The sequence below is a fragment of the Pomacea canaliculata genome, linkage group LG4 (genome assembly GCF_003073045.1).
Source record: "Pomacea canaliculata isolate SZHN2017 linkage group LG4, ASM307304v1, whole genome shotgun sequence".
Taxonomy (NCBI): Eukaryota; Metazoa; Mollusca; class Gastropoda; order Architaenioglossa; family Ampullariidae; genus Pomacea; species Pomacea canaliculata.
The window spans coordinates 19,056,978-19,201,156 of record NC_037593.1 but is presented as its reverse complement, the minus strand read 5'-3'; the positions used below and the strand labels follow the sequence as shown (position 1 = coordinate 19,201,156).

General features: G+C 41.9%; 5 protein-coding genes and 2 long non-coding RNA genes across 12 annotated transcripts in view; 4 read left to right on the top strand and 3 right to left on the bottom strand.

Moving 5' to 3' along the window:
• The window catches only part of LOC112563299, a 20,808-nt gene extending 15,032 nt beyond the window's left edge, over window positions 1-5,776 (bottom strand). For both annotated transcript variants that reach the window (XR_003099003.1, XM_025237164.1), the window contains exons 1-9: window positions 5,639-5,776; window positions 4,125-5,095; window positions 3,289-3,753; window positions 2,714-2,886; window positions 2,314-2,412; window positions 1,869-1,950; window positions 941-1,064; window positions 555-664; window positions 1-161 (exon numbers count right to left, since the gene is read on the bottom strand). The exon at window positions 1-161 is cut by the window's left edge and continues 5 nt beyond it. Coding sequence is in view for 1 of the 2 variants with exons in the window: in XM_025237164.1 (XP_025092949.1) it covers window positions 1-161; window positions 555-664; window positions 941-1,064; window positions 1,869-1,950; window positions 2,314-2,412; window positions 2,714-2,886; window positions 3,289-3,753; window positions 4,125-5,095; window positions 5,639-5,722 (2,269 nt within the window). In the remaining variant the exon portion in view is untranslated. The remainder of the gene's footprint in view (window positions 162-554; window positions 665-940; window positions 1,065-1,868; window positions 1,951-2,313; window positions 2,413-2,713; window positions 2,887-3,288; window positions 3,754-4,124; window positions 5,096-5,638) is intronic.
• Window positions 5,777-5,815: 39 nt separating this feature from the next.
• LOC112563302 (leishmanolysin-like peptidase) lies at window positions 5,816-19,274 on the top strand. Of its 3 annotated transcripts, none has more exons than XM_025237169.1 (17): window positions 5,816-5,951; window positions 6,888-7,002; window positions 12,075-12,251; window positions 12,404-12,485; window positions 12,825-12,879; window positions 13,258-13,407; window positions 13,743-13,871; window positions 14,748-14,820; window positions 15,301-15,344; window positions 15,607-15,675; window positions 15,985-16,084; window positions 16,279-16,345; window positions 17,276-17,369; window positions 17,780-17,872; window positions 18,223-18,341; window positions 18,479-18,587; window positions 18,892-19,274. In XM_025237169.1, exons 1-15 carry the CDS (start codon window positions 5,886-5,888, stop codon window positions 18,334-18,336), a joined length of 1,428 nt encoding a protein of 475 aa, XP_025092954.1. In that variant the 5' UTR covers window positions 5,816-5,885; the 3' UTR covers window positions 18,337-18,341; window positions 18,479-18,587; window positions 18,892-19,274. The 3 variants fall into 3 exon arrangements, with proteins under 3 accessions (XP_025092954.1, XP_025092952.1, XP_025092953.1); XM_025237167.1 differs by having other exon boundaries at window positions 15,190-15,344; XM_025237168.1 differs by having other exon boundaries at window positions 5,936-6,074; window positions 15,190-15,344.
• LOC112563305 (signal recognition particle 14 kDa protein-like) lies at window positions 18,862-22,090 on the bottom strand. Its single transcript, XM_025237172.1, has 5 exons — window positions 22,002-22,090; window positions 21,821-21,893; window positions 21,068-21,174; window positions 19,828-19,860; window positions 18,862-19,463 (listed from the first exon to the last, which is right to left on the bottom strand). Exons 1-5 carry the CDS (start codon window positions 22,020-22,022, stop codon window positions 19,383-19,385), a joined length of 315 nt encoding a protein of 104 aa, XP_025092957.1. The 5' UTR covers window positions 22,023-22,090; the 3' UTR covers window positions 18,862-19,382.
• Window positions 22,079-32,819, top strand: LOC112561631 (SUMO-activating enzyme subunit 1-like). The gene is made up of 8 exons (XM_025234211.1): window positions 22,079-22,137; window positions 22,241-22,345; window positions 22,735-22,846; window positions 23,217-23,276; window positions 23,569-23,825; window positions 24,993-25,104; window positions 25,386-25,460; window positions 31,835-32,819. The coding sequence occupies exons 2-8, from the start codon at window positions 22,245-22,247 to the stop codon at window positions 31,922-31,924; spliced, it is 807 nt and encodes a 268-aa protein (XP_025089996.1). The 5' UTR covers window positions 22,079-22,137; window positions 22,241-22,244; the 3' UTR covers window positions 31,925-32,819.
• Window positions 32,820-71,024: 38,205 nt separating this feature from the next.
• Window positions 71,025-83,923, top strand: LOC112562034 (silk gland factor 1-like). Its single transcript, XM_025235001.1, is given in 3 exon segments — window positions 71,025-72,775; window positions 74,919-75,967; window positions 75,969-83,923. Coding segments are annotated over 2 exon segments (1,467 nt in total). The 5' UTR covers window positions 71,025-72,775; window positions 74,919-75,034; the 3' UTR covers window positions 76,503-83,923.
• A 10,247-nt stretch (window positions 83,924-94,170) lies between these two features.
• Window positions 94,171-138,338, top strand: LOC112562035. Of its 3 annotated transcripts, none has more exons than XR_003098769.1 (2): window positions 94,171-99,591; window positions 136,654-138,338. It is a non-coding gene; the product is annotated as an uncharacterized LOC112562035 (long non-coding RNA). The 3 variants fall into 3 exon arrangements; XR_003098767.1 differs by lacking the exon at window positions 94,171-99,591 and adding an exon at window positions 101,569-104,177; XR_003098768.1 differs by lacking the exon at window positions 94,171-99,591 and adding an exon at window positions 101,569-104,184.
• On the bottom strand, window positions 135,317-136,883 carry LOC112562036. The gene is made up of 2 exons (XR_003098770.1): window positions 136,745-136,883; window positions 135,317-136,298 (listed from the first exon to the last, which is right to left on the bottom strand). It is a non-coding gene; the product is annotated as an uncharacterized LOC112562036 (long non-coding RNA).
• Window positions 138,339-144,179: the final 5,841 nt, after the last annotated feature.

The window sequence follows — 144,179 nt, the reverse complement described above, 5'->3', positions numbered from 1 at the left end:
TAAGCTGTGACAGAAATAGCCGGGTCAGGTGTAAATAGTTGGCCAGCTCTGTCTTGGCTCCTACCAAGCCCCTGATTTTGTTCCCAAGATGTGATTCTAAGCTCCATCCTGGCACCGACTGCTGTGCTTCCCATTCTCTCAATACTTCATAAAACAGATCCCTGTGAAAATATCTCCATGTCATTATACTGTTTTATATTTTTATCTCAACGTTATTCAAATTACTATCAGTTACAATGCCAACACAGTGTACTTGAGATATAACCTTTACCTCTAAAACACAAAAGAGTACTGCTTTTCAAGGCAACATTTTCTTAAAGTTTCAAACTTCTACATCATCACTTTAAGCATAAAACACTACCAAAAAAAAAAAAAAAAAGATTAAAAGACTATCGTAAACGACTCAAAAATCAAATACAAAATCTCTGGAAATGTAATGCTTAATTAAATCTTGTCACTTTATTCATTGTGTCTTGTTTTATAATCTTTACAATGGAATTCATACACTGAACAAGTGATTGTTTTATTGTCTCTTATGTTTATATTTCCCTCACCTTTGTTTTTTAAACAAGTGAAATGTCCTGTCATTTGGGAAATTCTTTCGATTGTCAGTTTCTGCTTGAAAGGCCACGCCTGGTATTGTGGTGAAGGACATGCTTGTACTCTGCAATGCAATCTCCACTATTAATCAGTCAGCTACATTCTGCACAACAGTTTTGTATCTACAAAATCTTGACAAAGACCACACAATATAGCCATGCTGGTTGTTCACATGCTGAGGTTTATTATTTGGGTTTTTATTTTTCACTTGGTACAAAATGCTCCTGATGTACAATACTCTCACATAAAATCAGACCATTTCAGGCTGACTTTTGAGTTGCACAAATAAATGGAAAGCAAAAAATATTCAGTGCATTATACCAAAACATTATGACCTTACAGTTTTTTCTAAAGCTGATTCGAGAAAGGATTTTAGTTGATCTTGCAGATCAGGAGCAAAATCTGCCACACGTGGATTGTCCGAAAGCAGCCGCAGTGTTGTTTGGTCAAGTTTGCTCAAAAGCCTGTAATCAATAAATAAAATAATTCAGCAAGATTGCTTTTTCATCAAATGTACATAACATATCTGAACTAGATGTTCAGTGTAGGGCCATGGAGTCCAAACCGTGGCTCAAATATTTTTTGACAATGCATAAATTACAATAAATAATGAAAAAATAAATGCTTTTTTATCACAATCCTTTCTCATGTGTTGAAAACAAGTCGCCATTTTGAAAGCAGCGCCCTAATCTCGCAATCGCAATGCTGCATGCTACATGTTAAATTGTGATTAATGGTCTTGAAATTAATTGGGATCCAAGCATTTTGCACAGCTTAAGTGAATTTACGGATTACTGGACTACTGTTTAATGGCCCTACTCTGTATTTGACCTTGTATCAAGGCAACATCCCTGAATTTGGTGATACTACATTCAAATGTCAAAAACAAACTTATGAAAATTTCTCTGCAAGATGAAAGGTTACAGCAGCAATTTAAATCTTAAAATTTTATCGTAAAAGTTGAATTTTAAGCAGCTTTAAGGTTTTAAGAACAGGTTTAGTTTACTGGAAATTTAAAATTAAATTGTGAATGAACAATCAAGCATCATTCCTGAAAATCAGTGACATGTATGCCAACTGTAAAATAATGATAATAAAGCTAATTGTTAAAGATACATGTACAGAAAAAAGATAAATTTAAGGGTGGTCTGCCATATCTGCAAGTCATTCATATGCTTTTTGGTGGAATGACAATCAAAATCAAAACCTGAATTGCAACTACAAATGAAAGTAATAATATCCTTTAAAATATATTTAAAACAACTTACTGTACGTGATGCCTCATGACTCCAGTTGCAAAATACACTGCATTGTGTATGGTCAAGAAGTAGTTTTTATCCTCAACGTCTTCTGTAAAAATAATAAAAATCTGGTATTGGTAATTTTATGTGTAATGTTATTTTTAATTATATATTTTTTTGTAAATGGTTTTGGTCTAAAGATTCATACAATTACATCCTTTTAACCCGTATCCTCAGGGTGAGGGTAATGGCGGATGATCTGATGAGTATTTTAGCCATGAACAAAAACAAAGTATTCAATGGAAAAAGAGTACCACTTGTCAATCATTATTTTTGACATGCAGCCAAAACATAATCAAGTACTAGATTAATTCTGTTGTAAAACTAATTTATATTGTAAATCAAGCTTTAAAAAAAATTAAGCATGCTCCTACCTGAACCAACCTGGCATGCATGACTTAAATGTATTTACCAGCAAAATTCTGTTCATCTTGCATTTCCTTACATCCCTGAACAGTCAGCAACTGAGTTATAAAGAACAATTCCGCTGTCAGGTTAGGAAACAGGTGGGCTTGAAGACAAAAATATTTTTATAAGTACTTATTAACCAAACATTTTAACAGTATATTCTGCCTAACAAATACTTTTGCACAATTATGTTCTGCTAAATAAGGCAAATGTTCTAGAAAACTAATCAAGGAATAAGCAGACCAAGGACCTGATGTATATGTGATATACCCTTTAATGTTCAGGGTTCTTGTGAACAAAAATATCAATTAAGTATTTAAGTTTTATCAAATTTCACAATTAAAAAAAGGCACTGAGCAAAGTATTAAGAATTGATTAGTCTCAGACTTTAGTGCTGTTCTTACCCTCAAGACAAGCAGAGTAGGTGTACACAAAAAGGTCCAGGAAATCTCTGTAAGTCACTTTCTGTGGGTTTGCCTGTATGAGCTGAATGATGCTAACAGACTTGCCTGATGCCTGTTTGCTGGGAGTTCTGGGACTGTCGAGGATTTCCTCTTCCTTACTCAGAACATCAGCTCTGCAAATCAGAGGGCACTACTATGGCTTTTTCAGGTTGAAGGTCTGCTTTCAGTAACATGCTGATTACATTGTTCTTCAAAAATCATTGCATGCATTTTCACTGGAAGGTAATATTAAATAAAAACCATCTGTTTCCATGAACAGCTAATACACACCATTTAAGCACATAATGAAAAAGTGATTGGTTTTCTTTTTATTATTGTCTAGCTCTGTGATACTCATGAAACTCATATGAGTTTGGCTGAGGCAAAGTTGCCATTATAAATAACAGATTAATGTCCCATGGCGGGGTGTGGTTGCAGCCCTATGCTCCACTGGGGGTGAATAGGACCAAGAAGATTTGTCTTATTGTAACGCCAATTCATAATTAGCGCTTTAATGTTATGAAGCAATTTCTTACCTCTGCTTCTCTGAAGAATCACTTCTGAGATGACCAGGTTGTTGGTCCATGATACCAATAGGGACCATCGCATCTGATCCATTTTGGTTCTCTTTGTTAGTTTGCAACCTTGAGGCGCTTTTGGTGCTCACATGCAATTTAGGTTCAACTATCTCGTGTTCTTCAATAGGCGCTTCTGAGAACAATGGGTTTGCTGAATTAGTGCTGACACTGCTGATAGTTATTGGTGAGATCCGTCGTGGCTGTTTTAGATTTGTGTATCTGAGATTTTTACTGTGGTGATTCTGTTTCTTTACAGCATTCAACAATGACCAGGTCTGTGTCACTTGTGGCTCACAGTCTTGCTGTATTTTAACTACTGAACCTACTGAACTGGAAAATAAAGGACTTTTACTGTTTGCAGAACTAGGGGTCTTGATATTTAATGTGTTAGCACTTGAAATATCTGATATGGGATCAGGTGAACTGAAAAGCATAAAGAAAACAGCACATTAAAATCAGCTGAAAATTGTCAAAAAAAATATTTTTTAGAATGCTGAAATCATCAACACTATTATCATAATAATTCATGAGTTACAAAGTGCATCTCCCACTTGACAATCAGCTCTATGCACTGTGCAGCACACACTGACAGCTAATCAAGATAGGCTTTGATATTAGTAACAGACATTACAATAAAATGGCCAACAAGAATCAAATATAAAGGTCAAACACAATGGACGTTAACAGAATTGTCATTACAAAAATATGTTTTTGACTAGTGGGGAAAGTATCAAAGAGCTTTTCTGACACTTAAGGAAATGAAAAAAATAAATAAAAAAAACCCAGTTCATTACCTGACATTTAATGGTGGAAAATCTTGCAAACTGTTGACAGAAAAATCATTTAGACGTGTCTGAGAAAAGTTTTGTGCCTGTTTGTCCGTTATGAGACCTCTATTTTTCTTGCTGCTGGTATTTCTTCCATTTTTTCTAGTACTAGACCATGAAGCTTCAGGTGATGAGTCAGTAAAAGTTAATGTCCTTTGTGTTTCTGCATTTCTGTAAGAGGAAGAATCTGGTGAACTAAAAAACTCTCCTAAGCTCAGATTTTGTTTGTGTCCTGTTCTGTTGTATCTGTGAGGAGCTGAATGAAACTGTGGAGATATATGTTGCGAAGCCTGTCCATCCTGAATCTGACTTTTCTTTTTCCTGTTCCTGGTGACTGGTGAGACTGTGTTGATTATGTTAACTTCAGGTGACCGAGAGTCAGACACAGCAAAAGAATTCAAAGAAAGATCTCTACTTCTTTCAAACGAATTAGAAGTTTCTTCATCGTGTAATGATTCTGAAAGGCCCTGGATAAGATTTTCATTTAAAATATTGTCTTTAAAATCCTTTGTCTTTAAAATATCTGAGGCACATTGGTGTGGGTCCACTATGTCAGCAACCCTAGGACAAAGAACAGACTTTAAATCAGACTGTCTTGCTTCAGCACCACTTGAATTTTCTACACATGCCAAATGCTGAACATGAATGCACTGTTTCCTTTCATCAAAATCTTTCACCTTAATTTCTGAGGGTGCATTCTTCTCTTTTTCACTTTGATCCTTGGAAAATAATCTACTTCTTTTAGGGCGTGCAGATGGGTTAACAGATCTCAAGGCGGGCTTGGGTTTCTTTGCAGACAGCTTTTTTACGGGTGACTGGCCACTTGAAAGTCCATTTTCAAAGAGATGAGCAGTGTTTTCTCTTACATGGTTTAAAAAGTAGGGAATGAATTCTAGTCGAATGTTCTTGTAGACATCCAATTTAGACAGAGATAAAGCCTGAAAAAGAGGTGTTTCATTCCTTGTAATTCGTCATAAAAGTCTCTACACTTGTACCTGAAATCCTTTTTTAAAATTTACCTGTGACATGCACCAAAAAAACAGACCAGCAAAATTTCATAAGCTGTTACTGAAAGCATAATATGCCTTAATTCGTTTCTCCTATCTTGAGAGCTCACTGTTTTACTGACATCTATAATGAATACAAACAGCCTGAGACATTTTGTCCCCACCTTCCTTTCCACGTCTAAGACTCCCCCCCCCCCCCCAACTTTCTACTACTGATTAGATACTGAGTTATATGTGTATATTAGACGGCGTGCTACTACTATGACCAGTCACTTAAAAGACTGACATTTTTCAATATAGTTAAAATCGTAATGCATCGTGTTTCGAAATTTACGTTATCTATCAAGTGTTTTATGGATTGGACATCACTGCTTTGCCCCTCAGAAGTCCATTTCCCACTACTGCGTGTTGAACATCTGCTATATCTGATTATCTTTTTGTTTTCATTTTTTTGGGAGGGTACCTTTTACTTACATCAATTACTTCACTTTGCAGCCACTTCACCAATGTATCGGCGGAAACCTCCTCTTTAAGTATAAGATTTAATATTGCAGCCATTTCTGTAGTGCTAATCTTTCACGTTTCGATGTTTCGCGCGTCCACTCCCAATACACAGACGTCCCTTTCATGAAGTCTCTGACTCCGACATTAAAGAGCTCGAGTTGGGGAGCCGGGTGTATTGCTCGCTCACGATGTTTTTCACCGCATTTAGTTTGGCCGAATGGATGATGACGTTCTAGTAATAAAAGCTAACAATGAGAAGGAAGACTTGGGAGTTTTTATTATGGTATATATTTTGATTCGCACATCCGAAGAGTGATAACCATGGCAAATCGAGTGGTGTTCTGTGAGAAGTAGATTAGGGACAAGTATTTGTGAGTCCACGTTTGGAGTATGCCAATGTGATATGGTATCTATCAAAAAATATTGAGTGCAAAACACTAAAAGTACTAATTTGCTAGTAGAATGTAGAGATATGTCTTATACTGATAGATTGAAGTATTTATAAAACTTTACTCTGAAGGAAAGGAAAATCAGCGGAGACCATATATTTCATGAACGTGTTGACATTATTATACATGTATTTTTTCCTCACCCTTACCTAACTTTACTAACAATTCAGAAAGTGAAGTTTGTTTGTTTTTTTTAATCAGACGTATTACTACTAAACTCAAAGTTTATTTTTCCTTGAGTCACTTCTAATTAGAACTCATTTCCGATTAACATTAAATCAGGGCTTCTGCTAAGGCTAAATTCTTTGGGGTCCCAGGGACCCCTTCTTCAGATTTTTAAGGGGTCCCTGTTCTTCGCCCAAATTTGAAGGGGACCCCATTGACGAAAACTGAAGGGGTACTCCGAACTTTTAATGCGTACTCTATGCAATTTTTTGCGTAAGCAGAAGCCCTGATTAAATAATTCCCCAGTTTGAACAGCTCTGCGAACTATAGGTAATAGTTAAATTCACTTTAACCATCCAAACTATAAAAGATGGATGATGAAGTATGCATGTGAAACACAGACCCGTACTAGATTAAAGTGACTTTAAGAAAAGACCTAGGCAATAAAACTCAGTCATTACTATTATTATTGACTCAGCTTTACAAACTTTGCCCAATGTAGAAGTAAAAAAAAAAAGATCACATGCATACATAGCTGCATACAGATACATGTGTGACCACCTCTGTCAATTTCTGTAGTTTTATGTAATATATTTCACTTGTAGATGAAGATGCTGAGTAGATTCTGGATACTGCTGGCACTGGTGATGGAAATTCATCCAAAATGCATCCATGACCTTATTGCAGCTCCACAAATAAGTTCCAGCTTTCATCTGCAAGGTATGATATTGCCAAAACTATTCCTTCTCCAGGTAGCACTGCTCTCTGCAGATTTAAAGTCTTTAACTGACTAAAAGTAAAAATGTTCTTTTTGTTTGTGCCTCAAGTAGATAATAATTATAATAAACTTCCTATACAAAAAGTCATGCTCAAAACTGGTATCTTATAGACAAAATACAGGGTTCCCAGGTCCTTGCAAGGTCCTTTTAAGTCCTTTTATATTGAATTTTCGCCAAAAGGCCTTTTAAGTCCTTTTATTTGCCATGCGGTCCTTTCAAATTCTCACACAGGTCCTTACATTTTCTCTGTGACCCTTTTAAGTCCTTTTATCGATAAAATATTACAACAAATTTATTTCCGGAGTAGACTTTGGCGCAAAATACCAACGATTTTTCGCTGCATTGCTATTTTAATCACATGACTACCCAGTCTCGCTCGCGGCGGGAACGTCCGTTTCGGCCTTTCGCGAGTTCACTCTCGTCGTGTCGACCACATTTCTTTGTCTGCTTAACAATTTGAAAGATGCCGGGGAAGTGCTCTTTTCAGGAGAAGTGGCTAAAGGAAGACAAGTATAAAGATTGGTTAATAAAAGACTCGAGCAATAACATTTGGCACGATGTGCTGCCTGCAAAATATCTCTGAATCTTTCATCAATGGGCGAAAGTGTTCTGAAACAGCACATGGTTACCGAAAGACACCAAAGGCAAATAAAAGTATTTCTGAAAGATGCGCGCTTTTGTGTAACTGATTACTTTCGTCATCGAGAACATCCACAGCCCGCTCAAAATCAGACGGCACCGACCAGCTCTGCAAGTGTGTCCAGTAAGTTGACAATTATTTATCTTTAGCGATTCATTTAGTTAACGATGTGGGTACTTAGAAAAACACATTAAATTAAAGCGTGCATAACATTTTGCGGTTTTTTTTCCACTTTTTATTAAGCCTATCGTCTAATTTACGGTGAAGCCAATAGCTTAAAGATCAGTAAATAGCAAAAGAATTATTTAAATAAAAGTTGAGATTTTCATTTTCTCATGATTCGAACTACAAATAGAGTTTTATACAATCACGAATCTTACTACAGCTTTGCTGCAGAAAATTGATCTGAATTTTGGCATCTGATCAGGAAAGATTAAAAAGAAAGTATAATTAATAATGTATGCTTATTATCCTATTTTACCAGCAAATACATTATTTTTTTGGATTTTAAAATCAAACAATTAACATTAAAGCTAAATCAGTTAGCTGAAAATAACTTTCATTTTCAACTATGCTGCCATCTTTATACTTTAACTTAGTTTAGTATTATTTATATTATCATGTCATTAATTATTGCTTTTTGAAACCTGTCTTTTATTCAGACAGAACATAATGTTTACAGACATAATGGTAACTTAAATGTTTTCTTTGAATAGGTTTCGTGATGAGCAATGAACGATTGAAGGCAGAGATCCTGTGGACTCTCAAGATTGTGGAATCACACTACAGTTTCAGATCTGCTGAAAAGTCTGCTGAACTGTTTCGACTTATGTTCCCAGACAGCCAAGTAGCTGCAGAATTTAAGTGCGGTCAAACAAAAGCCAGTTATCTAACTTCATTTGGGCTTGCTCCTCACTTTTCGAAATTGCTTCTGGACTGTGTAAATTCGTCGCCTGAGTATGTTCTTTTGTTTGATGAATCTTCTAACCATAAGACTCAAACTAAACAGCTGGATTTCCATGTTCGTTACTGGAGTGACAATGCTGTAAGGACTCATTACCTGACCTCGGAATTTTTGGGTCATTCCGCGGCCATAGACCTTCAACAAAGTTCAGTAAGGTAATTAGCGAATCAAACTTCAAGCAAGCTAATTTACTTCAAATTTCTATGGATGGACCTTCTGTAAACCTAAACTCTTGAGAAAATTAATAACGACATGATTACCAATCACAATGTTGGTTTGTTAAATGTGGGAGCAGCTGTGGACTCCATGTTATGCACATGGCATTTAGGCGTGGGTGCGAGGCTTCTCAATGGAGCTTGATCATTTCTTACATCTGCTTATATCTTGTTTTGTCAGAGACAGCCAGCCAGAAGAGAAGATTATATAAAAGTAACTGGTTCCACATCTTTCCAGCCAAGTTCTGTGCTCACCGATGGCTTGAAAACAATTCTGTTGCTGAAAAAGCAATTGTTATGCTTCCATACTTGGAAAAATTTGTCAAAGCTGCAATGGAGAAAAAAAATAACATTGCCAAAGACAAATCTTTTGATATTGTAAAAGCTGAGTCTTATCTACCCTTTGCTTTCATGTCGTCTGGCTTTCTTTAGTTTAATTGCCAGTATACTTGAACCTTTTTTGAGAAAATACCAAGCTGATCAGCCTCTTCTTCCTTTCCTTGTTTAGACTTACATGACATTATGAAAAAATCTGATGCACAAATTTATCAAGTCAATGTACTTAATAAATGTGAAACTGCCCTCCACTTGTGCAGGTTGATATATGCAACAGTTCTAACCATGTCAATCTGAGCATGATCGAACTTGGCTTCAGGGTTGATAGACTACTGGCTGTAGCTAAGAACAGTCATCAGTAAACGATGGAACTCTCATGGCCTTCAGAGCTGAATGCAGAGATGCAATTTTTTGAAAGCAGTTGTTCTAAAATTGCAGGATAAAATCTCCACTGAAGTACACCTAGTGAGAAACATAACTTTCTTAAACCCAAAGACCATGGGAAAAAGACAAATCAATACAAAAAATGAAAAAGGTTTGTTGTATGCCAAGGCGTGTGAAAGTTTGATGATGTGACTTGTGACAAGGTATTGTCAGAGTTCCGTAATTTTCTTGACAGTTCTGCAGGTGAGTGTGGTAGTAAGGCTTTGACCCTATGACAAAAGACTGGTGATAGTTGGTTTTATGATGCCCTTGCTGGAAAAGCAGAGTTTCAGGTGTTGTGGTCTGTTGTCAGACAGTTACTCCTATCTGCTCTCATGTCAAGCTACAGTGGAAAGGAGGATTTTCATTCAACAAAGAAACAGTAGCTGACAATCTTAGTCAGACTGCACTAAAAGCACGCAGAGTAATTCTTGATCATATTCACAGTGTGGGAGGGTGGAAAATGTTGAGATCTCCAAACCACTGATGATATCCGCTTCTAGTGCCTATGGCAGGTATGAACGTTACCTCTCTGAGCAGAAGCAGCAGAAGGAAAACAGAAGAAAAAGCAGGTCCACAGAAAGAGATTAGGAGATGAGCTGGTAATACTCACAAAAAGGCTAAAGACCACCAGTGCCGAAGAACGACACCTGCTGGAACTGGCTTGACAGACATAGTTTCCAGGCTGAAGAGCAAAAAAGTTTTTTCAACTTATTGAAAGATCTAACAACATGCGTTTGTTAGCCAAAGAACAAGAAGAAGGAGATAACAAAGATTCGTCAGACATTGATAGATTACAGAAGAAATTAAAAGGTGTTGAATTGTGACATTCAGAATTAATGTTATTTCAGTTTAAATAAGCCTGCACAATTCTGTACATGTATGCTAATGGAACATGTTAAAAAACCAGAACTATTTAGAGGAAATTAGGTTGTGTAAAGAAATTGTATTGTTTAGTATTGTAAAGCTGTAGGGGTGACAAAGAATTGAATTTCATCAATGAAACTTTTGCTTATAGTAGATGGATTGCTTTGTCATTTTGTAATCTTAATCTTATGTGTATTAGTATATCATGCTGTTTATGTATATGTTTGCATGCTGTTACATGTATGTGTAATAAGAATGCTTAAATAATATCTCAAGGTTAAAAATAAATGGGCTGTAATGCTTGACAGTTTCGACTCATTCCATCTTTGGTTTAGCATTAGGATCACACTCTTTTCATTTCCTCATCTGATCTCCAATCCTTGTGCATTCCTTGTAGTCACAAGAAAATGTTTGCGTCTACACATCTGTACAACACTAGTTGCCGCTTCCGTATTCGCAAAAAACGCTCTTTTTTTCAAAAGTTCTTTAGAAACTTACTCTTTCTTGAACTTTGATCTTCTAGTACTACTGTGCATAGCTCTATTTCTCTCTCTCTTCCATTAGAGTGTGTGTGCGAGAGAGAGACACGTGAACTGACTTTTGTATTACACCAAAGAATGGCTTTCAGGTTTTGCAATTATTACTTAGATTTCTAGAAACTTGGAACATTAACGGTGTATGTTATCAGCGCGCTAAGGACACTTTTTTAAGTTATCTAATCTAAATATGGCAGACAGGCATCAAAATTAACTCTTTGATTATTTATTACTAGAAATACATGTATTTGAGAACATAGAGAAGACCACAGATTCATAAATAATACATCTTTCCGACCACACAAGAGAAAAACTTAAGCATTGATGACTGTCACTTAGGTCCTTTCGAATGCATGAAAGGTCCTTTTAAGGTCCTTTTAAGGTCCTTTTTTGGCACCATCCCTGATCCCTGGGAACCCTGAAAATATGATGTAATTATGGGTGAGGCTCTGGTTATTACCTATACAGATCTACACTTGTTTGTTTGACTGTGACTAAATTGTGCAGAAACAAGTCCATTATCTACAGAAAAATCATAGGTTAATGTTTGAGTTGTTGCTGAAACAGGTTTTATTTTAATGTGTTTTTTACCTATTATGTCACGGCTTATAATGAAAAATACATACTATTCTGAGCAAATTTCAACATTACTAAACAGCAAATTTTGACAATATAATTTAGAGAGTTCTTTATGTGAGAAAGAGGTATATTTAGTGGCAATCGCCCCTTTCTCCCTGGAAACAATTGAATCCCATCTCCTCAACCTACTACTGCCATTTGATCGGGTCCACATCTTGCATGTGTGATTATCTCCCCTTTCTAGGGACATGGCCTGTGGCACCTCATGATGCTATTTGATCTGGTCCATGAGTAGGATAAAGTTGGCATCTAGACTCATCAGGATATATGAGTGTTTCTTGATGTTAAAATTAATATTATTTCAAGACAGTCCTGTTGAATTTTTCATTTTTATTTAGAAGTTGTTTTTGAAGAAAAAGATGCAGAGGAGTCAAAGCTCTTTCATTTGTACAGTGTATAAAGAAGAAGAAAGAAACAAGAGAGCTAAAGATGACAGCAATGAGCCACATTTCCAACCTATTCGAGTACATGTTGAATACCACCAAGTCAATGAACTTGATAGTACCATGAAGGCTGGACTGAAGAACATTGTTGCCAAGGCTGTAGCCAAAATGGATAAAATTTTATCAGGTAACTATGAAAACATTTAAAATGAAATAGTAAAAGTGTCATCCTTCGAATTCACTATAAATGTTGTGCATTGTGCTGGTTATTTGGATCCTGATTGATCGTACTCATACAGACTTGGAAAACTGTCAGATTTCTTTTTCCATTTTCTTCAGTTATTCCCATACAAGGATCGTTATTGCTTAAACGAGTTGAGGCTTGCCCTGTGGTAATCAGATCAGGAATAAACAAAGGGAAGTAAGTTGTATCAGGATTTTATTTCTGAAAGTTCAAATTTAATTTTTTTCAGATTTTCCTCTGTGTTTTATCTCACTAAGTATTATTCACATGGGACTTCTACAGTGGACAGGTTGCTAAAAGGCTGCTGTTTTAAGCAGTAGCTGATAATTATTTTTTATGAAGAATTTTATTATGCTGTGTGTGTAAGTTTGAGGTGGTGTCACTTGAGTTTTAAAGAATTTTGCTGTTTTGGTATATATTTATTTTGTTGAAATAAGAAATTTTAGCTGCTTAATTAAAACATTGCCTTTTTAAAATAGAAAATTAATAAAATAAATCTGCATTTTTTTGTAACAGATGTGCAAGAATGAAAAAAGGCTATAGAGGAGAGTCATGTCTAGAAATATTGCAGGTAAAAGGGCTGCTTTTAATGTAAGAACTGCAAAGATAATATAAGGATAGTTTTTTGTTTCAAAGTTATTTATCAATTTGGATTTATCCAGAATAATAATTTTCACATAAATCTTTCATTTACATAGAATATTCTATTTGTGTTTGGTTTATTTGTTTATTTAAGTACCAGTGGCATTGTAGAGCATTCTAATATTGTTTCCATTCTAGTTAAAAATACTTATACAAGAAAGAGAGAATTTGTACTTGAATGAATGAAGGAAAATGCTTTTTGTGCAAATTGAAAACATAATATGTACTATCCTGAAAAATATGTAATAAGAGGGAAAAATTAAATTGTACATGAAACTACTCTGAAGGGTTTAAAAATTGTTTTTAGATTCCTGATGATCATCTTGAAGGTCTGAGCTTATATAATGCAACCTACAATAAGCCTCTAGAAGAAGTATTTCTCTTTGGCACTGGTGTTAATAACACTGATCTTATCCTTTATGTGACTGCTTTGACAACAAAACTATGCCTTGCATATGTGAGTATTCAAGTGTTTATTTATTTAATCCCAAATTATTGTGAAAAATCTTTACACATTTGCAAAAAATGTAGGGAAATGTTAGTGCATGCAATTGTCTGGATAAATTATAGTTTTCCATTAGTGCACTGTCATCAAACTTTATTTGTTTTAGATGCTGAAATTAAAAAGCACAGACAAATGGCAGATCTTTAAGAATTTTTAGATTTATGCAAACAGTTAATGCAAAGAATTTTGCTTTAGATAAGTATTTCTGGTGTTTACATGACTATATCAGTATAATTATTGTTAAGTGTTTTTTTAATTATTGTTTCTTTTTTCTTCTTATACTTTAGAATGAGACAGTGACAGCATATGCATCACATTGCCAAGTAGATCATTCTGGTCGGCCTGTAGCAGGTCTGATTAACTTTTGCCCCTTTGCTTTGAAAAAATTTTGGACTAGAGAACATTTCCTTTACCAGGTAAATTCATGTTAATATGTTTTTAAAAGAACATCTAAACAGTTATCAAAGTAAAGTGTCTTGTTTTTCTGAGCCGTTTCCATTCTGATAGTTTTCTTTAAACTCTCAACAGTTGCAGGCATTTTGAACCTGAACATTTATTTAGTTTATTCATTTTCAGTAAAATATTGCCATGATCATAAAATCTTGTTGGTTTAAAAGTAAACTGCTGTAGAAGCATGAGCACACTAGAAAAGAAAGCCCAATTTAATTTCAGAACCTGTCCCTGCGTTAATGACGTATGCATGTACCTGACCTGCTAACAAGTAAGTGCTATAATCACAGATTCACAATGTGTAACTTTCACTCATGTTTGGAAAATATATATAGTTTTAATTTATACACATAATGAAGTTATGCTTTGAACGGGGATGAAAGCATGTGCATGTAGTTTTAGGTTTGTGCATGGTTGTGTGCTGCATGCATGCGCATGCAATGGTATGAATGGATATAGAAAAAAGTGAGCGTGCATCAAAATTGAGATAGAATTTACTAGGGCACACCAAAATTTTTCAGTATTATGAAAAATGCATGATGGATTATATTTGATCCTTATTGATTAATGTTTTATTTAGTTTCTATGTTATGTGTCTCATTTTTTTCTAATTGATTCTAATAAAAGTCATGTCTAAGGAAATCTAGAAAATTTAAATATATGAAAGAACTGCATGCCATTCCTATTAACTAACATAACAAAATAGTGTTTGATATCTAACAATAATACAAGAATAATTTTTAAATAGTTTTGATTTGGTGTTGATATATTAATCCTGTCAAAAATAGAGTTTGTACAAACCTTTACCATTACTGTATACAGCTCTTTGGTGTTTGTTCCAGATTGCCTTACATGAGCTACTTCATGTTTTAGGATTCTCAAATAAGCTATTCAGTCATTATCAGCACTGCACAGGTAAAGATGTGTTATCTGCTCCTGTAAAATCCTCTATACTCTTTTTCGAAAATTCCTAGCTTTGAATTCAGTTATTTTTATTGATCGTAAAATCTTTTCACTGAAAAAAGGTGTTTAGATTATCATTAAAGAAGTATACATTTCAGATAAAAGGAAATGCATACTTGTATTCACTTGTGTTTGAAAAACTCTACAAGTATATAAATAAACCACAGAAAATAATCCTTTGTAACTTAAACTTTTTTTAATATCATATAGTTTTTATAATATGCCATAGAACTGTTGACCATTTAGTGGATAGTGCAATAGCACTGTTAATTCTGTTCCCTTTGTATAAGGAGTTTATGAGTATGTTTGGGTTATGAACAGGTACAGTATGTCAAGTATATACTGACCCAGTTCGTTCAGTCGATGGTGTAATGAGGTTGGTAACCTACAACGTGGTGAACTATACTCAGCATCACTTTGGCTGCTTTTCAGAACCAGAATTTGGTGCACCGCTTGAAGCTGCCTCTTATGGATCTGTAGGTGCTCCAATTTCAAATATTTTGAGAAAGTATTGACCAACTTTATAATTTAACTTGTTTTATGTTAAAAAAAATAGTGGGATAAAGAATATTTTATGACCGGAGTAAAATATTGAGCATGGAAAATGAGCATCCATACTTTTTTTAAGTTGCATTGATTTATATCTTAATATAATTTTAATTTTTAATCTGTATATGCAGGTTTAAAAAAATGTTTTTGTTGAAAGAGTGGATATAAGCTTCTGTGTTCTATGTAAAGTTAAAGGTAGCATCACACTGGGACTCAAGAAGAATGCACACTTCTCTAATGACAGCCTTGATTGATCAGGTATGCACAAATACAATGAAATAATATTAAGAAGAATAAAAAACTATTCAGGGAAGAGCACATCATTGTAGAGAAAGAAGAGCCATCTGTATAGTGTGAATATTAGATGTTTGTTAGGAAGAAGCAATTGCCCTTTTGAGTTCTCAGAGTAAAATGATGGAAGAACTAAGTGAGTAGGTTGGTTTTAACTTATCAGGGCACTAACACAAATGCTGAACATTTTAACTAAAGTTTATGAATAATGAATCCGTGTACAACAGGAACTTGAAAAAAATTTAAATTGGAGAACATGTTTTCTTTTGTTTTCAGTCACAACTTGTTTTAGATCCTATAACTCTTTCGGTATTTCAAGACACAGGATGGTATCAGGTTGATTTCCAGCATGCAGATCGTATGATGTGGGGAAGAGGTACTTGAAACATTTTAAAGAAAATGTTAATCAAGGGTAGACAGTGTGCAACTGAATGAATTATATTTGAAAGAAACTGCTAAGCAGAATAAAGATTCTACGAAGATTTTAATAAAATTATTATATTTACATTTTGTGTAATATATATTACAATATGTTGCAATGAACTAACACAATACTTGAAACTAATAAAGGTGCTGGCTGTACATTTGGATCAGAAGATGAGTGTCTGGAGGATCCAGTGCATTTTTGCTCAAACAAGTAAGCAGTTTGTGTCTTGTGTATGTGTGTGGAGGAATAGTAAAGGAAGGGGAGATTTTCTGCCTGGTACTGCATCTGTAAAATTTTTAAAGTTCCCTTTTCTTCTGGATTATTCTTCTATGCCTGCACCATGTAACTTGTTTTTATGGACCAGTTCAAATGGTTAACTAGTGGTCTCAACTGCCATATTTTCGCCATCTTGCCGCTTTTGGAACTATGTGTCAGCTGCATAATTTAACTGTTTGATAAATTTTCTGCTATTCACCAAGATTTTTTTTCACTCTTGATACAACTGTTATACCAGTCATCATTGTGATGGCCGGAATCAACAGCTGTCTTGGGTCCCTGTCACTGTTGGAACATGTGTTACCACTCTGGGTCTTCAGAGATGTATGGATCTCTGGAATTGGGAAAGTGCATACTATGGGTGCTCCGTATTTTCTGCCAGGTTTTCCATGCTACCTCATGAGATATCTGGACAGATCTCATCTTGATATTATCTTTTCCTGCTCATAGTCTGCAGTCCTTTCTTTTGCTAAATCCCTGCATGCTTCAGGCACAGATTTTTCCACCTTTTATGTCTGTTGCTGTGTCTTTAGCTAGTTGCTTGCTATGTTTTGGTCTGCGTCATCAGTGTATGGGTATTATATACATTTTGTATTGGTTTTAATGTGCTTTCAGCATTTTGTATTATGAAAATGTTTTCAAATTGCATTGATTTACAGTATAGTGGAGTTATGAGCTATATAAATCTGCAGCATTATTATTATTAAGGTTAACTGCCCAAACATAGCTTTAGTGAAACAAACATCATGGTTTATTTTATAGGTATAGAAAATTTTTTAAAGGCGAATTGTTTTAGAAAACCTACTGATAACCATCTTCAAGCAGGTGAAACTTTGCCAACCTTATCTTTTACTTTCTACATAGCTCCAGTGGTTGTCATTATCTGCGGTATGACAAGGCAGTGTGTGACAGCAGTAAAACAAACAACAAGTGTGGAGTTTATACAGCTTTTTTGCAGGTGTTGTAATTCTGACTTCATGTCACATTTCACATGCACATTAGAAGTTCCACTCCATAGGTTTTGGGGATAGAATTTGTTTAGTCAAATTCTTAGGCTTCAGTGATGCTAATGAGGTGTTTAATTATACATTCTCTTATATGTAGCTCAGAAATAATTTTAGTGCTCTAAGTATTTCTCTTAATTTTGATTCTGATTATGTTAGAAATGAATATAGGATAACACAAGTAAAATTTATTGTAGACTTATAATAATCCTACCATGTTTTTTAAAATTTTTGTTGCTTTACAAAGCAACTCATTGTTTCTTTTCACACCATTTATCATAAGATAATGATATTATCAAATTATATACTATAAAATTACATAATTTCATTTAATATAATGCAAACATGTTTCACAATCTTTCAGGGATCATGTGTTGAAGACATGCCAGACAAATCCTCAGATCTAGAAATCTTCTCTTCTTCAAGTAGATGTGTGTTGTCAAGCATTTCCAAAGTGGTTGGTTATTAAAAATTTTTCACATTTATAATGAAAAAAAAAGAATATTTTTAATATTAATTTGCATATTTGGAGGTTTTCCTCATGAATGTCAGAGAATCATGATGAACAAATCATACTTAGATTTAAATGGCCATTTGTGGATGCAGTTTTTTGTTATTTCCTTTATTATGATATAATGATTTTATTCTTAGAGTATTATGCTGACACATTTTGGGGTGAGATTTACTTATGGATGTACAGACTGCACAAGACAATTTTTAGTTAAGAAAAATTACCTACATATCCTATCTTGAGGTTATTGTTAGGGCCATGACTGAATCATGTTTTTTTTAAAATATCATGATCAGGAACAGTCTACTGAGAAAAAAGGACAATGCTACAGGCATCGCTGTTTATCTGATGGCTCTGTTGAGATTCAGATGAATGCAGTGACTGGATCATTTGTAACTGGGGCAATATAATACAGGTAAGTTCTGTTTTCTTTTTAAATAAAGATCTGAAGCTAAAATGATTAAAATACTGTATCAGTGTTTTTTCTGGTGTGACAGCATGTCAGCCAGCTTCACTTAGAAAAATTGATTACAAAATGTTGCATGCCTGCAGGTACCTGGATTTTTTGGGGAGATCCAGTGCCCTAACAATGCAAATACATTCTGCAGCAGCATTACTACTGTAGACCCTTTGACAACAACTTCACCAACAACTTATAAAGGTAAGTCAGGGATTAAACTTTGCACATGTTGAGTTGTGAAGCATTTCCAGGCTCATTAAAGGTCTTGTGGGGGTTCATTTTGTTTCCATTTTCTTTTAACGTCATTCTATGACTTTGTAAAGATCACTGCAAGATGCTATATTACAAACTCTAAATACCTATATTCTGTTCTGGAGATACAGGCCTACTATCTAGTTTTCCTAATAGAACCACTCAAGTTTGTCTGTGCTAAAGTAGAGAATGATGAGTGTTTTCAAGCACACTACACAGTAAATGCTTTACCTTTGTTTTATTCCTCTTTCAGCTCCTTCATCAGAAATGTCAGTGTTGACTACAAGGATAATAGATGAAACTTCAAACAGTGCAGACTTCTTGCAGTCATTACAAATTAATTTTGAAGTGAATTTTATTGTACTGTATGTGATGGTTCTGGCATATTTCTTAAATTAAAATCAATGCAAATCTTTTACAAGGTAAAATCATGTAATTTCATGATTTGATAAGTTCAGTTATTTCCACTGTGCAATGTTCTATTGCTCAAAATTGCCAGGGAATGCACTCCAAACTGTATGTATGATCTTTACACAAATTAAGAACATCCATGTTTCTTGCAAAACACTGATCACTTGATTTACTCTTTCTCCACAGCTGTCAGTGTGAAAAATGTACTCTTTCTCTCAACAGCTGTCAATAGGAAAAATAATTATGTCACAAGTCAAATAGCTTTTCAGCACACAAAGCATGGAATACATGGAAGCCAACATCTGCTCATAAAGGGTACACTATTCTGTTGCTTTAGATTTTCTTTCCACGTGCCGCTTTTTTGTCCTTTTTCTTCAATCCATCAATATTGGCCTTCAGCAAGTTTCCATATGCCTGCAACAAACATCAAATATAAGTGGTCTACCCTGTCCTCTCTCACACACAGAAACCTTTATGGCTTCACATTTAAAAACTTTTGTAAAATCAGTGTACATGAAGTGTGAAAGCATGTGATTGTGAATGAGCAACTATAATAATGTAAATACTGTATTATTATTTTGTGATAGCTGGCTAACAGTGACACTCTGCTGTTCTGCAGTGTGACAAGTCACTCCTCCTCCCTCCCCCCACCAAAATAAATGCTCAAATACAAATATAACCTCTCATTTGCTTTAACTGCTGTTGATAACATGTGAATGAATTCATAAATGACATGCAGCTTATTAAAGCAAAATAAATATAAAATTATACCACATACCATTTGAAATTTTGTCACATCTTTATGGTTTATCTGTTGAAAGAAGACCATTAACAGAATATGTACCTTTTTTAAGAGCAATAACATTTGAATTCAATGTTGTTTAAAAGTCAGAGTGGTATCCTGTCCATGTCAAGCAAAATAGTAGTTCTAAGTCATGAGATTTGCACATTTAACTGGACACAATGAATTTGTTTAAACACATTTATGGGTAGGAACTTCTGTAGAGCTCACCATGCTTGTAGAGCTCACCATCAATGACGAAGAGGTGAAATCACTAGTCACTTGTAAATGGATGGATGCTAGTCATCGGATAGAATGCATTACAGAATTGTAAGGAGTTGTCACATGGTTCACACTATGCCTGCATTACCCCGAGAAATCTTGTCTCTGGACTGAAGGGACATATCAAGATCTTATAATGTTGAGGCACAAAGGAATTTGTTTATTGCCAGCACAGATGATGCTGACAAGCTCAGAAGGCCTACAACAAGCTGCAGATTCTTTACTCTGAGTATATTCTGAAGGACCAGAAGCATCACAATGCAGCAACATCTACTATATATCATCATGAGGGGTAGGGAGGGCCCTCAACATTGAAGAAAGAAAGACTTCTTTCTGAGAGATAGGAAGTATAAGGATTCAGACACACAAGCCAACATAATCTATGTACCATCATTATGAAGGCCTTCACGTAGGAAAAAGACTAACAGACTCTCATTAAGCCAGACATGGTGTTATGATCAACTGACACAATTAAGTTCAGTGAGAAATACTTGAATGTGATAACTGGAAAAGCTATAGCGTTTACATCAGATGATGGAAGCACACATCTAGTAAAGCTTAGAAGCTTCATTAGACTAAGATAACATCAGAGAATTAATGGAGCACAGTAGAAAAGCCATTGTTCATTTATATGTAAAAAGCACTTGTATATGTACATCTTGCTTTGAGCACCATAATGTTCTGCGATTTTTTTTGTGAGTACAGGGGAACCAGGGATGGGAACATGAGAACTGTTGTGCTATGTCACTGTATCAATGTTATGGCCATCATATGTTGGCCTCTGCATGAATGTGTTAACACTGGTGGGTAAGTAAGAACGCAAAGTGTAGAGAAACTACCAGATGCAGCACTCTCATCCCCAGAGCTGGTATTATTAATACTGGACTTATGATAAAATACATTTGGAAATCATCTGGTGGATATCATAACAATTACAAACAGTTTTTGAACATACCACAGTACTAATTTTTTTATTTCCAAGCGTTGCTCGTAAGAGGCACTTGTACTCATTAGGTTCATGTAATCCACCATCTCTGGGTCTTGGCTTAGTACGCCCATCATCTACATGAATTCAATTAAAAAAAAGAAGCAATTATCATCCTTAAAAATGAAATAAAAAGAATTACTATAAGGATTATAAAGATTATCAGTGTGCTAATTTTTATACTTTGACAACTCATGAACTTTAATATATGCATAACTAATTTAAATGCCACTGCAAATCTGATGAAATCTTGTTCAATGAAGCACACAATGATTATTCAAACGAAAGTGTGATATTTCGAAAGGATCGTAGCAGACATGTTGGGTGATACTTTGAAACTCAGTATTTACATAAGTATTCGGTGTGAGACAGTACTCACTGCACAATTAAAATGGAAATCACAAAACAAACTAGAAGATAATCTAGAAAATGCTTTTGTAAATTTAAGGCATAAATTCTAGGATGATAAGAACTGCTACGTGTCGTTCATTTGAATCTGCTACAGTTTATTAGCTTGAGCATCAAGATTTACAGTGTGACAAACTGAATAAAGTCATGTTTTACAAACAGAATATGAAATTAATTCGGGACAAAAACGTGAAACATAACAGAATTCAATTTTAATTCCAATCTAACGAAACAATTATTGAAAGTAGTGCGCAATGTAAAGAGGAACTCGCTAAATATTACTTAGCAACATCTATTAGTCTGTAACTCGCTTACATCTTTTCATGGTCAACATCACAGATCCAGCTGACTTTGCCTTCTGGAAGAGTTTTGTGAGCTCAAGAAGAAACTGAAAAGTAAGAAAAAAATATAATATCGCAAGGACACTTGATTTTCATGGTTTTCAAAAACTGAAAAGACATATTTGTTTTTAATACAAAGCATAGACAACACATACAACATCGTTTTCGAGCAGCATGTTGGCTATCAGAGGAAGTCGACGCCACGACGTCCTGGCAGAGAGAGTTACCTCTAGTTCTCCCTGGAGTAAAGTTAAATAAGGAGACTTTGCCGGCACTTTTGTTTCAACTCACGTAAGAGAAAGAATCCACAAATACCTTCGCGTTTTCCAAAAACCTTATTTAGTAGTTAAGATAAGATTTAAAACATATATTTATATACCTCTGTCATCAACAGAGTCATGACAACTGATACACAATCAAGAGAAGAGAACATCACAGAGGATGAGGCAGCGTTGTATGACAGACAGATTCGTCTTTGGGGATTAGACGCACAGAAACGGTAAAACAATTATTCAGTTAAGAAAATGTAATAAAAAAATTAATTTGAATGTGCATGCATATATATACGTATTGTAATCTTTGTGCATTGATGCTTGAATTACTAATGAATGCATTTATCATTTTATGGGCAAATTTATTTAAACCTATACCATAAAACAATATTAAATCAAAAACAAAATCTAGGAGACTGTTGAAATGTTCTGACAGATCGGTCAATGAAAAAGTTCGAACCATAAAATTTCCATGACATAAATGTGATAAGACTTACAATTTTGGATTAGTCCTTGATAAAGCAAAGTTGTGAGGTTGCTGTATTCTTTTATTTATTTGTTTTGGTTAGCAGTAATTAATGTCCTTTCTTAGATTAACTTAAAGAATACATTACAGACTGCGAGCTGCAAGTATACTACTGATTGGCTTAAGAGGACTGGGTGCAGAGATTGCCAAGAACATAGTGTTGGCTGGAGTCAAATCTCTCACTTTGTTGGATAGCACAAAGGTCAGCTTATCCTTGTTTTGTGCTTTTTACTTGTTTCCAAGTTTTAAAATGAAATGATATTAGACTTTATGTATTTGAATTGTCGAAGAATGTTGTAGTGTATGTGTTAGCAAATGTTTAGTTATATTGCAGTTCCTTGATTAAATATAAACACTTCTTCTTTTTCAAGTATGCACTCTTTTTTAACTTAAATTTGTAACATCTGCCAAAAAAGACATTCAGACTTGATAAAGATATTTACCAAAATGTTTAGTTAGTTTTAGTTTAGTTCTTGTTACTCCTCGAGGAGTATAGGGCCACAACAACACCTTGCCAGAGGACCCAATAACTACCAGAAGGACTAAAACAAATTAGTTTTCTTTTATTTTAAGCAGATGAAGATGACACAGCATCACAGTTTTTGATTCCTCACTCAGAAATTGGTCAAAATGTGAGTTGGTTTACTTTGCTTTCACACTAAAAATTTCAATATTTATTAGTACTATTTAAAGAAATGTGTATATTATTACAGGAAATATTAAAATTTAATAAGTTTCATATATTGCTGTTTGCCTATCCTTGCATTGTTTTTCATAGAAGAATCTAGAAAAGGAACTGTTCAGTTTATAGTGAGACACTGCAAAGTTTTTTTCCCCCCTTATGTGTTATTTATAAACCCTGATAACTCACAACGTTATTAACATTTTTTTAAGTTTGTGATAAAATTGGTTTTGTAATTGCAGAGAGCACAAGCCTCTTTGGAACGCACTCAGCAACTGAATCCAATGGTGCGTGTAACTGTGGACACTGAGAGCATCGATGATAAAGACGATAGCTTCATTGCTTCTTTTGATGTAGTCTGTGCTACAGGTTGTGGTGTTTCAACATTGATGCGTCTTGATGCCGTATGTCGTTCCCATGGTGTTAAATTTTATGCAGGAGATGTTTTTGGATATTATGGCTTCATGTTTGCTGATCTTGGAACACACCATTATGCAGAGTATGACTTTTCTTCTTTTTTATTCTTGTGTCTTTTAGTGCTTTTTTTAACCATTCAAAAAAACAACTTCGCTTATATAGCGCTTTATCCCTGCCCTATGGGCAAGCCAAAGGTTTAAAAAAATAAATCTTCAGGGGCACAGTACTGACAGATCTTAACTGAATACATTGTTGCAAGAGCAAAAAATTCCAGAAAAAAATATAATACATGTCAACATTTCAAAAAAAAAAAACTCCACAGGTTCTGGGACAGGATATTTTCTTCAATTGAAATAGGGCTTGAAAGAAAATGGATTGTCTTATTTTTCCTTAATTACACTCTCACAGTTGAAAGTGAGTGTGCAAACTTCTGTGTGCTGTTCACTCTTTCATTTTATGAGTCTAACAGAAGTACAAATTCAGGCCTTTAGGGGAATGTTTCCTGTATCTTTTTTTCTGTCATGCAGGGAAATGTTTTCTGGTATGGTCATAATGACTTTTAAAAAAAATTATGTAGATTATGTTTGCCTTGAAAGGAAAATGGCTATACTCAAAACTTAAGAGATCTGGCACTAAACATGTTTACTTCTTACTGCATACTGGCACTGCTTTTGCTTCATTCATACTTTGAAAGTGAGCCTTTTTGGTTTTTGCTACTTTATCACTCACACCCACACAAACATAAACATTTACAAGAAAATAGTGTTTAATAAGAATTTCTGAAAAAAAATATCATGTAAATTGAACATAATAGTTTAACTGACAGCTGTCCAAAAGCGGGTGTGATATTTTCTTATGTAAGGATTTTAGACACTTTAGGCATTGCTGCCCTCTTGGAATGGCTGTTTTGCTAGTCTCGTCCTTAAGTCATTTTATACCTAAAATCCCTGAGTTGTAGAAACTGCCTTGGCAGATCTGTTACTGTGCATGTTGATTCAGTTTCACCATAAGATTTACGTATATATCTTGTCCTCTGGCTTTATGCAGTTAATTTGCATGTATGAAATGTGGTGTCGACTACTTACCACGCAAAGAGGGAGAGAACATTGTTGCGAACTGTTGTGAACTATATTCTTATAAGTGAACGTGACAAGACATTTCTAATTACATTATATTCGATTTAAATTACTTACTTCCATTAGAGAAAAAGATTAGAAAGGCAAATTGGTTGTTGAAATTTTTCATACAGAGACATAATAAAACCCAGAGTAGTACCAAAGATGGATGCAAATGAAGATGGTGAGGAGCCAGTTGCCAAGAAAATAAAAGGTGAGGAATTGGAGACTGTCACTGTTAAAAAGGTTCATTAAAATTTGTTGAATGTGAAAACATGAATATACATTAGGACGAAATATTTTCATAGTGTTAACTATTTTTCACGTTCATTCTTCATGTTGTGATTCATTGTTCATGCCAAGTTTAAATCAATCTCTTAGTTGCCTTGTTTAAAACTGAGTGCAGAGGGTAAAATTTCTTTGCACATGAAAGGCCATAGAAGTTATTGTGAGTAACAATAAGATTGTTGCAGATTGTACGCCACCTAAGTTTGAGGTACATTTCAAGTCCTATATTTTATGAACAGGTTATGGAGTTTCCAAGTCTTGATGCAGTGCTGAAAATAAAATTTGATTCTGGAAACACAGAAGCGAAGAAAGACTAACATATCCCATCTACTTATTACAGAGCGGTAAATATTGATAATGTTTGTGTGGCTCTAGTAGCTCTTCTGTGTAAAATGGATGATTATAAAAAAATAAAACTTTTGATGTTTCAGCAGGTTGTTTTTTTCCTTTGCTTAAATAGTTTAGAAGTCTTAAAATTGAAACTTGATTGAAAAAAAACTCCTAGTTTATTTTCAGAATAGTTATTAAAAATTATTTTCATATTTTCCAGCTTTTCTAGATTTCATAGAACAACAGAAAAGACATCCAAGCACTTCATCATTTGAGAATGACCAGTCTGTTCTTGCTAAAATTCGTCAAAACACTATTTCTGAAACTGGTGTTGATGAAGGAACATCCAGGAGACTTTTCCAAGGATACATCGATGGTTTATATTATAGCTAAGGCAATGCAGATTAGGGAATTTGGGAATTTAAAAAGTGAGCTACCTGGAATGTAATTGAAGGCTATATAAGATCATGTGCTAGCTGGATATACCTAAAACAGCTCTTATGTTGAGAAAACAATTTCATTTCAAATACTTTATCTGTTTATGTTTTAAATAATTTTTTTTAAATATGCAAATGAGATGCTACAGATTAATTGCTGTTTCTTCCTTTCTTTTTTCATGATTTTTGCGACTACCCAACTTATTTAACTTAGTACTAGCCTCTATCATTTTAGGTTTTGCTTTGGACAGCTGAGTCCTGTATGCGCCATTGTAATGATATCATGGCCAAGAATATAATAATCAATGGTACCACCGTTAAAAATAACCAATTAGATCTAACCCTTAATATGTTAATCCTTAGCAGGTGTGCACTTCAAGTATTCTTGTCACATAATTTATGCAGTGTAGACGTTAGACATCTAAAAATATCTTGTGAATATTGAAAGCACTTTGACAAAGGTGGACCAGTGATTTCTTTTACGAGATGACACTTAAGTTAGAGAGATGAAGGGCTACAGTAGCTCTTTATCAAAGTTGTCTCCCTGATAGTGAGCTGGCATACGCGCAGTGCATTGTCAGCAGGTTCCCAGTCCTTTGCAAGTCCTTTTAATCCTCTTTATATGAATTTCGCCAAGCCTTTTAATCCTTTTATTTGCCATGCGGTCCTTTCAATTCTCACACAGCGTCGCCTTACATCTCTGTGACCCTTTTAAGTACCTTTTATCGATAATAAATATTACCACAAATTTATTATCCGCCGATAGACTTGCGCAAAATACCGCACGCATTTTCGCAGCTTGCTATTATAATCAAATGTCGCCAGTCTCGTCTCGGCGGCCGTTCGCCTTTCTCTGAGTTCACTCTCGTCGTGTCCGCCCATTCTTTGTCTAACAATTTGAAAGATGCGCGACAGAGCTTTTCAGGAAAGTGCTCTTTCAGGAAAGACAGACAGTCTCTTTTCAGGAGAAGATGGTAATAATGTTAGACAATATAACGAGTGGTTATAAAAAGACTCTAAACAATTTCACGAATGGGGAAAGTGTTCTGAAACCACAACGAAATGACACCAGCACATGCGTAAAGACCCAAAAGGCAATAAAAGTATTTTCTGGAAGTGCGTGCGCTTTTGTGTAACTGATTACTTTCTCAATCGAGAACATCCAGCCGCTCAAACAACGCACCGACCAGCTCTGCAATTGGCTGATCAGTAAGTTGACAATTTATGTATCTTTAGCGATCATTTCAGTTAACGAGTGCGCGGTACTTAAAAAACACATTAAATTAAAGCGCTGCATAAATTTTGCCGTTTTTGTCCACTCTTTATTAAGCCTATCGTCTTAATTTACGGTAAGCCAAATAGCGTTAAAGATCAGTAAATAGCACAAGAATATTTAAATTAAAGTGAGATTTCATTTCGCATGATTCGAATCACATAGGTTTTATACAATCACGAACCTAGCTACAGCTGATTGCTGCAGAAAATTGATCTGAATTTTGCTCTGATCAGGAAAGATAAAAAGAAGTTAATAATTAATAATTGTATTGCTTATTATCCTTTTTACCAGCAAATATACATTATTTTTGGATTTTTAAAATCAAACAATTTAACTATTAAGCTTAAATCATTAGCTGAAATAATTTTCATTTTCAACTATGCTGCCCATCTTTATACTTATAGTTTCAGTATTATTTTTATTATCATGTCATTAATATTGCTTTTTGAAACTGTCTTTCTTCAACAGAACATAATGTTTACAGCAAATGTAACTTAAAGGTAGTTCTTGCATAGGTTTTCGTGGAATGAGCAAGAACGAGTTGAAGGCAGGCAGATCCCGTGACTCTCAGATTGTGGAATCACACTACAGTTTCAGATCTGCTGAAAAGTCTGCGCTGATTTCGACTTATTTCCCACAGCCAAGTAAGCTGCAGAATTTACAAGTGCGGTCAAGCAAGCCAGTTATCTAACTTCATTTGGCTGCTCCTCACTTTTCGAAATTGCTTCTGACTGTGTAAATTCGTCCGCTCTGAGTATGTTCTTTTGTTGAGAATCTTCAACATAAGACAAACTAAACACTCCGTTTCCATGTGTGTTACTGGAGTGACAATGCTGTAAGGACTCATTACCTGACCTCGGAATATCTATTTATGGGTACATTCCGCTCGCCATAGACCTTCAACAAAACAAGTTCAGCTAGGTAATGTAGCGAGATCAAACTTCAAGCAGCTAAATACTTCAAATTTAAATGGCATGGACCTTCTGAAACCTAAAACTCTGACGAAAATTAATACGACTAATCTATTACTCAATCACAATGTGTGGGTTTGTTAAATGTGGGCAGCGTGACTCCATGTTTGCACAATGCAATTTAGCGTGGGTGCGAGGCATCCTTCATCAAGTGGTAGCTGAGTCATTGTCTAACATTCTGCTTATATCCATAGTTGTTCAGAGACCAAGCCAGCCAGAAGAGAAGATTATATAAAAGCCTAACTGGTTCCACATCCTTTCCCAGCCAAGTTCTGTGGCCTCACCGATCCTTGAAACATATTCTGTGACCTGAAAAAGAATTTTCTATGCTTCGATCTTTTGGAAAATTTGTCAACTGCAATGAGAATAAAAATAACATTCCAAGAACAAATCTTTATATTTGTAAAGCTGGATCTTATCTACCCCTTCTTCATGTGTCTGCTTTTCTTTAGTTTAATTGTCCAGTAATACTGAACCTTTTTTGAGAAAAATACCAGCTGATTCAGCCTCTTTTCCTTTCCTTTGTCTAGACTTACATGACATTATGGAAAAATCTGATGCACAAATTTCATCAATCAATGTACAGTAAATGTAAACTGCCCTCCACTGTGCAGTTAGATATATGCAACAGTTCTAACCATTCATCGAGCATTATCGACTTGCGTTCAGGTGATAACTACTGCTGTAGCTAAGAAACAGTCATCAGTAACGATGAACTCTCAGGCCTTCACGCTGAATGCAGAATTTTTTGAAAGAGTTGTTCTAAATCCTGCAGATAAATCTCCACGAAGACAACCCTAGTGAGAAACAATACTTCTTAAACCAAAGACCTAATGGGGAAAAGACAAATCAATACAAAATGAAAAAGTTTTTTTGTAATGCCAGTGTGAAAAGTTTTATGATATGACTCTGTGACAGTATTTGTCAGTAGTTTCCGTAATTTTCCTGGAACAGGTTCTAGCGTGAGTGTCGTAGTAAGGCTTATCGACCTATGACACAAAGCATAGTTGTTTATGATGCCCTTCTGGAAAAGCAGATGTTTCATGTTTGTGTCTGTTTCAGACAAGTTACTCCTACTCTTATGTCAAGCTAAGTGAAAAGTTTTTCATAACAAAGAAACAGTAGCTGACATTTAGTCAACTGCACTAAAAGCACCAGAGATAATTTATCATATTCACAGTGTGGAGGGGGGAAAATGTTGAGATCTCCTAAACCTACGTGATATCCGCTTTAGTGCTATGGCAGTATACGTACCTCTCTGAGCAGAAGCAGCAGAAGGAAAATCGAAAAAACAGTCCACAGAAAGGCTTAGAGATGAGCTGTAATACTCACAAAACGATAAGACCCATGCCGAAAGAACGACACTGCTGGAACTGGCTGACCAACATGTTTCCAGGGTGAAGGAGCAAAAAAGTTTTTCACTTATTGAAAGAGATTCTAACAAAATGCGTTGTTTCAGTCCAAAACAGAAGAGGATAAAAAGATTCACGTCAACGATGATAGATACAGGAAAGAAATTAAAAACGTTGAATGTGACATTCAGAATTAATGCTTTATTTCAGTTTAATAGCCTGCACAATTCTACAGTTATGCTACTGAACTGTTAAAAACAGAATATTTAGAGAAATTAGTTGTGTAAAGAATTGTATTGATTTTAGATTTGTTAAAGCTTGTAGGGTGACAAAGATACTGATTTCACTCAAGAAATTTTGCTCGATAGTAGAGCGATTGCTTTGTCATTTGTAATCTTATCTTAGGTTATTAGTACATGCTGTTTATGTACTATGTTTGCATGTATATGGATGTGAAAAGAATGCTTAAAAATATCTCAAGGTTAAAGAATAAAGGCGTAAATCTTGACAGTTTCGACTCATTCCATCTTTGTTTAGCGATTTAGGATACACTCTTTTCATTCCTCATCTGAATCCTCGTCCTGGCATCCTTGTCATCACAAGAAAATGTTTTGTCTACACATCTGTTATGCACTAGTTGCCCTTCCGTATCGCAAAAAACGCCTTTTTTCAAAAGTTCTTTAGGAAACTATAGCTGTGCGTTGAACTTGATCTTCTAGTACTACTGTGCTTACTCTATTCTACTCTCTCTTCCCATTAAGTTGTGGCGACGAGAGAGACACGTGAAACTGACTTTTGTATTACACCAAAGAATGGCTTTCAGGTTTTGCAATTATTATTACTTAGATTTCTAGAAACTGGAACATTAACGGTGTATTTATCAGCGCGCTAAGGACACTTTTTAAGTTATCTAATCTAAATATGCGCAGACAGGCATCAAAATTAACTCTTTGATTATTTATACTAGAAATACATGTATTGAGAACATAGAGAAGACCACAGATCATAAATAATAACATCTTTCCGACCACACAAGAGAAAAAAACTTAAGCATTGATGACGTCACTTAGCGTCCTTCGAAATGCATGAAAGGTCCTTTTAAGGTCCTTTTAAGGTCCTTTTTTGGCACCATCCCTGATCCCTGGGAACCCTGTGTCAGGTCAGCTATGAAAATAAAAGCAAAGCCAATACAGCAGTATTTTTCAATGGTTGCAGTGATCTTCACTGGCTGTGCTGTTACCATGTGCTGCTATCAGTCACGTCACCTTGGTGGCTTGTGTTCAATTTCTTCCCTTTGGCTAGTCTGTGTTGAAACTTGTGCTACTGAGACTGTTCAGCTACAGAGACTTCCGAGCTCAACTCTTTCTGCCTCTCAGGACTGACCGTGAAAAGATGTCACCTCAATCCCTGTAATCTTGGATTAAAGCAATAATTATGTCAAGTCTTTCACTGCAGATTACTTCATGTGCACACTCATGACAGTTGCTACTAGTCCCATCTTTCATTGTAACGTTGTCTTGTTGGATATTATGCTCGCAGTTGGCAGATATTCTGATTCTGCTTTTGGTTGGTTCTATTTGAGAGACTTTTTCCGCTTACACTGCTTCATTGGCACTGTTGGGACCAATCTCATCAGTGCAACAGGCCACCATCTGACTATCACAGGTGGGCTGTTTTTACTTCCCACAACCTGATCTCTGTTCTCCTGTGGTAATGTCATCTGTGATGCAGTCAAAGAAGAATAAAAATTTTGAGAGTAAATTCTCTTCAAGACTTATCACATGACATGATGTTGAGGCCCTCTCAACCTCCCCACTTTTAGAGTGAACTGTTGGTCCAGAAATGTGCTGCATTGCCTTTGCCTTTATAGCTATCAGAAGGCAGTTGCTCACCTGACCAGTGGAGCACTCTGCATGCAAGGCACATGCCAACTCATGTCAAGAAGACAACTTTTGATGGTTAAAGAGGTTGTGTAACCCTGGTCAAGTCATCTAGTAAGTCTCAAAGAAAGAGAATTTACACTCAGAATTGTATTTTTTGGTAGTATCTAGTTCATACAAAAGTGTATTTCCTTTATTCAACTTTTTTACCAGTACTTTATTGTCATATTGAAAAAGCTGCACATAGTAACCAGCTGTCAACTTATATTTTAACATTTCTGGTGAGGGTGAATATGAATAGCTCAGTGAGGCTTTACCTTAAAGCCAGTAATAGAGAAACATTGAAATTTGTTTTTAAAAAAAAGCTTAACTGGAGATAAGATTTAAACATTTAATGTCATAAGAAGACTTATCGACTGGACTTTTCTTGTCACTGTTGCAGGCTGTCTCTCAAAAGGATCCTCCTCATAAGAATTTTTTCTTCTACAATGGCACAGATGATGGTGGAATAGTCATAGCTGTTGAGAGCTGAAAGACTGAATTACACGTATAATTAATATATAACACTGAATTAAGACGTATAATTCATGACAAAGCCATCTAGCATTGAAGCTGAAATAAAAGTACATCATGCACTTTGTTATTCTGCTTTGTTTTGCAACCTGAACCTGTAATCAGTGCATAGTTTTATACTTGTGTGACATGACTTCCTTTTTTTGCGGAAAATAAACAAAATATTGAAATATTTTTATAAGTGTTTAAAGTTCATGGCCTTACCTACAGAGAGACTCGAAAGGTTTTAACAAGTTTATAGTAGTTCATACTATAAAGAAATCTCTGTGAAGAAGCTCACTCCCTCAGATCTAGTTGTCATCTTTTCTGCAGATGCATCAACTCTAGAGGAGTCAACAGTTGTCATGTCCATCATAAAATGAAATATAAATAACATGAATATTGGTAGAGCCATACTTGTGTGATGCAACACAGAAGTAAAATGAGCTCCCGGACAGGGTGGAGGAGTATTTGGGTTTTCAAAAATTATATTCCACGAACGTGAGTGTAAAGCTGTTCACAGAATGATTGTTGCTTGACACATAAACCCCTACATGTACAGGTGTTCTTCATTTCCTGTAATTTGTTCCACAATTGAATTCAATAGAATGAAGAGCAAATATAGTCCTAACTCATTATCTCACCACCCATTATCTTGTCAAGCCTTTTTCCACACTTTGTGCACGAAGGGATTTCCCCATATTATCCCTAGTTATCCTCTTTATTTCACCACCTGAGTTAGTCAGATGTTGGTGAGATAAGTTGGGATTGTAAATTTGTTTGAACAAGAAAAAGCCAATTGACTGATTTTTAAGAGATTTATTTTATTGTTACTCTGTGGCTATTTGAAATAAATGCATCATTTTCAAACATGACTTTTACTGATGTGAAATAAAGAATGCTGAAAATGCATGCACTCAGTATGGCTTCCTTAAACAGTATAATTACAGATATTCAGATAAAACTAAAGAGACATTAAGCAATTACATTTCAATTAAAAATTACAAATAATTCTTTAAACTGGGCTCTGTTGGATGCCTTAACAATTGGGAGTAATTATGGCATTATGTTTGTTGTAACTCGAGGTGTGAACCAAACTGGATGATTTAGGCCAGAATGGCCAAAAGAAAACAGGCCTGACCTTATGGCAAACAACAGTCACAACTTTCCTGGCTTCCAAGTGATTTCTACATGACCTCAGGGTCAAAGCCACCATAATCACCTGTGTCTGGCTGGGAAAGGAGGACAGTGAACGAGTGAGCAGCATACCTGACATTTGTACTGGCCGTTTGTAGTTGAAGTCAACAGGCCTTCTACCGTCTGCTTTATTTGCAAATGTTGTCAGCTTTTCATGAGACTTGCCCCCAGAAGAATTTAGATGAGGTCGAAGTAGGTGACTGTTTTACAACAGCCAGTGGCATCATTAGCTGACCATCAAATCTTCTGTCTCTGTTGAATGAACAAGGCTTGCACAAAACCACCCATCAACCATGTCAAAAGGTAGAATGTCTAGAGTATAGGATATATTTGGCTGATGTACTTTAGGAAGCAGATTATTTTAGATGTGATGGATATGTGTATGTGAGTTATTGGTTTGAACTTTGCTGCATAGATTATAAAGTTTTTATTATAGTATTAATAGCATTTTTACTTTTATTGTGTGTATTATTATCGTTCCTTCTGATACCAAGTCTTGAGTTGTGGGGTAAGGTTAGTTTACTTAACCAAACTTTACTAGTTTACTTGTAAGCTAAAAAAAATTTACCATCAAAAGTAACCTCTATTATAGAAGTAACCATTTAGAGTGGCTAGAGAACTGTAATAAGCTGTTGTTTACAAATTGCAACGATATTGTGACATTTGTATAACATAAAGTTTGTATAAAATACTAGAAGTCACATGAAAATGTTCATTGCAGTAATTTGTGCATTAGCATGACTGCAAAATATTGTTTACATTTAACAGTTTGGAGCTTATGTATTAATGTTTCCATTTATCCTTGATGGAACCCTCAGCTGAAATAAGTCTTTTAATATTGCTATAAAAACCTTGTAGGTTCTCGGAAATTAATTCAGTGCTGGATATTGTTTCCAAGGAACACGTGTCACATGTGAGAACATATCCAGAAACGACTTATGAACCATAAACCTCCCAGCGAGTAATAAGCGAGTTTTCTACCACTGCGCTATCGACCGCCCCCTTCCCAGTTTTTGAAAGCTTGACTTACTTCCCTTGGACCATCACGGACTGGGCGTCAGACGGTTAGAGAGACGGTGTTCGTTAGAGGAATACGCAGTCATGTCATCTGATCATCACTTATATTTCATAAATTAACGAGAAGATAATCCTACATCAATGTCGCTGCCGCAGTTCAAAAAGAAATGTTATCTAATTTATTATTTTGTAGTTGATGACACATGTTCACACACAAAGAAGTCTTAGAGAGGCGTTTACCAAATTCTTATTTTCACATTACATTTACTGTTGGTTCAGGTTATTCTGAGCTGTTCTCAGTCATTAGATGGCATTATGTCTGCAATTAGAGTTTGAGTAACTTTATGACATAGTCTACAGTTCTCAAATAATTCTAATTTATTTATATAATATTATATTTGTGACCTGAATATAGAAATTGTCGAAATTTATTTAAGTATACACTATAAGCATCTTGAATGTTACTATTTTTACTTAAGGCTTCTTAAATTGGTACATCGAGGGGTAGGAGGAGGTCGTTGAGTGCAGCCAACTACAATTTTATCAAGGTCTCTGAAGTATTACAATATACTCTGTCAAACATGATTGACATGACCAGAAGAATTTATTCATCATCAGCAACAGCAACAGCAGCAGTCCCATGATGTAGCTGCCCTTGGGGCATCCCAACAAACTTCTTGCCAGATTTGGCGATCTTGCTAGGTTTTCTGCACTGATCAACAACATCTTCTGGGGTCTGTTGGTGGTCTGGTCTGTTCCCTCTTGGATGTTGTCTTCCACTTCTTCATCTGCCGCCCTATTACATATCATACAGGATTATCTGTGCAAGACTGGTGATCTCGAGATACATCACTTTGCGTGGTCAAGTGTGGTCAAGCTTTTGACTGCTTAGGTTTACTGTCACAGAGACTGAGAAGATGGTGAAGGGGGACCGTTCCTTTGTTAATAAATAGGTTTTCACAACCCACGCTCATATTTGCGTCTCAACGATCTTTTATCTCAACAGTTTGATTTTGTGGTTTTGATTATAAATATTTCAAGAGCGGCTTTTCGAGATAACGACTCCAAGGCGCCCGCACCAACACATGCTGGTGATTGTTTCTCTCAGAATTCATAAAATATGGTTGTGGGAGTGGGTGTGTATTGCGCCATGTCAAGCTGAAGCAAGGGGACCAACAAGCACATCCATCTGTTCAGCGGTTAGCTGCTGCTTCTCGCATTGTTTCTAATCCTCCGCCTACACGTGGAGGTCTCGTCGGAGAGATTTGTTTGTAACCTTTTCTCCGTTGTTCTGCTGTGGACTTTGCAGATGTATGTTGTGATCCAAGCTCAGTCAGCCACCACAAGCATCAGGCTGGTTGTTGGGATGGGTCACGTGTTGAGCAGAGGAGAAGACGAACCTGCTGAAGACAAACCTCAAAAGTCCTCGGTCAGTCGTAACTTGGATGTAGCGAGTTCAACAAATAGTTGTTTTCTTTTCCCCCAGAAGTACCTGGTTTAGTCAACCATTCTCACTCTCTGCATCAGTTGTGCATGACAGAGGAGAACTTGGCCACCAGCTAACTGGTCGACTTTGAATGTTTGGGAAAATAAAGGAGTAAATCACAACAAGTATTTCACAAAACATTGGATGTCCATAAATAAAGATAATACTTTCGGCGTGACTGGCGCCGTAAAACTAAATTTTATTCTCGTAGGACACTTCCAAAAACAAAGTCTTTGAAAACTGGGAAAAATATATATATGAAATACACCAGTTGATGTTTCTTTGTTTATTTCGAAGAAACGCTAATAAAAATTGACAAGTCTGGGATAAGAAAACTAAATTTACTTACCTATTATCCGAGACCTTCAAATGCTAGAATATCGGTTATCCCTGGGGAAAAAATGTTCCATAAACTTAAATTTAAATGTATTTATTATTTTAATTATGTATGGGCTTTTTCCTTGTTTGAGATGTTCAACCTGAACTGATTTGAGGAAAGTTGCAGCTACAGGACCGGGTCACATATTAAAAATCAACTGTCCTGCACTTAAGCACCATGCATTAACATCGTCCGGAGCAGCCGTGTGTAGTGCGCCTAGTGCATCAATACTTAGTCCGATGAACAGGTTTAAACCGTAATTCCCTCATCTTTTGTCCGTAACACGTGAGCAAACACCGATGCTGATAGCTTAATCATCTGTGTGAGACAGAACCCACTGACATTAATTTCCTTTTCACTGTCCGGTCCTATGTGCATCTGATTCATTCGGATCAGGTGCGATACAAGTGAGCTCAAAGTTTGTCAAGTGTCAGGTTTCAACTGTTTGAGGAGGTTTAGACCGCTTTTAAACCTCCATCTATTTTTGAGAAGTGTTAAAAAAAAGTCAAAATTTTGATTTTAAAAGAAACTGGTCTTTGTAGACACGGTGAAAGTCGACGAAATACCGAAAAGGAAGTAAAGTTTAGGTACATAAGGAAAAAAGAATGCACCATGAAAAATAGAAGACGGAGTAGAGCTGTGTAGAGAAATGAACCAGAAGGTGTTACACATTAAAGATGTGAAGCACATGTAAATAAAACTTTTAAAACTCCCGAAATAAATAAAATAGTTATTTGAAAAACAATAAAATTTCCTAAGCTGTAATCTTTCATTTAATCTACACATCAAAAACTAGTTAAAAAAAAAAAAAAAAAAAACAACGACCAAAAGCTGGAAAAAGACAAATGCTTCAACATGAAAGGCAGTAGAAGTTTAGTCTTTAATCTTTAGTCTTCTGACGACTTGAATATGAAGAATAAACAGTGTTTTTCTTTTAACTTTCTTTTTTTAATGTCATTTGTGAGGAATACGGGGAAGTGCAAACGTATGTGAAGAAGAATACAATACTTGCCTTTTAATAAAAGTAAATGGAGCTATATTTAGATTCTGCGGTGTGGTTTAAAAAAAAAATTTTTTTGCCTGAAGCCAAGAAAAATAAAAACTGGTCTTAGAAGATTGACCGAGAGATGAAGAATAAACAAGAACAGAGCGTAGAGTTGCTGATGTTAAAACTGGATGCTAAGTCAGCTAAGCTGCTAACATTAATTAGCAGTTTGGTTAAGTAATTAACGTTAGGCCATCAGCTAACTGCACCCGGCTCCACGATTCTAATTTTAGCTACATCCGTACAGTTTGTGCAGAGGAAATAGGATGTGTGTGTATTATATATACCTTTATTTATTATTGTGTGCCTTCTGCCGTTTTGTTCTCATGGTTACCTAAAATTTGTTTGTGTCGTCATACAAACAGAATTGTTTGTCGCCATACACATTTATTTCGGTTATAATCCCAAAGAGAATAATTTTGTTGTCAAGTTAATTGAAAAATTCTGTTCCGCTGTAGAGTTCACTGAAAATTTGTTGTGAGCGAGAACAGCCAGCACCGAAGAATCCACAAAAACAATTTCTCCTGAAACGTGTTCATCCAATGAACAGAGAATCTGTCACAAACCTCTCCCAAGAACACGTGAACCCCGGTTCATTGGTGTCGGCAGTCAGTGAGGCTGAATGGTATTCAAAAGTTCCATTGCTCACTGCCAGCTGCACTACACACTAGGAGTTTAACACACGAATAGGAAGCCACCTGCAAAACCACTGGAAAATTATAGTATCCCCCGTTTGATGCTTTCCACAATACACACCACAGTACTGAATTCACGCGGCTACTTCAGCACACTTTTTGTCACCAGAAACTCATTGTTAACACCTGGAAAACACGTAAACTCAGAGTGAAAAATAACAATCAGACAGGTGTTTTGAGCTGTACAGGTACAGCCAGACCACTCCAACACAACAGCACTAGATGTGCTCACCATACACCGAGAAGCTTTCTTGATGGCACATGCACGCGAAAGTTCAAAGCGAGTCCTGACTAGCTTTTTATGAACATTTTTGTTTTGGCGTTGGCAGTGTAATTATTGTACATGAAACAGTTAGCTACACAGTGCAAAGGCCGGTAGTTTGTGTGGTATCAACGGGCCGCTATGTACCCTGTTAATGTAAATAGTGGACCCAAGAGGGTGGCCTCTCACATCATGCTCCGAGTCACGTGGAAAATACGAGATTTGACTCGGTTGACCACAGACATTTTTTTAAAAACTATAGTCCGATTAGTTATTTTAAAACAAACTCAATTACATACAATTTATATTTCTTCTCTTTTCACTATGTTTATCGAATGAATGGCGTACCAATGGCTGGTACATCCAGGAAGATTAAAAGTCGTGCTGAGCTTTCATCATTTTTGTTGCCTGTTATTTCAGTATATTTCTCTTCTTTCATCGTGGTGTGCTCACAAGTCGTGACCTCCTGACCCCTCCCCCATTGTTCCAGAATGGTTTGACAATAATTAACATATAAATATATGAATGTAAGGTTATGCTTTTTATATATTGTTCTTTTGTATTTCTAAAACTGCATTTAGCATTTTTTCATTTATTTATATAGTATTTTAAATGTCTTTAGCTTACATATTATAACAGTTTTGTTTACTTTTTAATTGTGTCCTTCTAATCCTTCAAATGCTCTCGTCACAGCTACCACACCCTTTAGTATCCGACACTTGGATAAGTTTAGGAATAATAAACTTTTATAATCTTGCAATGAGGTATTGTGATGGTCAGGCTTAGTTACAGGATTCGGTTTTCAATTCACCTGCCACACTGCTTATACTTAAAGGTGAAAATAGACGTTTCAAAACCAGCAATCCATTTCTCCATCCCCTTTACAGCAAAAATAAATGCATTGTTCACATTTCCAAATGCCAATACTTTCAAAGGAACGTGCTGAGTACAGCACGAGCGAATAATCAAACACGAAATTGAGGACAAGCCTCCGTGGAGAGAGAAAGACCTCCCAAAATCTAAATAAACGCAAAAACAAAACAAACAAATGTTGAGAGTGAAACAAGAATGCACAAGGTCAAAACGTGAAAGTAACTCAACATCTTTAAAACGATATTTTGTTTACTGTCACAGGATGGCCTGGAGATGTGCTGTGTGTACGTGACAATAAACCATAACAACATATCCTAGTAATTCAAGTGAAATAAGAAAGTTGGTCCTTACATTGCTGCCTCCTTCTAGTTTGTTTGCGGGAATTTTTCAGGTTATGCGCGCGTGTGTGTATGCGTGCGTGCGTGTGTGTGAGAGAGAGAGAGAGAATGATGGCATGCAAGCACAGTAAGATCTGCGAATAAAGGCGAAGTGTTTTAATACTGGACATCGTGGTTGACGGAGGCAAGTGTAGGAGGGCCGCGGACACGCCAGGAATGCAAACGGGTGTCTTGTGCAAGTTTACAGCACCGACCGCCGTGTAGAACCAGTCCACACTCTATGTGCTCAGCTAATTTGAATTTTCTCGCCGCTTGAATGGCGACGATTTTACGCGCAATCCTCCATTCTGTGTGATGTGGCAAATGGAAGGAATGTTGGTTACATTGCTAAAGACTAAGGGATGCCGGAATTGGCGAGGTATGCCATTGATACCTCCCACACCCACACACACACACTTCCCAGAGCTTTCAAAAAAAAAAAAAAAAAAAAAAATCCCTAAAGATCTCAAGAAACTTAACGGTAAACAAAATTTATTCTCGCTACAAATCTTTACCTTACTATAGGATGAATGTTTTACATACATTATACTTGTGAGTCAGCGATATGGAAATTAGGAAGAAACGAATGGGTATATGCTGACATACTCTACGTCTACATCCTGCCAAAGTGACAAAGTAAATTTTTGAAAAAAAAAAGAAAAAAAAAGAAAAAAAAGCCACAAAGAAATTCATAACTAATGAAAGCCAGTTTTTCTTATTTTACGGTTATCTTGCCAGCTTACTGTTATCTGTTGTACATCGATATGAAACACCTGAACGTGTAAGAAAGACAGGATCGCATCTTGGCTGGCTTTGTGTTTTTCAAGTGTTTTTGTTTTGTTTTTCTCTTTTTTTTCTTTCTTTTTTTTCTTTTTTTCTTTTTTTTTTTTGTAAATTTTCAGGACTGTTTTTACAGTCTATTAATGGCGATGGCAATACATAGCGTCGAGCTACTTCTGGGAAATATTTTGAAACATGCCCGTGGCCTAGAGACTGAGCGTTCCCACCACGAAGTTGTCGCCCGTTTCGTTGACACGACGGCTGTGGCGCTGCGTACCCCACGTGACGCGAGGAATGACACGACTTGCAAACGCGAGTACCTCCAGGGTTTTTTTTTTTTTTTTCCCCGACAACTTCCGGTGCCTTTCGGATTTCCAGCGTAAAACCAGGAGCAAAATTTGATTTGACCCCAGTAAATAAACATTCACTCCTTGCACTACTTTTTCACACCGTTTTAGATACGCGCATTAATTTCACTCCCGTGCTTCTTTTTTTTAATTTTTTTTTCATAGCGTTTGGTTTCATTCTGTAGCATTACTTTTGAGTACCCCGGGTATTAAGTAGTCTCAATTGTGTTATGCTATTTCTCTGCATGTTTGGGTGCTTGCTCGCAGTTACCAACGCTAGTATTGGTAAAACAAAGCAATAACAAAATTAATTAGATTTTCGACACATCGTGGTATTTCGTCCTCCTGCAGTATCCTGCATCCAAAGATGAAAAAAAATTAAAATTGAGTAGGGTCTGAGCTTGATAGCAGACATGTGTTTTTATCTGCTTGACACCAAGGGCAACTGGGTGGGTCGCCAACATTGTATTGACACCGGGGCCTGGTGGTTTCTACAATTTCTGAAACCAGCTTGCATGGGGGAAGAGGTTTAGTTGTAAAGACAAATTACATGCGCTTCACCAACTCTCCAAGCGAGCGACAAAACAGCGCCGAGGCTTTGACTGCATGTGCATGTTGCCCTCGGTCTAATGGCGCCCAAGTCTCTCCCTCCCACACTTCACTGCTGGCTGCGACAGAGCTATCCGACAGTTGTAGCTTTGAGTGGAAAACAGGTTGATAGTAAAGTAGCTACATTTCATTGACTGTGGGGAGTCACTCTCGTGCCCATCGTTGCTTAGAATGCATTTCTTTGATCTCGAGCGACCTGATATAAATAAATAAACAAATAAAAAGCTTAATAAATATTCACGGGCCACGGGGCATATAATGAACGTTATTGCTCTCACTTTCAGAAAAAAAAACCCTTTGAAATCTGTCGCATTTCTTTATCGTTTGCTGCTCAGGTTGTAGCAGCAAAGTGTTTTCTTTTCTTCCGGTTTCTTTTGATATTCAAAAAATAACCGTTTGTGTCAAGGCCGGTGGTGTCTTTTACTGCGGAGGAACATCTGCGCTGCGTTTTATTTTCAATGATTTAAAAAGATGTTTCTCAATACTTCCTGTCTTAAATATGGTCCTATACTAAGCTATACTCATACGACTATCATCAGAAAACTGAAAAACGGTCTTAGAATGTATCCAGGTTAAGAAGAGAGTTAAGAGATATTTATTTATACGTTGAAACATTTTGACAAAATTACTTATTTGGAAAAAAAAACAATCTTGTTGAATGCTCAGTTTTTTTCTTTTGCTTGAATTAGAGGACAGCTGTCTTTCCTCAATACCATTTGATGTTGCAATGGGTGTCAGGTAAAGTTTTAAGAAGAATGTTAACATGCGTGTAATAAGCAGTGCATCAAACATGATCAGAGTAAAAGTTCCACGATAAGACATCAAACAGTTAATTTAGAGGAAGTATTGCCTTTCATTCGGCTCATATCATGAAATGAATTAAAACAAATAAAAATGTCGCTGAGCTGATGGGAATTGAGTGTCTAGTCTGTGAATGAAATTCTTGCCGTGAAAAACGATTCCTTTCACGCCAGGAACGTGACTGCAGCAGACGACATTCCTGGAAGACCCGCGAGAACCGACAAAGTGTTTGGGTCCACCTCTGATCAAATTTGCGGCCTTTGCTCTCCCTCCCACCTCCAGGCCTGGGTTTGTGTCTTGTGGGCCTGGTGGTACACAGTGCCAATCAAATTTGCTTCATCACTGCCAGTACCTCCACAACCCACAGTACTTCCATAGTCTTCTTTGTTGCCAGACCTTGTCCGTTGGCCCACGTCCCTCGCATGCCACTTCCCTGGAAGATGGAACCTAGATTGTGATACCAACAAACCCAACCCAACTCAAACTGTCCATCAGTCCAACCAACCAGCCCTACTGAACTATGTAGCAGGTAGGGGATGTGAATTAACGGATGAATGGTGAAAGAAGGAGAGATAGATAAAAGCCGTGGAACCAAACTAACGCAATTATAAAAGACCGGGAGAAATGTGTCGGCAGACAAGACAGGATAATCGTTACAATCATTATCGCCGAGATGAAGAAAGACCCTCTTGGAAGAATACAGGAAACAGACGCCCCGTGAAAAGATGAATAATTTATCACACATCTCCTCCATTTCTTTTCTGACACTTAAGGGCTTTTCCCCAGCAGCATTAAACCATAGGGACGAGTTCTCCTTCCACATCTTTGTCCAATGCGCTAAGAACCGTATTTTCTCGATCCATCTTCTATCCTCTTTCTCGCCGTTAACCCCGTGCACCTGCCTGCCCCGTCAGTTGGGAGGAGCATGGGTTAAAGGTGGAGGTGGTGGCCATGTTGCGATAACTCATGTAGAAGTGAAAGACATGGGTAGATCGGCTGTTGGTGGCCGGGTGAGATGCGGTGAATAGAAGCGATTCATCAAGGCGCAGAAGCAGACGATTCAAACAGGAAGATGCTGATTTTTCGTTGTGTGGCTGTTTGCTCACAATCAGGAAAAAAACCCGTCACGTGATTTTGTCATCGTTGAAATACCAAGGGATGTATTTTCCCTGGAAAAAGATTTTTCCTCCAGGATTTCCCAGCTTGGCGTAATAAACTTTTTATCCAGTTCTGCTGTTACTTCCTTTTGTTTAGTAAAGTGTGATGTTTTGAGTTTGTTTTTTTTATTAGCTCTACATTTCCAGATTCCAAAAATTTTAAAAAAAAAGCTTCCTCACAAAATTGGTCAACGCGTTTTGATTGGCTTAATTTTTTCAAGCCATTTACTCTAATCAAAATAAGCACTTAAGGGGATTTTAACACTAATTTATTATCTCCAATCTTGAGTTTTTCGGGTCATTTCTGAGGTAGATTCGAAGTATATCATCTGCCAGCTGGCTTGACTTTCGTTTCCAGAAAAAAATTGCAAAAGAAATGCGCCTGCGAAGTCCGACTGATCTGAAGTGCATGCAAACTGAAAGCGATTTCACAGGCAAGAGAAAGATGGCTTCCTAGCAACTGATTAAAGTGATATTTTTTTCCTGCAATGGTTTCTTTGCATTACCTATTTTGACAAGGCTTACACATCAGAGCTGAACCCACCCCGTATATATAAACAAATTAACATGCCTACCGAGTTTACCGCCGTTCTTGTATTAGTCCTGATAGTCTACGTCTGAAAGGCAATGATCTTCATTGTCAACCATTTCGATTTGCTACACCCGAAATTAATAGTCATCTGTCCAGGCTGCCGCTGCATGCTTTCTCTGCTTGATAAAAGAGAAACAAAATTTTCTCCACTGGTCACCCTATCTACCTTTTGTTGGGGAACAGACAGCCCAATGGTTAGAATAATACTTGTCCTCGGCCAGTCGTAGCCATTAGTCGGTTCGAGACCCGCTTGACAACGTTTTTTCTCGAGCCGACCGGGGTGTGGAGTGGGTGCCTGACTGCTCATAGGGTTAAGGAAGAGGGCACCACCCTCACAAAATGCTCCCCTCTACCACACTCCACCCCTGAGGTTTGTAACAACTCACTTTCCAACGACTGAAAGGTATAGAACAACTTCTACCTTCCTTTTTTTAAAATCTACCTTTCGTGGACATATTTCAGTTACTTAAATTATTTTACATCTCCTCTGTTACATGATAACAACTCCTCTGCAATAATATACACGTTTAATCACTTTTGAGTCCAAACTCGTCTTTTACAGGGGTGGCTCGAGATTTTTAGAGGGTACTCGTATATTTTGAATAAATTGTTAGCTACATAATTAATCGAAGTGAAGGGAGACAAGCATGGCGCCCATGCACCTTGTAGTTTACGTGCTAATCACAAAATTGAGTCCAGCAACCAGTGATAAGAAAACAAAATTAAAATATTTTAAAAAAAACTTTTTTCAAAGGAGCAAACATCACATAAGTGAACAGTGAATGCTTACTGCGTTACCTGTGCGTCATACCTGTTCTGTTATCTTACATGCTGTCAGTCTGTATTGCCAACATGCTTTTTATTTTAAACCTGACAACGAGCAGCATGTCGAACCCACCAGACGAAGAAGGAATGAATGAATCGCCTTGTCGTCAATGGGCCACTTGGTCAAGGTGTCCTTTTTTTTTTTTTTCTTCTTCTTCTTCTTGTGGAAGGCGTGAGAATTGGGAGGCTTGTTTTCCGATGCATATAGCTTAACAGAGTCAGTTTACCTGTGCAGGTCATCAGTGTCCTCAGACCAAGCTCATTTGTGGCTGCTCGTGAGCCTGCGAGGGTGCGAGAGGAAAGTAAAGTGATGTTTGATGGGGCCGCAGGTCTCACACACGGCCTGTGTGCTCACCACCAGATCCTATATGAGGCGCGGATTAAGTCCTCGTTTAGTCGTTGGCGGACGTCTCGTATTTTGTTTAAACCTCAAACGACGCAGGAAATAAAGAAGAAGGATGGAGTGAGAAATGAGATGGGGGTTGGAGTTGTTGGGGGGCAGGTCGAGACGGTAATTCCTTCTAATTGAAGATAATCTGTAACGGTTGAAGGCTGACCCGTTAGTGTGTCCCCTTTGCTCTCTGTTCCGGAGTTGTTTGTAGCCTTTTATTTATTTAATTTTTTTTTCTTCCCGTTTGGACCGAAGGTTTCCTGTAACACAAGGCGTGATTTCCACCAATGTGATCCTTTGGTTACCACTATTATCACAAGAGTAGCAGCATGACTACTTGTGACAATATTAATCCGGATTGTTAATGCTGTTTCTATGACTGTTCTCATGGCTGGAGAAGGCGAAAGCGAGGCTCATCCTTGTTTTGAAGGCTTTGGGTCTCCCTCCCCTTTTTGGTCACATTCCATAATTTGTTCCTTTTACTGACATCATCGAGAAAACATCAGACCAGCGCACTCGTCTTCACCTTCCAGTGTTAGTAGACAGAAATATGTCGATTGTGTCTCCCTGTGGCCAGACCTGCTCTTCATCGGTGTAAGCTTAGGGTTTGAAGTTGGTGACATCAAGAAACTGAAAAACTCCATCTACCAAAACATCAGCAGCTAATGGGCACCTGCCTCAAAAGGAGAATGTTGAACTCCACCTTCTACATGCTGCACCGTAGACAACGTCAACGGTCTACAATTATCCGTCCCTGCCACCATTAAAAAAATTAAACAACCAAAACTACGAACATTCACCGTACCTGATATTATGCAAGATCTTTTGAACGAGTTTTTAACTTTTTTTTTCTGTCAGTTCGACTACGTCACCCACAGGCACAGTCCGTTGTTACGGACCAGACCCCGGGTAGCAGACAGCACAACTGAACTTCATTGAAAGGCAGTGAACGGCGCTGGGACTCCTTGAAAGCGGGTAGCGCGTGCATTTCACAAGCCACCCGCACCAGCAGCGGCGATAAATGACGATATCATAATATCCAGTCACACTGTCTCCCCTTCCACCTCACCCTCCACCCTTGGCGCCCACCTTAGGAACCTGTCGTCTGTGTCAGCTGTGTCAAAAGTCGCCGCAAGTCGACTATCTCACCAGCACATGAAGATCATAATAAATATTCTAATAATGAATATTACACAATAATATAATATCAACTATTTTATTTTTGTTGACGCTGACTAGGACATTGTTGATGAGTCGACAGGTTCGTTGTTTCACTGAAATGAAGCCTATAGAAGGACGGGGCTAATGAGGGAGTCTGCAAATTTAAGTATAAAAGATTTTTTTAAAACACAAGCCTCTGTATAATGAAAAGCTTTGCCTTTTTCATCTTTAATCTGCCTCCTTCGCACATCTGCAATGTAGGTTGTCGTTTATTTTATTTTATTTTATTTTATTTTATTTTATTTTATTTTATTTTATTTTATTTTATTTTATTTTATTTTATTTCGTTTGGTTTTGCTTATCCACCTTTCGTCCACCTTGTTACTCCCTTGTCTTTTCTGGTGTCTTTCAGATAATATACTTAAGTTTTTCTTTTAGCTTTTTATCTGTACTCCACTGATACAAAATGAAATTCTCCTCTGGAGACCACCAGGAGGGCAGTAGTCATCGAAATTCATCTCCACTACCATCGTTTGTTATAATTTCATTTCTTTAATTTATATTTTGATCCCATGTTTGAATTAGGCATTACACAAGATTTATTCTACAGAACTCTGCTCGACTCTATAAACAGATACCTACATTTTTTTCCTTTTTTCGTGGCAACAAAGTTCTGTGCAGACGATCCGAACTAGCCGAGCGTTTTTTCCAGTTTGGCTCCAACAAACACCTGCGACTGTCGAGATTTGACACAGGTATGGCGGTGTATCGTTGGTACAGGTCGTGTCGAGGCTCGGGGACCGGACAATGGAGGGAAAACACAGCTCCACTTCATCACACTGTGCACTCGCTGGCACTCGCTCGTGCTCCTCGTCCTCGGTCCTGGGACCTCGATTGAGGTAAGCAGCGAGAGGTTTTCGTGAAGAGCTGCGTACTAGGCCCGACTCGGTACCCATTCTCCCGTCGGTCTTTTGCGAGCTGACCCCGCGAGGTGCCCGGGTGTGAGGAGAAGTTATTTAAAGCGAGCTGGGTAGGACTAGACACCTTTCAAACGCCTCTTTATAGAGTAGAGGAGGGAGGGGGCTTGAAAGAGCTCGGTGACGAAAATGGCAGGGTTACGGGTACGTGCTGGGGCGACATCTATGCCCACCCGGGTGGGTCCGCTTTGCACGGGTGCTGTATCGCACAGAGGTTGTGTATAAAAGGACAGTTGTTTGTAGCTAGTATATGACTTTCCCATGATAGACTAAACCAGGTAGATTGTGTTTACTGGCAGGACCAAAATAAGCACCCGGTCAAAGGAGGCATGTTACATCGTCATCCATAAAGTGCAGCTGCCACGTTATCGAGCAGCCTCACGTGCATGTGACACTTGTTGCTCAGAAATATATATGTTCTTGTTGTGCTGTTTGTGTGCCCATTCTCCACAGCTCCTACATCTGCTTCGACGACTACGACAAAAGAGAACAGTTTACGTGCACTGGTAGTGTGTGTGTGTGTGGGGGGGGAGCTTGTGCGCATGCGTGGGTGTAGAGAGAGAGAGACTGGGTGTTCGGAATTTGCCGAAAAGACTGCTTTTCGTGGGTGGGCCATTTTGAGAGTGACAGGTGGATGGACGGAGAACAAAGCGTGAAAAGTCGGGGTCAGAAATCACGAGGTCAGCAAATAATGGCAGTGCAGATTGATCATACCTTCAAAAGATGAGTCTCACCGGTTCCCATTGGTTGTCGCTCGGCCACCCCCGCGTGTACACCTGGGCCTTCCCTCCACTTGTCAGGTGTGTGTGTGTGGGTTTGGTCATGGTGCAGTAGCTCTCGGGCTGTGGTGCGTGGCTGCTGTCTTGTCTATGCTCAGGCTTCTCTTCATTGCCTTTAACAAAAGGTACCCGGGTTAGAATAAGAGTCTGTATGAGGCGTATCTGACTCAGTCCTTGTGGGCGATGGTCGAGAGTACATGGCAGGCTTGCCAGTGTGTCGGAATGTCTTGATGATAATGGTGAAAGAAATTAAGTGGACACAAATTTTACCATGCATATTTATATGTACACACATACCAAAAACCCCGCCCATAGATATATATCATTTCCGTCCACACAAACACACTCATATCTTTGCACACACACTCACACACACTTTACTGTAGTTGTACGATGTTAGTTTTAGTCCGTTTTGGGATGTTTCAATCTCTTAAACCTTATTTTTATATATTGTTGCTTAATCGTATCAGCGGTCCAGAAGAAAAAAAAGCAGTGGACCAGCAATTATTTAGCATCCCTCTAGCTGGCTCTTGTTCTACTACGTTGCCGTCAAGTTCTTCATCCATTGACCTCGCACTCACTCATTCCCGGCTTGCCAGCCTATCTTTTTTTGTTTGAAGACAGCCGTCAGAAAATCCTTCCATCGTGACCGGAAATAGTGGGACAGGAACAAATGTCGTGTGGTGGCGCAGAATGGCTGCAGGAGATTTGCTGTTTTGTCCTGTCTGATTGTCGCCTGCTTGCTTGCATCTCTCCCACTGTGGTGAGCAAGCTGTCAAATGTCACAGACTCCCGGAACTGCACCATTTGCCGTCAGTCGGGTGGACTTGCTGACTGACCATCGCATGGTGGCTACAAGCATCTGCAACCGTTGGCGTCTGGGGAAATTCTCTAGGGAAGTTCTGTAGGGAAGTTCTCAAGGAGTGTGTAGTTGGAACACAACCATGAGATGGCAGATACGGCTTAATGGTTAATGTGGAGTGGGAGAAAGGGAGGCATGAAAAAAAGACAGGCTCTCTCCCATGTTCCATTCATATGTATATTGTAAATAATTATCATATTAGTCACATGTAAATGATTTAAACTTTCTCATTTTTTCTTACGTCAGAAATCTTTGTATATTCACAAACGGTATATTTTCACTAAATTTTAAAATACATTTTAAATTTTATGTGTGTACTTTTCACTTTCCTAGTATTACCTGTTTGATAAAACGCATTATAAATAACTATAAGTAGATATAGTAAATAACTTCAGGATAGAAGATTAAGTTGAAGTCTCATTGGAAGTGTTTCGGAAATTGAAAATCCTGAGTATGGACCAAAAACACTGACACACACACACATTATCGTCATCGTCTCTTACCTATTCTTTTGTTTCTGTCTCTGATGCAAAGACACATAAACAAAGGAGACTGAGTAAATGCGAAGGGAGAAAATAGCACGAGCCAATAGATTGGGACCATTGAGCCACGTGACCATTCTGTACTTGCAGATTACCTGGAGTGCGTTTGAGCATCACTCTGCTGCACCTGGCAAAACAGCGGAGTTTAGCCGTCTATGTCATCTAAATTTCAAATTTGATCATTAACTCAAAATTCCTATTTTTCATCATGGCGGGCGGGGTTCCTGAACTGTTGACACAAGTCTCCAACATTGATGCATTGTATTTTTTTCCATCTTGCCCCACCTCCCACCTGAAGATTCAAACAAACACAGATGCTGCCACTTACCATCCGTCAAACGAGTATAAGGTGAAATCATTCTTGAATTTCAAATTTGTGTTTTCTGCAAGGCTGGTTCTTCAAGATGAAAACAATCGAGACAGAAACAGGATGAAGTTGGTTTCAAAGGCAAGAGATGGAGTAACAACTTTCTTCTATAAATGTGTTGCCTCCACATTGTCAGCAAAGGATTTCATTCAAGTCTGTTTCTTGTTAAATTTAGTCCATCACTTTATTTTTATTGAGACAATACTATTTGTGGACTTGAATCATGGTGGTGAATGAATAACAAGTTTTACATTTTACGCTTGCGATTCTGCAATAATTTCTGATACATTAGCAGTACCAAACTCTAACATACAATTTTCTTTTGATTTTTTTTTTAAACTAGACATGAATATTCTTGTTCGCTATTCTTGTGGACACCAAAGCAGGGTTGACACTGAACTCTGGGGTAGGCCACTTGTCGGCGGTTGCCCAGACACCCAGTAAAGACCGTTGAGAATGTTTTTCAGACCTGGTGGACAGCATGCGACCAGTGGTCACCTTTAGATGACCACTCAAATGATGTTTGTTGATGGAGGAGGTGGCATTTGTGCTTGACCACAGTCTGGACAAAACATGTTGCGGGAGGGAGTAGTTGAAAGGTTGAATATGGGGAGGGGGAGGGAGAGAACTAGCCAACATGGCGGGGACAAGACCCAGGTGTATATCGTCTGTAATACGAAACAATTGTCTACTAGAATTAGAACACTACTTAGTATTTGTAGTGATACACTGGTTCTTCGACTGTTCGTTATCTCTGAAGATTCAGATCCCAGTAGTTAGATAATAACAGGGATCATCATCATCATCGTCGTCGTCATGTGTTCCACAAAAAAGAAACTTTACAGATTGGTCTGTTATCTTTCACTTATCAAAACTCGTCTTTTACTCGGTCTTAACGGCGAAATAAACAGATAAGTCATCGTCATGAAAAACTTTAAACCATTTACTTTCCTTACAAAGACGACTTATTACAGGATCGTCATCAAAATTATGTTTATGTGCTTAAATCAAGTCGAATAATTATTATCGTAGTCCTTTCAACTCCGTTTTGCTCGTACTGGACACACTCTTCTCCTCTTGCCTTCCCACCCTCACATTACTCCTTCTTTCAAATTGTCGGCTCTTCCTCCTGGAATTTTTTTTTTTTTTTTTTTTTTTTTTTTTTGGTTATGGAATGGCGCCGAGCGTCCGGGAGGGGCGGGCAGCCACCGGGGCAGACCGTCTACCCCGCCACAAGACTGAGTGTGGGAGCCGACCCCACAACGCGCCGAGAGTTCGATCCTCGGCCAATATTTGATCACGGCGCTTACGCCGGTTCTTTTGTCGTACACCAGCCTACCCCCTGCCTCACCCCACTCCACCTCACCCTATTTTTAAAATCTTTTTCTCAACAGTTACAGGTGTGCGAGAACGGACACGTCGCTGTCATTGACCATCCGCTTTCATGATAAGTATAAATGTGTTAATAAAAACTGATTGATACGCTCCACTAAACACTGATACGTTGACACTGTTTCCTTCAGTTTGTGTGACACACACACGCACACACTATCTCTTTGTGCTTGTGTTTTTGTTTTGCAAACATTTGGAGACAGAAAACAGAAAATATTGCGTTGTCACTGCAGCAGTGACGTCACTTCCGTACAGGTGTTGTGAGGGAGGAGACCAGCAGCTTACCTGGACAAATAACGGAGGCGACACAGGTGAGCAGGTCACTTAACGGTAACCGATAACCACTGACGTGCGTGTGTACGTATAAAATCGTGCTACAAGATCTGACTATTAACTTGAATTAAAAAGGTTTAACAAGATTGGACTAATACTTCCCAGCTTCATCATTCCCTTACTCTACTGCCTGATCGCGGATATTTTCAAAGCTTCATCACTCGGAGTGTATGTGCAAACTACTCAAGAAATGAATTCGACGAAAATCTCATAAAACAAAACTTACAGAACTCTACTTTAACTAGCCGAAGAAGTATAAATGCGGTGAACACTAAACTGCCGCCCTCCATATCTGTCTCGCGAGACATTTAGCGCAGGCTACAAGTATTGCTGGAGAAAGGAGTTGCCCTCCTATTAACTCTCCCTCCCCCGTGTTTGTCCACGCCGGCCGTGAAAGCGAGGCTCGACCGCTGACCTTGCGTGGACGTCTGTGGACAGTGGACACAGGAAGGCTGGGGTGGGTGGTGGTGTGAACATGATGGCGGGCAAGACGGTAAAGCAAATGTCAGACCTGAAGGGGTTAACGTCTGCCTTCGTGGCTAATCAGACTGGTGTGGCTACTTCCACTTTAAAATTTCTTTTTTGAGAAAATCTGGGTTTCGATCACACTCCAGACTTTCAACTTTAACTAATGTTCATCAGCTGAAGATTGCTTACTCAAGAAAGTTGCTTTGTGTCAGAAAAATTTCTTTTTTCAATGAGAAAAGTCCATTTCCAGTGTCTCGATTCACTGTAATTTGTCTTTTGGTATCGTAGATTTTCGTTAGTCTGAAATTTAAAAAATAAAAAAGTTGTGCTGGCTTAAAGAACGTTTTGCTGTTAAAGCCACAGTGTGTTAGCTTTGATATTTGGTGTCACAGAACCATCTCTCTTTTTCATTTATGATTCAGGTGTTCATTACACTTGGATGCTCCCATACCTTTGTTCCATTTGTTTGAGAGGACATTAAACTAGCGCAGTTGGCAGTCAACACTTTTCAGATCACTGTTTTTTAACACCTCCAAAACCATTGCGACCATCACAGTCGTGAATGTAGAAGAGAACTTTGTAAATGAACCCTTAAACATGTCAACACAAGGAAGAAACTGTTTGATGGTATTGTAATGATGACCGGTTTACCAACGGTCGGAACAGGCGAACGTTGGGTAGGTGCGTGGGTGGGGACTGAATGGCAGGGTGTGGGTAGCTGTTGACCACCCACTTGGATTACCTCCACTCCATGTTATCACGAGCGGTTCGACACGCAGACGACAAACCCCAGAACTGCCATGCCACGCATGCCATTTTCTTCCAAGGGACGTTACTCTAGCCGCGGCCTGAACCCTGAGCGGAAGTCACGTCACAAAAGTATGCTTCCAAGGCGAACAAAGCGGCCGACATCGTTTTGCCAGTGGTTTCTGTCTTTAAAAACTCACGTTGCTCTAAGTTTAAGAAAAACAGAAAGGAAGTCTCTTGTCAGCCAGCCTCTGTCCAAAACTGTGGACGGACATCTTTTACTGAAACGACCTTTGCCCTCCGCCTGTTCCGGTGCTAGTGCACTATGCTGTTAGAAAGTGGTTTTTACATACACCTGTGACTTGCAGCCATTGTTGACAAAACATCAGGAGAACAATTCGTGTCAGGTGCAGCAAGTGTTCCTCCTCATGTGTGTGTGTTTTTTTTTATATTACCGTTATTTTCTACCTACAAGTGCGAAGTTCCCCGCGAGACTCGAATCAGTAGAAGACGCTCTATTAACTGTAATCAGTTGTAATATTAGAAATATTCGCTGAAATAGTTTAACCGGCATTCAGTCTGCAAACTAAAATTTATTATTGTTCTCCTTCTTGCAGTCATTTGCTCGTTTTTCCTTGACCATTCTTTATATTTTAATATCAAAAAAAAATTATTTACCTGTCTTTTTAGCTGCTCTTAGCTAGGTATGTGTTTATACGTTTTGGTCTCTCTCTCTCTTTTTTTTTTTTTTTTTTTTTGTTTGTCTTGACTCTTGCCCGACTGTGTAGACACACCTTGCTGGAGGTATATATTAACACTTAGTGTACTGATTTTTCAGGCGTTGTACTATATATAGAATGTTCATTTGCATGAAAACTCATTAAATATTTTGTCATGTAGGTGTGTCTGTATGTGTGTTCTAGCGCCTGAGCTCCCCTTATGCGTGCAAGACTGCGAAAAGATAGAAAAAGGGCGAGAAAATGTATTTTGTGATGGGGGATATGGGAGGGGGGAATATTTTGGTGCATGTCACGCTAAGCAAAGAATCAGGAGTAGCAAGTTCATTCATGATGCCGCCTGTCTGCAGCAGCACTGTCCTCCCCACCACCTCCTCCCCCCCCCATATCTCCCTTCTCTCTCTCCCTCATTCTCTCTCCCTCTCTCCATCTCTCAAGGCCAGAGCGGAAGAGGTCGCTCCATTGTCAGCTACTCGCAAGGTAAGGGGTGAGCGAGGCAGAAGTGAGCGCGTCACGAGACTGGGCAAGTCCTCCGGGCGCGCCATCGTGGGTCCCCCCGGTCGTGGTGGCTGGGGAAAGTGTCAGCGTGGCGGCGCGGAGCCGAGTGGGCACGCTCAGCAAAGTGTGCCCAGTGCCGACCCTGTCCCGCCGTTTCCGGACAGAGGGCTGTGTCAACTCTCCTGGTCAACACCGGCCGTTGTCTTTTCGTGGGAGAGAAATTTAGCGCGACGAGAGAAAGTGCGTTCTTGTGCTTCGGCTGCTACCGGCGCCGGCCACCACCACCTCCACCCCCTGTACCCCTCACACCCATCCACCCCCAAACAACATTACGCGGCCATACCCCTGCCTGGCACCCCTTCCTCCCACCCCACTCTCTCCGTCCATGAGGTCTCACACTTTTCTCTCATCGTCGATGCCTGGGGCCGGCCTTGGTGTAGAGGTTGGTGGTGGCGGTGGTGGTGGTGGTTGGTGGTGGTGGTGTGGCGCTCTTGACCGCTCGCTGTGGCCCCTAAAGTCAACGGTGAGCTGCCACCCTCTCGGCAGTCGCCTCACTTCCGCCCGACAAGCGCCGATGCTTTCGCCTCCACGTAGGTGTAATGTCTGGTTGACGGCAAGAAATTCTCAGGCGTGATACACCTCGCAATCTCTGTCTCCTGCTCTCTCTCTCCCTCTCAGTCTCTCTCTCTCTCATCTTCTTTTCAGACGCCGAGGCTTAGATCCTCGGGCTGTCATGGAAACTCTTGGATTCGGTTTTCATGCCGGATTTGTCTGCAGACCCTTTCCTGCACTTTTATGTTGGGTTTTGCTTTCATCTCTTTCCCTTTTACTGTCTGTCTGTCCGTCCGTCTGTCTGTGCGCGTGTGTAGAGTGATCTAGAGAGAGAGAGCTAATGAATGTCTCACCAACACAGATAACAGACAAATTAAATTTAATTTAAATCTTCATGGAAATTGTAACTTCTTTCTTTCCACATCTGGCTTTGTTTGTCAAAACTGATCTTGAAATAGTCTTTTCATAAATACAAAGTTGGAAAAAGAAAATCTGAAGAAGGTTGAAACTTTGTTGTAAACTTGTTCTGCGGCAATTAAATAAATGTTTTCTTTGCAGCCTCTTGTCTTGCTTTAAAGAATCAGGTAGAAGTCCATTCCATTTTTTCGTTCTCTTTATCCCGACAGTAAAGTAAAGAAGAAATTGCCATTGTCTGTTTTATAATGCTGATAGGACACCATCTCACTGGACTTTGTATTCCTGTCACACATAGTTTTATTTTTATTCCATGCCATTACTCAGACATCGTGTCTTGCATTTCATTGTCATGACAACTCTACAGTCGGGTTGAAAGTAAATGTTATTTTACAGCTTCTAGTCTGCCAAAGTCTGCTTAATCAGGGATAACTGTCTCTTACTAATTAGAAAAATCCTGGGATACGTTAATGTCACGAAACAAGCAAACCTTTCGCAAATATAGCCATTTAAATAAGTTTTCATAAAAACAAGTATAGAGATTCTTCCTAAGTTCATCAACTTCAACTACAGGTAAAAATGAAATCATTATTTCTCTGGAATTCTTTGAGCAATTGTGAAGTCTTCTAGATGCGGCTGGATTTTTTTTCTGATCGCAGAAGTAATAATTTAATAAAACAGTCTTCATCCCCATTTTGTACTCAAAGGATAGCACAGTTGATTTCCTCTCTCCATTAAATGCAGTTTGACGGGTCCGTCGATGTGAAAGGTGCTCTTCACAGGGACACAGGTGAGACATAACTTTATGAGGACTCAGCCAGGTGTGTGGACCCTGTTGTTGCCGCACCGCTAATTATCCTCAGACACCAGGGTCTTCTGATGGACTGTAGTCAAAGGTCTTATTGTCCCTCCCTGCCACTGTTGTGAAGGTTTTTCCATGTCATCGATTACTGTGATGCTCGTAATGAGTCCAGAGAAATTTCAAGAGCATTTTATGCGACACCCAAATGATCTGAACAAATAAACAAGTAATTTGCACGTGCACACTTCAACATTTCGTATTGTGAATTTAGTGAGTTTTGTGTCATAGGGTGGACTGCTTCATGCGGCTTTGTTGAGATCTTTAATACAATGAGAGGGATGACACATACTGAACAGGAAGTAGAGGGAGAGAAAGAAGGAAAGTGTGCTGAGAGCGATGATCTTTGGCTCGTCTTTCGTCTGTCTCTGTGACCAATGTTCATTTATTTTTGTTTTTGTTTAGATGAGATCTTTGGGCGGTTTTTTTTTTAATTACGGGAAAGCCAACAAGACTTTCTTCTCCTTACAACTCATAGGGGGGGGGGGGTTCACCCTCATTCTCGTGATAAATCAGATCGTTGCGAACGCGCAAACGTCCAGCGACAGTTTTACAAGAAACCAGAAACTCAATGTTTGGAGAGAAAACACCCACCCCATGCCACCCAGCGGGCGCCGAACCTGCGAGTGGGACCCACCCTCTCTTCCCCATACCCCCATGAGCATAGTGGGGTGCAGGGTGCGCAAATCATTTCAACTTGCTGCTCATTAGCCCTGGCGCCAGGCTCCAGAACCTCGTCGCAGACCTGAGCAAGGAAGCGCTCTTGTTGCACCGACGGTTAGCACACCGATTACCTGTACTCGCACCTGAACGATCGCCAGCCCACCCCTCCACCCTGTCTCTCCCCTCTTCCACCAACACCCCACCCCACCCCCAACAATAATCGTGTCGCCAATCGACGAGCTTTAATTAGTGGTGGTGAAATCGCAGTCCGCTCCCTTGTTTTGCCAGCACGGGCCTGCAGGTCGATGGCCGCGACCGTTAATGAAACAGTAGGCGGCGTGTCTTCTTTCTCCTTCCACAGCAATACCACGCTCGTGCTTTCGCTCTCTTACCCCGGGCCCGGCTCGCCAACTGTTATCGTTCGGGTGGCCCGCACAAAAGCCTCCGTTTGACGGAAACCACCCGCTTATCGGTTGTCGAAAGGGAGGCCACCACGTTCTCGCCACGCACGCACCCACCCCAACCTCCTTTCCCACCCTGCCTCCGCGCACAAGGGGTTGCCACTGGCACGGACGTTTAATTTTTGGTAATTACTTTTCCGATGAATGTTCGAAAATCTAAATAATTCAGCCCGCCGCCGTCCGAAGGTTAGCGCCTCCGATTGAAAGCATTGTCAATGTTTGCGACTGCGCAGTGGCCGATTGAAACCCGCGCTTTTAGATAGGTTCAAATATTTGATATTTATGACATTATTTTTTCCCCAGCTCTGATGGGAACGCGCAGAGATCGCATGTCAGGGACCGCAGGACATTTCTTTTTTCCTTGTCGCGCGTTTCAGTTTTTATTTTTGATTCATCGTCAGACTAAAAGGGGGTCGGAGGAACGCCATGATGGAATGATTCTAAAAATAGGCATTACGTCGTGAGCTGCAGGTGAGAGGTCAGATTGAGGCGAAGGTAGGGGGAAGTAGGAAACTAATGAAGGCTGTGGTTTTCTCGAAAATTCAAGATCGGCGATCCTTGAGTCTCATCACAGTGTGATGCAGTGAATACCAGGGTGAACCATGCACTCGCTTTATTTTATTTCTGACTTGGTGATTTACCCGTGTAGGTGACAGGTGATTCAGCAGTGTAGGTGACAGTTGGTGATTTACTAGTGTAGGTGACAGGTGATTCACCAGTGTAGGTGAAAGGTCGGCGATTCACCCGTGTAGGTGACAGTTGGTGATTTACCAGTGTAGGTGAAAGGTCGGTGATTCACCAGTGTAGGTGAAAGGTCGGGGATTTACCAGCATTTCTCCAGAAGGTTGTCTAGTGTAGCAGATATCACAAAGCAAACCTAAGAGTTGTGGTCTAGAACTACGAGCAGAGGCTTTCCAGAAAAAAATCGGCTCAAGAAACTGACCTGAAGGTTGCTAGTGGTCACAATCTTCCCAGGTGAGCCCCAGGTGAGCCCCAGGTGAGCCCCGCGTCGTCGTCGTCGTGGTGAAGGGGTGCTCTGGACTTCAGTCAAAAATGGAAAAAAAAAACAAACCCAAACCCAAATGGGTTTATTTTTGTGAAATGAGGTTCAAGAAACACTGCACAGCTACTGAAAACTTTTTGTTTTTATTTGAAGCCTGCTAGTTACAAAATATTTAGAATTATGACACGTATATCTCCCCATATCTTATGACAAATCAGTTGGTTGCGCTATTAGTGTGTGTGCGTGTGTGTGTGTTTGTGATATAAACGTTTCAAATTAGTTTATTGGAAGCTTACATTTACAGGCCTTAATCTAATATGATGCAGAGACAGAAAACCCGATAGAAATCACGGCTTTGCTGATGCCTCCAGCGGTATACAGACCTTCCAGTCATGCCATCCCGTTAATTACAATATTAAACGGGTGGCAGCTCTGGGTGATGTAAACGGGACTTTCTCGCTAATGAGAACTGTCGGCCACCTAACGAGCAGCACAGCCCATGTAAGAGTCCTGTGAATGACCAGAACCATTCCTGTCCTGTCGGCCGCCATTGTCTGCTCTCAGCGTTTACATCTCCAGGGAAGTCGCTCCTCTATCGCCGTCCTCATCAGACAGCCCCCAGGAGACGACACATCTGACGACATCGACCGAGACTCGCATTCTGTAACCTTTCTGGGTTTGAAATGTCAGTCTTTAGAATTCAGGTGATGACTATATTTCAACTCATTTCGCTCCAAGCATTTCAGTGTTCTCCTATTCTAATTGCACGGCAGCTCGGGTGGGAAAAAATGGAGGACTCGGTGAAATTGACCTGGAAACGTGAAATTTACATGGCGTGTCCTCTCTCGCCAGCCACTTACCTCGAGTGCTCCACCACCCGGGGTAATGTAGGCAGCCCACCCGTTTATGCTGCAGATTTGTGCAGCAGTTTTCACCAAACACGTGGCCTTAACTGTGGAATCTGTTTATTTGCTCGAGAGCTTATTGCACAATAGTAAAAATGCCTTTCCATCTTGTAATTATTTCAGATTTTTTTTTCCTTTTGTGTTTTCTGTTTTTTTTTGTTTTTTTTTTTTTTTTTTTTTTTTTTTTTTGTTCTTTTTTTGTTTTGTTTTTTATTTGGCGGGATGTTATTGAATTACGAAAAATTATTTTAAGTTACTCAGAAAATACAGGTAATTTTATAAACGTGAATTGTAAAAACAAAATGTTTCTATACTTTATTGCATGATGGGCATTAATTGTTGAAGCTTACTTTTATTTGTTCGCAATGTGATGGGAAGGTGCGTGGAGGGAAGCTAAACAACACTTTTATTCATTATTTTTCGCTCTGTTTTTAACGTATTAATTACCTGTTTCTTGCAATGTAAATTTGAGTGATTCAATGTGCATCACTTGGAAAGCAAAGAAATATTTTTATTATCAAATTGTTATCGTTTGATATTTTTCACTTTTATTACTTTTATTGGTCATTTTCTTACCCTTTTCTTGCCCTTACTAGCATGTATGTAGACGTGTGTTTTTTTTTATACTTCTCAAGTAGATTAATGTCTTTGGACAGTGTAGAAAACCAGTTTTCTGTACATGGTGAGATTAATTAATGCTGGACCTACAACAGTCATTATCTGTCAAGTTTTCCCCGCGCTGTTAACAACTCTGAAAAATATTTCTTTAATAGAAGTAGAGTAAATCTTATATAACCCATGCAATAAATATTTGACTTTATAGAGTTTGTAATAAAGTACTAAATAATGTGTAATCGCAAAATACTAGTAAGCTGTTTGAATATCTGTTTGACATTATAGACCAGCTTAAAACATAAAACGTAAACCGACTTGAAATATAAATACACTAATGAATGATAAATACATGAATGAATGGGTGGATGAATGAATGAACAGATGAACCAATGAATGAATGAATTTTATGAACACACATCGCGCGTTCAATTCCAATTAACAACAAACTCGTACCGGGAGACCTCTGTCATGGCGCTTTGCATTTTCATGACTACAGCTTGTGAAAGAAGGCGAGTAAAGCAACTCCACATCAACATGCATAAAGAGTATCGGAAGAGAAATAAATAAAGATCGGCGACTGTAAATGGCTGTCACTTCTGGACGTTGTCTTCATCGTTAGCGGTCACAATAACATGAGGTTAGGCAGATGGCCTATGAAGGTAGCCTGTCAGAAGAAACGGTTATCCCCTGATTCCTTTCGATTGTTATTATAAATTATGCGTCAGCACCGATCTGCGCCATTTTCATTTTCATAAGGACTATCTTACCTTACTCTCGGCACAGAAGGGACTCGGACCGAACCGGAGGCTTCAATCAAAGCGCGACAAACCTGAAATTAGAGCTCTTCTGCAATAAGTCATTGTTATTCTAATGGCTCCTCAAACAAAAAGAAAGTTTGCCACTTTTTTTGTGCTGGCGACTGCATTTGTTTGTTGTGTTGATAGGGTCCACAGTCTTGCTCTTCGTCTTTCAATGTCTTTCTTGTCTCTAGTCATAATTCATTGCTCTCCCTTAGGCAGGTCTTTACTTGGCGGAGGCGCGGAAGGTCGGACCTTGGCATGGCGTGCTGATTAAGGCCTCGGAAGCTCGGCGTTTGTCATAATTTACCAGGCGGTGCCGGTGTACTGCCTGCAGACAAGCGGATGCAGCAGAAAGACGGAAGTGCGAGGGAGACAAATCTTGATATCAGTTCACCGAAGATGCCACAGGGCTTCCAGGATCCGTGTCAAAAATCCCTTCGTTAAACAAAATGTCCCTCGGTGATAAAGACTAGAGAATCTTTCTTTTTCATGAAAACACTCATGCATCATTCCATTGCTTCATTTTAATATTAACCAAAAAAAAAAAAACATTAAAAAATTAATAAATCCGACAATTAGTGTGGAGAGATAGGTTTTGACTGATTGACTGTATGTCTGTGATTTATCGAGGAAGGGGAAAATAAAATAGAACAACAGAAGAGCACAACAAACAAAACCCGAAACAACGTTGTTCTTGATTATTTATTTATTATTTATTTTTTGTATGGATGTAGAAGTATTTTACTGTTAATGGAGGTAAGTGGACTGGATGTCCATGAACAGAGAATAAAAAACATGGTCTGGCAGCAGGTACCTGACTTCTGTAACCAAAAGAAACATGGCGGAAGACAGCGCCGACTGGCAGTCAGGTGGTTCGCAACACTTGTCGGCGACTTCATCATCGAGAAAAACCGAGTGCCAAGATGTAAAAAGCAAAGCAAACAGGCAAACAAACAGACAAATGCGCGGCACACGCCTTTACATCAATTTACATACCTCGGCACCGCCCCTGCGCAACCATTATCACACGCCGAGCGCCCTCTAGCGGGAGGAGCTTTATTGCGGGCCGTGGCGAGGCCGGCGGCCCCCGCCATGTTTCCAGCGTGCAAATTTATTTAATATTATTATAACATAAAATGTATTTTGTCAAGGAACTGGCTTTTCTTTCGGAACAAGTGGAGGACACGACGCCAACATAGTAGCCATGTTGACTGTGAATTTTCCGCCACGGTTATCAGCAAACATCCTGCTGAATGGCGCCCAAACAAGATGGCTGCCTGGCAGTTTACAGCCAGCGACACCTGCACAAAGGCGCTTGTCCACCCGTGAGCAAGTACTTCTCTTCGCCTATCGCATGAGCGCCAGACGCAGGGGCCTTGTTTTGAATTCCTTGCACGTGCCGACTGTTCAAAAAGCCACATGGAGGGCTGAAAGGGCCTGGTTCCTTGTTTGTCGTCGTTTTTCAATGCCCGGCAAAAGAAAAGAGGAGGGGAGCGAGGAAAAAAAAATTATACATTTTCCGGGGCTGAAATGAGGCAGATATCACCCTTAGACGCCTGCCAAGCTTTTCTTCCCCTCGGTTTGATATTGTGATTTGTTGTGAATATGCCGAGTTTTGATGGTCGTATTTAGGGGCCAGGAAATCTGTGGGTCTCGTGCTCTGTGTGGTTTGGGGTTCCTTGGCCCAGAACCAGCAAGGACAATGCGTGTCTGAAGAGATACAGCTTTACAATTAAGCTGGATGTTTACATTTTCCAATAATATAATATTTTCCATGAAGGGTTTTGTAAGAAAAGCGTTGACCCCTGAAAAATCGTGGGGCGGATCGTGGAGGACTCACTTTGTCAAACTGTCAAGTATTTTTTTTTGTTTTGTTTTTGTTTCCGACAAGAGAAGAAAAACCACTAGTGGTTTCTAGACTTGTTGACATCAGACAGCGAGTGCAAAAGTCTTCTGGCTTCATAAAATAATTTTTAAAAAAAAGAGAAAACCTAAATACACTGAGTAAAAACCTAAACATTTAAACAATGTTGGATCAGAGTTGGGATTTTTCCCCTTTAATTGTTTTAATTTAAACGACAATTCCCAATCATTTAATGGAGCCACAGTCTCGTGTAGAGAAAGCGCCGGAAAGTACTGTCAACAAAAATTATGCGGGCGTTTTTTCTGATGAAGTTCGCGAGCCCCTCGGTCTCCACTACATGGAGGACGATTGAGCACCACCCAAGACGAGGGACGGCCAAGCATCTTGTCCTGCTCGTGAAGAGAGTGGCGAGCTAAATCAGGCGTGAACTTCTCAGTGCACCCTTTTTAGACCGCATTCACGCGCGATTTCACACGAGGTGGCGAGGCTTTGAAAGGACGAGCGTCTCAATATGGCGACAGAAGCGAGCGAGAAGGGGAGGGAGAGAAAGGAGATAGAGGGAGAAAGGAGATAGAGAGAGAAAGCTAAAAACAACTTGTTGCAGATGTTTGAGTGTTAATTAGATAAGCTAATGCACTAAAATATGACAGTTTTAGTGGGGTGTACCCCTCAAAGCCATCAAAGTCGCAAAAAAATCGGCCGAAATCAGTTTCTTTCAAGAAAAAATTTTTTTTTTTGTCTCTGTAAGACATATAAAATAACCTGTCGAAAATATGATGAAGCTTTATTTCTTGCTAGTTGATCCCTCGATGACCATATGCTTTTAGTGGTAACCCTTCTGTTCTATGGTTACACGGGTACAAAGAAAAAAACTAGTTTTCGTTACAAATATTCACCATTCTTTTATGGCAAGGGATCTTCGAGGTTCTCTCTTCTTGGCAGTTCTCTGCTACTGGGCTTGTGTGAATGTTATTGTTATTCTTATTGTTAGGAACTTTTATTTCATCGGATATCGTTGGGCGTGCATAAATAAAAGTGGATGATTGTCATACGATCAGAATATTTAACCAGAAAATTGTCTGGAAGGAAACCAGAACAGTTTTGTCTCATGCTTTTCTTCAAGACCAACTCTTGACAAGAAACTAATGTGAAGAGAACAATATTTCTCTCTGGTTATCACCTCTATAACCTCTCACTTTGGGACTCGCCAAGCAACCGCACAGACACGCCTTCATACCCAAACCCATGCCGCAAGCTAAAGGCGGGTGGCAGTCGTTTGAAAACTGACCCGAATCACGTGACATCAGGACACAGCCGTGACTTGCCGAGAGTTGGGACTGGGTGCGAGGCGGGTGGCCTCTTGACAGTTGCCTTTCAAAGGGCGGGTAGCAATGGGTAACAGGTTTGGGCTGCTTTGACGCAGGAGCGAGTTAAACAGTGCTGGCCGAGAGCCGGGTGGAGGCGAGCAAAGAAAAACCTCATTACATGCCAGTTTTCGGCCATTTCACTTCGGGTAACTGCGACGGGTAAACCCCGGGTGGAGATCCGGTTGTCGTGGCCTGGGTTTCCCATTCCAGGAAGGAAAGTTCTAATCGAGACACTAACCCCTTTTCGGGGTGGACGTATGCTGGGCATTGCCAGAGACCCACTCCTTTCGTTCGAGATTCAAAGGCCCATCCGGTGAAGGGGTCTCAGGTGGACAACAAAACAAAAGCTCCCACAGGTGTCTTACAAAGGGGCTGGTAACTCTGTCCCCCATTTTTGCTTTCACACTTGCCAGGGCGTTGGCTGTCCCCACCTTTCGAGGATCTCCTTAGGTGCTCGTCCTTTGCCCAAGTGGTGCCGAGGGCAGTCGGAATGCTGCACTTGACAAAGCATTGTGACTGTTCAAGGATGGGGTCTTCTGAAGATTGGGTTTTCTGGGGTCAAGCTCTGCTTCGATTATTATCTTTGTTGTGATCGAACCTCTTCTTTATTTCTTTCTTCGTTTATATGAATGTGCATACTTAAGGCTGGCAATGCTTGAAGTAGTAAAAATATTCGATGAGGACTCAACGTTTGTATTTTTCGTGAAAAAATTTTCTAATAGGCAAGGTAGCTCCAGCCGACGTTTTTATTTCTAACTTTGTAAAAGAGAATCTTGAATATAGAAGATGAAGTTCTTTCTCTACCTGTTTAAATTTATATTTTAGAAGTTTTCTTTCGATGATGATAATAAAGAGAAGGAGGAGTAGGACGATTATGTTCTTATTTGTATCTCCAGACATCTTGATATTGTTTATGATCTAGATCCGTAGCTGTAAGTAAATTTTTTATGAAAAAGTCTACAAGAAAACATTTTATAATAACTGTCGGGATCATCACAAGATATTGTTTCCTAGTTTCTGGGGAGATAACCCTCTATTTTGTCCCCTTTCCTGTTGTTCCTGGAATGCGCATGCCCGTCAACAGCCTGCCAGCATGCAGGCAAGGAGGAGCACAGACAAGAACTTCGATATACCGGACACTGGGTGTAACTGCCACAATACAGACGCCATGTGAACAGCAGGCCGGTTGTAAATTGCTGTGAACGATGAACGCCGTGCCGAGCGTGAGGGAGAGAGAGAGCGAAGGTCGAGGAGAATGTTTTGTGGAATCAAAGGACCGCAACTCCGACCACTAGGCGCGGTGTGAGAGTGATCCTCGCGGCGCTCTGGTCGTCACGCGCCCACAAAGTGCTCTCCCTTTGACGCCTGCTCCAGCGTTGTGAGGTAAAAAAAGGGACAAGATGGGTGGAGGAGTAAATGAGCTTAATTCTTTAAAGCATAATAGTTAGCAAAGTGGTTTGAAAGTGGTAACTGATATTTTACACAGACCACGTGACTGTGAGAGAGATAGAGAGATGGTGGTAGTGCTGGAGGCTAGAGAAACAACAGGATACATTAAAATTCTTTGATAACAGCTGTTATAGGCTACTTACCTTTTGTAGTATCTCAGACACTCGTAATATGTGTGGTATGTAAAAACCACCACGTCTCTTGATCCAATATGTAGCATCGATGTCCATTAAGGAGTCTGGAAACTTCTCTCTGTCGGACACGTGTACCCTTTGATGTCGAGTTTAAGCTCCGAGTGATGATCCAATAAAGAGCTGAGTGCTGCTGGAGTAGTGGATGAGAGAGAGAGAGTATAAGCTCTCTGATGGTGTAAGGAGGGTTTTTTGTGTGTCTGTATGATAGTGTAAGAAGATGGATGCTGCTGGATGGACGAGGGAGTCTAATGGATCGATCCGCCACGGAAGCTATCCTCCACTTCCCGTAATGCCCTCGCGAAGATCAAAGGTCGCTTTAACCTACCGACACCTTCGCACAACCGCTGTCGCAGCTGTGTTCATCGAGGCGTGTTGGTCACGTGACCTGGCTAAGCGCACGGACAGTCTTCCAGTGGGTCTTGCAAATCCCTGTCCTCTTACCCAATCGCTAGGGTTCGGGTACGTCAAGCCGACGCCGTGCTTTTTGCTTGAGTGTGCTGCTTCTGTTTGATGTTCCCCTCACTCCACCCCTGAGGTAGATGAGTTTTGTGTCTGAAGTGTTTGTATATGTGGTGAGCTTACTTCATTTTCACGAGACTCGATAATTTGACAGTAATTGCTAGTTAGGTTTCACATGTGGACAAGACTTCTAGCGAGCGGTCAACTGAGGATTACCCATCTTCACCCACCCCGTGGGCAGCTAGAGAATAACACTGAGGTGACCAGACTGTTACACCCGGTGAGGAACCAGTGGCACAGAACACAAGTGGGATATTGTGCATAACCTCGTTGTTCGCTGTTTGGTGTGTAGGGTGGAACCAGGGAGGAGAAGAAGCCCCAGCGGGCAGGACCGGTTCTTCCTTTGCAAAGCCTAACCCTTACTTGCATCATGTCAGTTGGGTGAGCGGAGCCTTGTCATCTGACGGTCGCCAGCAAGTGTCGCTCCTACCACAGAACTGTGCTTTGCTGTCTCGTCGGTGTGCCTGCATGCACAAGGGTGCGTCGCTCTCCGAACGACATGCCTGCCGCCATCCTCTCCTTACCAGACGATCCACAAATAATAATTGTAATTACGAATGACCATTACAAGTGTTCATACAGATATCCCTGAGGGGCTAGAAATGACATTACCGGAATTAGCGTGTTTGTAATTTGATGATTAGTAAATCGTTGGTCCCCAAGCCTCATCTAGTTTTTTTTTTGTTTGTTTTTTTGTTTTTTTGTTTTTTTGTTTTTTTGTTTTGTCTTTATTCTCATTTATTCTCTTGAAGACGCGCACGTGAAGTTCTTTTGCACTCACAAACACGCGCGAGCGCAGACTGTCTGCGTGAGGGGTCAAAGTTCGCCGGGGGCAAAAAGACTTAGACACGCGCCACCTCACGAACGCTTCGAGGCAGGTAACAGTTTAGTTTAAGTCCCTTGATGTGTTTTTCTCAACCTACTGTTACAACTAAGACTTGTGGGAAATGGTTGGGTTAGGAACCCCGCGCCTGCAGGCCACAAGATGCTCTGGTCAGTCCTGGGGGTGAGGGTGGAGCTGACTCCCAGACTGTTGACTGACCTCCTCTGCCTGTTACTATATTCTTACAACTCACTCCTTTGTGTTATTATATTCAATTTCAAACAATGCAAAGCAATAAGCATGACGACGACGACGACGACAACAACAACAACAACAACAACAACAACAACAACAACAACAACAAGAAAATCAATGAAACTTAATTCAGCTCAAAAAACACACACAACAACCGAACAAACAAACAAGCAAAACAAAACCCAAATGCAAAGAAAAAACTAAACTATTTCTTTTCCCTAAGAAATTCATCAAATTAGTCGGTTTGTTGTACCTGACAACATATAACCATCGAGTTTCCGCGGAAATGAAACATCGACGAAAGAATGCTGTCCTGACTGCTGTCCGACGGCGACCTGTGTGACAAGACTGCGACCAGCCTTTGAAAAACCCACAGGCAGTGTGCCCAGCGAGTTACACAACCTTCAGGTTTTATTCTGTGGTTTCCAAGCTGTCGTAACTGAGAAATGTTTGCGGTTCCTTTCATCTTTACCTGACTTACGCCATCCATGATTTTGAAAGCTAGTTGTCATGACAACACGACACTCACCACGGAAGACATGAAGTCTTGTGTTACATCTCCGCTTGATTGGAATGTTTATACCAAGAATTTTTTTTTCTCCTCATATATCATGAACTTTATATTATGAATACTTATTGTGAAACTGCTACAAGCATCATTTTTTCTTTATATATATATAGTACATTCAAGCGATGGTGTAATATGACAAAGATTTAGTCACCGACAAGAGTATCAATCATAAATGTGACATGATGGTGGTGATTGGGATGTCGGGATGCTTCCAGGCTGTCTCATATCTTCGCAGTGTTTGAGGAATGTATGGGAAGCAGTGTAATTTAATTTCCCTGATGACGGGACGAAAAGACTGATGACATGATCAAGACTGGACTGCATCAAGTGTCATTTGTTTAAACCAAACTCCAGACACATCAGTGACGCAAGAAACATGGAAATAGCGTTACCGAGGGCATAGTGGAGACTCATTTTGTCACACGCTCGATATCATTCTCAATCTGTTGCTAGGAGACCCCGTGACGCAGCTGTCGAGTGCGAGGACAGGTTGCATGGCCCAAAAGAACGCCGGGCCCATTAACGGCAGACAATTGTGAAATATAGACCAGATAACAGGTTTTACCACCAGTCTGATGGAGAGCGCAGTGTCTGACCGTTGGAGTGAGAAAGATTGGAAGATAAGCACAGCGGAACTCAATGAACTGTACAGTCTTTTGTGGCAGAGATTTTTGTCGTAACACACAATGCGGGAATCGACCACCGCGCATGAAATATCCCGAGCTTTAATATCTGAATAATTGTTAACTAAACAAGATCAATACCTGTCACCTGTCTTCCCCCACCGCCCACCTCCCCAGCACTAAACGCACACGTTCAACAACAACCACAACAACAACAACAACAACAACAACAAAATAATAATAATAATAATGAGGAAGATAATGATAAAGGAGAGGTCAGAAAAACTAGGAAACTAATAATAGAATTAATTACAAGCAGCAGTGGTAGCTGAAAAAACAAAACTGAAGAGAGGGAGAGAAACAAAAACTCAAATGGAGGAGGGGTAGCAGCAGCTACAGGAACAGCGGCGGTGCCAGGAGGTGAACGCTCCAGAATAGACTTGACAAGACATCTACTTCACTGACCTCGTGTATCATCGCCAAAGAGACAAGGTTTGTGTGGGCATGATGATAGACGAGACATTGACGAAGACAAAGAATAAGAAGAAAATCTGTGTAGTCTTCCCGAGAGACTAGAGAAAAACCAAAAGATTGACCTTTGCCAATTAAAGACAGAACACGTGTAATGCTGCTCATCGTGAAGATGCCATTTTAAAAGAACGACACTAGTTTACTTATCATAAATCATTGATTTCAATAATCAGAATGTTGAATTTCTCTGAGCTCTTCGTGTCTTTGAAACCTCACACCACCTGCTTCCTTCGCGATTCCTTGAACGAGCAAAGATCGAGCACCATTGGACAACTGTTCTGTTACTCCGCTGGTCACCCCTACCCCTCCTTCCCCCCCCCCCACCCAGACATTGCGCAGGACACACCTGGAAGAAGAAAGAGTGTGAGCGGGTGGTCATGGTTTCGCTCCGCTGACTACGATTGGTGCACGAGAGCCGCTTTGTGACTGCCATCATGGCCGCCGGGACGATGGGTGGCCCACGGGTTTGTGGCCATTGTAAAACACACAACGCCTTGACCAGTGGTCATTCATCACCGGACACAGGCCCATCAAAGCCTCGCGCGGTGACTATCAACACCCTGGCAATGTCCACGTGGCGCGTGCGTGCTGTACCGCCGGACAAGGTACTTACTGTGACATCATCGCTGATCACCACAACTACAGCAGAAACGACCACCGCCGTCTTCTTCCGCACACATCCCCCTCCCCCTCCACACACACACACACGCACACCGTCTTCCTCCATTCTCCCCTCGCGGAAGGGGGACATGCAGTCGCTGACACGGTTTGTCGCATGGTTTCTTTGTAATTGGTTCCGAAACAGGTGTGCAGGTTGTTTGATTAGTTGAGGCATCACGTGTGTGTGGGTGGGAGTAGCGCGGTCTTTATTCAGTCACACCTGATTTGCTGCCGCCACCCGCCCTGCTTCCTGGGATGATAGATATCTGATATGTAAGAGGTGAGGTACACCCCAACGTGCGCCGTGATGTCCACAACAGCCACATCGTCGTGATTTATCTGTCCTCGGCTTACAGCAGCTTCGACACAGGCTGTAACAGATTACAGAAGTCTGACTTCCGGTTACACTAAAAGGGTCAAAGGTTGACAGTCATTCCTTCTCTTGTCCTGAGATAGCTCTGGAAGATGTGAGGCTGCTGCTGGTGGTGGTGGTGGTGGTGGTGGTGGTGGTGGTGGTGCTGCTGCTGCTGCTGCTGCTGGCCGTCACTGGACCTCCCTCACACATGACGTGGACATCGTTTTCTGTACCTTCGCCTTGTACCTAGTGTCGACACCATCACCGTTGCCAGCTGTCTAATCTGCTTCGTCTTACCAAACGGGAAGATAATTCTTGCGAAGCCCTCTCCTCAGTCCTCTTGATGTGGAAGCGAACACCATCATTGCTCGACTGGGCAACGGTTAATCGACCCGGCGGGTCGGCAAGAGAGGTGATAAGATCCGCCATCGTGAACTGCAGCCTTCAACTTGGGCAACGGATAGGGCGCAATACCCTTGGTTAACAAGGTCGCAGATGACCAGCCATGTCCTTGTTATACTTACAAAATAAAGACAGTGTATGCAGACGGACATGAACAAAGCAAGTCTATGTTTGGATGAGGGAAAAAGAGAGAGAATTCGTGTGTGTGTGAAAGAATTCCGTGTAGATAAGTCAACATCCTTCTCGTCTGTTTATGCTCTTTATACGACTTGGCGAAACATCTACAAAACAAATAACTTATTCAATACTCAGAGTTCTAGAGATGTAAGAAATCTTATCACAAAGTTATTTTGAGCTGATTGCGTTTAGCTCATTAAAAAAACTCTAATTCCACCTTCAGTCGGTTATTTCCACTGGTTATTCTTGACACTGAGATCCATGATCCCGCGTGAAGGCGACGCTGTACCTGTCAATATTAACGAGGGTCGAGCAGTGGACGGGTGCAGACCAAACTTAGTTATTAAATCTCGAGGGTTGGCCATACCGTACTTTCGCTACCCTGCGAGTAGTATTGAACTCTGTCCACCCTTTGTTCATCTGAGTGGCCACTTCCAGTGCTGCCTAGAGCTTGCTGGGATACATATTGCAGCCATTCACAGCTCTGTACATCACTTATTGTGTGTTCAATGGGCATTTGTGTAAGAAACACCACGGGCGGTCATTCAGGGTGGATTAATAATATAATTGAACCTTTTTGTAGTGCATTTACTTGTACTTTCTGAACTTTCTGTTTGATTCCAGTGGTGTTTAGTGACGTCAGCAATGTTTTCAGCAGGAAGCAGCCAACAGGGTGTAGATCATACATAGAGAACATCTGGACAGAGGAACAAAGAGCTTTGGGCATAATTTCTCAGTTTAAACTTGTGTGGTGGCTTCGAGACAATACGCACTGTCCCCGGAGGATGCAAATAACATCTAATAAGAATTTTTCAACACAATTGCTTCGTAAAACGATAATTATAGAGAGGTGTGTGTGTGTGCGTGCGCGCGCAGGGTGTATTTATTATGTAGGTATATGCATTCCGACCTCTTCTAGGTCATCGTCAACATGGAAGTTTTCCCTTTCAGACGGGAATCCTGTCAGAATTTGTGAGCACTGACAGAGTTTCCGTCCAGACATGAGACTTGGTGACCGTGGCACTGACAGCCAAACACAAACTCGTTTCAATACAAACGCGGCAAGGAGCTGCACCGGTCGGTTCCCAGGTGTGGGCTCGCCTCGGCGGTTTCGCCGTGGGCCGTCACGCCTAGTGATCACGCGGAGACGCCCGAGTGACAGGTGGGAATCGGCCACACGCGCACACACACACACGCACACTACTCGGTCACGCACGGCTGCGTATGGCTGAGTGTGCTGCAAGGCGCAGTTACAGTGCAGTACTTTACGTGGTTTATCGGCTGGAAACTATAAACACCATCAGACCGGCCGAGCAGCCGGGTCTCGTGTCAACCTCAGAGACTGTCTCGGGTGCAAGCTGAACAGCAGTTGGCAGGAAACCTGCAGTGAAACGGGTTTTCATCGTTGTTTGTGCTTCTCCAGCTTATTAGCAGCTTGCAGCACCAAGAAATGTCAGGGTGGTGGGTGTAGGTGTGACGAGACACTTCTACATCTCCTGTGATTCCAGCCTCCTGTCTCCTCCATGACAACTCCGGAGGAAGACTAAACCGCATTTTCTTGACGACAGATCGAGGGTCGGCAGCCAGACTTTTAGGTGGGGTTTTTTTTTCAGCCATTCGATTGGAGCCATATCCGCAGCATCATCTCCTCATTGTCATCCCCCCGGTCATCAACATCGTCTGTATCTGGACCTCGACACCGTGCGGTTGGTGACGATCACAAGGTATGTTCCGATAAATACTGGCGGGTTCTTCCCTGTGATTTTTCCCCCCTGCTACCAAGCCTGAATACAAAACGATTCTTTTTTCTTTATTGTGCTTTCATGGACTGCAGTCCGACTCGGGGGTACCCCACGTGTTTCCGCTGTGCACAAGAGACTATGAATGGAGCACGCGGTTTGTTGACTTGTCGTCTGGACGCCCGTTCGTGCAGCTTGTGATTGACAGATGACATTTCCACCGGTGTCCAGGCCAGCGCCTCCGTGCTACAAAAATTACAGGTAAAAGTAGGTCGCTGAGCTGCTTTGCCAGCCAGCAAGCTGCAGGTGAGCGCGGCATCTTCTCCTCCGCCAACGGCTGCAGATCGAGCCGCCTGGTCTCGGCAGCACGCGCAAGGGGGCGACGCACACGCACTCTTGTTTCCGCGGACTCCGCCTCGGTGCCAGGACCGCTTCAAAGGGGGCAGATGCAAGGGGAGGCGACCTCACCCACCCAGCCACCCACTCATCCCGGTGGAAGACCACCCACTGGCTGAAGCCTTGTATCGCAGTCCATGTCCACTCAGCGCCGTTTGCCCCGCGCTTGACAGACAATCAATATCCCTCTGCCGAGCAAACACTCCAACCCCGGCACCCATGACAGCTGGGCGGAGCTACGAGGAGGCGCGGCCAATCAATGCCGGGTCATTTGCATGCTAGGCCGCGCCTTGGTCGCGAAGCAAGCCAAGTATATTGCTAGAGAGAGTGGGGTTTGTGGGTATATTTTACCACGGGCCACATCGGCGCCAGCTCGTTCATCTGTAGTGTTGTATGTTCACTTTGTTGTTGACGCTGTCCACGACGTGAATGTCAGGACGGCCCTCTCCCGTCGAGGCCCCTGTAGACTTGTTGTTGTAACAAAGTGATAACAGAGAGTGTTGGGAAAGTGATCGTCTTTTTTCTCTTCAGTGTTTTGACTCCAGCTCATGAGTAGTGCTTGGATATTTCCCCTATGAGTCGCTGGCTGCTGAGTGGCGGCAGTGCGAGTGCGGACTGTGACACTAGGTGGGTGATGGTGTCGCCCAGTGTTTCGTGTTCCGCTCACAAGTATAAACCCTCGCGCCGGGAGCACCGATCTGGGAACTATACGATGTGTGAGTAAAAGTGAGGAACAGGACAGCCCCAAGACGCTGGGCCTTTTTTTTTCTTCTTCTTCTTCTCTTCCCGGGTATCTCGGGTGCTGAATCTTCACACCCACCCTTACCCCTTCCCTTCAACACCTGCTTTTTTGCCGTATCGGCCGCCAGTTGACAGCTGATACGCTTTGATAAACAAGACTCCCACCTGCTTTCAACGAGCACCTTATATTTCATCAGGTAAGATTACTTCTTGCTGTGCAATAATTCTGCTCGTTTGTAACCCCGCCTTCTGTCTTCTGCTCGACCTGCTCTGTTCACTGTCTAAACTATCTTTTCTTAATTAAAATTTCCCCTTAGAAACTTTTAGTCATGCAGAACCGCGGAGTGTTTATCGAGAAAAATAATTCAGGGAAAAACGATAGAAAAAAATTCATAAAAATTTCAATTCTGAATTTTATTTAATCCCAATTGAAAATTTAATTTTATATAATCCAAATCGGTATTTCTGATTTTATATCTCCCAACCGGTATTTATTTCTAATTTTTGTTGAAGGATAGTGAACAAGCCACTTCACTCGGTTATCATATTACACAATAAAGAGCTGTAAATAATGTTTAAAGGAGAGGAAAAAGTGTAGATGACCATTGTAGTTGCTGTGGCTGCTCGTGAAGGGGAGGTGGAGGAAATGTTTGTGTTGTCAGTAGGAGAACTAAAGCAAGCATGCGCAGTCACTTTGTGCGAGCTCTCAACAGCTGATATCATTGGAACTGAGTGTCGAGAGTAAACACACTGTGTACTCAACACAAACAGCTTTACAAGAGCATCGTTCAGTATCTTGAATAAACATTCTTCTTATCCGGATTGGACTGTGGAGATGTGGTTAAAGTTTTTTTCTGTTTGTTGAGTCCTCGTGGTTGATTGTTGTTATTATTTTTATCTTAGTTTTCGGGTTTAAATCCTAATAACGGAATATTCTGTAGATGAACTTCTCCTATATCACTAGTAGGGGAGCTGCTTAAAGCTATTTTAATTTTTAAAAAGAAAGAATTCGAGAAGTGAAAATTAAATTCTTTGTCTTTAGCAAAGATAGTTTAATCGACTCTGTGAATTAAATCAGCACAATGCGGTGGTGTTCTTTCATTAATATTAACGACATTGTTAGAATTGGCAGTTAGAACCGACTCTGCTAAACATGAATTAGAGATGAATTCAGAATAATATACTTCCGTAATTAACAATACATCACATGAACACGGACAGGAAAAAAAATTCAACAGAATCACATTGTATAATCCATATTTATCAGATCATTTTGTTTGTTTGCTTTGGGCTGTTTATTTGCTCACATTTGTGCATAGGCGTCCGTAATAATAATATATATCATCATAGTTGTTGTTTATTTGTGAAAAAGACAAGTAAACACTTTACATTATTTTATGTTTTAAATGTTTTATTTAATAAAATTATAACATTTAAAAATCGTAAAATATGTAGTTATACCTTTATGTTATGATGATATTGAGTTTACCATCTTCAGAAGTTAAACTAATTTTTGTCTTTTATATTGTTATGTTTCTCTTTCTCTTGTCTGTAGTTGAACCTTTTGTCCACGATGACTTCTTGCTTCTGTCTGCTTCCTCCCTCCCTCTTTCTATCTCTCTGTGTGTGTGACATTCGAAAGAAATGCCATTGTTGCATTTTAGTGGAATGTTGATGTGTGTACTGAGTTGTGCTATCTCTAGCGAAACATTTGTGTTGATCACACCGCATTCCACCATTGAGACCTTTCTTAGCTCCCGTGGATTAACTGCAGACACCTGTCACTAACGATCAGAATCCTTGCTAGAATGAACACAGAATAGGCAATCAGTCAGGTATAGCAGCCTTCACACAAAAACACAGCTAGAATGCTCACATACAACCACAACAACAAAAACTACGATGATAAATAACAAAAAGTGTATCGTCTGTTAAATAAATGCAGGTTTTTTTTTCTCTCATCATTAAATATTTTATTTATTTATTCCCGTATGTCTATTTTTCTGTTTACTGTCCTCAACGTCTTTCCGCAAATTTTTTGTGTGCATAATCTTTTTCAAGGTTTGTCTTTTGAAATGTTTTAATTTAATGTGTAACTTTTAACATCTATACTGCTAGTGGTGTTTTAATGGGTCAGTGCTTATAGCATAGCACCACGTGACAGAGCACTTTACAAATCTTTTTTTTAAATATAATAATAAAATCATTATCATCATCTGTTTTTATTTTAGATCCCTTGAACTGATTTGACAGTTTCCCTTTCTCTCTGCCTCACTCTCACTCTCTCTGTTAACCTTGCCTATCGCCGTTTGTGTGTAACAGATCTTTTCCTCTCTACAGTTGTATTAGACGAGTTCCTGTGAGAGGAACGTAATTGCCCAACAGTGGACACCTCACACACCCACCACGTGTCGGGCCTGTACCACCTCTCCACCCCAACCCCTTCGTCGGACGCCATGCTGCATGCCAAGTCCAACTACGATGCCACGCAGGCCATGTCGTCATATCCGATGACGTCCATGTCGTCAATGGGGTCGATGACGTCCATGGGATCCATGGGTCCGCTCGGCTCCATGTCAACCATGAGCTACAGTCCGCAGACCATGCCCCCGATGGGGGGTGTCTCCATGGGCTCCATGACGCCCCCTGGCATGGGCGTCGGAGGGATGCCGATGGGGGGCATGGGCATGCACACAGGGATCAGCTCCATGGGCACACCGCCCATGAGCGGCATGAACGGCATGAGCGGCATGGCGATGGGAGGCATGCGCAACACCACCATGGACATGATGTCCATTAACCGCGCGCGTCACGACAAAACCTACAGAAGGTCCTACACGCACGCCAAGCCGCCATACTCCTACATCTCGCTCATCACCATGGCCATCCAGCAGTCGCCCAACAAGATGTGCACGCTCAGCGAGATCTACCAGTTCATCATGGACCTCTTTCCCTTCTATCGCCAGAATCAGCAGCGCTGGCAGAACTCCATCCGCCACTCCCTGTCCTTCAATGACTGTTTCGTCAAGGTGCCGCGAACGCCGGACCGACCAGGGAAGGGCAGCTACTGGGCGCTGCACCCAGACTCGGGGAACATGTTCGAGAACGGATGTTACCTACGGCGGCAGAAGAGGTTCAAATGCCCGAAGAAAGAGATGATGCGGCAGGCGGCGCGGGGGTTCATGCGGTCGGACCACGCCTCGGGCGATGAGCACGAGGGCAGCGTGGCCACTTCCAACGGTGACGGCGATGACCGGCATGGGGGCCGCCTGGACGACAGTGGCCAGCCCCTCTCGGCGCCAAACACTCCTCCGCACGTGTCAGACAACAAGCAGGCGCAGCCCAACCAGAACCCTCATGGCATCCAGCCCAAGTCGGAGCTGGACGCTCCTACCCCTGGAGCTGCAGCACCCGGGGGTGTGCCAACCGTCGCTCGCGTGTGCCGGCGACCTGGGCAGCGTTCGCGGGCTGTCTCACGACGTGCAGGTCTCGCAGGCTCTGGGACTCCACCACCATCATCACCAGCAGCAGCAGCAGCAGCAGCACCACCATCACCAGCCGCACCCGCAGCACCCGTCCCAGCACCAACACCAGCACCATCAGCACCAAGCCCCACACAACCACCAGCAGCAGCAGCAGCAGCCGCCCCAGCAGCCACCCCCGCAGCACCACCCGCACCACCCGTCCATGCAGCTGGGCCCTGCAGGTCAGTTAACTCACAACCACTCTTTTAACCATCCTTTCTCCATCACCAACATCATGTCGGAGAACAAGCTGGACATGAAGATGTATGAAAGCATGCACGCTGGCTATGGCTACGCCCAGATGTCGCCATTGTCGCTCCCCAAGGACTCCTCGCCGCCAGCCATGCACCACACGAGCGACGGCTACTATAAACCCTACCAGGCCACCGCCGGCTTATGACTATATGCCTGATTTCCGATGGTGATTTTTGTTTTTATTTTTATTTCCCCATCTCCCAAACCTCCAAGCCCAAACCCTCCTTCCCCACACATCCAACCCACCCGACCCTACCCGACTCACGCGTAGGGCCACCCGTGGCATGGCAACCTCAAGTCAGATCTTCTTGTACTTCAAGCGGCATTAGGCCTGCACACAACCCAGCTTGTAGCGGCTGAACCGCAGCAATCAAAAGACGATCTGCCTCACACTGCGCCACCCCGCCTGACAATGGCCACCCTGAATATCAATATCCGTAGAGTAGCAACAGTCACTGCCAGGCTGCCGCCTGTCCATACTGTGTCTGTCCACGGCCTGCAGCCGCCTCGCAAGGCTGCGAAATGTAGAACTGGCGACAAAGAGAGAGAGAGGAGCGGAAATATCCAACAGAAAGCTGTTTGGGGTGTTTCCTTTGATAACAACAGCAAGCCTCCCGAATTTTAATAGCAGGCTTTCTTGAGTGCCGAGGAGAAGAGAGAGAGAGAGAAAAGAAAGAAAAAAAAACCAACAAACAACAACATGAAACTAACAGCCAACGCGAAAGTGTTTGAACTGCCTTTGTTTCTGAAAAGTAGACATCTTCATCTCCTCATGAATGAGAGAAACACAGAGTAAGAAAGAAAGAGACAGAGAGAGGAAGAAGAAGAAGAGAAAAAAAAAGGATGTAGGCCCAAGGGACAAACATTGAAATGACCGACCTCTTCATAGCTTGTTTAAGCCCAAGTTGTTCATCGAATATTTTTTTTTTTCATTTTTTGAAAGCACTCGCCAATCTTCGTAGTGTTCTTTGCTTGAAAGATTCGTGCATTTACAGAAAAGCTGCAACCAAAGACTTTTTTTTTTCTCTCCGTCGATTTGTGAACGTCTTGGACTAGAAACTCCTTTTTTTGTTTGTTTATATGTGTGTGTATAAATGTGTTGACAATTTATTTTTGTCTTCGCTCCATTTCGTTTCCTTTGTTTCACATGGGCTGGACCTACTGATCTAGCAGTCGTGTGCCTGTTGATATTGTCATAGGTTGTGACGGTTTGGTGTGGGCCCGCCGGGACTGTGGCCTCGCCAAACCTCGACAAAAACATTTTTTTATGTTCTTGATTGTGTTCGTGTGGCACTCAACGTTTTTTGCATTTTGAAACCAAAAAAAAAAAATTATATATATATAGTCTGGATGTTGGGGTGTGGAATCGTGTTCTTTTATTTTCTGCCATCGAAACTGACCAGCGTCCGGACTTCCTTGTCGGTTGAATGACGTCACACGGTTAGGGTAGAGACTGTTGTTATGTAGGCGGCGGCACTTCTTCCACAATCAAGCTTCGCCGACACCATTCACTCATGTGGAAAAGATCTGAACCACCAAGAGAAATCGCTCGGCAAGTGATAATCATTCTCCGGCGCTCGCTACAGGCGGCGGGCGTGAAATCGACTTGGCCGCTGTGGGACCACTCAGCGGCTCAGTGGCGTGTGAAATTGACAACACTCAGTCCTGTCAATCGCCTTTTTGTGCACACTGAACCACTCGGACTGGGAACCTTTACTGCTATGTATGCCGAGCACATACTCGGGGTACACCCCTGGCTGTAGGCAGCTACCCCTTCATGTTCACCATGGCAAGGTAAAAAAAAAAAAAAAGAAAAAAAAAAGTAAACATCTAACTCCGTTTTAAAAAAGTTGAAACAATTAATCATCGGCTTAATTATTACATTTTTTTAAATAAAAAAAATTATAAATAATGGCTGATGGTACGAGACAATTTCGAAGCGCAACACAAAGGTTTTACTGATATTAGAAGGATAATGTTTTTGCCGGTCGTGCTTTAAAGTGTGATTATTTCTCCCTTCTCCCACCCTCACCCGTACTTAGAATAGTTCCTCAGTGGCCATAATGAGAAGCATTTCACTGCGATTTTCTGCACGCCTTCTCAGAACTTTCATATTTTCTTGCGAATGATATTCATCACATATCTTAGACTGCTTCAGACAGAAAAGGCGGGTGTGAAATGTAAAATGCAAATGCTGCCCAGACAATCATACTTTTTTTTTCTTATTTTTATCATTTGAATGCTAATTTGATCGTTTGATCAGAGAAATCCACAAGGAAGCTGAGAACAGTTTATTATCTCCTTGTTTTTCATAGCACAAAGTGGCGTACATCTGTTGACTAGTCGGAGGTGGGGGGCCGTGGGTAAAAAAAAATAAATAAATGAAACAAAATAATTATAAAAATTGCAAAGGAGATTACAAATGTTATATTTCTGCATTTTCGTTTGTATTTGTTCTCCTAACTTGCTCCTCCCAACTTACCTGTGGTTCTCCCCCGCCCCTATCCACCACTCGTTGCTGTGAGCAATCGCATCTTGGACTGGTCAGTAGACATGATATACCTGTAGTGTTTCACAATGAACCGGTTCACTCAGTGTCCTATATATGCTTATAATTATTGTACTTTTCCGGACATTCTTGTTCAATATATGTACAGATCTTTGAAATGTAGAGGATGCATTTTGTCTCACTATTTTGTATCTTTACCAAAGGAACAAACTTTGAAACCAAAGGAAGCGAAAAAGCTACAAAACGAAGAGAAGAAAAAATATAATAAAATATATGAAATGGATATTTTCTTTCGAATTGTGTGTTGGCCAGACGTGCGGTAGGTATAATGGGCTGTTCGCCATCATGCCCCGAGAAGAAGAAACAAATGGTTGTGGTAGTCGCTGTACCACCGACAGCTCAACATCTCCCTCTGCCCCGCGACTGTGCAAAACAGAGAGACGGAGAGAAAGAGAGTGAGAGAGAGCAATCAACCTCACTCCAGTTCCGCTCTGCGTTTCTAGGCAACAGTTATCAGGCCACGATAACAAAAAGTGTTGTAAAGGAAAACGGTGAAGAGAGTCAGACTCTAACTAGGAGTTCAAAACTACCGCAGCAGCTAGACAGCAAGCAGGGTGTGTATTTTTTATTTTATTTTATTATTTTATATATTTTTTGCAAACCAGGAAAGATACAAATAAAATTTAAAAAAAATGCTTGTAGAAGAAAACTAAGGAGAATAAATAATGTAATATGTAATAAAAGTTCTGACAGATAACCCAACATCAGTCACTCAACACACTATTTCCATTTTACATTACAAAACTGTCGATGTTCAAAAGCCAAATAAATATGTCTCACAAAATTTAAAATACAAATAGAACACTTTGACTAAAATTTCAAGATATTTTATATTTTACCCCGCAATATTTTTTAGAAATTTAAATTTATTACTGTATATTATTTTTTTAAACAGTACTTTAGACAGATTTTGTAGTTTCCACCAACCAATGCCTCATTCTTTTTTAATTCTGTTTACATATTCAGAAAAATTATGCAGTATAGAACATTTAAACAATTTGCGACTTGAATAAATGATAAGGTAGTTTTTTGAAAGAATAAACCAAATAAATTAAGTAAATAAATAAAACTAAGAAGGTGTGTACTCTACCCCTACCCCTGACCACTTGTCTCGCTTCACCAGGTTAATACAGTGGACTGTATAACACTAGTTATCACTGTACACAAAATATTTACAACAGAGGTCCAGCCTTTCGGTGGACATTTTCTAAAATCTTCATCTTTGTCTGGGTTGAACTAAAATGTCTTCTACCGGAACTGGAATGAAAGAAAGACCAAACCATGACTGTGCCAACCGAGCAGTTGGTTCAAGAGACAAGGAAAGTTTCCTCAGATTCGGGGAGGAGTAGGGAGGGTTGAGAGGGAAAGAAAAGAGAGAAAGAAAGAGAAAGTTTTGTAGAGACGGTGGTCCGCGGGGCCTGGCTACTACACATTCCACCTCAGTTCGTTCCCCAAAACCGCGCAGTTGAGTAGTCGAGGGCTGTGTTATCCTTGTACATGCCTGTGTGTCTTAGGACGAGAAGTTTGTAGCACTCTCTGTTCTCCTCCTCCTTCCTTCCTCCTGTCTGCCCCTCCCTGTCCCTGGCTTTTCCTGATAAGGGTGGGTGACGACTCAAAACGCAAGTACCCCTTTTCCTTTTCGCCAAGATCTGAGAGGCAGCTTAACTGTCTTGTGCTCAAAAACAAAGCGTATCTCTCTCCCTCTCTCACTCACTCACACACACACAGACACAAACACACGCACGCACGCACACCTAACTACACAGCACTTTCCCTGTCAGCCACTCAGCGTCACAAGCAGTGTCCCAATCGTTATTCTCCCCATTTGTCCAAAGATATCTGTTATTAACATTTTCCTTTGAATGTCACACAGACTGCAGGGAAACGTTTCTCCGACAAAAAGAAAGAAAAAAAAAATCGGTTGTAGCTTGTTATCGCGCTTCATGCTTGAGCGACTTATCGACAAAACCTGCGACATTCTTCACGAGGCTAGAAATGATAACAAAGAAATTTTGGAGTATGTGAAATTTCACACACACGCACACACACACACATGCACACATAAAGTCAGGACAAGAGAAAGAGGTTAGGATGCACAGAGGGGAGGGAGAGTTTTTTCATTGTGAAGAAAACAATTCTTGCTTTCTTGTTCTTGTGGTTTTCTTGCTCTGCAAGTCACAGATGCTGGGTTAAAGGGAAGGCGCAGGGTTTGATCACACGGCTGAACAATTCCGGGTGCAACCACCAGGGTTGTACAAGCTCTGTGTGTGTGTGTCATTGATCTCTCATCCAGCACCGGTGCACGCAGGCCGTTAGCCACGCTCAGGTGACAGACAGAAGTAGTTCGCCACATCAGCCACAGTCACGTGATGCTGTTCCCTTAGAAGGTGGAAGAAGACACTTTCTAAAATATTCTGGAAGCTTCGGACTGCCTGCTCTTGTAGTGGAGTTGCACAGAAAAGAATTTAAACAAAACAGAGGAAAATATCAAAATTCGATTAAATAAAAATCTGGCTCTTTATTTTAAAAATAATTTTTAATCTTTACAGGTAGGATTTTTGGAGAATTTTAAGTATGAGATTTTAGAAGGACTTAGTTTTTGTGATATTGTTATTGTTGACGATGATGAGGAGGAGTAATAATCGAATGAGATAAAAATAATGGCGAATAATGTCTTGCATTTGTTTAAAAAATGATATTTTTGTCATAGCGACCAATAGTGCTGTGACATATTTCACCTGTTGATAAAAATCCCAACATTTTATTGTAGCTTTCACCAGAAAACATAGCCAGTAGTTGAGTCACCAGGACAGGTAAAAATAGGCCGGAGATAAATGGTGCGATGTGAGGTGACACACTTCCGCTAGGTAAAGATAGTGAGAACAGTTTCTCTCTCTCTCTCGCTCACACACACTCTTCTCTCACTCCCTTGCTCACTCTCACTTACTCTAGGAAGATCAAGAAAGGGGGAGGGGGAGATTGGGAGAGAAAGATTAGAGAGATGGGGGACGGTGAGATCCTATAATATTATGTACCTATATTACCTCTTCTAGTAGTCAACAAGTAGAGAGTCTACTTAACACTTACTTGTTCCTGAAACTTATATCCCGGAGCACTCGACAACAATTTTGTTTATTTGCCGCATCCTGATTCATTAGCTCAAAGTGTAAATACCATCTGATAAGTTCACAAAAATTAATGTATATCTAAAAATACAATGCGGATAGTTTTATATCTGTCTGTCTGATTGCTTGGTAGTTGTCTGGCGGCTTGTCTGTCTGTCTGTCTGTCTGTCTGCTAATCTCTCGGTTAAACCACGCACGCACGAACGCACACACCTCTATTATCTTATATTCTCCATTGTCATTTGGTAGTCCTCTTTCCTGCAGCAGACACTCTTCTCCTTTCCCTCCGCACCTTCTCAACCAGCTGTCATATTTCATTGCCCTTTTCAATTTTTCGATTTTCCAATCGATGCTGATGGTGTTTGTGGTGACTTGGCTGTATTCCTGTAACCTGATGTCGGACAGCTTCGCTTGTCGCCGGCACAAACATTATAATGGAATTACCCCAGCTGAATAAAGCCCCCGACAGTCCCTGCGTTTAAAGGGGGGGACACTGCTAGGGACAGGACAGGCAATCGCCAGTCGAATGGAAGGTGACTTCATTCATTACCGGACGACACGTGCTTTTGCTCGTGTCAGCCTTGACCGCACGTCACGCGCGGGGCCTTGTTGCTTTGTCTTCTTCTCTCCCTCCCCTTAGCTATTATTTTCTCCCGGCACCCTTCCCCACCACCACCTTCCTTCCTTCATCAAGTTGAGAAAATGTCGGCCAATCTTCCCGCAAAAGCATGCTCCTTGTCTGAATCTGTTTTCTGAAGGGAGATAATTTGAGCCTGTTACGTCTTTCAGGTGGCGATAATCATTGTCAAGCAGTTGCTGGTCTGTGGGTTACCAACGTATTGTAATTAGAAAACAAGGGAATTTCACGGGTGGGGGAGTTGTAGAATAATGGGTGGGGTTGCAGTTTGCTGCTGTCTTATTTCAGTCTTTTGTATTACGATAGTGATTATCTGTTCAATTATCTACCCTTACAGATGGAACATTTTACTTAATTTTCTTTTTTTTTTTTTTAAATCTTGTGCGCCTAGCATTTCTTGGCTACTAGTTGCAATATGCAGCGGCAATAAAGAAAGCTTGTTTCTAGTATCTAATTATCCTCCCAATCAATCAAAGATATTCAGGAAGAAATTCTTGAGAATCGTCGATCATGCTCAAAACACGTATCATCTACAAGCCCAGCACGAGGAGACATCGATCTCGACACGTATATTCACTTGCAGCAGTCTCTAGCCGCCTTTTGTTTCTAGAATTCTATCCTGAACTTAAAGCCTGCCACTTTCTGCCTCGCCTCCATCAATATGATCTCTAGCAAAGGTCCATGCTTCGCGGAGCTCACCCAGGTCCACACCACGTGATCAATAAACGTCGGAAACATCGGCAGCTGTATACCGAAGCCTCCCAACACCCTCTTCCCTTTCTATCCACGGCCTTTTTGTGAAGGGGGGATGGAAGGGTTAGGGGAGGGAAGCATCTTCCGCCAGTGCACGTGATGCTCGGACCAGCGTGGGACAGACGGCTAGACAACATCGACTACAGGCGAAAGGGGGGCGCTGCAGGCGGCGCTCTTGTCGTCGGGTCTTCTTCTCTTCTGCGACGTTCTGCAGGAATTCTGCGCCACGCGGGGGCCCTACAGGAACCACTTCCACCCCGGGGCCTGCGCCCACCACTTTCGAGCACAGGACGACAGACACGTTTCGATCCCTTGATCGTTTCTGAGTATTTGTTTTGCCAAGCATCCACGGCGGTCCGACAAATCTGAGCTTTGTTCACTCGGAAGCGCCAGACACAGAGGTGCGCTATGGAGTTTGGTGCTGGAGAAAGGATGGGATAAGGGAGTCTTGTCTTGACAGTGTTGTCCGTGAAAAAAAAAAATCAACTGATCACGTGGTTTTTTTTTTTTCTCTTGCTCACAGCAAAGGCTTAACACTCTGCATGCGTTGTGTCTTGATGTTGTTTCATTTATGTTGTTGGATTCATGTACGTTGATAATTGTGTTCTGCGCCAGTAACTTTATTAGTAACCATCTTTTAAGTAGATTCCAGCAGCCACAGGTAGAAGGACATATCATCACAACGATTATCTTTTTTCCTAGAGAAGAAAAGGGGGATGATCGGGGAGAGGATTGAGGATGATCCATTTCACTTGACTGCGATTCTGCGGGGATCGCGGTCGCTAAGGCAATCTTAACCAGACAAATGTGGACAAATGTTTGACCAAGTTGGGCAAAGTTTCTTCAAAGTTACATAAAATCTTTGACATACTTGGCCAAATGCTTGTATATTATTTGTCTAGTTTAGAAGGCCTTTAGGGACATCTTGTGTACAGCAATGTGTTCAGAGAATATTTCACAAGTTATGTTTGAACTACCCTGTACTGTTTGGAATCATGTACCCTGTACTGTTTGGCACTACCATGGGTATCAGACGCAGAATGACTCAAAATTCTCAGGGGTCTTCTTACATTAGCGAATATGTAACTGCTGTTGGCTATGTTTTATGTAACCGTCATCATAGCAAACTTGCCAAAGATAATCATACACTCAACAATAAGTTTGCGTTTGAGAATGACCTATAGAAATAATTAATAATATAAATCAAAATTATTATACTAAATAGAGTATAAGTCTATAAGTATTTCAAAATGCACTGTAGTGTTTTCAAGACTAGTGTAAAGAACTTACAAATAGCAATTATTTCAGACCGATGCTCTAAACATGAGCACAAAGTGTAGCATGGCCTCACCAGTAATTTTCTGTATGTTACGGATATAAATCGACAAGTAACAGACATCTAGATAACATTTTTCAGTCGTCTGACTTTTATTTATTTCATGAATATTTATTTCTCAACCCGGCTGCCCCCGTCCTACTCAAATGTTTTTCGACCAACACGAGAAGATAACATTTACAGGAGAGAAGAAAGCGCGCGTGCGTATGTGTATGCAATTTTAAATGTCAGGGTGGATTGATAATCGTTTATTTTCACTGGTGAACCAAAACCAGTTGAACAACCCTTTCAGACATCAACCAAGTTTTTGTTTGATTGTTTTTTGTTTTGTTTTTTGTTAAAAAATTACTTCTGTATGTTTTTAGAGAAGGGGTTTTTACGCACTGCTCATCCTGAAATAAGTGTTATTCTTAAGATACAAATATTCTAGTATTTTTATAATTTGATAAATCTTTAAGCCGCTGCTGGTAATGTTTCTATTCTTGACATATGACTTATTTCTATCGATGGAATTTTAACATTAACTACACTGAATGATGAAAATAGAGTAGTCGTTAACTAAATCATCTGGCAAGAAAAAATTGTTCAAATTTCCCTGTTTGACAGATAATCGTTCAGATTGAAGATATCCTCGTTATTCTGTTCCTATGATTTTCACAAATTATTATTCTATTCGTTCCTTTTACTGTAAAACGTTCGTGAGAATTTTTTGAGGGGTTGTTTTCAGTTTAGAGAAAGACTTTATGTGACTGTTTTCGTGCGACAGGTACTCACCTTTCACAAAACCCACCCGCGAAATAAATCAATTAATTAAAAAAAGAATAAAAATAAATAAAGCTTTCGCAAATTTCAGAAAATTTCACAGAACCACCCATTAAATAAATCAATTAATATAATTTTTTTAAAAAAAACTCTCCCAAATTGCAGAAAATTTCAAGATTGTTTTCATCTGTTGCCCCCGTCGATACCAAATTTGTGGAATCGTGAGATGTGCTTTTTGAGTTTGGGATGCTAGGGATAATCACACAATGTTGAGACAGGGTATCTCCACACATTTATTGCGGCAGTGAGTTTAGGATGTAACAAGCTCGACTAAGGGTTCGACTCTTCTGTGAAGGCTTAGTGAATATTAGAAAGAGCCTTCGGGAAGCTAACAAGACCCAAGACTCCCCACCTGCTCGTGATGAGCATTGGACCAAGTCTGGAAACGTTTGTCCATGACGGTTATATAACGACTTCGCCAAGAAACGGCCTGTATAGCGGAAGTTTTCAATGTGATGGTTAGCAAAATACGGTTACATTAAAAAATCTAACAGGACAATGGATTGGGCAATAGCCGCGGGGGGAAAGTACCATAAATTTTGCGACTTTTTCCTCAGTTTTAAATCGTGCAGATTAAACAGTGATACGGCTTGTTTGCGAATTTTTCCGGATTTTTCAGATTCTGATTAATTTTTCGACGAGCTCCATGTTAAAGTGGAACTGTTCACTTTTTAAAATCAAAGCCGCATACAATTGAAGCATTCTGATCAGTTGCTGAAGCACACACCCTCAATCATGCAGAAAAGGAGACGAAAGATTACAATGCAGCTTTCAAGTTGTATATAATTGTGGTTTATAAACCAGTTCGGTTTATTTGTGTAAAAAGTAGTGAGTTAAACAAATTTAATGCGCGTGTGGTTTAGACACAGGTGCGGTTAATAGACAGAAATTTAGGGTACATTAATAACAAACACATTGATGCTGTACATCACTGACATAGTTTTTATAACTTATTTTTAAAAATTGTAATTAAACTTCTAACTCATATCTACACTTAATTAAAACTTGTATCTTGCTAAATGAAATTCTTAAGAATATAGGCAGCTCGAGAAAAGTCTCAACAGCATCCTACTTCTTATGCCAGCAAAAAGATATTGTCAGGGAAATGTTGAAGTCATTCTAGGCTTATAAAGAACCTTCCAGAACGACCTAAGCTGTGGGAGAAGAGATCGGAGGCTGAAAATCCTTGATTATGCTAAGTCTTGTTAACAAATAGCTCAGCTACTCCACAGCTTACTTCGATCTGACATGGCGGCGCCCTGCTCCAGCCTCGACAGATTGCTGTTATTCATAGACAGCCAGTGTACAGTAGACACACACACACAAGCACTACCTTGTTCCTACGATAAAAGATGGCGACATTTCTGAGCTCCTGACTTCCGGCGTGGTTAATGACTACTATATTAGGTCTGGCTCGGTCTTGGCATTTTCAGGCTTGCCTTCCCGTGGTCGATATCTTTTTCGTCGACAGATAGATTACCTGTCTGTGTAGGTTTTCATCATTCTGTTTTCAAGCCATGTTCCGGTGGCTAATGAATATAGCATAAAATGCCCGAAGGGCAGGGACGGAAGTAAGAGATTGACAGTGCTGTCCCTTGGCTGTGTGAACGCCAATACCGCTAGATGGCGTCCTGACGGGGCAGAACACAGGTGTTGTAGAACTCAGAATCTCAGGCATTGATCGTTCATATCTTTTAAATGTCGACTGCTGCAGGATCTGTCCCAAAGTGCTTTCCATATGCCCTAAAATCGAATCCAAGCCAACGAAGGTTTTATTGTGCCCCATATTCCTCCTCTTCCGTGGCTCACGATATTCCTCCATTCAAAATGCACCCCAGTATACCCTGAGGGTTACACCTTGGTGCACAATAGCAAAGGAACATAAATCTTGAATGCTTCTCCAACAGTATTGTATATTATTCTTAGAAAAATGTCATTCATTCATTCATTCATTCATTCATTCATTCATTCATTCATTCTTATGATTTCCTCCTACCATAAAGATGTTTGTCAGTTGACTCAATGACTATTTTCATACCATTCCTTTTATGCTGAAAAAAAATATTTGAACGATAGAGTCGATGCATAGTTTTCTCTGACGGAAAGGAGTAGGGATGATAGAATTTGATTTCAAATTGAAGATGTGTGTGGCACTGACACCTGCCTGGTTTGGGGCTCCATCAGTATCGCATCCAACCCTGTTGCCAGCCCTGGTGAAGCCCGTGTTGTGAAGCCACTGCGCTAACCAGTAGAAATTGCCAGCACAAAAACTCACTTGGGAACTCCGATAAGATGTGCGTGGTCTGATCGAAGTCATTGCTAAAGTGATGAGGGATTCATGGAGAATAATTAGCATGGCCGACGGTTGAGTAATGATTCAACGGCCCAGTTCAGTTTGGTCTTCTTCACACGCTCGCCTGAGAGTGCTTCCATGCTTTGTGTGTGTATGTGTGTGTGTGAACGAATAAGCTAGAGAGAGAGAAAGAAAGAAATAAGACAATGGCTAAAGATTCCAGTTCTATGAGCTTTGCCGCAAATTTTATTCACAGCACTTCCACAGAACTACAACCAAAGATTTCAAAGGATAGAGACAAAGCTTACCCCCACCCCGTTAAGAAAACAAAACCAAAAAGAAAACAAAACAAACCCACACCAAAGAGCAGACGACGCCTCCCGCGCATGTACCTGCAAGTAGTGCATGTACTCAGGTGCAGGTGCAAATTAGCCGTGAGAGCGCTGCAGGAGCGAGATCAGTCATTAATCTGTCATCTGCTGTCATTGTGAGAGTCGCAGACAGCGATGGTCATGCTTGGTTTCCGCATCTAACCAAAACTCTGGTGCCTGCAACAGGGCGTGGTTTTTCTTTTTCTTTTCTTTTCTTTTTTCTTTTTTTTTTTTTTCTTCTTTCGTCTCATCATTTCAAAGCTTGATAATTGTTCTTCGAATTTTTTTTCTGTCTAGAGACACGCTCTCTCTCTCTTTCTCTCTCTCAACAAAGCTTAGTGCTAATAGGAAATGTGGTGTGAATATGGGTCGGGGTTTTTGTGTGTGTTTTGGTTTCCACTTTGACGGGTGGAGATGAGATGTGGGGCGTGGAAAAAAAAACTGGGTCAGATGAGGCACGTCTGCTTTTCCTTTGATCCTCGCGGTTTGAAGGTCCTGTGCATGAGAGGGGGAGATAATAGCTTGCCAGAGCAATAGGATATAGATGGGGATCTGTATTTCGTATATCCATAAACACAATTTATTAAAGTATCTGTAGCTCTTATAAAACTAGACTGAGGGACTTTTAGACGACTGTATGTGTAGTTTGATACAAGGAGACAAAAATGTTTTTAGAAAAAACAGCAACAAATAAAACAAAAAGGGATGATAAAAACAAAAAGAAAAAAGAAATTAAATGCAGTCGATCTTTCAAAACAGTGGAAGTAAATTTGCCTGTAGCTCAAACCCTCTTGGACACCAACGTCCAAGTAAATGTTTTCTATCTCATCTCTCTTCTGCGCATGCGCGCATTCTCTCCCCGCGATTGAAGCAGGCAATGCAAGATTCATAGACTTTCTTCAGTTATCATTATTTTTTGTTACTTTGTGGTTTGTTTTATTGACACACATACAATTATAAATAATCACATCTTCTGCTCCATCCAAATACTATTTTCTCCCATTTATTTTCAATAACTGAGCAACTCCCCCAATCCACATTAAAAAATCTTAAATCATTTTATCATTACAGCGACAGTATATATATATAAGTGCGTGCGTGTGCGTTCTTGCATGCATACTAGGATAAACAAGTCCTTGTGGAATGTATGCCAGCAACAGCATCCCACAAAACACTTCACGCCCCAATGAACGACCCCTAACCTTGTCACTTTCACCCCAGCACCTCGCTAGAGAAACCGACACGGTGAGGAACAAACGGGTGTCGGCAGCCCACAACAGAAACAAAAACAACCCCGCCCGCACTCTGCCCTCCTGTTAATGACTGAAAGAACACTCGCCACCACCTTGACCACAACTGATCGGTGACGGGCTAATTTCACACGAGCGACCACTTTCTCCGGCGCGGAAGATGACATGCCTCGTTAGCCCCGGTTCAACCGCCTTGCTCTCGACTCCGGCGCAAGAAACGGGTCAGAGTTCGGTGGGCCCAACGTGCAGTCAATATGGGGAAAGGTGGGGGTTCGGGGGTTAAACCAGCCGAAACAAATCGGTCCTCGTGCGCGTTGGAGGGTGTAATCGGCAAATCACCCGCGCCAGCAGCCACTACGAGTTTTTGTCTCGTTCCGGCTGCCCGGGGCGCCGTCAAGCGTGAAAACCAGGGGTTTGTGTTGCCGACAGAGTGGGGGTGGGGTAGGGAGGGGATGAGGGAGTTCTTTCCTTCCCCATCCCCCATCTCTCTCTCTTTCCCCATTTCCTTCCGCCAGCCGTCATCTCCCCTTGCTCGTCGACGCGCCCTCGCCAGCTTCTCAAGCATGGAGGCGGCAGCTTTAGCAACGCTCGTGTCAAGTTCGCGCGCGCGCCTGCCAATCAAAGGAAAGCTACACCCATTTGTTGTCTTTCTCCGTCTCTCAGCAGCAGAGGTGCACGAGCAACAAGTTGTCTGCCTTGCACGCGTCTTTTTTTGGTAGAGGGCGATGTCAGGAGAAAAAGGTCACCTTTCTGCCCCTCTTTTCCTTCCCCTTCACCTTCCAAAAAAAAAAAAAAAAAAAAAAATGTCGTTCCACCCACCCACGCTATATTCAAGAAATACTGTCTCAGAAACTTTATATTTATTTGTTTATTCCGGAAATAACATTTATTTGTATTCGCTTCGTGTGATATGGCCATGAAATCATCTGAACTCTTTTCAGCATCTGCTCTGAGCGTTTGTCACGAGGCTGCAATGACACCTAAATGTCAACAGACATTTTTAAATTACATACCAGACATACATCGCCACATTATAATTTTTAAAAACTTATAATATTATAAAGACCTATTCCCACTAGCAGGTACGGATCTATGCAAGCTTCCAAATTATAGAGACTGGTTGAAAACACTGAGGTATCTGAGAGGGAACAGACATCTGTGGTGCAGTGTTCGCGGGGTGGATATTGTACACGGAGACACTTTCCAGAAACTTTTAAAAAGAAATTCATTGCAAAACATTTAAACAGCATTTTAAATGTTGTTGCTTTCTAAAACGCAAGAACTTCCTCTTCAAGGGTTTTATCATTAGCTTCATCTACAAAGAGTTTTCCGGGTATTTCCCATGTTTTGGGAATTTAGCAATATGTTACCCTTCTGCAACGTCACTTCCGTTTTATGCTTTCTCGACTGCTTTGTCCACTTTTGACCTTTTGTGCCAAAAGATGCATTGATAGCAAAAATTTGCACCAACCCCCAAAAAAAAAAACAAAAAACAAAAACCAAACAAACAAAAAACACACACAAAAATTAGAAGACGAGAATGGTGACGACGACGACCAGGAAGAAGAAGCAGACGTGAGGTCGCTATGGAAACGCGACATGTTTAGCTTGGTAGAGGTCACTGCGACAATCGATGCCCCGACTGATACGCTGGTCTATGGGACCATCTCCCAAGGAGACTTCGCCAGGTTGTCTAGCAACTGTGCAACGTGGACAAAGGACGCGAAAAGATGGTCTTTAACCTCGGCTGATAGAACCTGTCAAACAGAAAGAAACATTTTCGCGGATCTACTACAAAGCACACAAACTAAACATTAGCCACTGTCTTGAAGACAAACGCCGAAACATGGCCGAGAGGGAAAGTCTTGGCTCATTAGTGCACTAACAACTGCAAGATGGAGGAATGACTAAGCACTTCTGAAAGTTAAACATTTAAAATAAGTATTGTTCATCTGGAAAATCTAACCATCGGTGGGGACAAAAATGGAGGTGGTACGATATATTTAAAAAACAAACAACAACACAGAACCTCCTTATTTCCATTGTATTATTTTAAAACCGACGATATCCGAATGAGCCATCCGGCCAAGCTATCAGCATTCTTGCACAGATAATTCCACTGTGGGCTGCGCGCCATCTTGGAGCATCGTGCGCTATCTGCAGCTCGCGGACGAGGTCCCAGTCGCACGGCCCGGCGTTCGTCATTCAGGGCGCGTGCTAACTGCGGGTTGTGCTCTGCGGGCGGCACCGCCGTGTCCTGGGGGCCACAGGGACCGGGTGCGTGTTATTGCGATAAATATGTTTTGGCCACCCACTTCATTTCCTGTCACAGCGGATATGAAGGCGACGACTAGAGGTAGTGAGTGAGAGGTTGGGGAGGGGAGAGAGAGAGCGCTGCACTGTCCAAGTGGAAGAGGTTCTTAGAGCTCTGAGGCTAAATTCTTTGACCTGCCCTTCATTTTGGTTCATGTCACTCTCATACCCCCTACCCTTGCCCCCACTTGTCGCACAAATCCGTCCACCCACTCCTTCACTTGATGAAAAGCAATCAAAGAGAAGAGAAAGCTGTATCATTCATTTGATGTCCTGCTGACATGCTTGATGAAAAGCAATCAAAGCTAGCAAGCAATAACAGTCGTCCGACTTCATTGTTGCAAATGCTCCATCTTCCTCTCCAATACCCCCCCCCCCTCACAAAAAAACCCAAAAACAAAAAAAAAAAAAAAACAAACAAACAAACAACCCAAACACAAACTGAAATCGTCCACCACAACGAAACTCTTATGGAGAGAGCCATTTGTTGCAATAACTAATTAATAGTAAAAACTTGAAAAATGATGATGTCAGAGAACCCACCAGTCATCTTAAACACCTAAGTTCAAAATAAACATCAAAGAATAAATCGTATTAAACAAAAGCAGAGAAGTAGCATGACAAAAGAACGTGTACAGTACAAAAGTAAACAACGCCTAGGAAACAATATTGCTGGTCCCCAACGATGATGATGATGATGATGATGATGATGATGATGATGAGGAGGAGGAGGAGGATGAAGATGAAGATGAAGATGATGATGATGATAATAATAATAATTGTAGATCGAAAACAAATCCCAACAGAAAGTAGAAAAGGATATACGTTATTTATTAATAAATCCTAAATTAAGAAATCATTTAATAAATCTTACTTTGTTATTTTAATGAAGATGCTCCTCATTGTTAAAAACAATTATTAGAGATGCTGGTTTTATTCTTGCATAATACTTTAATTTTTCATATTTACACGAGGTTGTCTATGACTAATTTGAAAAACAAAATCACAAACATGGCGTTAAACTAATCGTAATAGGCTATCAGATAAGCAGTCAGCAAGACAACAAGCAAACAAGCGATGTATTGCAATAACAAGCAGATGGCTTCTCGGTGTGCAGCAACCCGTGAACACAGGGGGAGACTAGGAGAGAGAGAGGGAGGGGAAAGTGCGGGCTGCACGTTAGAATGAAGATCGTAATGATCAGTGCAGGTCCATACACTCCACCGTCGCCTGTCGGGTGTACTGCAGTCGTGTACATATAACAACTATTTGCACATTCTATAGACTTGCCCCTTTTGCTCCGACCAAGCACCCCGACCCAATCAGATCAAAGCCCGACAGCCGTGTGTAAACACCCAGGGCGCAATCTTTGTCAGGCCACCCAGTCGGAGCCTACTGCAGGCTGACACTTCAATAAGAAGGTTTATGAGCCTGTATTAAATCTCGATTACAAGGCTGAGCTTCTGATCTACAATTTTCCCCGCTCCTCCAACACCACAAATGTTCGCTCTTTCCTGTCTTCCGGCGAGCACGGAGCGAGTCCACCAAACTGTCACTAGATGGACACAAATAAAGTATGTTTGTTTGCGTCCAGGTAGTCAATGTCCAACAAACATTTTTCTCTTCTGGATCACCTCCTTTAAAACTTTATTTGTTTATTTTTTTTAATTTGTCCTGTTCACTGTTGTCAATAGCCTGTATTTGTTCTGGTGATTACTACTAAGAGTTTTATAGCATCTAAGACACGATGAAAATATTTGAAGACATATTTTCACGGGAGGAAACCCAAGTGGAGAAAGCCCACATCCAGCGGATGTATTTACAGCAGCAAGGCGTGTCTCCCTGACTACAGCTCACCTGTCTGTCCACGAGTCCCCCTCCACTACCAACTCACTCACAGGTCAAAAGATGCCCTCATCCTGAGCTTAATCAGTTGTTGGGCTGCTAACCCTGACAGTAAGTATACTACGGAGGGGAAACAACTTGTTCATGAACATTGTACCACAGTTTACAGCCGCTTACACAACCGACAAAATATCCTCAACGGATATGCGGCTGAACCCACTTATCAGCCATATATATACAGTGGAGAGGGAAGGGGCGAAAATAAAAGTGTCATTAATGGTTTTAGTTTGTTGCTCGCTCTTTTCTTAGTTTGTTAGTTTGTTTGTTTGTTTGTTTGTTTGTTTGTTTGTTTGTTTGTTAGTATTTTAGCGAAGGGTTTTGCTCGTTATTTGGTAGGTTCATTGATTGGTTTGTTGGTTTGTTGGTTCCTTTGTTGTTGTTGTTGTTGTTGTTGTTGTTGTTGTTGTTGTTGTTTTTGTTGCTTCGTTTGTTAGTTGGTTCTTTGGATAGTTTGCATGTTGTTTTGTTCGTTTGTTTGTTTGTTTGTTTGTTTGTTTGTTTGTTTGTTTGTTTGTTTGATTTTTCATTCGTTCGTTTGTTGGATCGTTTGTAATAAGTCACGACAGAGATAACCACTATCCCCCAGCGCTGACCACAGCTCATGACATCCAGCAGCCCTCGACAACATGACCTTTTGCATACAAGGTTTCGGCTTTCTTGATGGTGAGCTCGTAGTTAACCCTAACCCACCAACAACAACAAGCCAGCTGTCTCTCACTGAGTTTCACCGAAGGTCTCATGGAGTGGCTGTGTGTCCAACGCCAGCGAAGGACCTCAAGACGGGGAAGCAACACTTTAGTGCAGAAACCCGAGAACATGAACTGTAAACTGCCAAATAAAGTTCAGACAATAACATTTTATGTTGCGGACATGTTTTGGGCGGCTTCATGAACACTTGTTGTCGTAGGGTTAGACAAGGGGCTTGGGGTTTGGGGTGAAGTTACAGGATGTCCTCAGTCACAGAATAGAAAGAAGATAAAATACTTAAATAAGAATAAAAACAATAATAACAAAATCGTACTTAGACCTTCTTTGCATCCCATCAACACAAACATTCAAATGCGCAAAGCAAGTGATTAAAATGTGTGATAGCCTTTGTCGGTGAGGATAAAGAGATAGTAAAAGAATTTTTTTTAAAAGATTTTTGTTAAGCTTTCTTAGTTATCTGAAAATTTACAAATTTAACAGCCACAGAATTGTTAGATGTTGAAATGCTTACATATTGTTAAGTTAGTCACAGGATAGAAGCTATGAGGCCTACCTATTAAGAGGTTAATCAGCTACAAATAAAATGTTTACTTTTTCACAAGTCAAAGAGCAGCAGAGCTAATAGAAATATTTGCAAGTCACAGGATAGAAGCTATGTGTAGGTGTTCAGGATATAAATAAAAGAGGGATAAACAAGATACAGGATCAGGGTACATGAGGCAGAGTGCTGAAGCAGGGTGGGTAAGATAAATATTGCGGTGTTGTTGATTGTTTAGAATATAAAGCATGATTTATAAGTCAGAGTAGGTGTGCAGGAAAAGAAACTAATTGTGGGGAAACGGGTGCAGCACACTTGACAGTGGTGTTGGTCAGTGCGAACTGTCATGGCGACACAGTCTGCACCACTGTGACAACCACGTCTTCCTGTGTTTTCAATTGTCACCTGTCCTTTTCACATCCTGTCTCCTTGATGGCAGTCGCCAGCCTCCCTGCATCTCAGGTGCTTTTGGTTTCCTGTCCCACTTTTTTTGCTTTCTCTCTCTGCCTTCCTGCTCTTTCTGTGTGTGTGAGAGAGAGACAGAATGAGCTTATATGTTTAAGAGAAACCACGCATGTATGAATGTGTGTGTGTGTGAGCGCGCGTCTATATATCCTTCTGTAAGTCTGCATGTCTCTCTGTTCGCCAGTTTTTATTTATGTCTGTCTGTCTGTTGGCCTGTCCATCGCAGTCTCTCCACCGTGTCGATGACAAAAGCCGGTGTGACAAAGCCACGATGACAGAAAATGTCAGGCAGTGCGTTAACATCTCCCTGTCCAAACATGGCAGCCTCGCGCACCCAGACCTCAAGTGGCCAGCGAGGGCAATCAGTCCCGGGCGTCAGGTTGAAAGGGAAAGTTTCCCCCACACCAAACTTCCCTCATTAAGAAGAGGCAGGGCTGACCTGGACTCACACACTCCATTGTAGTTTACCTTGTTGTATTTGGGTTTCCCCCTACCTTTCCGTGGTCAGTGGGTGAAAGCCTGGCTTTTAAGTGGCTGGTGCGGGGGGGGGGGGGACCTTGTTGGCAGCTGGGGGGGCTACTTCTCTCCGCTCTCTTGTTGACCATTTTCCGGGTTTGTGCCTACAGAGACTTTCATTTCCGCTGGCTGACCCCGTTAAGAGTGAATTAACGGTCGCTGCAGCTTTGTACCCGCTTCTAATTAAGCGCTGCTCGACAGTCAGTCCGGGACTGACCAAAGGTGTGTTTGCTCCTGTGGGTAGGTGGGTAGGTCTGTGAACACGACTTTGTGTTCATTATGTTATCGCATGCGTACGTGTCTGTGTGTGTGTAAGTCAATTCTGTCTGTATGTGTTTGTGTGTGTGTGTGTGCTATATGTGTGGATGGGTGAGCGGGTGGAAAGCTAAAGGCCGCTCCGCGTACCACAGATACCCTCCCCAGGTTGAAGGGTTGACGCTCCAGGTGGAGTTCAGCCTACCTGTAAGCCTGCCTGTCCGCGCTTCCACTGATTCCCGACCTTTTATCCGCCCCCTTCCACCCACACTTGAGTTATCACGCAGAGAGAGACTCACAAAAAAAAAAAAAAGCCCCCCACGAAAGAAAGAAAACCAGGCCGTGCACATGGAAGTCGAAACCGCAGTAGGATCGGGGACTGACTGTGGCGCGATATGGTCGCGTGTGTAGGTGGAGGTGAGAGGTGAGAGGTGGGGGTGGGAGTTGAAGAGAGGTGGGGGAGGGGGTTGAAGAGAGGTGGGACAGCTGAAAACGTGGGACGATCGACTGTGGACTGTGGATGGAGGGGCGAGGGAAAGAGAAGATAGTGTTTGTGGGGGATGGGGACACGGGGCAAAGGACACGTGGGAGAGAGAGAGAGTGTGTGAGTGTGGGAGGGGGGAGGTTGGGGACTGGGGAGGTAATATCGACAGTCGAGCAGCTGTATGACAAGCCTCGCTTGCACTAAAAGCTCGCGGTTTGTAGTGAAATTCGATTTCGTAACTCAGTCCAGTCCTGCACCCGGGGGCAGCCTGACCAACCGTCTCCGTCACCCTCACAGACAAACGCACCTGCACACTGGATCACCTTTCCTTCGCATACGAGTTGAGGGGTCTCTCTGCAATATTTATTTCTTTCTGTTTTGTTTTTATCGTTTGCATTGATTTCAAACGACCAGAACGTTTTAAAAAGTCATCCACCAAATTCCTGCAAGTACTATTCAACGATGAAAATGAGAGACAGAGAAAGAGAAAGAGAGTGTGAGAGACACACACACATGCTATGAAATATTATGTTCAGTATAAGTGTGCAGATGTGTGCATAGGATGTGTGAATGCAATCGTGTCTGTGTGTGTGTGTGAGGGTTGTCCCTGGAGCGCAGGCACTTTGTATGCTGGCGATTGTAGGAAGGAGTTAATGTTTTCTGGGTGAAGAGAGAATGAGAGGAGAAAGGAACGCTGGTCTAAGTATTGTGCCTGTTGGGCTGTTACACCAACCGCCGTAGTTCGCACGTGTTCAAGGACCTATACAGTGTGTCAGGCTATAAGATAAAGACGGCCACTACCGAAGAATGTATAGCTTCATGCTGAGAAAAAAAATCCCTTTTTCCCCTCCCGCACAGGTGTTTGGGTCTGTGGTTCGGGAGTGTCAGGGTGGTGTGCTCCTGAATGCCTCTTCAAGTTAGAAACGAGAAAAGTTCTAAATGAATGCTTTGGAAAACACCAGGGACATGAAGTTTGGAGCTAGAGTTTTTTCACGCTGAAAAAAAAAAAAGATTTGCGGCAATGGAGAGAAAAATGTGGCAGGGCCTTGATGGGTTTATTTCTAAAGGCTGGAGTTGTGGATGATCAGCCAACGAGTGTTTGTTCTCAAGACTGGTGGTGGAGATGATCGTGGCCCTGTGTGAGCTGAGAGCTGTACACGTGGGGTGGTGGTGGTGTAGGTGGTGGTGGTGGTGGTGTAGGTGGTGGTGGTGCGTGTGTAAGAGAGAGAGAGAGACCGAAGGGTGAGTTTAGTACAATGAGTGTTTGAGTGTGTGTAGTGAAGAAGTGATAAAGGAGGGCGCGTTTGTACTTGTGTATGTGTGCGTGCGCGCGCACATGTGTGTATGTGTGATTGTGTGAGGGGTGGGAGAGAGAGGAAGTGAGCTGGTGCGAGTTCCTTCTCACCCGATGAAAACCTGTTGGGTAGAGATATGAATATCGTATTTGTACATCAACAATATCGTCACTGAGTCTACTTTTTCAAAACAAAACAAAAACTAGGAGAGTTTCGACTCAACGTTCTTTTTCTAATTAAAATCTTCTAAAAGATAGCTTCCACCCACCCATCCACTCAACCCCGCCCTTATCAACAAAATCAATGTCCATGGCAGAAGATGCAAGCTTAGCGCCACCTGTTGTCGAATTCTCGTGATTATACTCCGCGGCCGAAGACGACAGTCACGTGACTCACGGTAATTATTTCTTCATTTCGTCAGAGCGACTTTCTTGTTTCATCTCATCTTCGTCAAAGAACCCCTACCAACCCCCGTCCTCCAAGAACGAGGGAAATAAGCAGAGGGGCTTTGGCGGATTTTCAGATTTCTTCCCACCTTCGACTTTTGAGCTCACGAGTCCCCCACTCGCCCCATCCCACGCCTCCCACCTCTTTGAAAAGAGTTTCCTAATGAAGTCGAAACGCCTGACATTCAAACATAAATAATAAAAAAAAGAAAATGTGGAGGAAAAGAAGAAGAAATGGCGGAAGACTGTACAGGCTAGACGAGAGGTATTAATGCTACAGGCTGGCGGGGCCTGGGTCGCAGCCGGGCCGCCTGCTGATTAATATCATCTTAGCTCTGGAATCAAAAGTGTCAGGCGGACCAGCGCCATCTTGCCCAAGCCTGGCCTGCGTCATGGAAGGCGATTACTGTCAGGTTCTCAAGCCCCCGAGAAACCTCCGCAGTTCGTTTTTGTTATCGTTATTACCACTACTTCTAAAAACTTTTCATTAGCTCGTGGTCTGCTGGACGATTTTTTTTTCTCCATAGCAAAAGAGGTGGGAGCAAAAAAAAAAAAAAAAAAAAAAAACAAACAAACAATATCCAAGCCGAGTTGCCAGGGATTAATCAGAGACGTTCAAGAAGTAGTTGACGGCCACGGGATGTGAACCATCGGACGTTTGCTCAATTAGTTGGCCATGCGGATGAGAAGGCGGTCCGCGGGTCCTCAGCCTGTAAGAAGTCCATTCAGAAGGCAAGACTTATTTATAGAGTATCAGTCCCACGCTTTCTAAGACGATAGATTACTGTTCAAATCTGCCTTTCAGATAGTCAAATATTTGACTTTGTGTTGCTCCCTCCATCTCACCCCGGCCGCCAGCATCCTCCACGGCCTCTGTGTGGCCACATGAACCCCCCAGTATCTGGCAGAAAGGTACTGCGTGCTGCACTGAAACAGTTTTCATTTCTCCTCTGGCATACACGCCATGTTGGCCGCACAAACTGGCTTTGTCCGAGTCAATATGTAGCCTGGCGATCTCTGCCCTCGTCGTCACACAAACACAAATGTCTCCGTTTCACATCAGCATGTTCACTGGCTGGCCTCCTGGCGGCGCTGGTGACGCTGATGACGCTGATGACGCTGTGTAGTTGGGAACACATCTACTGAACAGGAAGTAAGTGAGGCCTGCCTTTCCTTCTCATCTCGTAGCGACTGCAGGTTTTCTCACTAATGTCTCACTTTTGTTTTGTTTTTGGTTTTTTTAGTTTAGTTTTCTATTTTTGGTTTTTTTAGTTTTTTTTTAAAGTTTTTTTTTTGTTTTTTGCTCTTTTTGTTTGTTTTTTGTTTGTTTTGTTGTTGTTGTTGTTGTTGTTGTTGTTGTTGTTGTTGTTTCTTCCTTTGGGTGGGGGTAGAAATCAAAATTTAAATGCAGAAACTGATGATGCTCAGATGATGTTTGCTACTTCGGTAAAGACGGGAAGTTTTAGTTATAGGAATGATGATGATGATGATGATGATGATGATGATGATGAGATAGTGTCAGCTACCGGTTAATCGATGCCATCTATATATATATATACAGTATGGTGAAGATGGTATAGTGTTTGGAACTATGGTGATGGTGGAATTAAGGTGTAACGGTGACGATGTGATAATGTTAGTTAAAATAATGATGGGATGGTGATAACTACTGTGATGATAATGCACTATGTGAGGCAAAGCGATGATGCCGGGATAATGTCAGCTGCTGTGGTAGTCGCTGCTGCTTGTCGACTCAAGAGAGGGAGAGAAACAGCATCTGTTGGTGAGCTCAAATCTCGGAACAGCCGTCATGTGGATCGGCTTCTTCTTTTTTTTTTTTTTTTTTTTTTTTTTTTTTTTCTTTTTTTTGAGAAGGGAAGGGGGATTCTATTGCGCTTAGTTAGGTGGGGGAATCGAACTAGAATGACTAGAAAGAAATATGACATGAGCTGGAACAATATTAAAATATTCTAGCTGAATTAGACTGTAAGAATGATTCATGTACATATCTTCCTATAGTCTTATCTTTTTCTCTAATGACTGCGGAAAGCTCAGTGCAGGATGCTTTTTCTCCAAATTTAAGTGAACATCGCTGTCTTCCGTTCTCGGGATACATATAAACATGACTACAACATAGATGAAGTCAATAACACAGACGTCAGGGTTGTACGTGACTACGTCTACGTTGTCGAGGCCGCAGCCACTGGCAGAGATGGGAGTACAGTATATGTTAATTAGATGTATCTAATTTACCAACGTGACGTCACGGTCTTTCATCTTTCTGTGCATGGTGATGGGATGTTTTGTATCTTGTGAAAGGAAAGGGTGTATTTATTGGGAATTAAACTGAGATTTACATTTTTTTTTAAAACCATCACCAACCCTTTAACCCTGGACATAAGCCTAGACACATATCAATAAATTATTAATTAAACGCCGTTAACATTGCTGAACCTTCACCTTACAATCTGCCACCAACTCCTTTTATTCCTGCACCCCTTTCCGTCCCCACACCAACCCCCATCTCTGCACGTGCTCTCCGTCTCACTCATCTTCATCTCCGCACCCTCCTGGCTGCCTCAACCCACCCACCCCACACACATCCTCCCTCTTATTCGTCAGCCTTCACAGGTAGGCCTCTCTCACCTGGTCACGCCCGCGTGTGTGAGTTCGTGACTGATCCACGGTTCGAGTCTTGGTGGCGCAGGGCTCAGTTTTCTGTGAGGGACAGCTGCACAGCAGACGCAGTGTCAGGCGGTCGACATCTCGCGATGAACTCCTCCAACAGGGACGATAACCCACGCGACCCAGCCTGCGGGGCTGTTTATTATTATTATAAAAGTTGAGGCTGATAATGAATGATATTTTTTTCTGGACTAAAATTCTGCCCTTCCGCAGCAACAGAAACTTTTTTTCTCTCTGTCATCCATTATTTTTGGTCAGATTTTTAGTCGATTAAAATATTCATTAGCTCTGTGCCATGTCATGACTACACATGGTCTCCGTGGAGAAAATACTGTGAGTCGACTTATTTCCGTTTTTTTATTTCTTCCAGACTTTCTCACAGTCATGATGTCTGCTTTCACGTGTTACTTATGTTACACTGAGGTCTGATTGTGTGTGTGTGCACGTGAAGGGTAGATGGGTGAGAGAAAGAGAGAGATGGCAATATTGGTGAGGACCGTGGATGGTCTGTTGGCAGAGGTCAGTGACAGTGTCACATCACTGGCGAGATGTATGTGTCAGTGATGACTCAACGGATGGCGTGTAGCTGATTTAAGGTCACTGTGGCTGGGTGTAGCCTGTGCAGGCTAAGCTCCCTTAGAATTTATGTTTTAGCTGCCGCATGCCCACGTCTCCAACCATCCCTCGCGCGGAGCCCCGGATGTCAGCCAGTACGTGGAGCTCCAGTCTTCAAACGGGCCCACGTGTTGCTTCAAAGATATGTACAACTAAATATTTCATGGTGTGAACACAATTTTTATATTTCAAAACGAAGAACGGGATGAGTGCTTTGTGGATGATTTGTTGTTCATCAGACGCAAGCATGCACGCACGCACTGGCATACATACAAGCGCACACGAATGATGTCCTGACACTTGAAATAACACAAAATATCCGAGACACATTTAGACAACTGGGTGCGACAAGTTTCAGCTGTTGACGATAACATCGACGACAATATTATTGTCAGTGTCCTCCAGCGACCCTCGGCAGCGCTCTCCTACGATGCACTCAGCGCAAGCTCGGACCACATTAAACAACGGCTGCCACCTCATCCACTACGTCCACCACATCAACCACATCCTCGTGTTCTTCTTCCTTCATCTTCTTTCCCCTCTTCATATCTCTCTCTTTCTTTTTCTCCCGATCTTGAAAGACCGCCAGTGGGAGGACGCTGGCATCTGAGATGGAGGCGACGGCGAATTGATTAGGATCGTTTACAAATTTCTACTTTGCAGGCGAGATGAGCGAGGAGGAAGAAAAAGATATTTTATTCTCGAAAATGGCGCAGGGAGTCCCGGAAATTGTTGGAAAAAAAAAAGAAGCGAGCCAGCAACTACCGACTGGCGGTTGGGTGGATGGGTGGGTAAGAATGGAGGACAGGAGGAAGGGGTGGGTGTAGGAAGAGTGGAGTTGTCGGAGGGTGGTGGTGGTGATGGTGGGGAGGTTGCGCGGGAAGGCTGCAGAAGTCAGAGCTGGGTGCCGTCTGTCTAAATTGTATCGCAGCCAATGGCATGCCTTCGTCACCCGAACTATGTGGGCCGTGTGGACTCAGTTTTGATACCTCCCGGTCCTAAGAGCGATCGTTTGTACCCTTTGGGGGCTCCATTTGTCTGAAGCAGAATTTCTTCATCTCCCTCCTGTCCCATCACCCTCCCTTCTCAATCATCGACTCACGAGCTGAGCAGCGCATCGAGTAATGTGACAGGCAGCAAGTTAAGAAGAAAAATAATTTTTTTAAAAGTAAGAAGAGGACGTGGACGGAGTGGCACAAACGCGGACGGGAGGGAGAGAGCGCGGAGCACGGTGATGAGGTGACGAGGAGGCGGGGGCGGCCTGGGTTCATAATGTGCGTGCTGAATTATAGTTTCTCCCTGACAAAGGGTCACTCTCATTTGGGGTTACCGCCTGACAAATTACCGTTTGCCTCATCACGTTTTCGCCGTCACTCAACCTCCCCCCTTTTCCTCCCTCCCTCATTCCAAATGTTCGCCTTCCTCTAACACGTCACTTCCCTCCTTTCTGCCTGTCGACCCCTCCCTCATTTCACTTTTTTTTTTACCCCCTCCACCACCGCCACATCTCCTGTCAACTCACCAAACTGATCCCCCGACTTTTCTCTTCTGCCTTCCCTCATGCAAGCACGCGCTTTCCATGTTTGAGTTTGCTCCCAGGCTGAAACTCTTTGCTGTGGGTCCACAAGCCCTTCCCCACCCCTTCACTACTACCAACCCCCCCACCTCCCTTGTGCCTCTCCCCTCGGGGGTCCAGAAGCTCTGTGGCGAGCGGTGTCTGTGCTGAGGCTGTTTATTGTATAATCAATAGCTGGAGTGGTCGGGTAAATATACCCGCTTCTCCGACCTTTATTTTCCTACGGCTTGCAGAGTACACAGAGAGAAATTCAAATAAAAGTCTCATATTTTACTGGCCGGTGCGGGCAGGGAGTTTGTTTAGGGTATCAGCGCAGGGCCCGGGCTGGCATCTCAGACACACAGTTGGCTCGATCTGCGCCTGGTAAGCGCGCACACACACACGCACCTCCTCGGCCAGGACCTGCCTTTTGTTAGATGTCCTCCGGCTGCCTCCACCGGTCTCGGACCGTAAGGTGTCCCTCCTCCTTCTCATGCTTGTTCTTTGCACTTTGCTGCAAGCCTCATGGCCGCAGCAGCACGCTGCTGGTGAAGAACCAGGCAACAACCACCCTGCACACGCTCTTCCTCTCTCGTCAACGATGTCCGGTCGGACGAAGGCGGCGAGGAAAACTTTCGGAGGACTGCAACTACGACTTGCATGCTGCTGCTGCTGCTGCTGCTGCAGCCGCCACGGGAGTACGTTTGACGTCCACGGGAGTACATCTGACTGCTAGAAGCAAGGGTGACCATCGGAGGAGCTAGTGACCGGCCTTGCCGAGGTCCCCCCCGTCCACCCCTGGCGCTGTCCCGCTGCACCAGTCACAGCTTCCCTCCCTTTCCCTAACCCCCAGCGCGTCTGCACCGAGGCGGTGTCCACGACAGGTAAGAGGTGTGTGTCTGTGTGTGTGACCTGTGACCTCAGTGCTAGGATGATGTCTTGAGTTTCTGGGCAGCTGCTCTCTCCAGTCCCGCCATTCTTTTCGCGTCTCTGAGAAATATATTTCAAAGAAGTCAATTTTGTTAACCTTTCGTCGTTATATTTTTTTTATTATCTTTTTTAGTGTTTTGATTGACTTATTCCATCCACCCCACCCCACCCCGTTTATTTTTAACTGCGACTACGTGGGCTCGATTGGTTCTGTGTTTATGAGACAACAAGGAGCTGAGGTCACACTGGCCTGTACTTTACGACAAACCAAGATTATCTAGAGAAAGACATCGACAATCCATTGAGGTTAAGGATTGTTAATTTTTCAGTTGCCATTGCGTTTGGTGTGACGCAGGCCGCCATATCTTGCTGGTAACCTATATGGGGAGTACAGTGATACCTGTCTGGGCGATGGTCTCACATCAGACACCATATCATGTTCGTAGCCTATACAGTGATACCTGTCTGGCGATGATCTAACATCAGAAGCCATATCATGTTGGTAGCCTAAAGAGGATTTTACTGATACCTGTCATGGCGATAGTCGTTCTAAGAATACAAAATCTTGCATCTTTCTGGTATCATATTAACTCATTACCTCTCCATCAAAAATAACGAAACAGACATTCATTCTATCATTAATAAGGTAAAAAGTTACATACCTCTTGTTTAACGAATCTCGTGTTCTGTGCTTTTTAAAATGAATTGACAATATGCAATGAGCAACTTAATATGCTGTCAGGTGATAATACTTCCTTAAAATAATTTGTATATCTGAAGGATAGCCGCAAAGCATATAATTTACAAGATACTTATTCTCAGCCCCAGAGTATAAATATCTCCTCCGACAAATATCTTCATAACAAATTCTTTATTTTCATAAGCTGTGGTTGTGTCCCTTACCGTTCGCGAGTTACGAGCCTTGAGGGAGAGGAATGAACAGATGGTGGAGAGTGTGAAGGTGGGCATGTAAGGCGACATAATGGGAGGACACTCGTTAAATGTCCGTTACCTTGTATTTCAGGTGTTTTTGAACCTCCTGTGAAGTTTTGAAAACTTTGTGTAGGGTCATTGTATAGTATCAGCTTTCAGACGAGATGTTACATCACAATCTGGGTTTCGCAGCAACAACTGCAACTATCAGTAACATCCATTACCTTCACAGCAGCAATGTAGGTGGGGATGGTGCATCAGGAGGACCAGAAGTAGTAGAGGAAGGTAGAAAAATCTGCTTCCTGTTGATATTGAGTTGAATATTGATTTACGTATCTGTCAGCCTCCCCACCTTGCTTTTTATATTCCTTCCTTCCTTCCTTCCTCTCGTAAGACTATTCTTAATCGGACAAATATTGGATAAATGTTTGATGAACTTTGGCAAAGTTTTGACACCACAGTAATACAAAGCTTGTTCACATCTTCACATGTGTCCGGTGTAGGAGGGCTTTCCACATTAACCTCTAGTTTTGCATACATGTAGCATGCCGGAGGAGTACAATGAGACGAGAAAATACCGTGACATGTAACGGAAAAACCTCATTTGAGTGGAACCTCTCCCTTTCATGACTTGCTGAAGGACATGTTAATTCCCTCCATTTTGCGGCTGATAATTAGATCATCACCCAGCCTCCATCTCGTCGATTGACTTCATCGCCGAGAGTCCGATTAAGGAGCGAAGAAAGCATCGCTGTCTTTCAGACGGGAATGCGGAGGTCATGCCCAATGTCCCTGTCGGTGTTATTAGTCTCTCCCGAGGTCTCCTGTCCTGTTATGACGACGGACGAGAGAAGGGGATGATCGCGGCGATGGTCGAGGGCGAAAGGGATCGTCTCTAAACGAATTAGCGGTGCGGCGAGAATTAAGTCTTTGAGACGACCGGGAGGGTTCAGACCTGCTTTCTGCCGCCTGGGCCGTGAAACGGGACCGGACCTCCCCCTCTCACACCCGGACCTCTCCTCCCACAGCTGGACCTCCCATCCCACAGCTGGAACTGGTCTGAACAGGACGATCGTGATGTACCCTCCCTTAATCTAATAAGTTCTACATGGAGTGCATTAAGCCGAATTACTTTCTGAGTCTGGCTGCCAACCGGAGGCTGGTGGACCAAACCCATCGGGTAGTGAGGTAGGGAGGTGGGAGGGAGTGAAGGGCGTTGCAACGTTTGCACTAAGAGGAGGGAGGGGCTGTAGTGACGTGTCCGTGTCCACAGGCATGGCGCCATGTGCTACGGCTGAGTGGAGACTTCTGGTCGCTCTCACCTGGTGATGAATGTCTCATGGATTTCATGTCAACTTTCTTTTTTGATAAGCAAATTGGTGAAGTTTAGATTGGGACGTGTTATACATGTGATTTGAACTCTGCTGGACCGCTTTAGCTAAACCCTCCTCCAAACAAATCCAAATGGCGTTTCTGTCTCCACAAAGTGCAGCTTTCTCGCCTTCTGGTGTCAAAACTTAATTTCTGTATGTAACTGTGTCAGGTTGGTATTAACAGACAAATAATTATGTCTGCATGTATGTATAAAAGTGTTTCCACGCATTTATTTGCTAGTGGAATGAAGGATATAAATTTGTTATCTATGATAAGGTACAGTACGACCATAATTTTTGTCTGCCATTTGGGCGAGGTAGCAGTGGCGAGTATATATACCGTCATGCCCGGCTACATACTAGATGAGACAGGTGTAAAGATGGGAGCCAGATGCGACCACAGCCCCAGAGGCCGTTCATTCGTCTTGCTGATCATAACACAGCAGCTAGAGCCAGGGTCTGGCAATGACAGCCGAGCGGCGACAGGATTATCGCTCACTCCATCAGACCGTTATCGCCTGCTTGTCCGCACACCCACACACACAGACACACTCGCAAACACCGCATCATGCACGCAACGGTCTGCTGCTGGTGTTGCTGCTGCATTTGGTGGAGACGCATCGTGTTGCAGGTCCAGCGGGTGAGGCTGCAACCGTGGAAGATTGATAACTGTTTTCCCGGACCAGTCGTCATGGCACGGTCACGTGACCACGGTACAAATTTTATTCCATCGCGGACATCGATCATGTCGCATGTTCTCACCTGCATTTCGCGTCACATATCTACGATAACAGTGTTGGCGTTTCGAGAATGTTCCATAAACTCCTCCATCAAGAACGACCAAACATACTCTAGACACCTGGCATGAATGGCGGTACATTTTAACTTTTCCCTCCTGTCTCGTTTGAAGCAGTTTTTTTTTTTAATTCTCCAAACGTGTTTTGCGTTTTGCTTTATTTTACCCGGTCCTTTTCCTTTTTTTCTCATTGTTATTTTTAGCAGCCGGATAGGGTACGGGTGGGCGCGATGAAGGTCAGAATGTCGATGTTGTCACGTTGGCCACAGCGTCGGAGGCCGGAGGTTCGTGCCGGTCCCACTGCGTATAATCTGCGCCCGGGTCCGCCATTGTTCGCCCGCCATCCTTGCTTATCTCAGCACCGACGACAACAGAGGACCTTGGTTGGCATGCACCTCCATGGCATGTTGGTAGGCGCCTGCCACTGCTCCACTGCATTCTGCAGACTATCCTGTCCGTTGCTTCACCACGAGGACTGACTGGTCCATTGTATTCTGAGAATTTCTTGTCTGTCTTCCTGTGGTTTCAGCACGAGTACTGACTATTCCATTGTATTCTGAGACTTTCCTGTCTGTCTGTCTGTGGCTTCACCTCGAGGACTGACTATTCCATTGTATTCTGTCGACTGTTTCCCCACGTGCCGTGTCCAGACCAGCTTTCCACGGTGTAAACAGTCCATGTATCTAACATTCTGGCAGAACACTGGAGAAGTTTGACCTTGTAATAACTAACGGGTTAAAAGTATTTATCTAGAAACATCCTGCAAAATGTTGACATTGTTTCTTTTATGTACTTGTTGAAGTGTGCAACTGCGCAAGTAACATGAGAACAGTGTCACTTCATCAAGACACCCGGACTTCCTAGTTCCTCTCATAAATGGGAGTAAAAACAGGATTTTGAAAAAACAAAACAAAAATAAATCGAGGGAATCAGACTCTCTAAAGATGCATCAGATGTTATGTAAAATACTTCCCACCCGATTCCTTTTTGTGCCTGTACTGTATTTCCTGTCTGTCCTTCGTTTTCTCTATTTCTGCATTTCTATTTCTCTTTTTGTTTCTCGCTTGCTCGCTCCACTGAATATAAAATATTTTGTGGATCTCTGAAAACGAGCAGAATAAAGTCGGATACTACAAAAATATAAAAGAAAGAACCTTTGGAGACAGTTAAGTATTTTTTTTAATGGCCTGCAGCCTCTCACATCACCCCATTACTTTGTACAACCTGGTGTAGAGTATGGTGAACATATTCAACTCCAGGACTTTCTTCTCTCTTTCATCTCCACCTTGTTCAATTCTTTTCTTTGTTCTTTACCGTCTGTCTAAAATTGGAATGGCTTCGACGGGGACCTGGATTTTAACCTGGCTTACCTGACTTCCTCGAAGTGAAGAGAAATAAGCGAGAGTAACTTCCCATGGCAACCGGGTGCACGCGGTGGTCGGGTGCGACTAATGCCTGCACAGCAGGCGCGTGCATTGACTGCCACTCGTGTCGGGTGTTGGCTTTCATCGCGCGTTAAACAGCTGCCACCCGGGTGTGGAGACAGCAGTTAGTCTTACCTGCGTGCATCGGCAGACCGTGCAAGTTGATGTTAATGAGTGGAGGCAGTGGCGGACTACAGAAGTCAAGCAGACGTCGAGATGCATGTACCCGCATCACCAGGAGGACACCCAACAGCCCGCACTCGACAGTAGTCGTTGTTGTTGGTGATGGTGACGATGAATACAGATATGATAAATATCATCCAGACAAGATGATGGGAAGATCGCGATGAAAGAAGTTTATGAAGTAAAATGTTAATGCCTGGGTATGTAGTAGAGATGAAGAAAGGCGGGTGGGTGGGTAGAGAAGGTTATCTTCCCTCCGTGATGCGTGTCTTCTGCACACGGAAGGTGTGTGATGGATGACAACGATTACACCGTTATATCCTTAACGATAATTTGCTCTACCAGCATATCAGTCCACAGGCATCTTCCTGTAGAATGACAGAACTGGATGCATGTTCTTTCCTACCTGTACACTCCACCCCAACACATCCAGTCTCTGGTCCATATTTTATTATTATTATTAAATATGAATCATGCATCGCTAGGTCTGTCTGTATCCATGCCTTTCTGTCTGTGTGTATCTGTCTATCCTCCTGTCACAGCATTCTGTCATTCACTTACATTGTTGGTGAAATGGTTTGCGTGTTTGCTTGCTGTGGGTGGGTTCGCGTGACGGCGCATGCGTGTACCTGGGTGGGTGTAGATTATGGCGTGCGTGCATACCTGTGGTCATAGTCTTCAGCAGACATAATGTTTCCTGGTGGTTCCAACTCGTTTTTAAAACCGAAAAAAAGTCAGCAAAACGGGAAACAAGCTCGAAACATGTTTGCCTACCTGAGGAAAAAGAACCACAACTCTTTGTCTTTCCCCAAACCTCCCCACCCACCTCCCAAACAATTTTCAGCCGCTCAGTCCCAACATCAAAATAATGACAACCCAACGATCAAGCCGACAACACAATCACAGTCTCCAAGACTGTCTCATGTCGATGATAGGTCGTATTTATTCCATCAACCGTAAGAACCTCCCTGTGCTTTGCTGCGCTGTTCCTCCCATTGTAGCATCACCACCATTGTATCTCAAAGCTCAGTTTTAGCCGAGCGATTCTCCAATAAATTGCCGTTATCGGCAACTCATTGTAGGCCTGGGTATAAATTTCCACTGACCTCAAAGACAAAGCCGCGTTATCACTAACCTTCCCTGACAACAGTAAGGATCAAGCCGAGACCGGAATTTATAGGTGATTGATGTTCCTCCCGACCAGAGAGTCGAGGGAGATTATTGGTTGACCTGAAGCGATTTTATTACAGAACCGGACTGTCATGTTATAAATTTTACAGAAAGGCCTATCCCTAAAGATCGCCATTTTGCGGTTTTGTAAAACTCTCAGCGGCGGAAGGACGTCAGGGAAGTGACCGTTGCTGACAAGGGGGAGGAGAGTGGAGGTATGAGTCACATCACACCTTCGGAGGAAGTCAAAGGAATTAATAAACTTAAGTTTTATGGACATAAACCCTTCAGAAGGGATTTTAAATACCCGAGATGCAAAAAAAAAAAAAATAAATAAAATAAAAAATTAAAAAATAAAAATAAAAAAAATTGCAGTTTACATGAGAAAATGCATCTGTAGACAAACATATATCTACATTCATGAATAAATATTGATAACTTATTGACACTTTTATACACTGCTCTAACATTTAGACCTTTGACCTTTTTCATTCAGCTTGCTGTCCAGTAATTAGAGCTTCCCCTGGTGCAGGGGAGTTTAACGGGAAGGCAAACACTTACCAGAAGGGGAAAAGGTTTCCGTCGGTCGATTTCAGTGTGTAAGTACCCCTCTTCTCTCCTCCCACCTACCTTCTAGGTAATGAAATTGCGCCTGAGAAAGAGTGTTTACCTGCCATGCCGGGGTAGACTGAAATGCCAAGGGTGAACAGGGTAGGGCTACCCGAATGAAGCACCACCGGGGTGACATGAAAAAAGTGCGTTGGCGACTGTCCGCTGTACAGTTCTCTCCCCCTCCTCAACTGCGTTCACTCCCTTTCCACTCCTAACCTTTCTCCTTCTGTCACCCTGTGCGTGGGTGGTGAGAGTGCCTGCGTGTGTGCGTGCGTGTGTGTGTGTGTGGTCCTCTGTTGGAGACAGAAAGTCCGAGTGGTCCATCTATCATTTTGTCCGAAGATGAATTTATACATTTATATATCTTGTGTCTGCTGAACCCGACCTGTCTGGAAATACAGCGGTTACCGTTCAGAAAAAGTTCTGTGTTTTTCCACATAAATCTGTGCAATTAGTAATGTCATGATTACTGTTGATTAGATGTGCTCTATGGATGATACAGTGATTTTCAGTACCATGATTTTCTAATGACCATCTGTGATTAACAAAAAAAAAAATGTCTGTATTATTTCCACTAGTAGATATTGTCCAAGCTATATGTAGCAGACTGTCTATCATCTGTGATGTCTATATTGTCTACACCTGACATCAGTGATGCGCCCAGCAGTACGAAGAAACCCCAGCGTGCCAGGGCTTCACAAGGCAGTCATGTTAGCCCGTGTGTGTTTAGATGGAGGATCATGCGAGGGAGGTAATAGGTCTCGTTCTTGGCAGGGAATATATAGACGAAGGATCATATGAAGGTAGAGGGGCTCATTTTTGGGCCGGAGGTATAGACAGGAGGATCATATGAGGCAGGGGGTGCATTTTCGGCGGGGTTTTGCACACAATTGTGTACACAGGATCGCAGTGCCGCCCGCTCAGCTCGATCGGCCTATTCTGTGTGTGTGGACACAGGATCATATCCACAACTCATTTAATGGCCATCGGAGTTGCCAGTGCTGTGCATCTGGAAGTGAACGGTAAAGCCGGAGATCAGCTGAACATCCCCCCAACCGTTTTTTTAATTTCTCCGTTTTGGAAATCTCTCACGTTTGCTTCAAATCCAGTCTTATCCAAGGAAAAGATTAAAAAGATTATAGGCTATATGAATATTACAGACAATGATATTACAGACAAGCGGGTGCAAGTTGCAAATATGTTATATGCCTATGTGCTTGTGTTTTTGATAGTGAATACAAACTTCATGTTGGAGAAGAATAATTGCAAGATCTGTCTCTCTCTCATTCACCAACACACACACACACACACACACACTTTAAGGGGAGGCTACAAATCATGCAATGACCAGTTTTATGCAAAAAGCAGAAAAGAGCAGTGTGATAAGGAGAGAGTGGATCATTTCCGTGAGATGCATGCTGGGAGATAAATGCTGTGATAAATTCATGTTTATTAGACACTGTCCCCAACACAAGAAACATTCTAGCAGCCGAGATAACTCCGATCCTATCTGCCCTCTGTAAGGAGCTAGACAGGTCTGAAGATCATACCCGCCACAAAAAAATGGTGTGTGTGAGAGAGAGAGAGAAGGTTAATAATTATGAATGTGATTGTGAATGACCGAATGTAGTAGGTCTGGAATGATTTTAGTCGGTTAAATTGCCTATAAGTATAGTTTGTTTGGTCTGAACATTTATCTTTACACACTTGCTCATGAAAACACGCCCTTGGTATTATTCATATTATATTTGATTCACTCATTGTAGTACTGAGCTACTTGGAATTGGACTAATTTAATACTCGTCTATCTATCCCATTTATGAGAATGTATATATGTGTTTGTGTGTGTGTGTGTGTTGGGGGAAGGGGTCATTGACTGGAATCTTCTGATCTGCTTGATCGATATAGTTAATTGATCTCAGGGAAGTATATCTGACCCTTTGACCTTTTGACACAGCTTTGCTTATCAGTTGCCACTGGGCAGTAATTCCCATCAGCTTGACTGCTAATTCCTCTGATTAAAGATTAAAAAGTGTAAAAGTGAAACTGTTCTTGACGAAATGTGCACCGGAACCTTTTGCCTCCTTGCATGTTGTTCCTTCTTCACAATTAAAAGTTTGGTAACATGTCCATCGTGAAACAGCTCTTCCCTCTGAGTTGTAATCAGGATGAATAAAAATCATTTGAAAAAAAAAAACATCCAGGTCTCGGTTTCTTCACGAATTCTGCTCTTGTGCCTCTTGAGACTGGTTACAACTGACTGCCACTTCTTTCTCTCCCTCCACGAGATATCGCATTCCGAGTTTACTTACCTGATGAACAAAACCTCGCGCTAGGAATCATGGGAGCAAGAAGGAACCATGACTTATCGTTCCCATGTGTGATATTCCTCTGCTGAAAGTGGAAGAAAAAAATCCTATCCCATCATCTTCATTATAATACAGTGTTGGCTTCTGGTAAGTGTAGCGACTCCACCAGTTGTCTTCCACCAAAACAAAGGCGGCGGTTAACGACTGAACCACTGAGTCTCTCCGAACCGGTGGGACAGTCTGGTTTCCAGGTGTGCCACTACGAACACGGGTAGGGACTGATATAAGGATCAATTCCTGCATGCCTACAATGGCTGTTAAGAGAGGATTAATTGCCTGTCTGACGTTAACAGTATCTTTTATCTGCGGCAGACTCCAGTAATAAAGTATGGTTGTGGCCAATATTACGGGGCTACAAACAGGGCAATCTATCGCAGCCAGCAGTAAAGCCCTCAGCTTGCCACACACACACACCCCGCGCTTGCCACCCGCCATGACACCTGTTCCGGGCCGCTTTGTTCCTGATAACACCTTCAGGGTCTCGCACTGGTGTGTTTTCATTACGTCTCCAGGTCGCTGAGGCCTTACGCAATGCTGAGACCGGCGCCTTGCTCTTCTCCATTTTAAAAACCGTTAAAAATATCTGCAGTCATGTTTTAAAACTGTTTCTCGTGATCAGGTTATTTCACACTTTTTTAGTGACTCCATTCATGTCACCCCCTTCTTCCTCTCTCTTTTTTTTTCTATCACTCTGTGTGTTTCACCCCATCCCCACCCGTGACGTCATCATTGTCCGGTCACAGTTCTACCCATTCTCGCAGCGCATCAGTTCAGTTCCATCCCCTGTACAAGCTACATCCATGGCTGTAGGTCCGTGGTGTAACCAGAACGGGTAGATATCTACCCTGTCCGGTGTAACCAAAACACACCAACTACTCCGTGCTTTTCACTCACATAAAAGCGGGTCCTCGGACGCCTACAACAGCGAAAGCCGGTCGTTTGCCCACCTCGCCCACCCCCCTTTCGCGTCTTTACCTCAGGGTGATAAAATTGTCAGCGCCACCTCGCGGCTAATAACTGCGTCTGCGCGCACGTGCTGTCGGTGACACGTCACGCCGCCATGTGTTATCCGTGCGCGGGCGCTCGATGGAGAGACATTAATTAGCTCAGAAGTGCAACACACCGGGCTGGACAGCCCCAGGGCCCTGGCGGAGAAAGAGTTAATTTCTAGCAATTTGACAACAACAGATTGCTCAAGTTACCCTAAACACTCCCCCCTGACCCCCATCCTCCAGTCTCACGGCCAAGGGAGAGCAATGAGTGACTAGGGCCCCGGGTACGAAAGACAACAATTGGGGGTGGAGTGTCAGACGGAATGCTGGGAAACGTCGACACGTGGTCAACGCCAGCACGGATGTGACGTCATAAGCGATGCTTTTCGGCTCCAAGCTGCGCTGACCTGGCATGGGGGTCGTGCTTCTCACCGGTTTAATTTCCTCTCGAGATGAACATAATAATGAAAATTAGCCTGATGAATATTTATACCGCATGAACACGCAGTGTTCTTTTTTGGTTTTGTTTTTGTTTTTTTCATGGAAGTAAATCGTTCACTAACGTTCACCCACCCCACCTGGCCATCCCCCACCCAAGAGAGAGAGAAGATTTTAGCATTGAGCAAGTGTACTAATAATCGCTGATGAGCTTGAACAACACATGCTGGGTGGGGTCAGATGTCACTAAATCCACAACGCCATCTTTGTGTGTGTGAGAGAGAGAAAGAGTGAGAGACGAACAAAAAATCATACTGGTATTTTGCATAATATTGTATAGTATATGTGAAGCTGACTACGAGCATGATCTCCGGTTTCTGTAAAACACGAACTTCCTTTCAACTTCCTGCTCCCTGTGTCACCTCTGACACTTGCCTGTGACACGAGCTGAACGGTTGCACGGGGTGTGTGTGACAGTGACGTCCCCTAAATCGCCAACACTTAGCAAACTATTTGCTTGCGATCAAACGTACATTTAGGAAGTGAGTGTTTTCAAACCCACAACCGAGTGAAGATCGTCTGGTCACGAACGTATGAATGTCAGAACTAACCACAGCTCGGAAACGCCCGGGAAATTACTACGTCACTTCCGGAGTTGGCGTCACGTGACGGCGATCGTGCGCGACGGCGCCGTCAGTGCAAGCGTCCCTCTCACGTCCTGTGGACACAATACGGAAATAAAATGTCGGTGGTAAATCTTTCGTACAACCTTCGATAAATAATTTTCCCAAAACAAACTGTTCACTACATGTATCCGGTTAGGAATTTATTCATTCATGCCTTGACTGATCCCAGCTGACGATCAGCTTCGCCAGTCCGTTAGTAACGGTCCTCGGAGGGAGGAGGGATGGTGGAGCTGTATGGATGCAGCAGCTGATAAGGCTCGCCTCCCTTGAGCGTTGGTAAACAGGTCTTTCAATGTATGGCCAGTTCATCTTGTATTTATTTATTTTTATTTCAGTTTTTTATTTCAGTTATTCTTTTTTCTCTTTGGTTTCCAAGGTAGCACGGAGGACAGTCTTACAGAGTGACATTTAGGCAGTTATTAAAACGGTCAGCTGAACTTTCTGGCACTAAAAAAAAAAAAGTGAGGTTGTTCTCCGCCGGCGTGCTAGCTGTTACATCGTCAACCGTAAAGTTCACGTCAACCAGATGTTATTATTGTTTATTTATGATATCATTTTCCGAGCTGGAGCTCTTCATAAAATGAAACTAGATCATGCGTGGTTTTTGACTGATAACATCAGTCATCTAACTGAAACTTGAAACATTTTATTACAACAGGACATTGTAGAATCAAACCAAGGTTGCGTTACGTGAGCTTTGACACAGTTTTTTTTTCCCGTACATATAAGTATAAATAAGTTTATTAAGATGAATGACCCTTACGAGTATTTAATCGTACAGAAACAAAGCTGCAAAAAAAATAAAATAAAAAACATTCTGTAAATATTCAATCTGCACTGCTGTGGTCCTGTTTTAATTCGTTGCTCTGCTCATGTGGAAATGAGCCTCTATGCCGGACGACTGACGTATTGGTTAAGCAGAACCTAGTACAGGGATTAACACATTTAGCAGAACGTAGTTCCGTGATTAGCACGTTAGGCAGACGTAGGGATGGCTGTCGAGCAGCGTCACCAGGAGGACTAGGGGTGGGGGACACCAGAGTTGACCTACCCGCTTCTTTTTGCACCCTGGTCATGTTACACGCACCATGTCACTTGTCGATGTGATAACGGAGGCCGTGGTGCTGTTCTGAAAGGGGAAAACATCCTACACTTGGACCTGTGCACGATTGAGTGCTGATTGACGCCATGTTAGTTGGCTAAAGCCAGCTTCACACGGTACGACTTCTACTTCGCGGAGCATGAATCTTGCAGCACACGAGCGTCGGGTGCGTGACGAGAGGCGACAAGGAATCAGGGTGGGCAATGTGGGATGCCTTCATTTATTTAGTGTTTCTTAAGTGAACATGGTTTTCATTACCTTTACCTTCCCAGAAGACTTACCTTTCATCCTCATGTTTCAACAGCAAGGTCACTTCTCATCGCCATTTTTCAGCGTTGGGTTTGAACATTACTTAAACATCTCATGAACATTCCTGCAGCATGAACAACAGAGGTTGGTGATAAACACGATGGAGGAGGATGGTGAACTCTCAAGACAAACTTCCAGGAAACAAGGCGCAGCTTGCTTAGTTCTTGTTTACTGCCGTGTGCTCTGCCCATCAGCCGCCATTGCAAGATCCTAAAAGAAAAAAAAAAGTGCGCGGATGAGAGTGAAGTCTGATTTGCACACCCCGACATAAAGCAACAATTGCAGACAGCTAGGAGCCGAACACAGACTTCGGAAATCCTACCAATAAAGAAAAATACAGCAGCATTATGTGACAGCAGGTCCACAGAATAAATCCACCAGCGTCCAGTGCATCACAGACAGAAAATAATGGCGAGCATTCTGTAAGCACAAGTACACATCAGCACACAGCCATCAAAGCGGAATATATCTGTGCCGTCTTGTGGTAAACAAACAGTCATCAAGGAGCTCTGCTATCACAGAAACATGCATCAATTCAGTGTAGCTAACAACAGATACTAAATTTGATCGTGCGCTCACAAATCTTCATATTTATAATAAATAAGAAGTAAATAAAATAAATAAATGTAAACCACAACAAAGAGTAAGATTAACCCGAAGTCATGCAAACTCAAATGTCTTCATGTCTGAACGTTTTGTGTTTTTAACGAGAAGTTTGGGTATTCTGAATGTTACTGCTGAAAGTATTTTCAAACTCATTAATCCTATTGATGTGGTCATTAAAATAAAAATAAAGACAAGAACTGGATGCACGCTAATTAATTCGCGTCTTCTTGTTGTCTTTTAGTCGTTTGGTCATTTAAATGGTCATTTAAAGTGATTTATGAAAGCTGTTTAAGGACTATTTATTTATTCTTTTGTAAAAGTCAGAAGCATCTGGCTGCTAACAACAAGTTTTCAAAAATTGCTATAGAGCCTCGTTCTGATATGTCGCCAAGTCTCATTTCTTTGAGGACGTAAATTTGTCCATCGAGAGCCGACGCCATTCCTGTCTCCAGACTTTCCAGGACTGGGGAAGGTGGTGGTGGTGGTGGTGGTGGTGGTGGTGGTGGTGGTGGTGGTGGTGGTGGTGGTGGTGGTGCTGGTGGTGGTGGTGGTGGTGGTGGAGGGAATGTAGGGGCCTCTACAGTCCGGTCTGCCAGAAAGCCGCGTGCAGCGGACTCCAGGCGACTGTCTGTAAGGAAGCTGACAGTCTGTTACGTCGGGAGGGGCACGTGTGGCGGCGACCTCTTCAGCCCTCCTCCGGCACGTCCCGCACGTGACCGCACGTCCGGCGCCCAGCTTCTGCAGCTTCTGTGGCAGCCACTCGCCGCTTGCTGGCAGGACGGCCGCCCAGGTCCATATGCTGAAATCCAGCCGCGATTAGCACAGCAAAGCTCCTGAGCACAAGCTTTTGTCTCAGACTTTTCGCTCGGGCTGAAGCCATTATCGACCCCCCCAACCACCACCACAGCGACATCTCGTGTCCACTAGCAACGTGGGCGAGACTGTCCACTGGCCAGACGACTCCCGGGTTCCCCATGATCGCGTTGCATTGTGGGAATTCCGGTTTGTGGTTGGGAACGACACCCACAGAGTTTTCGAATGATTAGCTGAGGTTTCGCAGTGTAGTTAATGTTCTTGCTGTGTTATGAGCATTATCATTTCAAAATAAAATCTTTTACGACATTCAACTGTTTTATTTGTCCAGCAAGTCGCAGCTTACTAGGAACAAAGGAGACGCTAATCTTTCTTTATTTGGCTATAAGCCCAGAGGGGCAATGTAGCCTGATCGCTATTATTCTCCATGTATTATTTCTCCTTTGAGGATACTTTCCCTTTTCACTCCTTCATCCTTAACGCCCACTCTCTTTTTTTCTCTCCTTTTTTTCTTTTTTGTCATGACCGGAGATGGAAGAACACGAGCATCCTTGACAGACGGCCTAGGATTTTTTTTTTGGTGGGCTGTCAAAATGGGGGAGAAAACTACCGAAATCCAAAACAATAAAAATGGAAAGGCCACGTGACCTGGGGTAGCGCTGTCAGCGGCCTCTCGGGGTCTTCCGTGAGCAAACACGGGCGCGGGGGCCACGATGATGCGGCACACACGAGAGTCTCATTAACCCGCCGCCAGCAGCGCCCTCCATTTGCCGGCCCGCCAAGTCTTCTCCTCCATCCCTCCTCCTCCTCCTCTGTGGTGCTTCTAAGCCGTCGTCGGAAACGAAACCCAAATCGAAATCGTGAAATTGCAGCACAAAGAAACTGAAAAGACACAACCTACTCACCCTACCCCTCCTTCAAGCTTCTTGATATTTTTTTTTTTGTAAAGATGGGGGGGCTGTAAGGATGGGGGGCTGGCAGTTAGTAAGCACTGCCCCCCAACTTCACCTCCCATCAATGCATCCCCCTCACCATGCCCAGATATGGGAGAAAGTGGGCCGCAAAGCAAAGACGAGTGATGGGTGGGGTAGAAACTTTAGCCAGGTCAACAAAGGACGCAACAGACAAGAACTTTGAGGGGAAAGAAATCCATTCCAACGAGCAGCTTTAAGGCTTGAAAGAATCCTCCACTTTTCAGCTCTTACGAAATTGAAATATCATTTAAGCCTGGCCCAAAGGAGCGCGCGCACAATGTCCAGGGTGGGTAGACTGAGGTGTCGTCTGCTCATCCTTGTCATGGAAATCAAGGCTTTGGGGCGCCGTCTGCTCTGGTGTTGGGCTCTGGAACCCTCCCCCCAGCCAGACACCCATTGCCGGCGATTGTCTCTTGCCCTCCTCCACCGTGGGTCTGGCGGACAAGCAAATGAGGCGCCGATATTCAACTAATAGTTCACGGTTCATTTGACGGCGGGAAAAGAATGATTACGAAATGCTTTTATTGGCACTGCCTTTAAAGGACCGAAATGGAATCGCTGGCCATATTACCAGTTCATAATTTCCGCGCAGTTTGTGATTCGCGTGTTGTTTTGTTGCCGGGGGAGCAGCGGTGGGCTCTTCCTCTCCGGGTTCGGCCATTGTGAACAAACAAAAGACTGTGCAGAAACTCGTTGGCAGGAACACAGGGAATTGTTTCTCGTGCTCTTCGGCGCGCTCTTTGTCGCAGCATCTCTCTCTCTCTCACTCTCGCCACAGCGAGCTTTATGGTCCCGAGGCTGACGGGTCCTTTTGGGCCCCGGGGGGACCAATTTGGCCAGCTCTGGGTTCCGACACCTGTTAATAAAGCCTGCCGTTGGTGCTGGACGTTAAATCTGGCAAGGAGGTCTTCAAAGGCAGACTCATGTTCTGAGGCCTCATCTGACCATTTCCTCATTACCGCGATATCTGCTAGGCAAGCCAGTCCTTGCGCTTCCTTACTTCCGGTTTGCAGCGCCGTGCCTGCGCAAGGGGGCGACAATTTGGTTGCGAAAGTGATATTACTCTGCATTTAATCTCTTTCAGGAAAATGAAGGGAACGGCGGAGGATGAAACATGACCATGTTGGAAGTGAATTGCTCGCCATATTATTTTCTCGTCTTAGGTCTGACTTCCGAGGTAGAGGGCGCTGTATCAATGTCGCTGTGTGCAAGACAGCAGTTAAACTAACATTCGTATACAGGCTAGCCAGGATAACCTATAACTTCTCAATATTTCACGTCCTTGTTTCCCGTAATCAGACGATGTCCGGCGAATTCAAAGGTCGCAGTCGAGCAGGCACCAATGTTGTAAATGTTATGACTATTTCTTTTCTTTAAATCTTGAATTTTGACATTTAGAAATGACAAGGTTTGGGGAAAAGTAACCAACGAATCCGGTCATTAAGCTGTTAAAATTGTTATTTAGACAGACTGTGACGAGGGCATAGGAGGTTAGTCCACATGCAGACTGAGTGTTTTTGGTATAAATATTTATTACAGCTGTTGTTATTGATGATAGTGTTTGGGATAACGTGTTCCTTTAGACACATGTGTGTGTGTGTGTGTATGCACGCGCTCGCGGGTTTTTCTTGTGTTTTTGTGTGCGCATGCGTGTGTCCATATAGGAAAGGAACTTTCAAGCCTTTGTTGCGAGACTTCTATACACAATTCCTGTCAACTTTATTTTTCCTTCAATCCGATAGACCTGGCCTGTAACTAAGGAAATTAAACTTCAGTAAACATGCCCTACTTAAAGGGGAATTTTCCCTTTACACTTAACAAAACAAGACAAACATCCTCCACTTGTAGACTTCACGTACGGCAATAGCAGCAGCTCATTCAAGGACCAAAATACTACAGCCTGCTGCTGCTGCTCCTGGACAGTCTGTCCAGCCATCTGCCCACCACGCCATCAAGCGCAGCCTGAGAGTGAGATGAAGAAAGGAAAGACCGACAGAGATGTCGTCCCATCATTGTATCTCCGTGCTCCTGTGGTGGGAGTAGGAAGGTCGTGTAGGTAGTTTCCGGAAGAAAAAAATTTAAATCTTCTGGGGAAATTTAGTAAAGGAATTGAAGTTCGGTTATTTTTTTTTTTTAAGCTGTCTTGGCGAAAAGGCCGGACTAGGGTGAGGCTAGGGGCCGCGTCACACTGCCTGTCACCTTCTGTCCCCGCAGTGTCCAGCCCTCATCTGGCGTATGGGGTCGGGGACAAAACCGGCGCCATTGTACCGCTCGCCCTGGTCTCCCAATCAGAGCTGCAGTGTTTACTCAGCACAGGCTGCACAAACATCCCCGCAAACTCCTCAAAGACGACCTTCAGGAGAAAAAGAAGAAAAAGACGGGGTGGGGTGGGGGAGGGCAGGATGGAAAGGTGGCGGGTGGGTGGAGGATGGCTGGCTGGATGGGACTGGGAGTGGTGAGAGGTGAGTAGGTCACACATGGGCATGAATTTGGTGGCTGGAGGCTGGAAGAGCTTTTGCACCGGACTGGGGAAGCTGGGTGGAGGGATCCTTGAATTCAGATCAGAGGAAACGGATTTCATTTTGAAAACTAGAAGATTAGATCGACATTTGTGTCTGTGATTCTGAACTCAAAATAAATATGATTTGTGCTCAGGCGGGTTAATGAGGGTAATTGAGCAAAGGAACCTTGGTATATCCTCCTACTGCTAAATAAAAGGAATTTTTACAGCTCATTGTTCTTTCCGAAGGAGAGACACCCAAAGAAAGACATACATAAACTACACACATCCAGCCCCATACCAAAACATGTCAGAAACCAAACGGACAGATACAACACCGAGAAACAAAATAAAAAAGGATGCACGGGGAGGATGCCGGGACATCTCAGTGCAAAACATGGCTGTTTGACAGAGTTGCTGATGATGTAGTTATGATTACAACTCATCCTGCTGTTGTAGCTACCTTCACTTGTATTCACAGGCTTGTTTTAGTGATCACGAGGGTCATGGCGTTGTCACGTGACTGTCACATGACGTGTCCAGAAGACTCGCGGCTCTCAGAGTTTTTCTGGCCCCGGACATTGACGAGTGCGCATGCCCAAAGTTTCCTTTCTTTCACGCGAAATAACGGTAAGAATTGATATCCTCGGATCACACACCTATCAATCCAGCTGCCATGTGCTAATATCCACATTCTAATAATCGAGTTCTTGCATTGATCCCCCGATAATTCTTCTGTTGTACGATCACCACGAGATATACCAGGTTTTTTTTCTATCAACCCAAATTTTTTATTATTTATTTGATTAAGCCAAAAATAAGTTTCAGGCGTTCGAAAGGTCAGAGGAGATTTAAGGGATTGTTTAATCCCTCTGTCAACTGTCTCTGCGTGTCTTTATTCAGCTCCCCGCTTGCATTTATGAGGTTTGACTGGGGTCAGAGATGACTGCACCCTGAAGATAATGCCAGGAGCGAAAGCAATGCATTCTGCAGTTTCAAGATTTATGGTCAGCGGGTGGACGTCACAAACGAGTTATGTCACCTTCGTTGATTGGTGCAGGGGAATCGACTGGCCTCCAAACGAAATGTGTCGTCTTCATTGATTGGTGCAAAGGTTCTACTGGGCTACAGTGACCGTTCCTGCATGGTGCCGTCTCTCTTTCTCTCTATCTCTCTCTATCTCTCACCATTTACTAAAATCATAGGGTGTCCTGCTTTCATGTCAGACTCTAAATGCACTGTTCTTATCAGAAACTCGAAAAAAGCTTCGATCTCTTTAGGAATTCCGGTCCTCGTAATCACAATTGATGAGATCAAAACAGAATTGAAAGTGTCGATGGTTGTTTCTTGTAAAAAAATATTACAAATTTGATGTAAAGCAGATGAATCGTTGTGTCTACTTTTTTGTGTTTTATTATTAAGCATTACTCCTAACACCAGTTCCCACAATGTTAGTCCCTTTTCACCCGTTTCTGCTTTTTGCAACTCTGCTGGTCTTCCTTTTCTTTTCTTTTTTTTTTAACACAATCAGGATACTCTCAGTCCTTCTTACTTGGATCCTCTTTGCGTTTTCTATTCATCATCGGTACTATTGTGGATATTCTGCAGTTCATATGTCCTTGTTGTTGAGTGCTGTTGAATGCTTGAGTATGCGCTATAATAATTTTTCTCGTTTATTATTATTATCGCGAAAACATTCGGTGTTCTTTCCTGCACTCGCCTTCTCTTGTTTTATGAGATGGAGAAGTGAAGATTTAAAAACATATATGGAGCCTTTTCCTTTTTTTTTTCACAATTTTATGATCTAAGGCACAGCATTTGTTTGAAGACAGCATTGAAATATTTGGAACATATCCCTAGTAGCAAAACCTGTTGTAAATAGATTATCATTTAAGGTATTTTTAATGTATCAAACCTAAAACTGAACAAACGCCTTACTCTAAAAAAATTGTAATTATAGACAAGGGAAATAGATCGCAGCAAGTTTCCTAAGCAAATCTTCACTTTCCTCCTCTTTTGCATCCTTTTTCTTTCTCTTCTTTTTCTTCGGAAGAAATTATACAATAAGTCATAAGATAAAGCTTCTACAAAAATTATTATTATTTATCTAAAGTTCAAAATTAAGTCTGAAGAAGAACGCTGCAAATCAAAAACTCATATAAAAATCATCTTGATTGATAATATTTTCTTTGGGCTGACAAATATCCGAAATCGTCGAATAAGTGAGAAATAAATGAGAAAGTTTGATCTCGATGACCGCACGTACAGGTAAAAACTTACAAAAGTGATCTTTCGAACAATTTCAGAAACACAGCATTTCTCTTGTTTTACACAAGGACAACAATTTGTTTGGCACCTTTATTGGAAAAGAACCGAACAAAAGCGAGGGAGATAGAGAAAGCACCACAATTTATTCGTGGAAATTAGTTAATAATGAAATGCAACAAGGACCTGATAGTAATTATTTTCCCAAATGTAAAATTTTGATTCAAGGATCCTTAACCCATTCTTCCACACCATCTGTTGCCTCCACACCGAACTGTCACCCGCGCACTATGAGTCAGAATATTTCGCAAAAATTCTTACACAAGCACGCGGGACGGACTGGGCGTTGCCGAGCGTGTCCGGTCGTTTAACCGGCATTTCTTTAGTCAGTCCAGTGTCTTGTTACACTCATTCATTCCCAGTCTCTACCCTCACTCCTTCCCCTTAGAACGACTAAACCCAGAGTTTCCACTGGACAGTGTGACACGACTGAGGACGACCTAACTGTCCCCCCAAAGCGTTGCCCGGGAGACCGGTCACCTCAGGCGTTGACACCGGAGCAAGACCTCTAGAACCTGTCGTCTGTAATGTCTGCTGACTGTCTACTGACTGTTAGACCAGAAACAACTTTGACCCACAGCTTCTCATCACTGGGGTTTCAGCTCCTCCCCCTTTAGTTACATTTTCAGCCCTTTAAAATGACAAAAATATTAGAGGTATTACCTATCATGCAGTAGCTGAAAACATATATTAATCCATGATAATATTATATTGAACGTTATCTAGTTATTTAGTAATTCGCAAATAAACTCAAATTTACTGCAATTCTCCTACAGCTGGTGAACAAGAAAAAGTTTTATTTGCTCCTTGCCTGCACGTTTTATCTTCCTCCATATTTTCCTTCCTAACATTACTTGCGTTGCTCATCAGTTTGATAACAGCTCATATAGAGAGAGAGAAGAGAGAAGGGAGAGGGAGAGAGACGTGTGCAAAACAATGCAAGCCATCATGTGGAAGCTTCTATTTTTCCCTCCCTTATTACGATGATATGCACCTCGGTGGCTTAGTCTGGTACGACAACATGTAGAGGACCTGAAGTGTATTTATAATTAACACAGAAAGAGGCGCAGACACAGAGAGATGTATAAAGAATGCAATCGACACTTTAATGAATTGAGAATGCGGGTTCAAGCTGGTTTGAGTAAATAACCTGGTCCCTGAAATCTCTATCTTTGTCAACACACTCTGCAAGAAGCACCCTTCTCCTCCGCTTTCAACGATGTCCCGCAAAATGGAGACGCCTCTTGAAATATTGTTTACCGCATATATTTTCTTGTGAGACGGAGAGCCTTGGATCATCATGTACACAAAGGGAGCCTTTGTCACACTTTCCATTTCGAGAAAAAATTCTCCTGGTTCGACATTTCTTTCTTCGGTGAAATAAGCTGAAGAGTGTATGGGCGTTCAGATGGGTATTACCTCAACAGGGATCCAGCAGCCAATTAGAAACATTCAAAACTAATTTGCAATATCGCAGCAACCAATCAGAAGCATTCAAAACTAATTTGCATTATCAGAGTCACCAGACTAGCTTCTAGCTGGAACTATAAAATAATTTTAAGAATTAGAAAAAAATATAGTGTTGAAATTTTGTAAAACAAGAACAGTAACTGTTCCAATAAGGCTTCGTGTGAGATGAATCCTTGCATGTCTTCCTCCCTCCCATGAAGATTCATAATAATTTGTCTAGTTTCGTGATATTTCTCTGTGTGTATGTTCTGGTCTTTTCCTCAAAACACAATTTTTTTCTGTCTTTCTCTCGGAAATGTCCTTGTTGGTAGGGGGTAGGGGCATGCGGTAACGGGTTACCGCCCCTGGCAAATGGACGAGTCTCTTGCATTTTGTCAAAAATAAGAAGGATTTTTTTTTATTCAATGTACTCAGGATGACTGAAAACAATTCAAAATCTCAGCTGCGTTTGCAACCCCCCCCCCCCCACCTTTTTTTTTATTTTTTTTTTTTTTTTTGGTTTGGTCCTCCATCATTTTCCCGTCTGTCTTAATCGACTATTTATTTAGTCGCAATGAAAATAAAAATCAAAGATTGAACGACAGCGAGAGGAAAAAAGAATGAAAGCACACGACCCCAACATTTAGTGCCTTTCCTGTTGTTTTTTCCCCCAATGGCCATAGTTTGTCCGTTTTGCTGGGTTATCTTTTCCAGCCAGCCAGATTAATATCATATAATGATTTTGTCAACATTTCTCCCCTTTATGATGTAAAAGGCCCGGTCCTGCCTGCCAGGTACCTGTCTAGCTACCACCACCCTCCAAACCCTCCCTATTCCCCCCCCCCCCATACACAAAGCCAGTGAAGCGCACGTGCATAGCTCGCAGCTGACGGAGCACGAGGGCTCGGTGGCCAATGTTTGCACGTGAAGCTCGGAAAGCAGCGAAGAACGCGAAAGCCGCTGGAGGAGCCGGACCCGGGCTTAGTGGCCGTCAGACCATGCGGCGCCGGCCGTCCAGAGAGATTATCCGATTACGGGATTAGGCGCCTGACAAAGCGGTTAGGCATGTCCGGGGACCATCTACCTGACCCTGTTGGGAGGATACCTACTTCAAAGTGCCGGCAAACTTCCTGGGAGTTCGTTTTCATGCCAGCGCGTGCCTCCTCTCAGCCATGGTGCCGAGAAATTGCAAAAGGGAGACGAGGAGAGTAAGGAGAGGGTAGATGTCGGGGGGAGGAGGGGAGTTGTTTGGAAGATGACTGCGGATGTTCTTTGGCATCTCCTTATCGTCGCACATCCAAGTCGGTGTGTCCTTGTTTGTAATCCTTTCACGAAATCCTTAAATGGTTTGTAAGTTAAAAGTGTTAAATTTGTAAACATTTTTTTTTTATTCGAGCAATGTACAGAGTCATATTTTTGACTTGAAAGTTATTTTTCAGAAACGAACTGTCATAGATATTGAAAATTAATTGTATGCTAATATTAATGACGGATTAAACTCATATTGTTGACGAGGGAAGACTGTTGTGTATTCTTGTTGTCTTTAGCCCCAGAAGGTCTGCCCTGCGCTTGAGACACAAGTTTTCAGTCCGTTTCTGTCTTTTCCTGTCCACCGCATTCATAATCTTTTCTATTTTTTCCTAGTCTACTTCTTTCACTAAGCCTCAACATTTTCATAGACCATTTCTATAATAGGTTTGTTTAATTGTGTAATTTTACTTTCCTTTTTAGAAGCTTCTGTATGATTCATATTCCATAAACAGATTGTTATGTTTGTCGATGTGCTGAGAAACGTTCACTAGGATGAAGAACAGTTGTAAACATCCACTTGAGGTTTAGTGCAGTGATATGCAATGGCAGTATAAGTTTGATTTAAAAATCATTTTAGTATATGGTATACTAGTAGCTACAACAAAAATCTCAAGTAATAAAAATATGAACACATAAAGGTGATTAGTTGTGTGTTTCTGTGTGTACAGAATGACTTCATAGTTTCTTTATTGTCTTTCGCCTTGTCTCACTATTGGATGATCTCGCCTTGTCTCACTGTGGCTGTCTCATGAGATGATCTCGCCTTGTCTCACTATGTCTCCATGAGATAATCTCGCCTTGTCTCACTGTGACTGTCTCATGAGATGATCTCACCTTGTCTCACTATGTCTCCATGAGATAATCTCGCCTTGTCTCACTATAGCTGTCTCCACGAGATGATCTCGCCTTGTCTCATGAGATAATCTCACCTTGTGGCTGTCTCCATGAGATGATCTCGCAGTTACCGCCATGAAAGCACGCTAGCCGCATGTTCCTCAGGTAGGAATGTCCCTTTGTTGTCGGACCCTAGCTGCCATCGTCCACTCATCCTTCGCTGTATCCTTTCCCCTGTGCGCCTCTTCTCTCCTACTTTCCTCTCATCCTCCACCCCCCACCCTCTCTTGTCGCCAAACCCGCCGACTCTCTCCGTCACCCTGGAGGCGGACTCGCTCGCGCTGTCGTAGCCATAGCAACGGTGGGGAAGGTAAACACGACAACGGCTTTCAATTGTCTGTCTACGTGCCGCGTTACCATGGAGTCGTCGGGGTCTGAACGGAGGTCGATTCTCTCTTCCCCTCCCCTTCCCCCACCCCCTACTCTACCCTTTTGTACGATTGTGTGTGCGTGCGTTTGTGTGTTCGTGCGCGCGCGTATGCATGTGTGTAAGGGTCCGAGCCCTTTCTTGTGTCACTGATGTCAGCATTTGCCCACTGAAAAAAAAATCTTCTCTTGTTTTGGAGCTATTATAATAAATATATATTTGGGAGCTGTAAGTCTATATATTAGGAAGCTGTGTGTACGTATATTAATTACCTATCTGAAAGATATGTGTCTGTACGCATATTAATTATTTATTTTGAAGATAAAAGTATATAAATATATAGATATCGGGAAGCTTTAAGTGCATATGCATATTAATTACATATCTGAAAGATATATTTTTGTTCGCATATTGATTATTTATCTAGAAGTTTTAAGTCTATAGGTATAATTATTATTAACAATAGTTTAGAAATCTGTATTTCTGCGCGAATATTAATAACAAAATTTATTTAAAGCTGTAAGTCTACACATATTACATATTAATTAATATGACTCAAAGGTGTCAGTCTACCATAATAATAAATCTTAGACCTCGTGATGTAGTTCTCTCTGCATATTACATACTTTTTTCTCTCTTTTTTTTTTCTTTTTTTTTTTTTTTTTGAATTTGTAAGTTTGCAGTCATTTCACTCGCTTTAATTTTCTGAGCTGTAAGTCCATCTGCTTATTAACCGCCAAGCGTTTGTAAGTGGCTGTCTAGAGGCATAGTCATCACTATACGTGTCTAAGCTATACGTCACTATTAATGACTATATGCGCGAGAGGCTGCAGCACTGGGTGCTGGAGTGGGGTGGCCGTCTGTCGATCCCATCGATGGGTCAGGCCGCACGAGAGGCTCGCACATGGTACAGCCACCCGCTGTAACTGGCTGGAGAAGTCGGTTGATGAGGAAGAAAAAAAAAAACATTTTTGAAAGAACCATCAGGACGCGAAATCAATGTGTACAGTTGATTGCTAAAACCCCAACATGTTACCCCGAGTATTATTAGACAGCACCAACATCAGGTCTCACGTGCACTGTCTCGGGTGAGGTAGTCGTGGGAGTGTGGGGGACAAAAATTCATTATTCTAAATAACAAGAGAATAGAGAGATAGACTAAAAGACTTTGGAGAGCGTGTGTGTGTGTGTGTGCAAGAGAGAGAGAGAAGGGGGGATTCGGGAAAGAAAAACTAAAATGTTCGTTCTGGGCTTAATAGAGTCTGTCGGGAGAGCCTGCATCAGCTGTGTGTTACCTATTGTGCTCACCTGTGAAATCCGCAGTACAACCCTAACTGCCTCAGGGCCCGTCGCACCTTTCCAGCTCAGACGATAAGACCTCGTGAGTTTGGTGTAAGCTCCGTCTCCGCAGCTTGCGTGATAAAGCCCCGTGGACATGGCAACATCTGTAGTTGATACCCCAAAGCCCTCCCTCTGTAGCCAGACTACACGAGTACCCTCATCCCAGGATTATCCTCAACGAACGACATGTTTGAATTTTAGTAAACAAATGAACGATGGTTGTTTTATTTATACATTTTTTATTGTTTTTATTCTTTCTGTTACATCTGTTCTTTTAATGGTTTACTAGTTGTTATTTAAGTAATATTAAAAAAATACTTAATCATCATCTGTAGACTTTGTAGAGCACAACGCCAAGAACTGCGACAAGGGAATATTCCACTAATTGCAGTCTCACATCAATAAATTTCATTGGTTGTCTTATAATTATCTTACTGTCGTATGTAATCGTTGTCATAAGCCCATAAAGGGTAAAGGGAAAAGTTTGGACCACGTGGGCTGGTTGTAAGGTCGTGATGTGACGTCACAAGGTAACGGCAAGTAATCATGCAGATAGACCGGTAATCCTAGGGACAGATAACTGCTGAGTCAAAGGCGCCGCCTGGTGGGCATGTAGTCATGTAGTCTCGCCAGTCTCGTGTGAACGGCTCAACCATCCGTGTGTACCGACTAGTCCTAAAATTCACGGGCTTTAATTTTAAGGTATAAAGACGTTCAAGTCCGTGTTGCTGGTGTGGAGGTGTAGAAGAAGGAGGCAGACGAGGGAGTGGCGCTGGGTAGAAACGGTCCTTGATGGGTGGTACCTACTGTATCTCGAGAGGAGTTAACTCACTCGGCTTGATGCTACCTTGGAGGAAAGCGGCTGTGCAAGATGATCCCTCCCCTCTCCTAGGGTTCAAGTCCATCGACTTGCATTATCGGCTGGCAGATAAGGTATCGGAGCGAAACGCGCGGACTGTTGTGTAAGCCACCCGTCCCTGGAGCTTGTCTCACGTGAGACAGGGTAGTGCCTCTGTCGCAATATACCCGTGTATGTCCAACACCCGGTCTCTATTGAGTAGCCTGAAAACCGTCCCCGCTATTCCCTGGTGAACGAAGTATGACGAAGTGTCCCGGCTGTTGACAAGGTGCACCACCGCGATTAGCTGCCCTTGTGTGTGGGCGAGCTGGTTAAAGTCTGATTACTTGCTGATATCATCTTGGTATGACTGAACTGACTGAATGTTCACGAATATTCATGTCTCACGCAGACAGATAGACAAACAAACAACTGAAGGACAGGGAGAGAGAGAGAGGGACCCACAGACACAAGAGGAGGGGGGGAAGAGAAGAAATACTAATTATCTTTCGGAGAAGTCGAGGACGTGGACAATTTTTAGGACTCCGTCCCCGGTGATGCTAACCCACCCGTTGGCTACTGTACTCGACGCTGCCTACAAGATTTTAAAGTGTTTCTTGTGAAGTGATCTTAATCATACCTCCCGACCCCTCACCTGCCTCCCTTGACCAGCCATCCAGAGGGCAGTCGGTACTGAGATATGACGTCAGCGTCTCACCGCGCCCTCTGGCAGCTGACGTCCTCAACAACCGACTGCGACGTTTCGGCTGCCTCCTCGAAAAGCGGCACGAGCATGCGCACTGAGCACACGCACACACACAGACACACGCACGCACACACACACACACACACACACACACACACACACACACACACACACACACGCACGCACATGCACGCACACACACGCACGCACGAGGTCACAATATGTCATCCCGGTGACGTGTCGCGTTCGCTGGCTGCACGCACGTTTGGTATGACGAGGAAGCTGACGACGAGAGCGCTGAATTATTTGTTTGTGGAGAGCTCCACCACCTTTACATTGCCTGTGAAAAGGACTGGGTTTCAAAAGACATTTATAATGAAAACTTATGATAATCCGTATTAATAAACATGTCGCATACCGTAAACATATGTATAAACACGTCTGTGGACACGATATAAACTTATGATAAACTTATTAGTTACTAATATTCAGAATGGAATGAAGATTTGCTGATTCTGACTGAAACCTAATTTTTCTTTGCTTTTCTTTCTGTCTTGACCCAGTCTTTGCCTCTCGAATGCGAGTAAGTGTAATCAGTAAGATACACACACACAATACACACACGTGTTCTGTGTTATTAACGTGGGCATCCATCTACCTACCGACAGACAGCCAGACAAGCAGGCAGAGTATTCATCCATCTGTAAAGGCATTAATAGGTGTAGGTAGGTAACTGAGATGTCTTGCTTATCAAGACGCCCCTAAATCATTTCCAGCGAAACACTTGGAAACAAGTGGACATAATTCTGTTGAACAGTCGCTTGGAGAGCTTAATGGAATCGACCCTGAGAGGGGGCATCGGGTACGATTTTTATAGTCTACTTATCATAGGTGTGCTTTGGAGTGGAGGATGTGATGGGGAGGGTGGTTGGGGAGATGAGGGAGGGGTAGTTCGCACGTTTCTTTGTACTTTGATAGCTCAGCGGCATGTGTCCATGTCCAAAGTTGCACGCACACACAGATCTGTGTGTATATACAATGATATACAGTGTCTTGTCCAGAAGTCAAGGGTTTAGTTAGAAATGGTTACATCCAGTCCTTTGTTTTGCCTTTTGGTCAATTAGAAGGACACAATGTTGCGCAGGGGAGTCGCTGTTGAGATACATTTTATTGAATCTGTATCAATAGTCACACAAACAGTCATCAAAGTCCTTCTGGTCATGGTGTATTCACACACTTCATCATTTTTCTTGCGAACCTTGAAGCCAGAAGCAGTCTGACCGAACGACTAGAAGCACAGCAGTGAACAGAAACCATTGACTAAATCCTGGTGTCTACCTGCTCCCTTTATTACACACCTTTCCATTCACACATCTTTATCTGTTTGCGACTTTGCTTTTCCGATAGGAGTGTTTGACTGTCTGACACCTTCCCCTTTCACCTTCCCCTTTCCTCCCTTCAAACACCCTTGCAAACCTTCCCTCCCTCCTCCAATTCCTTCCCGACAGACAGTTTTATTCGTTCGCTGTTTTAGAAGAAATCAAACTGCTGTCCACAAGCCAACCTCCCTTCCCCACCGGCCACCCTCCAAAGTCAATCTGTTCTGCTGCTGGCCAGAAGTAGCTTCGTTCGGTCGAGTGCCTCCCTGACTGGAGGTTATCTTCTTCTCTTTTACGAGTAATCCAACGGCATATTTACATGTAAAGCAAATTTGTACAGACTTACAATTGGCGATAAACTGACGCCCGCCCCGTTTGCTCATGTCGAACTGATAGTTTTGAAATGAACTGATCCCGCCAGATCTGCTCGCCAACTGGCCCTGTGTCATCACAAGGGGGCAAGGAGGAGGGCAGCGGGGTCAAGCACGTGCAAGCAGTAACAACCTACAGGGAGAAAAATGTGCACACACTTCTTGTTTGCCCAGTTAAGGGTACACACAAACATTTGTCGTCCACACACTCGGTAGCCGGAGATCATGCAGAGCTTGTGCGGGTCGTTGTCGGGCCGGTGATGGCATGGCCGCCTGCGTCCGCGCCGCCAGGGGGCGCTCTGCTGGCAGGAAGATGAAGGAGTTGCCAGCGATGTCTCGCGAGGCAGGTCGGCGGGGATGAAATTGTTCGTATGCGAGACAGTCACAGTCTTCGCGAGGTTGTTCCGACAAGACTGTCTGTCCTGCCGACAGGATTTTTATTTTTTAACATTATTTTCTTCAAAGGTTCCTAGGGTTTTGTTTTTTTTTTTGTTTTTCGTTCTTTCGTTCGTTCGTTCATTTATTTCTTTGTTTGATTTTTAAAAAAACTTGGTCTATTGTTTCCCAAACGTCTCTTGGTCTCATGACTGACACAGAAAATATTAAGTTATGGGCTTTTTTAGAGATAGAGAGAATGCAGAGATATGAATTTATTTTATGATTTTTTTAGTGTTTCAGACATAAATTTTATTTAGTTAGCTATAAAAGGGAATTTTTGTTCGAAACATAAAAAGTAACATACAATTTTAACTATAACAGCACACAAACATTTACATTATTTTAAGATACAACCAGACGAAATTGGCGAAAGAACCAGACGCATATGATTAAAATACAGAGCTCTGTAGCTTAGCAGTACTTTCTGACATAAATATAAAATAGAGAATATTATTTTAAAATATTAGGGGATGAGACAATGAAAATATTAGGTGACGATGGTTTAAATGAAAAAGATTATAGTTGTTGCCAAGAGAAAGTAATTAAGGGGGTGAGTTTTATAGACACGTGTAAAGAATATCAGGTGAGGATATTTTTAATATGTAGTATTTAAAAATGAAGAATTTAAAGATTAACAGAATATTAGGTGATTGCATTTTCAGACACACGGAGAATATTAGATGATGAGACATAAAAAAATAATAGGGTTTTTTTAGAAACACATATTGAGATTGTAGGTGGTAAGACTTTTGGAAATTGACTATTAGGTAATTATATTTTCAAAGACATACTTAACGATAATTTCATACAGGATTTGATAATATTAGATAATGTTTTCAGAGACAGACATATTGATATCGGAAGGTAAACACTTTTAAAGACAGTGTGTGTGCATGCGAACGTGCGTACATGCGGTGATATCCAAGTGAGTACATGTGTATATGTGTGTGTCTGTATGTATCTCTATATATACTTGTGTGTGTGCTTGCGTTTGTTTATATACACGAGTGCATATATATATATATGGGGTGCGCGTGCGTGCGCGTGCGTGTGTGTGTTCGCGCTATGAGTGCACACGTACTTAAATGGTTTTTATTTATTTATTACCAATGCACTTGTCGAGATAAAACTCCACTTGAGTACGTTGTCGATGAAGGCACATGAAAGCTTGTTGTCATTACTGATCCTAATACTGGTCATCATATTTCAAGAGTTGCCCCCCTTTGCCGTCTCTTCTCAGCAATGAAATCGCATTTCTAGTCTTGAATATCTGTGTCACTACCTCCGCCAGACCCATTTCCACGAAGTCATAACCCTTTAATTTTGCTTCAGTATTCTATTTTTACACTTTCAAATCAACCACTTGTAATTAATTACCTCCTTTTAATCGTCCAGCCTCCTTCATTTGGCCGCAACGTGAGGACCTTACCTGTCGGGATACCTGTAGTCTTTACACGTCTTGTCAGAAGGCAGCAGGTTCGCCCGAGAGAGAATAATTCTGTTGCAGTAACGCCCGTGTCACGCGGTACCCGCTCCTGTGAGTCACCCGGTTAAAATTCAACTCTTGTCGTGGGTGTAGACTTTCATAAACCCGTCTTAACCTCTACGCTCGCAGCTCCTCACCCACAAGACGTCATCGTGGCGTTGGTGTCGCACGTAACACACCCCGTACCCCTTTGTCCCACGCCAGCACGCGCAGCTACAAATTCCTTCCTACTATCGTTGATTTAGTAAAAAAAAAAACAAAAACAAACAAACCAAAAAACAAATTCTCAGAAATTTCGCTAATGATATTAATAGTGGATCTCTTTTCTTTCTTCCTAATTTGAAGCCATTTTCGATGGTGATTATGACAAAAGTAGTGGACGCATTTCTGGGGCACGGACAGTGACGTTTGAGTGACGTCCAGAACCGCACTTGGAACCGTGAAGAGCCACGTGGGCTCATGAACTACTTCTCCGGAGGCATTCGGCGTTTCCAGGTTGGCCGAGAGCTGGACTGAGAGAGAACAAACACTTGCAGCTGATAAAAAAAAAAATACTCTGAGTGAGGGCAGAAGTTGCGAGTAATCTTGTTATCAATAGAATACTTCGGTTTGCAAACGGGAGCATCGAAACCGACTTGGCCGAAAACCGAGGGCCTACAACAAAGCAGGGGCACAAGTTTTATCTCGGCATAAAAAAAAAACCCTCGGGGATTTTAATGTTCAGTGTTTGTCACCCTCAAAATCCTCCGTGCGTACAAGTCCCTAGTTCAGGCAGTGGGTACATGTCAACGACATCAATGACGGACGTTGTTCTAATTTCTCCACCGTCAACAGCGATGAACATCATAAAAAAAATAGCAGCAACGACAACGTAGGTATCACACCAAGAACAACGCAAAACTCCACAATACTTTTCTCCTTTTTTTTTTTCTTTCTTTCTTTTCTTCTTTTTAAGACTGGAGGCAGAGAGTGGCTGAGTGGGTAGCTGCTGTTCCTGCATGGAGTCGAACCCAAGGGTCGGGACATCACTCGGGTGGCTCGAGTCCAGCACCCTGCAGCATGTTGAAGTAATTTACAGGCGCAGGCACCCGCATCTTGCCTGACAATATTTCTAGCAGCACAAGAGCGACGTGTTTATATGGAGATCAAAGGCAGTGCATGAGTACAAAGGTGGCAATAAGGCGGGCAGTAAATAACTTCACGTCTCCAAACTCTCCCCGCTAGGTGTCGCGGCGTGTTCCACATCCCGCCAACCCTCGAGAAGTTTTCTCTCCGAATTCGCTTTTGATCAGGCATGTCTTCTTCCGCCGCTCTTCTTAGTCTCTCAATTATTTCCCAAATATAAATTTTTGGGTGTAGATAAAACCGGCAGAGAGTGGACTGTACTTCATTTTCTGTGCGTACTTCGATATTTCATCGTCAAGGGTTCCTCGGTTGAGTGTCTGAGACGATGAAGTTTCAGGCTATTGATACACAATGTTTTATCCAGTCTCATACTTTTTATACTGTTCTCTGTAAAGCGGGTACATTGGTTAGCAAGTTCTTCCAGACCAACTCAGTCTTGAATAATAGCACAGAATAAAGGTTGACTAGTTTTGTCATTTGTTTAGTCTGCAAATTACAGGATGTTAATATGATTTCGTAATACAATGGCACATTGGCATAACGGTTTCTTTCTATTCCACCCTTGTTGCATTCAGATTTGAATCCAGTTTGAATGTTTAAATTGCCGCATGCGAACTTTCGAATGGACGAACTGTCAACGAGTTCTGTGTGATGTTTTCTAATTTTGTCGGGGTTCATGAAGTAAGAAAGTTTTACTTTTAACAAAGATGTTTGTGACATTCTTATCGCCGACATCTTCTGTTGTCCATGTTGCTGTGACTAGGACTGAAAAACAAAACTCGATGACTATCTTTCTTACAGGTGACTGGGAAATGTTTTTGTAGCAGGAGGCGTTGTCATGTGATCACCCTATATGATGACTAGACATCAGTTTACTAATTAATATTGATAGAAAGACAATTTACAGAATAAGTGGCGGTGACTGGACAACAAAATTTGTGGTGCGTTACAAATTACCTGGCGGTGGCTATATTAAATAATTTTTTCGGCGCATTACAGATTACGTGGCAGTTCTGTGTAACACATTTTTATGGTGTGTTGCAGAATACCTGGCAGTGTGTATACTGTGTTACAGTTGTTGTGACAGTGTGTGAGTAACAGTATTTACGGTGTGTTGCAGATTATGGGATGCCAGTCCCCTGGGCCATGTATCACCAGCCGCGATGGTGGTATGCACCGGAGTTTCCTCCCCCTGCGGGCAGAATACTCACCTGAGCCTCCTACCTCCAGCCCCTGCTCTTCTCGCTGTCATCGTCAGCAGCAGCAGCGCCATCGTCAGTCTGGTCACCACGGAGGACCGTTGCTTTGATGAAACGCCTCAGTGTGGAACACGGAGTGTGAGAACCACAACCCACTCTTCGCACGAGGAAGACAAGTTTCGTTCTTGTTGTCATGGGGTTAGAGAGGAGGTTGGAACTTTCTTCTTTTCCTCCCTTGAACTTTACGTTTTGATTTAGCTTCATCGTTGTGCATCGTCAATAAAGATTTTTTTTTCCTTTAATATTGGAGGTGGAAGCTGTGAGTGAACTGCAGGTTAGAGGGCACGGCAATGGCCGGAGTCGTCAGTACATGACGTCGATGTATGACATCAATGTATGAATGACGTCAGGTCTGTCAATATATGACGTCAGGTTTTTCGATACATGACGTCAGATTTTTCACTATATGACGTCGGGGAGAAACAAAATGAAGAGCACGGTACTACTGTCAGCAGAACGACTTGTGTTCGTCGACTCGATAACCAAAGACCTGAATAACCTGCGAACGCCACAGGTTTGGAAATATTAGTGGCATTGTTACTAAAACTTGATGACACGTTCATACTTCATTTGTGTGTATTTTGTGTGCGGGATCCTGTGATCATTAGGATACGGAGAGGGTTTAGATTTTTCACATAGAATCTTTTTTCTTTTTTTTTCAAGTATCATATCTTCAACTCTGCTCATCTCTTTGTGACAGAAACACATTTTATTCGACTAGAGCGTTTGGAGGACGATAAAAATAAGGTTCGCATCAAATTAGTTTGAAACGATACTTTCAGAGACCACAGAATCCTGTTGCTACCACAGTGATTGAAATTGCGTTACGTTCATGATTCGAAGACAATCACGTGCTACCCACAGTGTGGCGGAAGTGACGTCTGTCTGCACCGTGACTCCAGATCACATGGATCGTTCTGACGCTCACAGTGAGATTTCAGCGAGACTTCGGTGAGACTTGAATGAGACCTGACGCTCGCCTCCTATCGTTACGTTCCAGTGATAATCGTATTCACGTGCTGCACAACGGTGTTCCCTTCCCACCTGAAAGAAAAGCACGTGCAGAAACGCACGAACACACACCAAGGTTCGCCAATGTCGGATTCTGGTGGAAGAAATAAAAGTGTTGTTACTTGCTCAAGAAGGCCAATCCTGTTCGAGCGCCATGTTTGCATGCGGGCAATTAGATGGCGAGGAGAGGAGTATTGGCAGTCATTACTTACATGTCGTATGCAGGTGCGTGTCGAAGGATCTTAGACGTCTACCGTCGGTGGACAACACTCAAAGACACGCAAGGCAGGTGCTCTGCAAGAGAGAGAGAGAGAAGGAGAGAGAAAACAAATCAATATGCTTTTTACTGAGCTCTGCCTCACCCGTATGTACACAGTTTGTTACACATGGTGCTTGGAGTGTGGATTAAAGGAGCCGAGAAAGACAGAGAATAATAGGACGAGCAGACAGCTGTGGGAAACGTGTAGCAGAGTTCCAAACATTCATAACTACACATATCCGCAAGAGTCACCGGAGACAAATGTGTGCAATAGAAAAAAACAGATTTATGATTGTGTTAGAATGCATGTATATGTGTGTGTATATGTATGTATATACTATGTATGTATGTGTGTGTATGTGAGTGAGTGAGAGATCTTTGTCATATGTCTTAGATTCATCTTATAATCGTGATTTTCTGGATAGCTAAACTATACGTTTCACTTAAAGTGTATTCTCACATGATGAAGACATTTTAATTTGCGGACTTTGATCTTCAAAGCTTTAAAATAACCACACACACACACGCACACACGCGCACGCGCACACGCACACACACACACACACACACACACACACATGCATGCACACACACACACAAAGATGCGATTCACCCTGTGGAGCACACACCAAGAGACACAGCACCCTGCTATTTGTGATGTACCCGTGAGGGCTGTAGCACTCTGATATTATTTTACCAATATAAATGGTGGATACATTTTGTTTTTAAATCTCAGTATTTGTCACACGTGTTTTCTTAGAACATACTCATTAATATGATTTTTGGACTTCAGGTACAAGTTGATGTTTTATCTTTAAGTGTTCGGAGTATGAAAATCTGGTTTTTCTGGGAGAGCCTCGTGTTCACAAGAGTTTGTGTGACGTCAGGAGCGGCATTTTTTTTTCTTTGTCTGTGTTTGCAATTCTTACTTTTCTTTTTCTCTTGTCCTCCTCTATCCCCTCTTTCCATCTGTATTTTGTCTATCTTCTTTGTCCCTCAACTCTTTCAGTTTTTATTTTACTGCATTTTCTCATCTTCTATCTCTCTCTCTCTCTTTTCTTTTTTCCATGTTCTTATTTTTTATTTCTTTCTGTTTTATAATGTTTTTTTCTGTCCTATCTTTCTTCTTTTACTTGTGCATTTTTTTCTTTGTGTGCGTTCATAGGACAGAAAGACAGGCAGACAGACAAACAGACAGACAGAGAATCTGCTCATTGGTTGATCGGTTGTCTTTGTTTCTGACACTTCACTTTGATTCCTTCACAAAATGCTGTTTGATTTTACCTATTATAGTAATAATTCTTCCTCAAGAATTTCACACACACACACACACACACACACACACACACACACACACACACACACACACACACACACACACACACACACACACACACACACACACACACACAGAGGAAAAATATTCTTAATTTATTCATCATTGACATTAAATTTTCTTTGTAACTTGAATGTTGAAACAATGCATTCAGTAATGGTCATTAAAGTAACGGTCATTAAAGTTTTTAGCAACTGTCATTCCACACAACTCTTCCACCTATATGCTTAAATTCTCTGTTCCTTATGTTGTATGCACTTTTTTTGTTAGAAGAAAAAAGTCTGCATTTTTTTTTCAAAACTGCCATCATGCAGCAATCTTAACTCACAAAGGACTGTTAGTGATCGAAGTGAAATAATTTTATGGTTTTTTTGGGGTGGGTTTTTTTTTTTTTTTTTTTTTGCGAGGCTCTCGAGATATTGAGTAGTAGCCTTGCCGCCATCATCAGCAGCTGCTGATAATGAAGATTGGGCACGACCTGCAACCCGCACACACGTCTGCTCCACGACCATCAGCCAGTCGCATGTAGGCGTGATGAAGCCTCTCTCTGGGACGGTCCCAGCATGCCCGTATTGACGGCACGCCTCTCCCCCTCCTCCTTCCCCTTCTCCCACCTCTCACCCACTCTGCCCATCTTTTTTTTCTTTTTTTTTTTTTTTTGGTAGCCTCTTCCGTCGGTCCGTCGGTCCGTTGGTCCGTCTTGTCTCTAAGGCAGCATTTGGTGCAGTCCCTGGGTCATGACCCTCTGTCGTTGCTATAGAAGTGCAAGGTGTCTTCCTCGCTATTCACTCCTACCACAAGGTCCTCTACCTGTGGACAAGTTGTGGTTACAGCCTACCTACACCAGGAACAGGGACAGCTGCAGGCGGCGTGACGTCTGACACATGCTTGCTCGCCACGTTACCTGACGATAGCGGTCCAGAATGTTCCTCCAAAGTGGTCGTGTTCACTTGAAAGTCCATTTGCAAAGTTGATTTTGCGCGTTCCTTCGTGGAGCCAGCGTTCTGCTTTTTGTCTCTTCTCATATTACAGCTCGTCGACATTGATAGATCTCTTCCCCACATTTCTCCTCCTCCCTTCCTCCCCCCCCCCCCCCCAACTGGCCCTCTGTGTCTATCCTGTCACCGACATGTGGAGCGAGTTACTGAAATGGCTGTGTCTGGCTGGAGACGACCCCATCGCCTGGATTTTGATTAGCAAATGGTAGGGCGTATTGACGGTGTGACATCGACCTGCTGTTTTGTTTTGTTTTGGTTTTTTTTTTATGTTAGCAACAAAAAAATTTCTCTCATCCACTATTCATTTTCCTTCTCTATCTTTCTCCCTTGCCCCTCTCTCTCTCTCTCGTTTTTTTCTCTCCCGCTTAACAAATTAATTAATTAGCTAGCTGCATGTGGGTCGTACCCTCGAAGATTTTGTACTGACCTACAATTCCTCTTAAAGGAATTTATACTTTATTGCATTTTACCCATTTTCTTAACAACGGAATTGTCTAGAAATGTAACAGTTGAAAATATGCGTTAATAGTAAACATTCTGAAATTATGACCTTTTGGAATGGAAAGTCAATAACAATACCTGTGGTAATCAGAGTGAGTGTCAAGAGCGCTGGCGTTCCAATTTTTAAGCTCGCCGGTTCGATTCCTGTGTGGCGCAGTGAACTTTCCCTCTGTCAAAGCAGTTGTGTACGGTGAGCACTACATGAAGAGGTGGGAAAGGTGAAGCATTAAAAAAAATAATAAGCTGGCTCCAAGAAAAGTGATGTCACTAACGCCTCACTACTCAACGAATTAAAAATAACAGCTTCCAGGAATACGTTTACCTATCTTTTGTTCAGATCATGAAGTAATAATCAACAATTTTTACAAGGGGAGAATCTTAACTCGTGTTATCAAAGCAAAGATGGTCAGAAAGTAGAAGAAAATAATATACAAGAGAAAGACAAGAAAATTAGAGAAAATAATAGAAGAAAGTAAGATAAAATAAAGGAAGAACGCTGCTTAAAAATAAATAAAGACAGACAAAAAGAAGATCGGGTCCTCTTAACCTCATTTTATTGTTTTTCTATGCTTCAGTGAACTCTTTATCTTCGGTATAAAACGTTAGTTGAATGGTTGCTAACTAAAAAAACGACCAGGACAGTACTTTTTTGTTTGTTTGTTTTTCTTTTTTTCCCTTCCTTCCTTTCTTTGGTTCTTTATTATTTTTATTATGGTTTTAAGGTAAAAACAAGACGAAGAACTACTTCACGAGTGCGTGCCACAAAGACTGTATTTTATAAAATGTTGAATAGAAAGTTACGAGTGATCTTGCCCAAAGTGTAGAAATAATTTTTGTTTTGTCCGTGTGGCTGTGGCCACCTGGACGGGAAAATCGTGCACGCGCATTGTCGCCACGAGAGTGAGAGAAAAACCTGTTTTCTTCCTCTCACCTCAAACACTCGCCAGCAAGAGGTCACGACCCCATTTTTCCTCTTTTCTCCGCAAATATTTTATTTCAAAACGACCCGAAGCTGAAAAGACAATTCTGGAGTAAGATGGTAGAAGAAATTCTATGTTGGACTATATTAAAATTGTTTTTAACCCTTCGCCTGTCGTGAACTTTGTTTTGTTTTCGTGTCATCTCGCGCTTGAACCTTGCACAAACATTTTAAGTGCGGTGTCCGCCACATAAAACTGGGCGGTAGTCCTGAATAAAACAATTTCAACTCAAAATTGCTTTCCACTCTGTTGTAGCCTTTGCAACATTATTTTGACTTCATTTTCTGCCTCTTAAAATTAACAATATTGCATTGTGGGAGGGTCAGCATTAGCGGTTTGCAGGCGCAAACAAACAGTAAACACTAGAAGAAGGGGGAAAAAAACACACACAACGTCTTTCACATTTTTGTGATTCCTCATTGTCCGAAAGCTGACATATTTGCTTTGATTTTGCTTTCCTCGTCTTTCGAATGTTTAATTTGCTGCAGACTTTCCACCATGTTCGATAGCTGTGTTTGTCTTTTGTCTTTAAGGTTTCTTTAGCCGCCATGTTGCTTCAGCATGTTGTAAGATCTTTTATGAAATCCTGTCACACGTGGCGGGCTTATGGAAGTCGTGTGTCGATACAGCATGGCTCGAACATTTCTACCTTCTTCCACGTCTTGACGCTGTATCTTTATTTATTTATTTTTTTTTTATTTCTCCTTCTTCATTTCTTTTCTTCCTTTCTTGCTTATTTCTCGACATTTTCCTTGCGTTTGATTTTTTTAAAGACATGTGTGGCTGACGTTCTGATGAAAAGTGTTTAAAAACAAAGCTGATCTTGTTATTGATTGTTGCTGTATTGTTTAAGTTTTTTTTTCTCTCTCTCTCACTCTCACACACACATTTAGGTAAATTACATTAAAAGTCCTGAAAGGATAATTAAAAAAAATACTGGTGGATAGTGGAACTTCATTCCATAGTGACGTATACCATGGAAAGGGGTTACGTGCTAAAGGCTAAAGGACAGTGTTTAGGAGGTAATGGGCCCGCACCCGGGGTACTACAAAGGGGTGGGCTGTGGACTGGCAGCGCAGACATCTCACCCATGTAGCTTATCACCAGCTGACTGACTTGAAGTTCATGCGACAGGAAGACTTGCCGGGTCAGATGCACCCGATACCTGGCTACCGAACACTGTGGGAAAAATGTTTCACCTCGCCCCACATCTTTGCTGTCCGCAGTAAACCATTTCACTTCTGATCGTTCACATTTGAAGTCGTATGAAGTGCGAATGAACAATAAGCGAGGTGCCCAACACCTCGAACTGTAGAATTAATGTAAAGCAGTCAAATAAATATCATAAAATAAGGAAAAATAATCTATTTAATCATTCAGTGAGCAGCTAGCGAGATGTTGTGTACAAGAATCATGACATCAAAATATTTCTTGGCCAGAGGTCACAACACAGTTCATGCTCACCCTGCCGCGCCACCCGCCGCTACACAAAGCGATGACTGCGTGGTGACCGGTGCATGCTGTGTCGACAGTCCTGTTGCTCGTAGCAACGGGTGGCGAGGTAGTTGGCGCGAATCATGTTAATATGTGATGTATGTAGCAATGCGACAATGTACCCCAGGGTGTACACGTCTTTCATAGCTGGGAAGGGGGTAGGTAGAGAGGGGAACATCGGGGAACATTTGACCAAGTCTGGCAAAGCTGTGTGTGGCGTTCACAGGAAACCAATGGTTCGGGATATTGAAACTTTGATCAAAGCCTTTCAAAGTCATAATAATGTGTGACAAGTGATTGGTTCTGTCGTTACGGATGGCTGCTTAAGCTTTGTTTAAGAATGTTTCTGTGTCAAGATGGAGATCTTGCCGTTCGATTTCCCATCAGTTATATTTGATGACGGCCAGGTGGCACAGAGCCGATACTTTTAATCTTTTTGTGAATTTCTATTTTAATTTTATTTAATATGTAGTTTAATCGCATTATACCCTTGTACGTTCACGTCAACACCCCCGCCACACACGTCCACTACACCTACTATTGCTGTGGTAGTCGTTGCAGCATGACGTCCAGTCCATAATGTAGCAGCCTTCCCACATGTAACAGTAACATCATGTAACACCGACTTTCAGGTGTAACAGCACTCGTATGACATGTAACACCGTCACGTAACGTGGACGTAGTCTGTACGTGCCCGCGGAGGACAGACAAGAGACAGCAGTCAGGTCACGAGTGGTGAGTCCTGGCTCCGCCCCCAGCATCATTAGCTGGGTATGTAAATAAGTTGTTCGCTTCTCTGCCAGCTTTG

Coding starts and splice junctions, on each gene's coding strand:
- LOC112563305 (XM_025237172.1), bottom strand. CDS start 22,022: ATGCTGCTCGAAAACGATGTT. Junction 21,894..22,001: donor TGCTGCTCGAAAACGATGTT/GTATGTGTTGTC, acceptor CTTACTTTTCAG/TTTCTTCTTGAGCTCACAAA. Junction 19,464..19,827: donor ATGTGACAAAATTTCAAATG/GTATGTGGTATA, acceptor TGTTTGTTGCAG/GCATATGGAAACTTGCTGAA.
- LOC112561631 (XM_025234211.1), top strand. CDS start 22,245: ATGACAACTGATACACAATCAAGAGAAGAGAACATCACAGAGGATGAG. Junction 23,826..24,992: donor GGAACACACCATTATGCAGA/GTATGACTTTTC, acceptor TTTTTCATACAG/AGACATAATAAAACCCAGAG. Junction 25,105..25,385: donor AGACTGTCACTGTTAAAAAG/GTTCATTAAAAT, acceptor TTTTATGAACAG/GTTATGGAGTTTCCAAGTCT.
- LOC112563302 (XM_025237167.1), top strand. CDS start 5,886: ATGGATGATGACGTTCTAGTAATAAAAGCTAACAATGAGAAGGAAGAC. Junction 16,085..16,278: donor TCGTATGATGTGGGGAAGAG/GTACTTGAAACA, acceptor AAACTAATAAAG/GTGCTGGCTGTACATTTGGA. Junction 17,370..17,779: donor TTTATACAGCTTTTTTGCAG/GTGTTGTAATTC, acceptor ACAATCTTTCAG/GGATCATGTGTTGAAGACAT.